Source organism: Heterocephalus glaber, unplaced genomic scaffold, assembly GCF_053883595.1.
Source record: "Heterocephalus glaber isolate CG9 unplaced genomic scaffold, H.glaber_assembly_v1.0 deba00001481, whole genome shotgun sequence".
Classification (NCBI taxonomy): Eukaryota; Metazoa; Chordata; class Mammalia; order Rodentia; family Bathyergidae; genus Heterocephalus; species Heterocephalus glaber.
The window spans coordinates 56,085,554-56,229,732 of record NW_028258317.1 but is presented as its reverse complement, the minus strand read 5'-3'; the positions used below and the strand labels follow the sequence as shown (position 1 = coordinate 56,229,732).

The 144,179-nt window shown below is 36.9% G+C and overlaps 4 pseudogenes across 1 annotated transcript; 2 read left to right on the top strand and 2 right to left on the bottom strand.

The window, feature by feature from the left end:
- Nucleotides 1-12,593: 12,593 nt before the first annotated feature.
- LOC101697578 (PHD finger protein 3 pseudogene) lies at nt 12,594-15,910 on the bottom strand (annotated as a pseudogene).
- A 46,000-nt stretch (nt 15,911-61,910) lies between these two features.
- LOC101705109 (aldehyde dehydrogenase 1A1-like) lies at nt 61,911-126,133 on the bottom strand (annotated as a pseudogene). The gene is made up of 13 exons (XR_015440123.1): nt 126,001-126,133; nt 109,962-110,066; nt 104,244-104,384; nt 98,185-98,314; nt 96,541-96,601; nt 93,190-93,318; nt 91,087-91,200; nt 88,836-88,938; nt 87,139-87,324; nt 76,446-76,610; nt 73,479-73,636; nt 70,494-70,568; nt 61,911-62,447 (listed from the first exon to the last, which is right to left on the bottom strand). The product of XR_015440123.1 is annotated as an aldehyde dehydrogenase 1A1-like (transcript).
- LOC101704769 (G patch domain-containing protein 11 pseudogene) lies at nt 94,853-95,697 on the top strand (annotated as a pseudogene).
- Nucleotides 126,134-142,903: 16,770 nt separating the features above from the next.
- The window catches only part of LOC101705481 (ribosome biogenesis protein BRX1 homolog pseudogene), a 1,642-nt pseudogene continuing 366 nt past the window's right edge, over nt 142,904-144,179 (top strand).

Genomic DNA, 144,179 nt, shown 5'->3' with positions numbered 1-144,179 from the left:
TACTCTTAAGTGAAATACATAGGACACATATGTGTAAATACCAAATAGTTTCTCTGGTGTAAGAAACTGAAAGTGAAAATAAGGACTACAAGGTATAATAGACAATGTGAAATAGGAAGAAAATGGGCAAAGGGGAAGGGGAAGTGGGAGGGCTAGGGGAAAGGAAAGAAGGGAATGGAATTAATATGAGAAAATGCAAAAATGGGAACAAAGTCTTTGTAAATAGGGAGTGATGGAGGAGTTGAGGGAGGCCAGGGAAATGGGGAAAAAATAGGAACCAAGATGAATTATGTAAAGGTGCAAATTTCCCATGATGAATGTCATTATATTGTATACCTAAAATGTACCAATAAAATTAATCAAAAATAAGAATAATTATGGAGTGTGATTTGAAAAGTTTCCATGGGTTTGGAAATTCATCAAAACAAAAATGCCTATGTACAGACTCTAGGAGGTGCTTGTGTTAAGGTTACCTTCAGTTCAAGCTCAGTTTTCAAGCTACTCAGATGAGAGTTTTGAAGCCCAAAGCTAACCTTTCCAAGACTGACTTGTGAGCTTTTCTTTACTGAATCAAGAACTTTCCACAGAACACTGTTTTATTACCATTTAGTTTATGGCAGTCGTTTATTACCATTGGGATGAAAAGTTACCGAACACCAAGGATCAAGAATTTTGGAGGCATGGGATGCCATTACCAGCTGCTTTGTACTTGGATAACACTGCAAAATGTGTATGCTTTACAGTTGCAATCTCTCTTTACAATGAGGGGCTTGTTGAAGTTTCATACTATGGAATGTGCCAAAGTAGAAAGGAGCAATGCTGGAAAATTAACACTTTCCTTTTAGTAATTTTATTACTGTAGTTTATTTACATATTTGTTCCTCTACTCCTTCTGCTGTTTACACTCTCAGTGGTGGAAGGGAAATGATTCAAAACTATTTGCAGTGACTTTTTTTAAAGTGAGGCAAGATAGCAATTAGTAAATGCTGGTCTTTCTTTTTTCAACATCCTCATCTCAGTGCTAATGAACAATATTTAATATAAATGTCATGCAGTCATTCTCACTTTTTGTTGGCAGAAAACTGTTGTTTTAAGTATGTATTTCTACTTTTACAAAGAGTCTTAAGCAGAGAGTTATAGATAATTTATAGGATTCTATCTTTTCAAGAGTCAAAATGTATTTGGGCCCCGGGGAGAGGAGAAAAAAGCTTACATAGCCAAGACTCACATTTGAAACATGACATCTGAGCCAGCCCTGTACTCTAAGACATAAGACAACCCTAGAACAGCAAGAAGAGAGGATGGGAAGCTAGGTCTGGGGGAAATCAGCTTTGTTGGTTCTCAATCATGTCCCTTCCATCAGTATGAGAAGTGATACTCCATTTTTGTGATCTTAATTTAAAACATTCTCTGTATAATTATAAAATTTACAATGAGCTTGACTGAAGAGCAATGTTATTTTTCTGTAGAGTTGCTTTCCAAGCTTTAGTTTGAAATATTACAGCTATAACAAATTATCACATTCTGTGGCTTCAACCCATACAATGCTTTATTTTAGGATTTTTCAGGTGTCAAGTCCAAAATAGTCTTACTTGGCAAAAGCCAAGATGTTAAAAGGGTGTCATTCTGTTCTGGAGGTTCTGAGGGAGATTTTCTTTTTTTACATTTTCCAGCCTTTCAAGCTGCCCTTATGGTCTGTGCCCTCTTCCTTCACCTTTGACATAGCACATCTCAGACACTGTTTCCATCATCAAGTCTCCTCTAATTCTCTTCTTTGGCTTCTGCCTTTCACTTTTAAAGACTCACACACCCACACACCAATGGGAACAAGCTTGTTGGCTCTAAAGGGTAGGTCATAGGAACCCCAACCTCAGTTGGGAGCTTAAGAGAACATTATTCTGTACATACACACACACACACACACACACACACACACACACACACCCTCTCACATACATTATGACATATAAGGTATTATGCTAATATATCACAAGTTGAGATCTTCCCTACCTTATGATACTGTTATATGCCAATAAACCCATTTGAAAATATGAGTTCAAAATGCATGTAATACACCCAACCTACCAAATGTCATAGCTTAGCAACACACACCACTGTACACGATGACTTTTATGCTTCACAGCTGTGTGGCTGACTGGGAGCTTCAGCTTCCTAAACATCAAGGGAGAGCTCTTACCACTGTGCTAGTCAGGAAAAGTCCAAATTCAAAATTCAAAGCAAAGTCTCTCCTAAATGTCTACAGGTTTCACTCAGTGTAAACCTTTTCTTTTTTAAATCATTAAATCATCACAAATTATGATATGTACATACATTATTCCCTCAGGCAAATGTGTACACTGCTCTATGACTCTGCTTATTATAATCCTAACTAGAAAATCTATTGTTTGTTTAACAATGAAGAGATTATTTAATGACACCTTCTTAAATTGTTTAAAATGAATAAATATTCATCCTTTTTGAAAAAGTGAACTAAGAACAGAAACATAAATATATTGAAGTTAGTTTGATTTTTTTCTGAAGTAAAACTCCGAAGAAAAAACTCAGAAGTATGAAGTATTATACAGGGTTCTTGAAACATCAAATGAGGCAAAATGTTTTATAAGATGTATCCAGATATGGTATACTCTCATATTCTTAGTTTACTGTTCCATGACTTGAAGAGTTGGATCATTTTATCCATCTGAATCTGTAATATCTATATTAGCAATATCTCAATATGATTCTAGCTTGTGGATGTCATTAACCCTTCATTTCATGAAGATTCCTCAATGTAGTATTCAAACCTAGGTAATTAAACGTGTTATACAAATGGTTCTACTTTTGAATAAAGTAAAGCATTTAAGATTTAAATATTTTATTTTACTCCAAATATTCTTTGGAAAGAAAATGCAATCTTCGGCAGAAGACATGTTTATATATTATTAAATTTTTATTAGTATATATTTGTTATGCATAATAAATATATTTATAATGGGGAATTGGTATTTATAAATATTGCAGTTCATCAACAAATGAATGAATAAAGAAAAGGTGGTATATATACTCAATGGAGTACTACTCAACTATAAAGAAGGATAAATTTGATTTATTTGTAGAGAAATGACTGTCCTTTGAAACTATAATGCTAAGAGAAATAAATCATACTCAGAAGGTTAAATATTCCATGGTTTCTCTTGTATGAGAAATCCAAAATACGTATTATAAAGAGCAAAATGAAATGTAAATGATAGGAAACAGGGAGATAGACTTTGTGGAGATTGGAAGGGGAAACAAAAAGACACATATTTAGAATGCAATAAACCTGTTTCTACAATTTGCTTCCAAACATGAGGGAAAGAAGGCTGGGGATGTAGCTCAGTGACCTTGTTCCAGCCTCACAAGCACGAGGTCCTGAGTTTGATCCCTGGCACACACACACACACACACACAAACATGAGAGAGAGAACCACTAATATTTTACTCAAAAGGTACTTTGCAGTAATAAGGTTTAAATTCTTTTCTTTAAATAAAAATTGGAACAACAGTGAGCAAAAAGTGTCGTTAGTCATTTATGTTGGTAGTCACTGTGAAATTATCTGAATGGTCCTAAACAAATTCACTTGCTTCTCAGAATATTTCACTTATGAAAACACGTCAGCATGAAAGAATAAAAACATAACACACACACACAAAATACATGAAAGTTATGGTCCAGTGCTAGTAGATTGTTAAAGGTTTCTTAAATATTCTGTAATATCTCCTAAATCTGAGATTTTGATATTCCTAGAATGACTCTCATTTCCACATGTGGTAAATTTTTAGTCACTTAAAAAATTTGAAACAAATGGCTTTTCCTACAGTACTTTCCCTAGAAAACCTCAGTGGAGCCTGTCACTTTCCCGTGTGCACTACCTTTATTCCTTATGCCTGTTTTGCTTTTGAATTTTTCCACTATTTTGTCATTTATTTTTTATTCTACTAGACACAAGTTGCCTCCCATGGCTAGATACAAAAAGTTTTTCCACTGGTCTATTTCCACCATCTAGTCTATTGTAATTTCCAATAAAAATATGATGTGTTCAATAATTCTTCGTTAAGTTGAATATCCATGGAAGGAGATATATGAGATTCCTGATTGTACTTTGTTTTCTTCTTGCTCTATCCTTTTTATTTATTTCTGTCAAGTGTTGTTTGCTGGCAATTACTACAATGCAGTGAGGTCTGCTAAGTGTTAGACACTAGACTGTGCACTTTGTGCTCTGGGAATAACAAAATATCATAGACAGAAAGGCTTCAACAACATATAGCTTCATAGTGTAGAAGTACCAGCAGATTTAGTTTCTCCTGAGTCTCCTTTCTTTGGGCTGCGAATGGCTGTCTTCTCACTGTGCCCATATATAGCCTTTTCTCTGTGTTAGTCTGCTCCTCTTATTATAAGGACATTGGTCCAATGAATTAGGGTCCCCCTCTTATCACCTCATTGACGTTAATTACCTCTTTAAAGCCCCATTTTGAAATAAAATCAAACCAAGTGTTAAAGGGTTAACATGGAAATTTGAGGGAAGGGTGCAATTCAGTGCCTAAGAGGCACATTTGTGATACATGAAGAAATAATACTTTATTCCTCCCTTGACATCACCTACCACACTGTCACCACAAAGAGGATATGGAGAGGAAAGTGGAAGGTGTCATTATTTCTTATCCTATTCATATAGGTGTAAAGTAGCTCTATAATTTGAATTGTAGAAGAAGCACAAAAGGTAAATAATGTAAGGAAGATGAGCTGATATGTATTTAGGGCACAGAGAATGTGAGTGATGGGGGAATATCGTGATTGAAAGATGGTTTGGTGACTTTGAAACTCAGTAAGTACATAATTGAAATTTACAGAACTATTTATACACATGTAATATCTTTGGGTTTTTCATGTTCAAAGATGTACAAAGAAACCTTGGAAGCAATGGAAATACAATATTTCTTTTTTATAGTAATGGTTTCATGGGTTTCCATATATCTGTTAAAATTCATTGAATTGTCTTCATTAAATGCTTTTCAACTTTTTAGATATAAACTATATATAATGAAATATCTTAACAAAATATTTTGAGAAGAATGGTAAATTATAAACTCAATGAAATATTTATAACTGATTTTAATAGGCTCTACTTCCTATGCTCTTCCTTTCTTTGTACAGATCCAGGAATGCTAAATATAGAGAAAGGTGTCTCAAGATTCAGTAATTAAAAAATATTTAGGGCAAAATAAATGAATGTCTTTTTGGTGTTAAGATAGAACTTAATTTATTCATCCATACATTAGTATGTGGGCAATATATACAAAGTTAGAATATTTAGATCCCATATTTGACTCATATGGAATATAATCAGTCTAATTGACTCTATCTTGAAACATACCCTAATTTTGCCCATCTCCACATCAAGTGTTCTAATGAGTCAACATCTGTAGCTTCATCCTCGGCAATGACCACAGCTTCCTACCATGTTGTATCTTGTCACCATACACACCCAATTTCAATTCACCTCTCACTCAGAAGATTTGAGTAAAACCTGTTTAATCCCCTTCAGTGGTTTTCAGTAGGCATTGAGCAAAATCTGAGTTCCTCACATCTCTTCTAATGTGCTTTATTACCTGACTTAATTCCCAAGCTGTTCAGAGATATTTTTATGTCTCTGACTTTCTATTATTGCTTCCCAATTTTCTTGCTTAAAATCAAGTCATCATTTGATTTTAAAAAATTGAGTGACATAGAGGTGCTTCAGTGTAGTGAATTGTTATCTAGAGAAAATCTTCAATGAAACAAGATTATTAAGAAGCAACTTTGAATTCAGAACAATCCTGACCTCATCCAAGTAGCAAGAATTTGGTATCTTCCTCAACAAGCCACACAATGAAGCTCTATTGGCCTTCTCTTACTATGTAAAAAGCATAATATTATAATATCTGTAGGGTTTTGACCATTATAGAAATTTCAGGTTTGTAATATTTGCAAATGAAATTTTGAGAAAGATAAGTAGCCTAGTACACTGTCTACCTAACTCACTGGACCTTGCCTGTTTCACTGGCTTATGCTAAGTTCCATGATCATATTAAGATGTTTCTTCAGGTCTTTTAACTCATTGTTCCCTTGCCCAAACTTTTATCTTTCACCTTTCCCTTCTTCTCAGTATTATCAACTTCTTTTCATTCTTCAAGATTTACTTCAAAAGTCATTCTGTCTGAGAAATTCCCCTAACCAGACTTACTTAATCAGTCCTCTCAGTAATTCATCACCACAGCACACTATGTACTTCTTTGCTGGTATTTATCAGAACCTTTAACATGTTTTCATTTATGCATTTAGTTGCTTGCTTCTCTTCTTCAATGGAATATAAACCAACACACATGAGTGCCTCGTTCATCATTGCCTTTTTAGCTCTAAACTATGTGCCCATTGTGGAGCAAGTATTCCATAAATATTGAGGAAATGAGAGGACTAATGGAAAAGGCATATGAATAAATTATATGTGATCAGTGCTATTTCTGCCCAAACCTCTAAATGTTTCCTTCATATAACATCTCTCATGATTTTTATAATATTTCATTATAAGCTCCTTTTTTACTATTTTTCTCATTTCGGTCACTGAAGAACTTCAAGAAGTCAGAGTGGATCTGAAAATATCCAGGAAAATTTCAAACTCCCACATGGCCACCCAAGTGCAGCAGTGTCTCCAGAGAAGAAGGTATCTCGGGATTAGGATGGAGAAGCAGAATAAGGGAACTTAGATTAACAAAATGTCAGCTGTAAATGCAAATGTGACTAAAGAAAATATAAACATGACCCTCATTGTTTCTAATATTACTTGATGAAAATCTTATTAATGTATAATATGTTATCATTCATTGTATAAAATTTATAATGATATACTGATAATCCTCTACTATGTGGACCATTAGTTAAAACAATTAAATTTGTTCTCTTTCCAGTAGAATAATTTCATTTTTAAAAGGCAAATACATAATTCCACAGGAGAAAAGCTATTTATTTTGCTTTCATGATACTTGTGAATAGCCAAGGTCTTGGGAACAAATACAGGAGAAAAATGTGTGAAAATTGCTACTGAAAACGCAAAATCTCCAAAGACATTTTCAAAAAGTATTAGATATTATAATGTCTCAATATTTGTCCCTTCCCAAACTCATGTTGGGCTTTAAGTGCCATCATAACACTTTAAGAGGTTGGGTGTCAAAGAGACCAGGAGGCCATGAAGGCTCCTCCCTCATGGGTGGGGCTCAGGCCTTTAATGAAAGGCGCTGGCTTCCACTCTGTCTTCCACCTTTCCTCCTTCTGCCCTGTGTGACACAGCAAGAAGGTCCTTGCCAGATTCTGATCCCTGAATTTCTGACTTCTCGGCCTCCAGAACTTTGAGAAAATGATTTTCTGTTTATTATGAAACCCAGTCCTAGGTATTCACCACAAAATGAACAGAGAAATGTGCTTAGCTACTCAGTCATTCCAAGTTTACTTATTAAGTTGCTGTTTATTCCTGAGGGACATTTTAATTCATAAATTGTTCTTTTATATCTACTTCATTTTGCACTTGTTCCATTTAGTATCTGAATAGACATATTCTGTGAAGTATAATCTTAAATATCTTTTAAAAGTTTAGTCTTTTTAAAACTGATTTATAAGGATGCTTATTTTCTTCAAATAATCAGTCAGCCATTTGAAAAGATTAAGGTACAACAGCAAGAAAACTTTCATCAATAATTACATACCATTTCCTACAACATTTCCAGACCATTTTAAAAAATCTTTGAAAATACACCAGATAAAATTTGATTATATAGTATTATATGCAAGATACTTCACAATAAATACAGTTTATTGCTGTTTTTTGCCATATGATGGCACAATATTACTTTCTCTACTTCATAGACTAAAAGTCAAAACCTTATTATCTGGACATTAAACATGTATTCTTTGTTTCCCCAGACTATGAACACAGTGGGAGAAGGGAAGAACATATGGCTGAGACAACATATAGAAGGAACCTTACTCACATGAGAAAAAATGAAGCAGACCTTATCTAAATGAGAAAGGGCTTTTAAAGAGATTCTGCAAAGTGAAAATGAAGCAAGGAGATTGAGCCACCTTCATGACACAATCACTAGATTGTTGGAAGTTTTAGGAAAGATGATAAATACCTGTGAAATTTCCTGAATGAATCTCTGCTGACTGAGAATGCAAGAGACATCACTGATTTGTCACCTCATCCAGTGCACTGCCACATCTGTCTCATCAAACCAGAATAAATAAGAGCAGAGGACATAACCAGCTGAAAGAATCCACATACAGAACCAGCAGTTTGCAAACCTCCTTACAAATGAGAGATATCTTTCTTCAAACAAAATCTTAACCTATCTTTAAAGTCCAAATGTAAAACACGCTGAAAGAAAAATAATAACAAGAAACAGATGCCTTATTGATTCCTGGTTAAAGAGATTGGAACTCTAGAAGAGATAAATGCTGAAGACCCTTCAGGAAACTATGCCTCCTAGGTCTGCTTGAAAATTCTTGTGTGGTCCAATTCTGTGATTTCATTTAAAGGAAACCAGAGTTTCTGAGAAATCACCCAGGCATAGACCTTGTGAATAGTGAACCAGAGTTCTGAGCTTCCTGTCCAAATTTCTTCATGCAAGTCTTATTTGATTCTATGTCTTCAGAATATACAGATAATGAAATATTTAAATGATAGGCAGATGGCCTGTATACTCTTAAACTAATCCAAATTCAATTTATAGCAAGAAAAGAATAAAAACACGTTAGTCATGTGTTGTTGTTTAATCCCCAGTACTGAAAATTGTTTTTCTTTATTTTTAATATTCCCAGTACAGATGCTTCTTGATTTACAACCCAGTAAATACGCTGTATAAATATTGTTATTCAAAAATGCAGTTAATACACATAAGCTACCTAGCGTCATGGCTTAGCCATAAGAATACACTGGAGTTTCAGTGGTTTCCCCTTCTGATCACACAGCACTGGTGCTCACTGCCACAGGCTCACCATCGACAGAGACTGTCATGCTAAAGGCAAAATTGTAAGTATTGTCTTATGGTGTTTATTGAATATATATTACTTCCCTAAATAGAACCAGCACAATTTGGAGACTGTCAGTACAATAATGTATTTTTTGGAAAGAACGATCAGCAAAATCAGAGAAGGCAAAATCATATTTCAACAGACCTTTCCTTGTGCTTTTTAGCACCATCAAGACTGATGTCCATCTACAGCACAGTTGATTAGGACAGTGAAATAATCATAAGTTTCATTTCTGTGTGGGTAGAGTGGTCCAAGTCCGTTCCTGCCCCTTAATTAAAGCAGCTAATATCTTTGAAATATTAAAAGCAAAGAAATGTTGATAGATTGATATTTTTAATCTTGAAAGCCTGTTAAAAACAAGTACTATAATTACTGTGGCCACTGTCGACTTTGTGTGTAAAGTATTAATCAAATCTCCCTCAGTTACCATGAATGACTTAAACACGCGAATGTTAGGGTTCATTTTTACTTTTATGCCTCTTTTCTTTTCTTTCTTTTAAATATGAGAATAGTTAATACCAGATTAATAGTCAAGTATTTTCTGAGTTAATATTTCTAACTTTAATTGCCTGGTACAGGATCTGTGGATCTGGAGCCTGAATAATTTAAATGGAATTTAGAGGACATCAGTGCTCAAAATGACATATTAAAAAAAGATTTAACAATAAACATTTATTAAAATAAATAATTGTTTAGATTTTATTTAAATAGTAATTCCATCGATGTTGTTAGAAAATATTGTATCAATATGTATTTTTTTTTAAATGTCCGTTTTATGATGTCAGATAGCATGGGCAATTTTAGCACCCAGTAAAAACTTTTTAATATCATACAAAATAGAAAATTAAAATTTTAAAAAATTTCAAATGTGAATATTTTGCTGAAAAAATAAGTCCTGGAAATTAATATTATGTTATGCCACACATATATCTTAATCAGAAGAAAACAGAGCTCCATGAAGTCACATGAGGTGAGCTGCACAAAGCCTGGTGTTTCTTTAGTACAGAGAGGGACATATGCAAACCAGTCCCAGCTCACTTGCTTAGTTTCTTTTAAAATTTTATAAAGGAAAGTTGAAGTGTTATGCAAATGTAAAATATAGTTATTCAGTATTGCAGGCACACTGAGTTAGGAGAGAATTGAAATTTGTTCTAAAAGGTCACAGAATCATAGAGTCTCACACCATAATGATCTTCCAAGGACATCTAATCCAATGACTCCCCATTCTTGAATCTTCATAATTTTCCAGCTTGTTGGCCATTCAGCCTTTGTTCAAATACTTATAAAAGTGGAATGGAATAGTAGGATGGTGCTAAGAAGAAAGCTCAAAAGTTCTTTTCAGTAAAATGATCTATTCTTAATTTATTTCAGGCCCAAATTATATACTGTCATATTCCAGCTTCACAGCAATGAATCCATCACCTGCTCACATAAAATGATACTGAGAGTTCTGAGAACAAAGAAGCAGATAATCACCATGGGCATATGCTACACCAGAGAATCTGTAAAGGTACTTTGATGAGCTACAAATTGGTAAAAACAGAATTCTTGGAAATACATTTTTTAATTTTTTGCTAGTTATTAAAAATATTGCTTTCTGTTTTGTTAAACCTTTCAACTGATCCTACTTTAGGGGAGTTTTTTTTTAAAATACACAATTTAGTAAAATATCTGAAAGCAAAACAAGAGAAGAATTGTATTTTGAAGATTGAATTATGTCATCTGCCTATTGATATGCATTGACAAATTTCTTATAAAGTTATTCATAAATTTGTTTTGGTTCTATGTAACTAATAACACTTTCAATGAAAACTCATTACTACTGAAATAATACCTTATCCTAAAGTCATCAAAATACCATTTTCTAAGGAGTTATGAGATCCAAAATTTTCCAAGCCACTTTACTTAATATGTTACTCATCCATTAATTCACACATCATGGTATAACCATTATGATTCTCAATAGCTTTATGACTTTCTAAATCATGTCATTGATCATTTTGTGGCAGTTTTTTTCAGCCTATGAGGATCAAAACTCAATTGAATTATCAAGACCTACAGCAAATAACACTGGATTCCATTAAAAATGGAAAACTAACCAAATTAATTTGTGTAGGTGGTCCACCATGGCAGATAGGTAAGATAAATAGTTCATGACATTCATTTTAATCCCCATTTTCTGACTTGTTGACTGTCATCTGGGACCTGAGATCAACTACTAGAGGCCATGGTCCCTTGCCATATGGCTCCATCATAACAGGGCAGTCAGCCTCCAGGCCACTGCTAGAATCTCTCTGACTTCAGGGAGAGCCCGATTCCTCTTTTAAAAGGCTCAGTTGATTAGTCCAAGTATACCTGCAGGAAAAATCTCTTTTCTAATTAACTCACAAACAACATATCAGTAACTTTAATTTTATCTGAAAAACTTTTGCCAAAAAATAGTCATAATTCTGAGAGTTACTCCTGTCAGGATCACAGTCCTGTCAATGTGCAAAAAGAAAGATCAGACAGGGCATCTCCCCAGAAGGTCGGTGTCTATAGGAACATAACAGTTTCCCCGCCACACTGGCAATACACTTCTGTCTATTCCAGTGTGTTTGTGTTTGTGCTTCTTTCCCCACTCCTTCTCTTAATTTGAATGGCTATTTTTATGAACTGAACAAGACAGAATGGTGATTTTTCCTCATGGGCAGGGTTTCAAATTCACTTGCCCTAGAAGAATCATGTTGCATGTGTCTGTGTTCAGCTTATAGGTTGTCTACTTTAGTCATTTCAAAATAACCACTTAAAGAAAAATTTTTTTAAAGTCAAGAAAATGAGCAATGTACTAGTTATACTAACACAGTGTTATGACATTTGATTTCTTTGATTTGGAGTTTTTCACCTTAAAATTGTTAAAATGAGTTTAATTCATTCTCAGATATCTCCTACCTAAGTGGTACTGTCTTCTTTTTGTACGGGAAAAACATCAAGGGAAACTATTTGCTCAGATGACCCATAGGCTGCAGAAATTGTCTGCAGAAGAAATAGCAGAGGAGCTGAAAAAATATTGGAAGAATGAACAAAGAAATCTCTCTCTCTCTCTCTCCATTCTCCTCTCTTCTCTCTCCCTCTGCTCCCTGTGTAAACTGGGCCACACTCATTTTAACCTGAAGAAGATTTAGTGTATCAAGAAAGTTTTTAATATCAGCCGATTAAATGCATAATATGTGGAATCTTAAGCATATCTAGTCAATTTTCTTCCGATCCAAAAAATACATTTATCCCAAGCAGAATTTGCACAACTGTTGAGATTTGGATAGCTTCTTCAGGGTACACAAACATAAACACTATGAGAGGCCTTAACTGTAAGGTTTTGGATAATACCACGTTGCTTGTTTACTTTCTTACCTTCTAGTTTGGGAATAAGCTTTAAATGTTGTGCTTGGAAAAGAGAAAGAAATAAGAGCTCCTCAAATTATCTGGAACTAAGAATAGTGTCAGGAAAAACTTAGTGGAAATGACCCATGCAGATTTTGCAGTTGAGATAAAAAAGATGCTGTCAGTGCTGACTGGTAGTGTCTGCAGACATGGAGCCATTCTCTTCTCTCTGGTTTTCAGGTCCTTCTGGCTTCTTCAGTGACTGACCAGCTGTAGGCTCCTGAATTTCCATGGCTGCTTCCTGTTCCTTCCTTGGGGCATCACTGTCAATTTCTATTTCACCTTTGTGAGTTATCTTTGTGATTGGTCGTCTTTCCACTTCTCTTTGCTCTTTCCCAATCACCTCTATGGTATGTCTGTTTTCTCTGCGTCTCCAAGCAGCTAACTCTTTAGAAGCCAGTTCTTCTGGACTCATTTTTATAAGATGATCAGGGGTTCGTTCTCCTTTCAATACTTTTAAAAATAACATATTGTGTTTAGGGTCTTTCAGATTGAACATCAAACTTCTATATTTGTTCTTATATTTAGCATCTGTGTTCTGGAAAAAGGAGAAAGCTCTTTTTCAATTTTTGTGGCAACTTTCGCTGCCTTTTCCTCTGGTACCTTCAAATCTGAGTCTGTAAGTCTTTTCATGAGAATGTCCTTGAGAGAGTGACGCTCTGCCTGATCTGATTCACAGAGGGCTTGGAAGCTGAAGCAGAGGCAGGATGAATACCGGGTGTTCCCTTTTCAGCTTTCTTTTTCTTTAGCTCTTGCTTCTCATGGGTGCTGCCTGGTTTTGGAGCTGTACAAATAATGTCTGTAGCTTCTTTGGTATTTTTTCTGAGGATCTCCGAGGTAAAGCTGGTTGTCTGGTCCTTCAAAGAGGAGCTAGCTGCCATTTTTTAATTTCATTATCTCTACAGTCTGATGAAGAGATTCCTGTTTTAAAATTTTGACCTTGTGCTTCACTGCATCATCTATATATTTGGTTTTGTCATTTGTTGTCATGTGCTTTGATAATCCAAGCTTTTTGCATTCCATTTTTTATCTTCACTATGAACTTCAACTGTACCTTGATTTTCAAAAGTGTTTGGGTCTACAGCTTCAGTCTTTCTTTCCTCTTCCATGCAGCATCTCACACACGTCCTCTTTATCCTCCTCGCCCATCTGCTGAGCCTGGGAAAGACTGAACCTGACACAGTCCCCATGGAACCAGTCATCACATTGCCTGCAACTAACCATGAACCTGTTGCCATGTGTTTTTTTTGCAAAATGCACACTGCTTGCTGGGAGCCCACATGGATTTGCTCTCAAACACAGAGCTGTGATCCAAACATTCTCTTTTTACAGTAGCTTTGTTGTCTGGAATGAACAATGGTGGCTCATCCAAAGAAAAACTTCTGCTGCTTCTTTGCTGCTGAGGCTGCAGGTTCTTCTTGGGTTTTTTTAGTCTCAGCTAATCTTCATCCCTACACTGCTCAAGGCTGGAGTACTCTGGCTCTTCCTTCACATGACCGGTGACTCTCGCTGCTGGTGCCTGCAGCTGAGGCCTATGGCCCTGCCTGTGGCTAGGGTGCAGCGAGTGTCCTGCGTGTGCAGGACTAGGGTGACTGTGAGCAAGCTTATCGCTCAGAGAATGAGTTACGGGCTTGGAAGTTTGCACTGAATCTTGATCCTGTGATGTTTTCTTGAATATAGAATGAGCTTGGTTTTTCACAGCCTTAACCCCAGAATTACAGCTTTGAGTTTTTAGTTCCTTATCAATTTTTTTCTCACTTTAACTGGCCTATGAAAATTTTGCTGATTCTGGTTTATTTGCATTTCATTTCACACTTGTGACATTAGTTTTGTTACGCATTACTTCATGCTTTGCTGCAACAATTTTCCTTGGGGTATCTGCGGTCATGTTTTGCTTAGAATAAGTTACAGGTTTTGTATGTTTGCGTTTGTTTTTTGACTCCACACCAGAAACATTACTTGAGTGGCTGCTTCTGTCATGCTGAAGTTTTGCTGTCTCATGAGACTCCATTTGCATACTTTCAGTAATGTTCAACTGGTCTGAATTTTGGTCAGACACATCACAAAAGGTATTTTCTAAAATATTATCTTCTGGTTCAAAAGCATTAGAACCAACCACCTCTAACACTGATTTATTAAACTCGTTGCTCTTTAACTGTGTATCACTAGACTCTGTGTCTTCACAGTAACCCAATGGCTCCACTTTATTTCTCAGAAGGAAGTTCTCTGCTTTATCAACATCCATGGTATTCAGTTCCAAATTACAATGGGTCACTTCATCCATGGAACCAGGCAAACCCCCAAGATTCTTTTCTGTGCTGTTTGCATTTACTGTTTGCAACATCACCAGAAATACCAGCAGAAGATTCTGGCTCCTCAATAATTTGGTCATCTTCATGGGATAATTTTATTATCTCCTTTGATTCTTGTTCAGGTTTTTCCTTCACCCTATTTTCTTCAAGGGTCTCATCCATTTTACCTGAAATGGAATCATTCTGTTCATCTTCCTCCTTATCTGAAAACTTAAAAAACAGGCTGCTATCAGTCTGGATTTTACATTCCATCAGAGCTTCAGTTTTCTTTTCTTCAACAGTAACACAAGTCTCTGAAAGAAGCGGACAATGTAATTCACCAGACGGCACAGGGGCTTCTCTCTGATTATTACACTCAGGCCTGGACGCCAACCCAGCGTCATCCTTCATTTCAAGGCAAGAGGGCGCTGAAGAGTGGCTTGAACTCACGGCTACCTCTGGTACCACTTCGATTTGGCCAGTAAGCCGGCTACTCCTTCTGTTCTCCCGCTGGTACTCGGGCTTCAGAGATGCGCAGACTTCCTCTTTACCCTGACATCTTTCTGGTTGTCTCACCCCTGCCTTTGGGGCAGATACAGTCTTCCCAGATGCTTCTTTGGTGCTACTTAAAGGTGCAGCATTTGAACGCTTGGCAATAGTGCTTTGTCACAAACTTCTTACTTGATCTTGTGCCATTAAACGAGGTGATTTTCTTGGTGATCTCACTGAATTTTCTTCTACTTTGTCGCTCAAATTCCTGTTGGGTAAAATCAACTCTTCTTCATCAATGGTATCATTGCCACTTTCTTTAGCAACTCCTTCATCCATAACACCGTCAAGACCAACAACTGTTGAACAAGCCCTCTGGAAATTGGGATCATTGCTATCAAAAACAGGCAAACAACTGGTTACTCGCAGATCCTAGCATAGGATCCTTATCACTGAGCATGCTCTTCAGCGAGTCCTCTAGGACATTTTGACTTGCACTAAAATAATCACAGACTTCATTCTCCAGGTTGGATCCTAGAAATAGGGCATCATCTAAGTGTTCCGTCGGATTTAAATGATTAAATGTATCAACTATATCCATGAAGACTTCTGTGTGTCTTTCAGTCCAGGTCCACCAGATGCTCCACCGCGGGCAGCCAGGAAGATAGAGGCCACGGCGGAGGAGGGGCTGAGCGCGACATCGGGGTCACTGCCCCGGCCTCCGCTCCTTGGCCTGGGGCTCCGCTGCCGCTGGCCCTGCCCGCCGCCTGCCTCCCGGCCTGCCAATCTCTCGCGCACAGCCGCTGCTCGGCCCTACACTCGCTCGCCTGGCGCAGACGGGCGGCGCCCCTTTTGCATTTGTTTTTAGATAATGTCTCACTAAGCTGCAAAGTGGCTCAAGCTAGACTCAAACTTCTGATCTTCCTGCCTCAATTTCCCAAAACGTATTTTTTGTGAAAACAAATACATTTCATAAAATTGAGAAAACGGAGGGAATATGATGATCCAGTACTCAAATTAAAGGAGTGGGAAAGAGAAAGGACATGTTGTTTTGTAGCACATGAAAGGCACTGGTTTTGCTGGCACGGGATTTCCTCTTCTTGGAGGTGTCAGTAGATAGTGAGGGTAATGTCCATCTTGTCCCATGCTGGAAAATGGAAGGAAGAATCAAACAAAGCTTCTAGAAATGATAAATATTGTCTCTAAAAAATATTGATTAGATATGTTAAACAGCAGGTTAGACACTGTTGAACAGTCAGTAGTTGAATATACAGCCAAAGGAACTATCCAGATGATGGAGAGATAAAGGTACACAAACAATAAAGGCAAAGATAAAGGTCATGGGGTAAAGGATTGGAATGGAATGAGAGTCCCAAGGAATGTCCAAGGAAAAAAACAGAGTAAGTGAACAGCTTTATTAGAAGTGATGATGGCTGAGGAATTCCCACAATTTATGTAAAACATGAATCTTTAGGTTCAGACATCAGAAAAAAACCCAAACCATGTATGTATTGAAAGATGCAATAAATAGCTATATAAACATCTGTATTATGCATGTCTATAAATTAATGTATGTATATTACTACATGCATGGGATACATTTTGTATTGTATATATTATTTTATATATACAAAAGAGTAGAATCAAACCACAAAACTTCAAAGTAAAATTTCTCTGAAAAGAAGAGATCAGCAACAAAAGAACAGTGATACAGTACCACAAATGAGGACTCCACAAAGATATCTCAAGAAAATGAAAACTGAAAGTGTTTACACTGAAAACTCCAGTAGCACAAGTTCCGAAGGATATATCTAAGGAAAGGGAAATTTGAATCCAGAAGGAAAACTGAGATTCAAGAGAGAATGTCAGTGAAATTGATAAACCTACATAAATTTTGAATACATAAAAACAATAAAAAATCATTGGATTTTTAAGGACTATAATGAAATTAAAACAGTGGATGACATTGCTCTATAAAGGAAAATGAAATTGATTAGAGTTTATATGCTTGGTTTTTTGTATTGTTTTGAAGGATAGTAGTGATAATAATTACTTTATGCATTTTAAGTTATGTATTCTCTTAAATTTAGAATATAGGTAACAAAGATATCAAGACTATTTTTCCAAAGCAATAATGAAAATCATAGAATTAAAAATTTAATTTAAAAAGAAAAATAAGAGGAAGCATGAACAAATATGGAGAAAGCAAGACAAGTACAAAATAATATGAACAAAATAAATCCCAGTATTTTAATAATGAAAATAAACACTTAAGCATGCTTATTCCCCTTACACTTGAGAGAATTGCAAATTCTTGTTATTTTATATTATTAATGACATTGTTAAGTGCTGTACATTTGGTGGAAAACAATTTGGCAATTTGACAGGCATTCCGATATAATTTCACAAAATGACTCTAAAATGTAGAGAAAGTGATAAACATTGCATAATTTTAAATTCTTTTATGAAAAGGAAGGCATTTTATTGTAATTACTAGTGCATATTGTTTGCAAAATAATGAGTTTAACTGTGGCATTTCCATACATGCATGTAACATGCTCTATTCTCTTTTCTTTTTCTTTTTCTTTTCTTTTTTTTTTTTTTTTGTACCAGGGATTGAACTTAGGACCTTACACTTCCCAGACAGGTGCTGTGCTGCCCTGCTACATCCCCAGCCCTACATGCTTTATTCACAACAATATATAGTAACATAAATTATGATATGACCATTTGTTAGAAAAAAAATTGCAAGCATTTGATGACTATAGAGATGATTTAACAATATAACAACATTGTAATCAAATAACATGACAGCATCATGTATATTATAATTACAGCAATAATTTAAATACTTATAGGAAAAGTATAAAATAGGTTGAAATATGAGAATTGCTTGCTCAGAATCATGCAATTATGGGAGACTTTATTGCATTCTTTCCAAATTTTTTACAATGTAATTTAAATTTAAAAAGGGAAAAAGGGATTCCTTGTTTGGAAAGTCAGCTCAGTTTGGTATGCCTCAGTATATTTCTGAAGATATATGTTATAAACTTGATATCTTTTTTGGATGGCCTTTTAAGTCCATAGGTCACAAATGTTATGGTTTATATCTGAATGTCCCTCCAAAGCCTTATGCATTTATACATGGAGCTTTCAGGTGGTGACTGGATCATGGGTGTCTGATAATGATTAGTCCACTGATGGGTTTGTAGCTGGATGTGATGTTGAGCGGTAAAGTCTGGGAGGTGGGTCACTGTGGGTGTGGCCTAGAAGGATATATATCCCTTTATGTATCTCTTTATATATCTCTTTGTATATCCCTTGATGTTCCCATGATGGCTCCCTGCTTCCTACCTACCCTGACAGGGACTGTTTCTCCTCTTGCTATGCCATCTGCCTTGGAGCCAATTGACTATGGACTATAATCTCAACAAACTGTGAGCCAAAATAAACCTCTTCTCCTTTAAATTGAGGTTTTGGGTACTTTGTCCCAGCAATGAGGAAGTAACTAAGAAAACAAGTAACAATATAATACATAACCACAAGTAAAATACACATACTTACCTTTCTCCTCACTGCATTCTCCATTGTTTCTACCCTCAAGAAGCTAAATTATACAGAGATCTGCCTTCTTTTCCAAATCTTCTGAACTAAACACTAAACTCATATTATCACTATAACTTGGGACAGAATACATCCCCTTTCTCTTTGCTTGATTATTCAACTGTGTGTGGATAGCCAGCCTCTGGTAACTCCTTTTTCTAACTATATGTACTTCTATCACTTTTTCCTTTTATTTTATAATGAAGAGATACAGAATGAAAGCCAATATAAATACTGAATTTCAAACCTAGGTTATAAGGCTGGTAGAGCTATGGTAAGGTGCACAGAGTTGAAAGAAACTTGAAAGATGCCCGTACCCATTCTCCTCTGAGGAAAACCAAGCTCCAGGAAGCAGTGATCAATTTTTACCTAGAAATTTATTAATAAAATTTAAAGTGGATAATCAAGATTCTGGACTCAAAGACCAGTAAATAAAATAATATTCTCAACATGATCAGCAGAGTGGCTGGCTCACAGTCATGGTAATACTGCTTTTCCTACTATACTATATCAACATAATTCATTTTCTTGAGTTCATACAATTTTTACTGTGCCTTAAGGCTATAAAGAAAAATTAAAGCCATATTTTCTTCAGAAGAGTTATAATAATAATAGAAAACATTGATTGTACATTTACTGCATGAAATGTGCTCTGTCAAAGACTTTAACACATTATATACATCATTCAGTTCTCACTGCATTCTTATGAGTTGTGTATGATTAGCTTTGCTTTTTCTTAGAGGAATAAAAAATGAAGTGATCATCACTTCAACCTTCTCTTGATCAAACTTCACGATCATCTTAACCGGACTAAACGTACTCATCACAGCACTATACACACTATACATGCTAACTTCCACACAACGAGGTACACCTCCCCACCATATCATCAACCTTCCCCCCTCATTCACACGAGAAAACACATTAATAACACTTCACCTACTCCCCCTAATACTAATAACCCTCAACCCTAAAATCATCATAGGAAACCTATTCTGTAAAAATAGTTTAACAAAAACACTAGATTGTGAATCTAAAGACAGAGATTTAAACTCTCCTTTTTACCAAGAAAGTAAAGTAGAACTGCTTAGAGGAATAAATACAGATTTAGGAATATTGTAAATAACACATCTAGTTAGTGAAAGAATCATGATTTAGTGGGTTCTGAGCTTGGGGACATTAAATACCATTAACTATTAAAGTTCAGTGTAAAAGAATGTAATTTGTAATTAAGTTATCCACCAGGCATCATTTTAAACTAGATGTCTCACTTAACATTGACCTCGTTTTTCTCATTTCCGGTCTATCCTCATGTCACAAAAGCAGTTTTAGACAGCTGTGTATGAGAATTATATTGAAAAAGGTAGAATATTGCTAACATAAAAACCCAAATAAAGTGAATAGAGAAGAAAGATGAAATAAAAGGATGGAGAAAGAAGAAAAAGAAGAAAAATTAAAAGTTTTAGAGAAAGAAGATACTGAGTTTGAGTCCACTCTAATTTCAGACACTATAGGCTACTTCCCAGTAGGTGGCGGTAGAGTGTTCATAGCTATATTACATTCCAGTGTCTATGAAGGCTGACTTAGACCACTTCCTCCCTCCATGCACCTCACAGACAAATCCTGGGAATTTACCAATGGTTGATTAATTTTCAATGATGCTTGCTTTAAAATAAATTATACTTTTAGGCATATAACAAGGAAAAGAGCCGCTGAAATGCTGTCTTTGTGAAGAAATGTGAGAAAGGCAGCATGAAATGAAATGCATTATTCGACAATTATCTTATCAATGTTTAATTTTTATTCATTTTTCTAGCATTCATACCTATAAGGTGTTTCCTGTGGCGACATAGTAAAGTGTAAAAATAGCTTTAGTAATTCTCGATTCCATTTAATAAGTGCAGTATTAAAAGATACTTGCACATACTTATTTCCCTAATTTCTCAGATTAAAAGAGAGAACAATAAAATTTTAATCTAATATGATTATAATTAGGGACACACGATAGGATAGTTCTAAATACTCAACCAAATAATTCATAGTTATACACATCCAAGAAACTAAACTAAAAATTAAGCATCTGTTATCCAGAAATTATTTTCTAATGAAATGATACTTTTAGAAAAATATGATAAATAGTTGCAACTTTTGTATTTAAAATAAATAAGAAACAGAATGACATTATTTGGGAAAGATAAGTGAAATATAGCAAAAGAAACACAAAGGCAATGGAAAATAGTTCATAAGATCTCAACATGTTCTCTCCCGGGTTTTCTCTTCTAGTAAAAAGACAAGAGTTTGAATCAACAGATTTGCACTTTTGACCAAGAAGGAATTCTAGAAATGTGAATCACTAGACAAAACATCTTGTTTTTCAGTACCCACCATTTCAATGAAAAAGAGAATTGTGAACATTAAGAAAGAGCCATGCCACAAATAACCACTTCTAGACTTCCAGTAAACTGTGAACAAAATATAAACATCACAGTAAGTAAATAAATTTTAAAATTAGATTTTGCTCTAATTCATGGAGAAAGTCCTATAACATCTCTACCAAAGGAAAGTAGGGGAAAAAAAATGTAAGGAAAACTGCTTTCTCAGGTGACCATGGCAACTGTGAATGAAGCTCACAGTTAAGGAGAGGCCAGAGAGAGTGGGAGATCATTCACTATTGAGGACCTTCAGTGGATGAATGCTTTCAATTTGTTCCAGATGCATTTCATTAAGAAAGAATAAACTAGCTAACGGTGCCAAAATCAAGTTCACCTAAGGTGACGGGTTAGAGACATTTATCTTTAACAGGTTAAGTTTGCCTTTAAAGTGCCTAAAATGAAAATGACAAAAACACTAAATATTGTAGATATTGGACAATCAGAGAAAGCTTTTTATCTTACCAGTAGGAGTGTAAATTGCTACAAGTGTGCTGAAAGTCTAGCTAGTCATTCTACAATTGTACAAATGAATGTTTATGACTGAATGCCAATTCTAGGTTTATATGGTCAACGTAAATGTGTATGTATTTACATCAAAGAATATGCCCAGTAATCTTCATAGCAGCAGTTTTCATAATAGACCCAAGCCAGAATTTTCAAGTGGCTTTTGTCAGCAGAGTAAATTCATACATTCTGGAATATTCACCTAAAAGAATAATTTACAGCAATAAGAGTGAATGAAATTCATCTAGGTCCATCATGGAAAAATCCTGCAAAAACATGAATCAGTCTTGCAAATACAGTGTGAAATAAAAGAAATCAGGCAAAAAGAATATATGCTATCTGATTCCCTTTACCAGAAATTTGAGAACAGGCAGACTAGTCTATGGCATTGGAGATCAGGATCATGTTAATCTAGAGGCAGAGGGAACAGGTTCCAGAAGGAGCAGGAAAGGATGGATGGGGGTCTGAGCTGCATCAAGTTTTTAACTTAAATTTCACCAAACAAATGTGTATTTGCGGTAAAAAGCAGGACGCAATGAGGAGAAGGAGCATAGTAACTTTGTTTGAAATGAGAAATTCATTCATAAAAATTTCTACCTGAAAACCTAACATGACTTTCCATTTATAGAATAATGGGTTACATATGCAACTTGCCTAATAACCTAGGGGAAAACATCTTTGATTTTTATCTCAAAACCAGAAGCTGTTATTGCTCCTTTTCCAATACTTACACTTAACTCCATTTCCTGATTTTCTCAAATTTATAAAGAAAATATTTAACTCAAGAGATATCATCTTATAAACCATTTCATTGCCCATGGCACTTTCAACTTTGGAAAGCCTGTGTTATTATATTTTCTACTTAGGACAACAGAAGGAGGAATAGATGTAGGGCACAGCTTAGAAGTACTTGGGTGGTTCTGTCCTCTACACTATAAATCAGAAAGATCTCCTGCTTGCTTGTTGAGCATAGGAAGTCTGTTTTGCTTTGTGGGTGTACTGCCTAATTTGTAAGGTACAGGACCTCTAGGTGAGTGTGTGTCTCAGTATGTGGGCATGTCTGCTCTTTCCATGTGTGTCTTAAGACAGGAGATCTCGATTGCTTTCTAGATGTGTGACTCAGATGAGATGTGCGACTCGGATGAGATGTGTGAGGTGTTTGTGGTGTATGTCTTTCCTTTTGAGTCTCTGAGCTTTGTAGAGATGTATGTTTTGTTCCAGGAGTCTCTAATTGTGTGTGTTTGGCCCTACTCTGCCAACTTACTGCCCTGTAAAGATGCCCTTGTCCTAACTTGGAAATGGCATATGCAACCTTGCATGTTAAAGGGATACTTTGAAGATGTGAATAAATTAAGCATCATGAAATGGGAAGGTTTTTTTTTTTTTTTTGTAGACCAGATCTTGCTATGTAGCCCACTCAGGCTGAACTTGAACTCACAGTGATCCTCCAGCCTCAGCCTCCCTAAGTGCCAGGATTACAGGTCTATACCACAACACCCATCTCTTGGATTTTCTAGCTATGCTCAATGAATCAGAGGGTCCTTAAATAAGGATGAAAGGGAAGTTATTTTCACTGAACACCATATAATGAAACCAGCAGAGTCAGAGACAGCATTATGATAATGGAAATATTTGTGAGTATATTTGTGAGGGTCTCATTTATGCTAGGCAAGTGCTTTATGGCTGGGCCACACCCTATCCTCAAAGAGGTTTTTTTTTTTTTTTTTTTTACTCAGATACTATGATACATATTCACAACAGATTAGAAATCTCATATCTTTCAAGGAAAACCCACAGAAGTCAAGAGACTTCACAAGCTCAGATGAACACTCAGAAAAATGAAAGACACTTAGGATCTTGGCATACACATTTAGAAGAAGATGAGAACATTCCAATTTGTGGGCATCTGACTGAAAACATATTGGAGATATCTGCCCTGAGATACACATCCACAAAGATCTCACAAACCTCATACCTTGCAATATATACAAAACTTTACAACTCATTATATGTGCAGGCACACAGATCAGAAATTTCATATGCTTGCAAATAACACCAAAACCATCAGAGATCTGACAATGTGGGATGCATATCCATAAACAACTCTGAGCCCTTACATCCTAGGATATGTAATCAGAAGTAGAGCATAAGCCAAATGTGGTGGCAACACCTGTAATCCTAGCACTCAGGAGGCTGAGGCAGGAGTATGGCCTCAAGTTGAGGCTAGCCTGGGCTACACAATGAGTAAGTTCAAGGTTAGCTGAACTACATAGTGAGACCCTGTCTCAAACAAACAAACAGAACCAGATCAGAGAGCTAGGATCCTGTGAAAACACATTCAAACTCATCAGAGTCCTTTCAATCTGGCTCATTTACCAGAAAAGAGCAGAATCTTCACACCACTTTCTACATACATACCCACCAAAAAAGATCCCAGAGCTCCCACTTTGGCTATGCCTGCACAAAGAGATCAGGGACCTCAAACCTGACAACATATACCCACAAAGAGATTAGAGACTTCACTGAGACATAAACCAAGAGACAGATTGGGGACCCCAAATCTGAAGAAGACATCAGCAGCCATATATAACCAGAGACACCACAGGTAGACCAGAAACTGCAAATGTTATAACCCTAACCCTAACCAACATATCAGAAACCAGATACCCATGAAAAAGAGCTAGACATATATCACAGACCTAATTTCTTGTGACACACACTCACAAAGAGGTTATAGAACTAATGTGAAGATGTGCACATCCATAAAGAAATGGGAAGAGTCAGCAAAAAGAATATATATTCTAACAATCTCTTTGAAATGCTGCACCCTGGATGAGTGATGGTGAACCTTTTAGAGCTTTCGGTGATACAAACGGCCCACTGCAGCGTGCATACCATAAGTTCACTTTTGGGGTCCCCTCGGTGGGAGGCTGGAATGTGAAGACTGCATCTGATGAAACCTATTAAAAGAAGGAGCACGGGGGACCAGAACTCTTGTAGTTAAGGTGAGGTTTATTGGTAATATTCTTTTTTTATACATTTTTCTGTAGGATACATCAATCATTAACAGTTTACAATGCTAGTCAGCTAGCCACCAGTTATATCTGTGAGTACATAAAGCATCTGAAGAACCATCTATGCTCCTTTAATCTTAGTGCATCTTATCTAAATCATCCTGGCTACTTAAAGCTTCTAAAAAGTTAGCTCTTCTTATCTAGTCTTATACCAAGCAACTATTTGAGAGTCTCAAGGGACCACAGTGGAACGAACATTGTGGGATCAACAAACAGCCTTCTGAAGTTATCTTTAACTTCTTTATCTGGGCCTGCCACAGACATCAGAACAATCTGTCTTCCCAAGGCTGTCCCAGGGCCCGAGAACTTCTCATATCCTCCACAGTTCGCCATCAGTACCCTAAACATTTGCAACTAAACAGATTAGATTATATGCGTGCACACCCAGGACATACATGTCATGTGAGAGCCACAAAGCCTAGCACATACCCAGAGAAAATTCAGATAGTGGCTGGTGCAGTGGTGCAGGCCTATAATCCCAGCATTTGGGAGGCTGAGGCAGGAGGACCACTGTGAGTTTGAGTCCAGCCTGGGCTACATAGTGAGTTCAAGATTAGCCTTAAACACAAAGCAAGACTCGCTGTCTCTCTCTCTCTCTCTCTCTCTCTGTCTCAGAAAAAAGGTTTCAGATAGGGCTGAGTGTAGCACTCAGTGGCAGAGTGCTTGCCTAGCATGCATGTAAGCCCTGGGTTCTGTCTTCCATGCTACAAAGATAAACAAAGTTTAGATGTCTCTTGCTAGAAGTCACCCCAAACAAATCAGAGACCTGAAGGCCTAGAAAATACACAGAGGAACTTATCACAACTGTCACTCCCTGGGGCAGACATTTACCAAGATCTCAGAAACCTCACATGCTGGGACTGTCAACCCTAAACAGCATGGCCTGGAATAATCCAAAAAGCTAAGACAACTTACATCCTCAACAGAATTCATGAACAGACCTGTCACACACTGACATGTATAGCAATGAGCAGAGGAAAGACTTTATACCATGAGACACACAATGACAAAGAGGTCACAAACCTTATACACTGACATATACATCAAAAGAGATCTAACACTTCACATTCTATTATCTTGCCAGTCATGGTGGTGCACATTTGTAATCCCAGCACTCAGGATGCTGAGGCAGGAGGATTGCTATAAATTTGAGGCCACCTTGGGCTAGCTGGTGAGTTCAAGATCACCCTGGATTACATAGAAACACTCTGTCTCACTGCCCCCGAGCACTGATAAAGAAAGCACCCCCCTAGGTCCAAGAAGATGAGCCACGTGGATGACAGCAGCACCTCCCCCCCGCACCGTGGCTGTCTCAAGCCATTACCTGGGTCCACACTGCAGAGTAGCAGAGGTCATAAAGGACTTGTTCTGAGCTCCAGAAGATAGAGCAGGAGTGAACAAGAGAAAGAGCGCCTCTCTGAGGCCCCTTCATGAAAATTGAAGCCCACTGGAAAAGTGAAGAAAATCTCTGCAATAAAGGCACACCAGACCACCTTAGTTGGGGGAGCAGTGGTGTGGACCAGAGTAGCCTGGCTGCAAGCAGATCCCAGCCAGGGCTCCACCCTAACCCCAGAGCCTTGGCCACACCACCCCAAGCCAAAGTCCCCCTTGGAAAAGGGCAGCACAGGCACAGAAGCAACAGCCAGATGTTCACCCCAATACCATCGGTAAGAGTGCAAGACCCTAGCCAGAAGCTTGCTCATCCAACAGGAAATGGATTGCACAGTCCCCAGCCAAAGGCACACCCAGACAACAGGTACATATGGGCCCTAGCCAGAGGCACACCAAGATACCATCCCAAGCCTGCAGAGTCCCCAGCCAGAAGCCCACCCAGACAACAGGTCAGCTCAGGGATCCAGAAGGTCACCATTCTGAAGCCAGGAATAAGTATAATGCTGAGCAGCAGAGAAAAGGTTGCTCAGTTGTTTGCTGAGAATTGAAGACCACTGGGTGAGCAAAAACTTGCCTTAATAAAGGGACAACAGGCTGGATTTGTTGAAATGAGAAGACACATAAACAAGTTCAAAAACCAGACTTCCAGATCACCTAAGGCAACCCCAAAGGGAAATGAGATGGAACAACCCGATATACAACCACCTGGACTCCCTGAACTGGCAAGAAAAGAGGATCTGGAAAAAATGAAATCAGAAATAATTTCTCAGATAACAGCTGAGAATGTATTGTGCTCATAGTGCAAGATATGATTAATAAATCTAGAGAGCACAAAGATTAAAAAATTGAGGAGCTGAGGAACATGATGGAATTCCAACATAGGAAACAAATGGAATTCATAAAACAGATACAAACAGATTTCCAGGAGATTAAAAACTCCATAGAAAGTTTATGCAGCAGAATGAGCCAATGTGGGACAGAATTTCAGATATAGAAGATGAGATTGCAATTAGTGACTAGGAAAAGAAAAATTTATTTAAAAAGGTAAGGGACCAAGAGGAATCAATCCAGCAGCTGTTGATATTGCAAAGAAGAATAACAACAGATTGATCAGAGTTAATGAAGAAACAGGAGAGAGTGAAGATGACATAAAAAAGAAAACTGTTCACAGAAGTGATGGCAGAAAACTTCCCAAGCACGGGAAAAGAACTTGACATACAGATTAGTGAGGCATATAAGACTCAAACTAGCCTTGATCAAAAAAAGATCTACACATAGGCATATAATAGTTAAGATTCCAGAAACCAAACAGAAGAACAAAATTCTACAAGCAGTTAGAGAAAAGAAACAAATCACATACAAAGGAAAGCCCATCAGAATCACAGCAGACTTCTCAATGCAAACCCTCAAGGCAAGAAGAGCTTGGAATGACCTATTTCAGGCCCTAAAGGAAAACAGACTCAAATTCAGATTGATGTACCCTGAATTATTATCTTTCAAAATTAATGGAGAAATAAGATATTTTCATGACAAAGAGCACCTTAGGAACTTCATGAATACCAAACCAGCACTCCAAAAAAATTTTAGACAATACCCTAGGAAAAGACAATGAGGATCACAACCACAGGGAGGCCAGCAGAATGAATCCATTGGGCACGATGAGAAATTAAATGCAAAGCGGGAGAATCCAACAAAAAGAAAAAGTCATGAAAATGATAAGTCAATATGTACCAGTTATAACTATCAATGTTAATGGTCTCAACTCACCAATCAAAAGAAATAGACTGGCAGAATGGGTCAAGAGGCAAGATCCAACAATACGTTGCATATAAGAACCACACCTAATTCACAAAGAAACTCATAGACTGAAAGAAAAGGGTGGAAAAAAATATTCCATGTGGCAGGAACATGAAAAAAAGGCAGGTGTACCTATCTTCTTTGCAGATCAACTGAATTTCAAATGAACACTGATTAAGAGAGGCAAAGAGGCACACTACATCCTTGTAAAGGGAACAATCCAAGAGGAAGAGATGACAATCGTGAACATATGTACCCCAAACACAAGTACGGCAAGCTACATAAAACAAATACTAATGGACATGAAAAGTCATATATGCACTAATACAATTGTAGTGGGGGACCTCAATACCCCACTGTCACAAATAGATAGATCAACTAGACAAAAAATAAGCAACGAAATACTAGAACTCAATCAAACTCTTGAACAAATGAACTTAATAGATGTTTACAGAGTGTTCTACTCCACAAAATCAGAATACACATACTTTTCAGCTGCACACGGGTTATTCTCCAAAATAGACCACATATTCTCTCATAGAGATTGTTTGAGTAAGGGCAAATGAATTGAAGTTATCCCCTTTATATCATCAGACTGTAGTGTGATTAAATGGGAAACCAATAGCAAAAGAAACCTCAAGAATTCCAGAAACACACTGAAGTTGAACGACAAACTTCTGAATAACCAATGGGTCACAGAAGAAATTAAAGAAGAAATCAGAGAGTTCCTACACTTAAATGACAGTGACCATACAACACACTGGAATACATGGGACACAATGAAAGCAGTCTTATAAGAGAAAATCCTACCAGTGAATATGTATAAGGAAAACAGAGCAAGCCCAATTAAACAACCTGATGCTGAAGCTCAAGCTTCTAGAAAAAGAAGAGCAGGACAACCCCAAAGCTCATACAAGGCTGGAAATTATAGAGATCAGGGCACAAATCCATGCAATGGAGACTAAGAGAATGATACCAAAAAATCAATGAAGCCAGGACTTGGTTCTTTGAAAGAATAAACATTATTGACAAATCCTTAGCCAACCTTGTCAGAAAAAGAAAAGAAAAGGCCCAAATCCATGCAATTAGTAATGAAAAGGGTGAAATTACAACAGACCCAGCAGAAATCCAGCAGCTCATCATTACCTACTTCCAGAACCTACACCAATAAGATGGAAAATACAGAAGAAATGGACAGATTCCTAGATATGTATGAATTACCAAAGTTGAAAAAAGAAGACCTAAATATTCTAAACAACCCAATATCAATAAACAAAATTGTTTACGTAATTAAAACTTACCAACTAAGCAAAGGCTGGACCCTTATTGTTTCACTGCTGAATTCTACAAAATATTTAGAGAGGAACTACTGCCACTATTGTTTAAACTCTTCAATGAAATTGAAAGGGAAGCAATACTCCCAAATTCATTCCTGGAAGCAAGCATCACCTTGATCCTCAAAGCAGAGAGAGACCTAACAGAAAAGGAGAACTATAGGCCAATATCACTAATGAACATAGATGCAAAAATCTGTGCTAAGATACTGGTAAATAAAATGCAGAAGATCATCAAGAAGATCATAAACCCTGATCAAGTGGGATTCATCCCAGGGATGCAGGGATGGTTCAACACACGCAAATCAATCAATGTAATACACTATATCAATAGCGCCAAGGACAAAAACCATATGATCATCTCAATAGATGCACAAAAAGCATTCCACAGTATCCAACACACATTTATGATAAAAACCCTACAAAAAATTAGAATAGATGGTCTCTACCTCAGTCTGATAAAAGCCACCTATGAAAAGCTAACAGTCAATATCATACTAAATGGTCAAAAACTGAAATCCTTCATACTAAAATTAGGAACAAGACAAGGAAGTCCACTATCACCACACCTGTTCAATATTATTATGGAAACATTAGACAGGAGAAAGTAATAAAAGGAATAAAGATAGGAAATAAAGAAGTCAAAATGTTATTATTTGCAGATGACACGTTACTCTACATAGAAGAGCCCAAGGACTCCACTAAAAGTCTTCTAAACTTAATAACCAATTTCAGTAAAGAGGCTAGATACAAGGTTCACACACAAAAATCAATAACTTTCCTCTACGTGAACAACAGACTCCCTGAGAGAGAAATAGGGCAAACAATTCCTTTCATAATAGCATCCAAAAAACTGAAATAACTAGAAATCAACCTAACAAAAGAAATCAAAGACCTCTTCTCTGAAAACTACAGCACTCTAAAAAGAGAGATTGAAGATAATATCAGAAAATGGAAAGACATCCCTTGCTCCTTGGTAGGAAGAATCAACATAGTGAAAATGGCCATACTTCCAAAACTGCTAAATAGATTCAATGCAATCTCAATTGAAATTCCAGCAGCATAATTCACAGAAATTGAGAAAACAATCCAAAAATTCATTTGGAACAAGAAGAGACCTAGAATAGCAAAAGCAACTCTAGGCAACAGAGACATTGCAGGGAGTATCACAATCCACAACTTGAAATTATACTACAAAGCTCCTGTGATAAAAGCAGCATGATACTGGCAATAAAACAGACCTGAGGACCCATGGAATGGATTAGAAGATGCAGAAACAACTCCAGACACACTCAGCCACCTCATCTTTAACAAAGGAGCCAAATACCCTCACTAGAGAAAAGATAGCCTATTTAACAAATGTTGCTGGAAAAATTGGCTTTCAACTTGCCCAAAATTAAAATCAGACCTGTATCTCTTACCATGCCCTAAACTAAAATAGAAATGGATTAAAGATCTAAATATTAAAACAGAAATGCTGAACCAGCTGGAAGAGAGGTTAGACAGAACTCTTGAAGACACTGGTGTAGGAAAAGATTTTATGAACAAAACCTCTGTTGCCCATGAACTAGACAAACAATGACCAAATGGGATCTCTTCTTATTAAAAAGCTTCTGCACAGCAAGAGAAACCAGCAACAGAGTGAAGAGACAATGCACAGTGTGGGAAAAATTTTCACCTGCTGTTCCTCAGACAAAGGTCTACTATCCAGTATCTATAAAGAATTTAAAAAAATCAGACCTCCCAAATTTAAAGACCCAGTCCAAAAATGGGCATCTCAAGTGTCAACAGACATTTCTCAGACAAAGAAGTAGAAATAGCAAATAAACACATGAAAAAGTGTTCAACAACACTGGTCATTCCAGAGGTACAAATGAAAACAATGCTGAGATTCCACCTCACCCCAGAAAGAATGGCTGCTATCGTGAAATCAACCAATAACAAATTCCGCTGGACTGTGGGGAAAGAGGAACCCTGCTGCACTACAGGTGGGAATGTAGGTGGTGCAAGCACTGTGGAAATCAGTATGGAGATACCTCAAAGAACTAGGACTGGAAGTCCCATTTGACCCAGCTATTCCCGTGCTAGGTATCTTCTCCAAAGAATTAAAAGAATCACACCACGGTGATATATGTGCACCTATATTCACACCAGCACAATTTGCAATAGCTAAAACTTGGAATCAGCCCAATTGTCCATCAACTAGATACTGGATGAAGAAATTGTGGGGTTTTTTAAAATAAAATGGAGTAGTACTTAGGGTTAAACATTAGAAATTAGAGACATTTATAACTAAATGGATACACATTGAGACGATACTCTTAACTGAAATAAATAGGACACATATACGTAAATACCAAATAGTTTCTCTAGTGTGAGAAACTGAAAGTGTAAATAAGGACTAAAAAGCATAATAGATAATGTGAAATAGGAAGAAAAGGAGCAAAGGGGAAGGGGAAGGGGAAGGGGGAGGGGAAAGGAAAGAAGGGAATGGAATTAATATAAGAAAATGAAAAAATGGAAACAAAGCCTTTGTAAATAGGGAGGCATGGAGGCATCGAAGGGAGGGCAGCGGAATGGGGAAACAATGAGAACCAAGTGAGGTTATGTGAATATACAAATTTCCAAAGATAAATGTCATTATATTGTATACATAAATGTACCAATAAAATTAATTTTAAAAAGAAACATTCTGTCTCAAGAAACCAAACAAACAAAGAAACAAAACCCCTCAAAATATAGCAGAAGTATTCTATGATCTGTACTCACAAACATATCCAAAACCTCAAATCTTGGAACCTCCCCCTCAGAAGATTGGAGGACTGATGTCTTGGGATACATACTCACCAAATGAAGAGATACACATTTTGGGACATAGAGCCATAAATAATCAGAGATCTTACTTCCTGTGATATGTACCCTAAATCAGATTAGAAATGTGACACCTTGTCAGCCAAGGTGGAACACACCTGTAATCCCAGAATTCCGGGAGACTGAAGCAGGAGCATCACAAGCTTAAGTCCAGCTGTGCAAATTAATGATTTAATGAGATGCTGTCTCAAATAAAAAATAAAAATGGGCTAGAGATATAGCTCAGAGTAAGGTCTCTGAGTTCAAACTTTAGTACTTAAGAAGTCACACCTGTATATCCACATCCAAACAGACCAGTGAGCTCATCTCTTGGTAAATATTCCTAAACAGAGCAGGGACCTGACCCCATGGAACACAAAACCCAAAAAAGACTCCATAGGCCTTGTGCACCGAGACACACACCCACTTACAGGTTGAATCCCTCACACTGAGGCTCAGAGAGCCACATCTGCATCAGAAAACTTCTACTCTTGCTGTCCACATGTGCAAGACACCCCTGTACTGATAGTTACAGTGATGGGCACATCGCAGACTTCAAATACTGGGACACACGGCACAAACAGATCAGTCACTCACACTTGGCCATCTACCAAAAACATGCCAGGAATCACCTGCTTGGGAAATACATTCACAAGCAGATGGGAGACCTCAGCCCCAAGTCCTGGAACATATAACCATCCGGATGTGTTATCAAGAAAAGAGGTTCATTTTGGCTAATGGTTCTGGTGTGAGGTTGAGGGGCCTCATCCAGGGATGACCTTCTTAATAGCAGAGTCCCAAGACAGCCCAGGGCATCACATGGAAAGAGCTAGGAATCTCTGTCCACTGATTTTTGTAGGAGGCTCATTCTCAGGATAAGCCATGATCCATTACTTGTATGAATAGATTAATCCACGCATGAGGACAGAGCCTTAAGCACTTAATAAAGGACTCATCTGGTCCTACCTCTTAATATCTCATAATTCAGATTAAATTTCAATGAGTGTCAGAGGGGAGAAAAAACTATATTCAAACCCTAACAATTTCTTATTATTGACATGGGTACATTTTCATGTTCATCAATTATTTATACTTCTAACTTTCATAAATTTTTCCCAATCATTAAAGAAATGGTGATTATCTTGAATTAATTTAAATCAATTATTTTTAGTTCTCAATACTACTAGCTGTTTGTTACGTGTATTACAAGTAGGTTTTGCCCCCTGACTTGTTTTTGCACTTTTTATACTTTTTGTTGTGAGGAAATTAAAAATTTCAATATAAAAAATAAATTTATTATTTTCCTATATATTTCTTTTTCTAGATCTTGTTTAAGAAATTTTTCTTTACCCCTCCAAACATACAGTATTTTAAGCATTGGGAAGTTTGACTTTTCTCATTCAGGTCTTTTTTTTTTTAAGTTCATTTATTGGTACATTTTAGGTATACAATACATTTACATTTCACATTGGGAACTTGTACCTTGACGTGATGAATCTTGGTTCTTATTTTTTCCCCATTCCCAGCCCTCCCTTCACCCTCTCCACCCTTCCCTATTTACAAAGTCTTTATGTCCATTTTTTCCATTTCTCATAATTTTTCCTTTCCCTGCCCCTCCCACCACCCCTACCCCTTTGGACCTTTTCTTCCTATTTCACATCATCAGTTATTCATTCTACTCATGGGTACATTTTAGGTATACAATATAATGACATTCATCATTGGAAATCTGCACCTTTACATAGTCTCTCTTGGTTCTTATTTTTCACCCTTGCCCAGCCCTCCCTTCAACCCCTCCATCCCTCCCTATTTACAAAGACTTTGTTTCCATTTTTCTATTTTCTCATATTAATTCCATTCCCTTCTTTTCTTTCCCCTCCTCCTCCCCCTTAACCTTCCACTTTGCCCATTTTCTTCCTATTTCACATTATCTATTATACCTTTTAGTCCTTATTTACACTTTCAGTTTCTCACACTGAATTTTGTTATTAAGTCTAGAAGACTTTTGGTGGAGTTCTTGGGGTCTTCTATATAGTGTATCATGTCATTTGCAAATAATGACAATTTGACTCTTCATTTCCTATCTTTATTCCTTTTATTTCTTCCTCTTGTCTAATTGTTGTGGCTAACGTTTCCAAAACTATACTGAACAGGAGTGGCGATAGTGGAGATTCTTGTTCTGATTTTAATGTGAAGGATTTCAGTATTTGACCATTTAGTATGATATTGGCTGTTGGTTTTTCATAGATGGCTTTTATCAGATTGAGGTAGAGACCATCTATTCCAATTTTTTGTAGGGTTTTTATCATAAATGCACATTGGATTTTGTCAAATGCTTTTTCTGCATCTATGGAGATAATCATATGGTTTTTGTCTTTGGCGCTATTGATATAGTGTATTACATTGATTGATTTGTGTATGTTGAACCATCCCTGCATCCCTGGGATGAATCCCACTTGATCAAGGTTTATGGTCTTCTTGATGATCTTCTGCATTCTCTTTGCCAGTATCTTATTAAGGATTTTTGCATCTATGTTCATTAGTGAGATTGGCCTATAGTTCTCTTTTTCAGTTGGGTCTTTCTCTGCTTTGGGGATAAAGATGATGCTTGCTTCCAGGAATGAATTTGGGAGTATTGCTTCCCTTTCAATTTTATTGAAGAGTTTAAACAGTAGTGGCAGCAGTTCCTCTCTAAATGTCTTATAGAATTCAGCAGTGAAGCCATCAGGACCTGGGCTTTTCTTAGTTGGTAAGTTTTTAATTATGTTTTCAATTTCGTTGGTTGATACTGGGTTGTTTAGAATTTTTAGGTCTTCTTTTTTCAACTTTGGTAATTCATATGTATCTAGGAATCTGCCCATTTCTTCTGTGTTGTCCATCTTATTGGCGTATATGTTCTGGAAGTAGGTATTGACGATCCTCTGGATTTCTGCTGGGTCAGTTGTAATTTCACCCTTTTCAATCCTAATTGCATGGATTTGGGCCTTTTCTTTCCTTTTTCTGATAAGGTTGGCTAAGAGTTTGTCAATTTTGTTTATTCTTTCAAAGAACCAACACTTGGCTTCATTGATTTTTTTGTATCATTCTCTTAGTCTCCATTGCATTGATTTCTCTTCTGATCTTTATAATTTCCCACCTTGTATGAGCTTTGGGTTTGTCCTGCTCTTCTTTTTCTAGAAGCCTGAGGTGCAGCATCAGGTTGTTTAATTGGGCTTGTTCTGTTTTCCTAATATGTGTATTCACTGCTATGAATTTGTCTCATAAGACTACTTTCATTGTGTCCCATAGATTCTGATATGTTGTATTGTCATTGTCATTTAATTGAAGGCACTGTCTGATTTCTTCTTTAATTTCCTCTGTGACCCATTGGTTATTCAGAAGTGTGTCATTCAATTTCCACATCTTTATGAAATTTTGCCAGTTTCTTTTGCTATGGATCTCCAATTTCATCGCACTATGGTCTGATAATATACAGGGAATAACTTCAATTCCTTTGCACTTACTTAACCATGTTCTATGTGTGGGTATGTGGTCTATTTTGGAGAATGACCCATGCATCTGAGAATAATGTGTATTCTGATTTTGTGGGGTGGAACACTCTGGAAACATCTATTAAGTTCATTTGTTCAAGAGTTTGATTGAGTTCTAGTATTGCAGTACTTATTTTTTGTTTAGTTGATCTATCTATTTGTGACAGTGGGGTATTGAAGTCCCCCACTACAATTGTATTAGTGCATGTATGACTTTTCATGTCCGTTAGTATTTCTTTTATATAGTTGGGTGCACTAGTGTTTGGGGCATAGATATTTATGTTTGTCATCTCTTCCTCTTGGATTGTTCCCTTTACAAGGATGTAGTGTCCTTCTTTGTCTCTCCTAAAAAGCATTGGTTCGAAATCTACTTTATCTTCAAAGAGGATCACTACTCCTGCTTTTTTTTGGGTTCCCATCACATGGAGCATTGTTGTCCACCCTTTAACTTTCACTCTATGAGTTTCTTTTTGAATTAGTTGTGTTTCTTGCATGCAGCATATTGTTGGATTTTGCTTCTTGACCCATTCTTCCAGTCTATTTCTTTTAATTAGTGAATTGAGACCATTAATATTGATGGTTATAAATTTAAAGACCCAATCCAAAAATGGGCATCTGAAATGAACAGACATTTCTCAGACAAAAAGTGGAAATAGCAAATAAATACATGAAAAAATGTTCAACATCACTGGTCATTTGAGAGATGCAAAAGAAAACAACACTGAGATTCCAATTCACTCCAGAAAGAATGGCTGCTATCATGAAATCAACCAATAACAAATGCTGGCGGGGCTGTGGGGAAAGAGGAACCCTGCTCCACTGCTGGTGGGAATGTAGACTGGTGCAACCACTGTGGAAATCAGTATGGAGATACCTCAAAGAACTAAGACTGAAAGCCCCATTTGACCCCGCCATTCCACTGCTGAGGATCTTCCCCAAAGAATTAAAAGAATCATACCACAGTGATATATGTGCACCCATGTTCATAGCAGCACAATTTGTAATAGCTACAACTTGGAAACAGCCCAAATGCCCATCAACTGGAGACTGGATCAAGAAAATGTGGTTTTTTTATAAAATGGAGTACTACTCAGCCATAAAAAATGAGAAATTAGAGACATTTATAGCTAAGTGGATGCACATTGAGGTGATACTCTTAAGTGAAATAAATAGGACACACATGTATAAATACTGAATAGTTTCTCTGGTGTGAGAAACTGAAAGTGTAAATAAGGACTAAATGTATAATAGGTAATGTGAAATAGGAAGAAAAGGGGCAAAGGGGAAGGAAGTGGGAGGGCTAGGGGAAAGGATAGAAGGGAATGGGATTAATATGAGAAAATGGAAATATAGGAACAAAATCTTTGTAAATAGGAAGGACTGGAGGGGTTGAAGGGAGAGCTGGGCAAGGGTGAAAAATAAGAACCAAGAGAAACTATGTAAAGGTGCAAATTTCCAATGATGAATGTCATTACATTGTATACCTAAAATGTACCAATGATTAGAATGAATAATTGATAATGTAAAATAGGAAGAAAAGGTCCAAAGGGGTAGGGGTAGTGGGAGGGGCAGGGGAAAGGAAAGAAGGGAAAGGAAAAAATGATGAGAAATGGAAAAAATGGAAATAAAGTCTTTGTAAATAGGGAAGGGTGGAGGGCATGAAGGGAGGGCTAGGAATGGGAAAAAATAAGAACCAAGATGCATTATGTAAAGGTACAATTCCCAATGAGAAATGTAATTGTGTTGTATAGCTACAATGTACCAATAAAAGAATTTAATACAAAAAAAAATATATTGATGGTTTTAACTGAAACGTATTGACTTATCATTGTCATGACTTTTTCTTTTTGCTGAGTTCTCCCCCTTTACATTTAATTTCTTGTAGCGGCAGATAAGTTCATTCTGCTTTGCTTCCTGAGGTTGTGATCCTCAATGTCTGTTCCTAGGATATTGTGTAAAATTCTTTGGAGTGCTGGTTTGGCATTCATGAAGTTCCTAAGGTGCTCTTTGTCATGAAAGTATCTTATTTCTCCATCCATTTTGAAAGAGAGTTTTGCAGGGTACATGAATCTGGGCTGGAGGCTGTTTTCTTTTAGGGCTTGGAATATGTCACTCCAAGCTCTTCTTGCCTTGATAGTTTGTGTTGAGAAGTCTGCTGTGATTCTAATGGGCTTTCCTTTGTATGTGATTTGTTTCTTTTCTCTAACTGCTTGTAGAACTTTGTTCTTCTGCTGTGTTTCTGAAATCTTAATTATATGCCTATGTGTAGATTTTTTTTGATCATGGCTATTTGGAGTCCTATATGCCTCACTTGTCTGTATGTCAAGCTCTTTTCCCCTGCTTGGGAAGTTTTCTGCCATTATTTCTGTGAAGAGATTTTTTATGTCATCTGCACTCTCTCCTGTTTCTTCATTGAGTCCAATCAGTCTTATGTTATTCTTCTTTGCATCATCTAGCAGCTGCTGGATTGATTTCTCATGTTCCCTTAGAATTTTTCTTTTCCTGGTCACTAATTGCAATCTTATCTTCTATATCTGAAATTCTGTCCCCACACTGCCTTATTTTGCTGTGTAGACTTTCAGTGGAGTTTTTGATCTCCTGGAAATCTATTTGCATCTGTTTTATGGATTCCATTTGTTTCCTATGTTAGGATTCCATCATGTTCCTCGGCTCCCCTGGATTTATTAATCATGTCTTGCACTATGAGCACCATCTCTGCTGTTATCTGAGAAATTATTTCAGATTTCATTTTTTCCAGATCCTCTTTTGTTGCCAGTTCAGGGATTCCAGGTGGTTGAGTATTAGATTGTTCTATCTTATTTCCCCTTGGGGTTGCTTTAGGTGATCTGGAAGTCTGGTTTTGAGACTTGTTTATGTGTCTTCACATTTCAATGGGGTGGAGGAAGAGTGTACTGCCATAGGTGACCTCTTCCATGCCGGGGTCAGCTCTGATCTTCGGCACTGGGAATGGTGGTACATTGGCCTGGAATGGTGACTTCTTACTTTTTAACCTCCAATACTTTGGTAATCAGTATTCTACTTTCAATTTTTTAAAATTTGACTTTTGAAATACTTTGTAGAATTAGACTCATACAATATTTACCACTTTCTGCCTACCTTATTTCACCTGCAAGTTTCAGAATGTCTTTCCATTTAATACTTGATAATATTAATTGTATATATTTATATACAGTATTTTCCCCCTTATCTGTGTTTCATTTTCTGAAATATCAGTACCCTTAGCCAATCATGTCTGAACACATGAAATGGAAATTGTAAAATTCAATGTTAGTGAGATTCCCTCCTATATTTTCTTCTAATAATTTTATAGTTTTTGCTATTAAATTTAGTTCCTTGGTTCATTTTAAATTAATATTTGTATATTGTTTTAATTACTTTTGTCATTGCTGGGACAAAATACCAATACCCACAACTTAAAGGAGAAAATGTTTGTTTCAGCGCACAATTTGTACAGGTTTTAGTTCATAGTCAGCTATCTCCAAAGCATAGCAGAGGGACAAAGCAGAAGAGAAACAGTCAACGGCAGGGTAGGCAAAAGGAATCAAGCAGCAAGCAGTGAAGTAAGTCTCCTTTTTCTTCTAATCCCACCAAAGCTACAAGTCTTTTCGGTGCTGCCACTTGCATCCAGGTTTGCCCTTCCCATTATTCATGCCCATAACTATGCTAAACCAATCAGTGGACTAATCCACAGTATCAGACTCTTAATTCAGTATCTCAAAACCATCCTCCAGCCACCTCCCAAAAAACCCCACGAAGAAGTTCATGAGGCTTTGAGGGGACATCTATATACAAGCCATAACATATGTGGTACAATTTAACATCATTTGTCGAAAAGACCTTGCATTATCCCTTGTGTGATCTTGAAAATCACCATGTTAAAAATCACCATGCTGAGAAACGCATGTGAGGACAAATTTCTGGGGTTCCCATTTTTGTTGCATTGGTCCATATGTCAGTCTTTATGTCATTTTTGATTACTGTAGTTTTGTAGTGAATTTTAAAATCAAGAAATATGAGACTTCCTATTGGGAAAGGGAAAGGGGACATTATCAGAGACCCCTGCAGTGATCCTAGTCTCCTGCAAACTAGTACAATGCCCATGAGATACAAAAGTGGGAAAGAGAAAAAACAAAAAGAAACTTCAGATAAACTGAGTCTTGGGCTGATCTAAGCTGCTCTGACTAACAAAGACAAAGGACTCCCAGGGCATCCAGTGTTTATTCGTTACAAGTGTGGGAAGAGGGTAAACTGGGCAGGCCTTGGGACACCTGCTGATAACAAGTATCAAGCAGGCAGGACTGTAGAAAGAAGGCACAAGCATATCTTTGCTGAAGAGAACAAATGTTTAATTCAGAAGGGGAGACTTTTTTGGAGTCAATTGACCTTGACAGGGAGTGAACTGAGGCAATCTCTGTTAATTCCAATGTAACACAGACAAACTATGGAGGGGCAAGAAGGTTGTGCCACTATAGCCTGCTAATACTGGGCAGAAATATCTGCAACAACTTCCAGCTTTTTTCTCTTTTTTATGCTTGTTTTGACTCTTCCAGGTCCCCAAGGTCTACACCAAATTATAGGTTCATATTTTTTTTATTTCTGCAAAAATGGTCATTGGGTTTTTCACAAGGATTGCATTAAATCTGTAGATTTACATGTTTATATATCTACATAGGCAGACATATCATCCTAACAGTGTTTATAATATTATTTTTGAAGGTAAAAACATATCTCATTTCCTGTTGTTTTGGTTTTCACTTATGCTTTTCTAAAACAAATATTCAAACTTTTATTGACTGGGGTATTTTCTTTCATTTTCTGAAATTAATCTAATATTCAAGCATCAAGTCAGGCATCAAGTGGTCAGAAAGCAGTCTAAGTTTTTTAAAAAAGAAATCTAATATAAGAACTTGGTTTTGCCCAGGTAACTTTATATTAAATAAGCTGCTGTGATCAGCAACAACCCCTCTAGTTATAGGAGTACAGGGAAGTGATGGGGTCATCCGAGATCAGAATTATGGAGAAGGGGATGACCTCGTCCAGTCTCAAATGAATCAGTACCTAACTCAGATGCTCAGGCTACTATTGGGCAGCCAGGTACCAGGGGATGGGATTCCTCTCCATGAGTGTGAGGAGTGGTCCAGGATGGATGGGATGCCGAGTGTCCCTTGTTACTGGAAAGTGCCAACAGAATCTGAAAAAGGAAACAAGTCCTTCCTCTTCACTCCTACCTTCCAAACTCCTGCCAGTACTTACCTTTGGTAGAAACCAACTAGAACCCAATCTGTAGGGAAATGGAAAAAGCAGGGTCTTTGAACTGTATTTTTTTTTTTTTTTTTTTTTTTTTTGTACCAGGGATTGAACTCAGGACCTTGTGCTTGGCAGAACCACTGAGCTAAATCCCCAGCCCTAATGGTCCTATATCAATTCTTTTTTTTTTTTTTCGGTATCGGGGTTTGAACTCGGGTCCTTGGGCTTGACCAGCAGGCGGCAAAACCACTGAGCTAAATCCCCGGCCCCCTGGCTTCTAAAAACATGATTGGACATACAAGGCAGAAATGGGGGTTAAGAGCATCTAAGTGATCACGCCAAATTTACATTCTGCAGTACTTCTGAGTGGCCATAACACACCCACAAGGTCATTTGTTTTAATTTTTGAGTGTCTTTCTTTTATGAAACTGGAAAGAGATCCGATGCCTTTTACTCTTCCTTTGGAATGATTTATTGCCAAAAGTTATGAATCTCCACCAGGTGGAGTCAGAGGACAGTTTATTGAAGGGTTAAAATTTAGATGTAAACTTGCTTTAAATTTCAGATTGGAGGATCAAAAAAAAAAAAAAATGAAGGAAAAAGATAATACTGACAGACTTCTTTCCTTAGATGCTGTGCTGGAATATAACTTTGTTATTACCATATGAGTTTTGACAGCTCTGTCAATGTGCTCCCCATTCTCTGGCCATGACTTAGCACTTTTGCTGCAAGGATCAGACCCATTATAGCTGGCTGAAGAAAAAAAGATTTACATTATAAATATAAAACAGAAATGTCACTGACACTGCTAGAATAGAAATAAAATACAGCCAGGGCTTACCACGGGAGGGACTGGTCTTTGTTTCTCTGAAGGAAACCAAGGTCACTATTATGTCTATTTCTCATGAATTCATTTCTCATTCACCGAATGTCCATGAAGCCTCCACCATGGGGCTGGGGTCACATACACAAGGGAGGACAGGGCATTCACTTGGGAAAGACTAGCATTAAACATATAAGCACACAAACAAGATTGTAAATTGCTATAAATTGCATAAATATTATGTAGAACTTTTAGGAAACAGTACAGCATGTAAACTTACTTATAATTGAGAAGACAGGTAATGGACTTTTAAAAATATAACATTTAAATTCAGAGATAAAGATGACAAAAAGTTCGCCAGATTGAAAATGGGACAGAAAGTTAGATCAATCATCAGGAGGTGGAGCCAGAAAAAAAAAAAAAAAGATCAAGAATAGTAGACTTGGGCTGGGGATTTAGCTCAGTGGTTCTGCTGCCTGCCTCGCAAGCACAAGGACCCAAGTTCAATCCCCGGTACCAAAAAAAAAAAAAAAAAAAAAGAATAATGGACTTATTACTTAAATGGCTTACTGTTTTAACATGTGATAAACATATTTGTGACGAAGAGGGAAATTTTATCAGTGAAGAACACCTTGTTGTGACAATTCATAAAATTACATAGTCCAATTACATTCAGATTGGTTCTTCACTTTATATTTGCTTTATGTAGTAACTGAAGTTAGAAATTATCGATTTGTTTATGGCCCAATATTTTCCATTGTAATTTACAAGTGCATGAAAATAACTTGCCTTGCTTTTTAAGTTGGCCAGTCTCCCTGCTTCTTGTGGGAACTTTATTACATCAAACAGCAGATCTGGCTCTCTTTCTCTACACTTTAATGGTATAAAAGCAAACTTGAGGCAGGCGTATAAACAATGTCTTACCCTCAAATGGTTTTATTTTAACCCAAGTCACTGAGACTTCTACATACCACTGACAGAAATCTAGAGTCTAACTGTACACTGAGAAACACTTCACTATCAGAGTTCAAATGCACAGATCTGAGTCTCTCTGACCCCTCATATGCCCCAGGCTAAGTGAGAACTAGTGTGTCAGTCACTGGGATTCAGGATACAGCTCATGACTCCCCTCACCTCAGTTCTCACTTCACAGATACAATCTATAGTCGATGCCATTGATTTAATAGGGGCTTCAATGACGATTCTTTCTCCTGTGCTGATACTCATGAACATGCTAGGTGTGGGGAAATGTACCAATGGAGAATAAATAGTAGAGACTGAGGCATAAGGAGATGAACACAATAGCCTAGTGGAAGAAAAAAATCAGTATAAAATAGGGACTATTTTGATCATAAATATCTATATCCATCCAATGGACTAATTAAAAATCTAGTTTGTAAATTCCTTTAGAATTTCCTGGTAGAATTGTAATTGAAATGAAAACTTTCTACTAAATCTTAGGATCCCTTGTAATTTTTCATTAAAGGGGGAGAAAGCTTACAGATTTGCTTTTTTGCCATGTATCACAACATTCCAATAGAAATAACTGATCTCATTCAGTTTGAAAAAACAGTCCTCTATTATGGTTAGGAATTGTGGTTTGGGTCTAGATGTTCCCCAAAAGCTTCATGGGATCCTAGGTGGCTTTTTCTGATGGCTGAAATCTACAGTGGGTAAGGCTGGGGTTAAGGGCTTGAGGTTACTAAATCAGTACACTGACTGCATGGGCCCCGCCCTAATCCCTGCAGTCTGGATAAGACAAAAGGGGTAGAAATGCTGTTAGGATTCCCTTGCTGCTTTGCTACCTTCAGTTTGCCATGAACTGTAGCCCCTCTGCCATCCACCCTCCCTTAGAGCCATCCGATTATGGACCGCAGCTTACACACTGTGAGCTAAGTAAACCATTTCCTCATTAACTTTGGGTGTTGGGTACTTTGCCTCAACAAAGAGAAAAGTTACTGAGACAGAGATATTCTTCTTGGGCCTGACACAATGAGTTGTCCGACTGTCAAAAGATAAATCAAGATACAGAACTGATTTGATTCTTCAGAGTTAATAAATATTTTCGCTGGACCTAATGGCAAGACTCACAAAGACAAATTATTCAAAATAAATTAGATTAACTAGTTCCAGGATTGATAAGATAGACCACTCACAAAAGGATAACACTGCATACGAAATTAGAAATTTGCATTCTTCTCTGCTGCTGCTTGTGGAGCAGTCTGTGTACATGTAAAGGAAATGAGTGAGGGCAGCAGCTCTTTACAAATGCTTTTCACACTTCAGTGCACAGATTAAGATGAGATTCAGAATTCAACTGCCAGCTCTGCCTGTCCCTATTGGGCACTCTCTGTCAATTCAGTTCTATGTGCCTCAGTGTCCCGGACCGTAAAATGGGCATCGTTCCAGTTTGCATATCATATAATATACGAATGAAAAACTATCAGGTTTCTATAATAATTGGCATCATGAAGCATTATGAACAACCTATGAGTTTGTTCCATTGCTTAGGTCTGCCCTGGCATGACTCTGGGGCAATGACTCAGCAGGGGTGACCTTGCCCCATACCCGAGGGGACATTTGGCCATGTCTGTGGTGCTACTAGCATTCAGTGAGTAGAATTCAGGGAGGCTGTAATCATCCCACAGTGCCCAAGGAGGCCCTTACAACAAAGACTTGCACAACACGAATGTCAACAGTGCCAGGGTTGAGCAACCCTGCTCTGGGGTCAGTGAGACTCTCGGTCACTGAGTGTGTCTTTCATCAGTGTGTGCCTCTGTGTTATGTTCTCTAATTGACTCTCTGTCTCTCCCCCACAATCTGCAATGTGAGCCCTTAGGGGTCTCGGCAAGTCATGGGTCCCATCTAGCACAGTCCTACATGTGGTGTACAGCCCACAGTCTGGCCTGGAGAAGACCCCATGAATTTTTGCTGAAGGACGTTTCAAGCTGTCATTGAAATCTATAAAGAACAGTCACTACCATGATGGGCTAGGCATCATGAATCCTTACTCTGAGCCAAAGCTTAGAACAATAATCTTGACAAAGAACAAGAATAAGGCACAAAAATCAGAGCACCAATTTTGGTGTTAGAAAGTCCTCACTTTGAATTTTATCCAAATTTACCACTTAGCCTTTGCCTTTCACAAATTATAAAAATATTGATAACAGGGTGTCTATTCCAGGAACACTGCGAGGCTTCACAAGATGGTGTGAAGTGTGCAGCTTAAACACAGGCTCCCAGCAGCTGGTATGAGCTTTCCTTGAGGGCAGCTTCCCATCCCTCACTGCCCAGCTGCAGGCTTGCCTGGCAAGTGCAGATGACAACTTCCTGGTAGGTTGCCAAAATGATTAAATGAAACCATGAGGTGTTTAGTAGAATTTAATAAATAATGATTTTTATTAAAATCTTTTCATTCAATGGCAAAAAATTTTAAAAAAGAAATAGTTCTGTGTCTTGTTCTTTTCACTTATTCCATCTGCCTCATTCATGCTCCCTGAGAGCAGCAGGAAGAGACAAAAGAAAACAAAACAAAGAAGCCACTGAGAAGCACTGTCAGTAGTTTTCTCAAATTCCAAAATGGTGAATATATAGCTTTCTTCGAAAGAGACCTTGGACACCCTTCTTTTTGGAGCCCCACTAGCTGCAAAATGCAGTAACAGACTTTACTTTTGTTTCCAGGCCAGGCATCAAAACACTAGTCCTTCTTTTCGATGTGATGAGGACTGTGATGGTTAAATAATTAATTGTCAAAGTGAGTGGGAACGCCCAGCCCAAGTGAGTTGAGTCAGCATGGTTCTGGGAGAGGAAGACTCAGGTGAGGAGGCTGGTTGTTCCAACACTATAAAAGGTAAAGGAGAGGGAAGGAATTCAGGTGAATCTTCCTTGGGAGAGCTTCATTGTGACTGCTTCTGTTCAGATGAATTTCAGTGGTTTTTCTTCAAAAGAGCTTTGCCTGCTTTCTCTCTTTGGGGGAGCTTCAACCCTGGTCTTTGTCTTGGACATTGTTGCCTGGTTTCCAGTGCAGACCCCTCAGCCTCTGGCTCAGGCCCTTCAGCTTCTGGCACTGGCCCTCAGGCCTTTCCTGCTCAGATCCTTCTGTCTCTCTTCCCAGATCCTTTGGCCTCCTGATAGAAACTTGCACAGAGCATCACTGTGAGCTCCAAGCCCTGGGCTGGGTCCTTCTGGTCTCGACCATGCTGACAGTTGTTCTGCACTCTTCTACACTGATTGTAGTAAACATTGACTAATGCGAGGACAAATATATTGTGGTGATTACTATCACCTCTTGCATTTGTCCTCTCTCCATTTACATGCACAGATGAAACTGCAAAGACTGAGAAGTAATATTTGTCCCGCAAAATAGTTCAGGAGAGAGGAAATAGAAGGAAATTCTATATATAGTTCCACCTATATAGCATAGGAATATTTCTTATTTGTGTGTATGTTTACATGTGTGTGTGTGTGACACAGAGAGAGAGAGAGAGAGAGAGAGATTTTTAAATTATAAAGATCAGAGACACAAAAAGGAAACTTTCTTAGGTGCCTTAGCCTTGCCTTAGGATGGACTCTGGCTGGATTGAATTCTGTGTCTAAATCTGGGGGAAAAGGTGAAGAAAAAGAGTGAGAGATATTTTTTTCTCTCAGGAAAAGCATGGATTTTGCTATTGTACCTAGAGGGTAGAAAATAATGGTTATAGGCCTTATTGGAAGAGGTCCCTGAGGTAATTTCCTTCTTAATTTTTTCTTCTCCTTGTTCCTTTCTTTTCCCCTTTTCACCCTCCATTCCTCCTTACCTACTTTTCCTTCGTCTATACCTTCCTTCTTCCTTCTTTCCTTCTTTCCTTCCTTCCTCCCTTCCTCCTCTTCTTCTTTCCTTCACTCCTTCCCCCCAACCCTCACTGCTGACTTTATGCTTTTCATACTTTTTATAACAAATATTTATTATTAAGCATCTCCAGGTACTTTTGAAGATACTGAAATACGATATTGAAGAGAACTGATAAAAGCCCTTTTCCTTCTGGAGTTCACGCAGAAAAATAAGCATTAAAAGTAAATAATATTTAAAAATTTAAAAAAATAAAGTATCATGCTAGTCAACTTTTTGATACCATGACAAAACAACTGAGAAAATCAACTTAAAAGGAACAAAAACTTCTTTTTTTTGGCTCAGAGTTTCAGAGGTCTCAGTTCATAGTCACTACTCAGGGCCAGGGAAGGCACAGTCATCATGGTGGGTACCTCATGGCAGAAGTGTGTGCTGCAGGAAGACGGTTCACCTCATGGCCTCTAGGAGGCAAAAAGAAGAGAGAGAGGAAGGGGCTGAGGTCCAAGTAACCCCTTCAAGACCACATCCCAATGACTAACTTCCTCCCACTAGGCCCATCTGTTAGGGAGTCCATCCCTTCCTAATAGCTCCACATGCTGGCAACCTTGTCTTCAACACCTGGTCTTTGGTGGATGTTTAAGGTCAAAACCAAATAAAGCATGGTAAAAGGAGATAAATCTCATGCAAAAAACATGAGCAAGGTAAGGAACAGCTAAAAGACCTGATGGCAATGTCACATATTTATCTGCGTTGTCAGTACAGGTTGTATTGTGATGATGACATTTGAGCAAAGACTTGAAGGAAATGAACAAGGGCAACCATGAACATTGAGGAAAGAATGATCCAGAAAAAGAGAAGAGCCAGGGGAAAGTCCCTATGGTAGAATCGCATCTGGCTTTCTTGAGGAAAAGCAAAGAGACCCTGGCAAATGGAGTTGGATTAGCATGGAAACATAGCAGCAAAATCAATTCAGAAAGAACACTGGTTTTTACCGCAGTTGAGAAATCTTTAGACAGTGTACAGGGAAGAGCAATATGATTAAATTTGCATTTTAATGAGATAACTTTGGTTGCTGATTTGAGGACAGCTTGGAGTGGGGAAGAAGGGTGGAGCAGGAATTACAGTCAGGAGCTATTGCGATCATCCCCTCCAGTGATGAAAGGAACACAGAGTGAAACACGAATGCTCTTCTCCTTACACTGGGGGTACATCTTAATAAGCCCATCATAAATGGAAAATGCATTCAATACCCTTAACCTACCAGGCATCGCAGCTTAGACACCCAGGACGCTGTAGAGTGAGGGCAGCTTCTCATTGTGATTGTGAGGCTCATGGGGAGCTGCTGATCACTGCTGATACCAACCACTGATGAGAGCTTCCTGCCACAGCAGCTCACCCTGGAAAGGATCAAAATCTAAAACTTCAAGTACAGTTTCTACTTCTGCATATTGTTTTGCACCATTGTTAAGTCAAACCATTTTAAAATGAACCATCATTAGTAGGGGACATTTAGTAGTGGTCAGGAGAGATTGTAAAAAGTAGCTGGATTCTGAAAATAATTTACAGGTAGAAAAAAATCAGACACTGTGTTGGAAATCTGAGACATAAGGAAAAAGAGAGAGATGGGGAATATTGTAGGTCAAGCATGTTTAGAGGTGTAGCTAGGAATTAGATATATTACATTTCAGTTGTTAGAGATGCTGATTAGGTTTATGGAGAAAATAAAATAAAAAGCAGGCTAGAATAGAGGGCAGTGGTGTGAACCAGGTGTCCTGATGGGCGGCATCTTCAGGCTCAGCTTGAGGGTCACCTTTGCTGTGGTGTCTCCCCTCATGCCTCTTTCCACTGTGTCGAGTCTGAGGTAAGAAGCCCTCCTCTGCTCTCAGGACTTACTGCTCTCTGTTATCATTACACAACTGTAGTGATCAGCTTACCCATCTGTTGTGAGATGAATTGTGTTTGCTCTCCAATTCATATGCTGAAATGCTAATCCCCAGTACTTCGGAATGTGACCTCACTGGTAAATCAGCTCATTGCAAATGGAATTCGGTTTGGCTCTGATTTGATATGAGTGAGTCCTTACTTGAAAGCAGGATACTGTGTCTATAAGTCAAAGAGTAGAAAACATGCCAGTAAACTTCCAGAAGCTAGGAGAGAAGGGGCTAGGACACATTCTCCTTCACAGCCCTAACAGAACCTACTTTTTGACCTTGTATTTCCAGCCTCTAGAATTATGGGAAAAAACATTTCTGTTTGAGCCACCCAGTTTGTGGTACTTTATTACTGTATCCCTACTGCATCCATAGCAAACAAATACAGGCTCAGATGATTGAAGATATTGTAAGCATCCTGAGGAACGGAGAGGACTGGGAGCTTAGGGCTTCTAGATATTGGAGGTGACATAAGTTATGGGAAGGCAAGCAGATGAAATGCATGGTGAATAAAGGATGTCTTGTTTTGCAGACGAAAGGTGTCTTATGTAGTAAAGGGCTTGTGGAAGTTCTATGGAGCAGGCCTCACCACAGGTGATAACCTTTGCGTGGTCTCACAGTCAGAAATCCTCTCTTTCGATCTGAGTTGATCTCCCTTAGTTGATAAACTTCCTGGGCAGGGGATTCATGAACACTGAATTCCTTTTGGAGGATCCACCTTTAGTCCACTGGAGCTCAGGAAGAGCCTTTGCCTATGCTGTGGTTAAACAAGTGCTCCCCACAGTTGCATGTGCTAAAGGCTCAGTTTCCAACATGGGTTCACCGGGAGGTGCTGTAGCCTTTAGAACCGGGGCCTAGTGGGAGATCTTCAGATCCCTGAGGCCACTGTGTCCCAGTGTCACCTCCTTCCTGTCACCACATCACCCACCATGATGTGTTGCCCTGGCCAGATCTCCACAGTGAGGGACACTGGGTCTTGAAGGGAAGACAAATTTAGATGTAAAGAACATTTTGCAAAGCAGTAAGAAGAAATTTCCAGCACAAATCTAATTAAAACTTTTATAAAGAAAGAACATGTCTTAAAAAACAAAAAAAAAGAAAGCACATGGCTATGAAAACCTCTTCCCCCAAACCTCTTTCCCAACCTCTTCCCTTTAAAGCTAGTTTTCTCAATCTTGACACTTACGAAAGCTTTGGGCAGATAATTCTTTGTTGTTGGAGGCTGTCCTGTACATTTGAGGGCAATTTCCAACTTCATTGACCTGGTCCATTAGCTTGCACCAGCATTCTACATGCAGTTATAGCTATGAAAAATGTCTTCAGACACTGGCCTTCCCAAGATAATTGAGGATCCTAACTTTAGCAATGGTGACTTCAGGCAGAGAGGACTCCAGGGTTACGACGAGGGCCTCATCAATATTTCACACACCTGTGCAGAGAGACTGTGCAGATACCCAGAGGAGGTCATGTGCTTCTTGGTGCCTTTAGCTCTGTTAAGCTGCTGCTCTGACCCCCACCCCGTCCCATCTCATTATGGTGGGATAGGAGACTGAGCTTAATACCCCATCCAGGGCACCCATCCTTCTCTGGAAAAAATGGGAAATTTAAACACATTGGAATCTGTCAGTGCATGTGAGAAATGTCTTCTTACCTGACATGAACTGGATGATGTTACCAACTTGAGGTTAGTGACCCTGCGGGCTTTTCAGTTTCATGTGCAGAGCAGAGCTCAGGGACCCGGTGATGCCCAGGCAGATATGAGACCTCTGAATTCTCCTGGGGGTTACTTCTTAGGGATCTTGGGAGCTACATCTGGTCCCTGGAAAAAGCAGGATTAAAACATTCAAAGAAAAGAAGGAAGGTCTGCATTTTTCTTTTCTGTGAGGAGAAGATTTGAAGGTGCCCTGTGGTGCTTAGATTCACTTGTACAGAGAATGTTTTTCAAGTATCTGCTGAATGAAGAAAAGTGGGGTGAAGTCAAACTCATGAGCCTTGATTTGAGATGTGAAGCTGGTATGAAAAAGATCCAGATCATGCTGAGATGTATCACTATGAAACTCTGAGATCTATTGAAAGGCCAGGTCATAAGTAGTGAAACATTTTTGTAATCTTTTTTCAACTACAACCCTGGTGTTTAAGCACAATATGTAAACAGGTAAAGGTAATGCTGCTTTCCTTGGGGCTGGAAGGAAAGGGGGCTTTCCTTGGGGGGTCCATTTATGCCTTGCTTTGCCTCATAATCAGCTCCTGCCCTGCTCTGTCCAGAGAGCCTTATGGGGCAGTTGCTGCAAACCAGAACCTGGGCATTAAGAAGGAAAACATTACTTTGTACATGTATGCTTCCATCCTGTTAAGTTTAGGAATAATGATCTTTTAGAAACAAGAATACGAAACTTGAGTTGAAAGAACAATCACACCAAATGGGAAAATAATCTTAATATAATCTGGATCTCCATGGGCTGAGTTGTCTTTTGAGTGGGACTCAGATTAAGTCCATTCTTGGTGTAATGGCAATGGGAGGCCAAGCACGGGCAGTGGGTAGTGGTATTGGTATGTGTTGCCCAATAAAGATCAGGGAGGAATGTGAGCTCAGGCAAACAGTGCAGAGAACCAGGTTCTGGGGCTTCAGGACTCACTGAGGGTCACTTGAAGGCTGAAAACTTTTGTCAGAATACCTTGAAAGCAGAAGAATTTAGGAAGAGGTTAAGGGGCATTTATTTTTAGTGTAGGAAGTTTCAACATTAGCTACCAATCAGGGTATGAAGAGCATAAGCAGCCCACGGGACCCAGTGCCAAGTATCTCTGTTTACTCTGGAGACTACTGTTGTCATGGGCTTATGGAATTTTTCCAGCAAGTGTGAAACCCTTAGGGCATGAGCTCAGGCTGACTATCATGACTCAGTGGTGGCAAACCTGGGAGCCATTTTCCCCAGTGGCTTGAAAGGATGGTGTCAAGAATGTCCCAGCTCAGATTTGTTACCACTCGTAGATTCTAGTGTCTAAAAATGATGGATATGAAGTTTTCAAGCTCTAAGGCCCCTTCTGTAATGAAAGTATCCTTTACAAACTTCCCAATTTAATTGAAGGAGAAAGTGTAGTGAGAAACTCATGAAACAAAAAAAATATCCAGTCAGATATATTCAAGGATGTTGGTAAGTCTTATTAGTACATGATAAGAGACTGGACTGATCCAAACATCAACTTTTTTAAGCAGAATTTTTAAATTTCTCATTTGTAGGCTGTTGCTTTTGGAGATAAATGGGGAGAGCTGGTTTTCCAATAAATCTGAAGGGGAACCCACAGGATGGAGATGTATTAGCAATCACTCTGTTTCACAACACATTCTTACCAAATTTGGCACCTTGGTTGGTCAGATGTTTTAAGCTGAAGGAATGTGAAAATCAACCTCTTCAGGAAGGTGTCTCTGAGTGTTGCTGCCCTTGATTTAGGTCATGACTCCCTCATCTGAGATAAACTTTTCTTGTCCTTGGAGGAAAGGAACAACCTTATCTCTAGCATGAGGGGCAGCAAGAGGAATGTGAAAGTACAGGTCTAGCCAACCCCACCCCTCACTTATTACCCTCAGCTCCTACCCTCTAATCATATTTTTCCACAACTCTTGATGCTTTATTAAACCTGGCATAAAATCGCTCAGGTTTCATTGTGTTTCTTGGTCATTTCCCAAGGAAGGCTCCTATGTCATGAAATACTTAAATACATTTAGAAGATTTTCTCTTGTTAATCTGTTTGTGGTTACAAAAGCCTCGTTTAATGAACCTAATCCGGAAAGAAAGAAAAGATCATTTTCTTCCTTGCATTTCAAGAGTACCCCAATCACTCTACAGCTACTCTTAGCTATTTATCTTTCTGTTTCCTTCTAGCCCTCTTCCCTAATGAAAATATTATGTGTTTCCTTATATCTGTATTTTCTCTCCTCCCCCCATTTGTGACTATGCTCAGGAAGACCATGGAATGGCTGTTTTCTCCTTTGCTATGTCCTCAGCACTCTCAGTGACAACTGACACGTGCTTTCTCACTTCATCTAATTTTTTTTTTTGGCATATGTCAGGCTTTTAATAAATGTTATGGGATTGGAAATACAGGTAAGAAAATCCAATAACCAGAGAATATATAAAAAGCAACAGACAATATATTGTACCCATGTCAAACAAAGATCTATATCAGAATGCAGAGATTCTTTCCTAATAATTTACCATTATGGAAAGCAACATTATGAGCTCTAATAGAAATATGTGAGAGTGTTTGAATTTTTTAAAAAATCATTAAAATAAAATACATTTATGTTCCTCCCTGTTGCTTGCTTTGGACCCACTTATTCCATTGTTCTTACCATTTGTTTTTGCTTAAATTTTTTTATTGGTATATTTTAGATATACAATATGTTTACATTTATAATTGTTTTTACAGGATTCCATAGGACCTTCTCAGCTTTGGATCTGGATACCATCTTTACCCTCACATTTCAGTGTCAACCTTGGACTAAACTTGAACAGGGTCACAGAATGAGAACTGGTGGAACTAGGATTTGAACTCAAGCCTAGTTTCCCATCTTTAAGGTTTCAACTCAAATAAATCCAGGCTGTTGATGAGGAAATGCTTCCAAGTGTTTTATTCTTGGTTGTTTTTGTCCCATTATCCTATTAAGGAAAGGGTGTGGTAGTGTGGGTCTGGAGTCTGCATTACTCCAGGGCCTGGAAAGAATATTGTTTTAACACATCTGGGTGTGGAGGCTTCAATAAGGAGGAGCCAACAAAAAGAACAATCAGGAGTAGAGCAAACAATGAGAGGAGAGAAAGTGGAGTTAAAGAATGAATAAGCAAAGACATGAATGGATAAAGGGATGAATTAGTTGGTGGAGTGAAAACATACAAGGCCAAGGGAACACACTGTGTCACCCTTATTAAGCTGGCCTGATCTTGTCCAGGGCTCTGATAAAAAGAGACAAAACTCCAAATTCCTGTTACCCAGTAGTTATTTTTATTCTCTTAATGCTGCTCTGATTGATCCTGATGGAGCACTGCCAGGTGTGCGTGTGTGTGTGTGTGTGTGTGTGTGTGTGTGTGTGTTGGAAGAGGTGCTAGAGAAGGTCTTAAGCACACTGAAATCTGAAGAGAGCTCCCTTTCAAGTCATTTCAACCAGGGTTGTTATGCCATTTCATGACTTACTGGGCTTGTGACCTTAAAGGACTAACCTACCCTCCTCCCACTTTAGTTACTCTCATAAATATCCTTCACTTTCTCGTGTTGTTAGCAGAATTAGAAATTGTACATTATGCATATCTACCCACACACACACACACACACACACACTACCTAGTGACACACCTATTGGTCTATAAACATAGCTGTTATTTACTTTAAGAAAACACTTTAAAAAGTAAGGGGTTAGATATCCTGCTAGAAATGTCTTTATTAATATGGGCAAACAATTTTCAGAGTATCTTCTCTTCTCCTCTTACTTATGCTCTGGCTAGGTAATTTTCTGGTATCCTGTGTTACTTTCTTACTGATGGGTAGGGTTATTTGAATATATATTTATATATCCTTGAACTTCTTAGAGGGTTTTTGTGATTATAGCCCAGTTAGGTTGATATAGGTTTCTAAATCCTTCCCAAATTGCTTTGGAGGATTTATGGAATCTTGTTACTTTGATGTGTAGATACTGGACATGGTTATTCTCAGATTTCTGTGCCATATTTGGCATTCATTGAAGTCACAGAAGCAAATAGCTTGAGTTGATTTTAGATATTATACATCACAAGAACTGAAGTACTCACAATGAGAAATGAACACCCAAAGAGCTACAATATAGCATCACCCAAAGATTTCTCTTCTAACTCTTTTGCTAATTTTATCTGTATTTTGTGGGCTTTTGTTGGTAGTGATGGAAAGATCAAAAAGTATTATTCAACAAATGACTGCTCTTATATAATATTTAGCAAAATGTACTTCTTCAATTTGCTATGAAATATAGTGCATCATCCTGTGATGGTGGCAAGAGTTATAAAGCTGATAAGATTTCTGTAAGCCAGATTGTATACATCACTCATTTCTTCTAGGATGATAAAAGTTATTGTATCTATCACTGTCGGCCGGCCACCCCACCTCTACCTTTGAAGTGTTTACCTTGAAGGCCACTCATTCCAGATGGCATGACTATAAGACACAGGAAGGCTGAGATTTTATGTCAAAGTAATAAACTTTCATTGTGCTTAACCGCTAGAATTTGGTGGTTCATCTGTGATTGTGCCGTGATATAGCCTATACTGACTAGAGAGATTGGGGAAATATTCATGTGACCTAAAGCACAGAAGAAGATAGTACAAAAAGAAAGGGAGTGTAATGTCTTCCTTAACAGATTGACTGGAGTTTGGTTAATCTGGTCAACCATAGACTGTGACGAAAAATAATGTCAATAAACCTCTAAAGCTTTTTCTCATCTGTAAAGTGGGAATAAAAATAATCTGTACTTCAAAGTGTGGTAGGAATCAATGAGATAATTAATGTAAGAATAATGATATAAGTAAACATAATAAAATGTTTGGCAGCATGTTCAATGAAAAGATGTGAAATAATACAAACACTCATCTTGCTTTGCTCAGGATATTGGTTAATGCCATGTAGGGCAGTCTATAAAAAAGAGCTTCTTAAGTTATAAGGCTCATAGATGGATTGAGAGGTGAGTAAGCTCATGAAATTGTATTGCAAACTTGCGTGTTTAGACAGTGGACTCACGGAAATATCATGAATTTCAGCTGAGAATTATTAAGAGGCTCCCTTAGGAAAATAGATCATAGAAATGGAAAATCAAATTTATATAAAAGATATTGCAATGTAAATGTTGGGAAATGAAATCTGACTAGATTTTTGGGAAGCAATAAGGATTCTAATAATTCACTATGTGCGCCACCTGCAACAATCAAAGCTTAAAGCCTTTTGGCTGCTATCATTTGTGCTACATCAGACTACTCAGTCTCCACTCAGCCCCCTAAACAAACCTCCACAGGTATGTGGACTCCTGGGTCCTGGGGAATATTTCTGTCTAACTGGCTATGCAATGACACCTCCTTTACTGCCCACTACCAGATCCTCAGCTCCTGTGTCCAGGACAATGACTCTCAATTAGCTTATAATAAAGCACTTGCAAAGGAGCCTGTACAGAAGAATTTGATTTATTCCAGCTGAAAGGTTAGCAATAAGGAAATAAATAAGCAATGAGAACGTCGGCTCTGATGTTAGTTACCTGGAATGTAAGCAGGCTCTCTTAAGTATGGGAGGTAAGTTAGAGTTTCAGCTGAAATCCTGAAGTTCAATATTTATTGCCTTAAAAGGAGATGTTAAACCATATATGGAATTTGAACAAGTTAACTAAAAGCAAAATATATGATGATAAAAATCTCTCACTTTTATCAGAAAGTGGATCTTGGGTGACTCCAAGGAGGAATTAAACGATTTCTTTGGTGAAAACTATTTTTTGAGAAAGGGTGTGTAGGTGAAAAGACTGAAGAGCATCACTCTGAATTTGGATCTTTCATGACAATGTGACCTGGTTATTAAGAATATTCTAAGAAAACCTCCAGAAGGTAACTGTCTTATTGATGGTACCCATGTACAATTGTACACACATATTTCCTAGGGGGAAGTTCTTTTGAGTTCATTATTTTCTCTTGGATTAAGTGAAGAAATGACTGAAATTCTCTACCTTGTGTTGGCTGTATTTTGAGTTGATGTCAAGAATTTGAGAAAGATATTTTACCCTCATAGAGCTTGAAGTACATGTTCTGAAAAAATACCCAAAAAGAAAAAGGAAGCAAAAGAAAAAAAAGCTCACTAGATTGGACATTTAAGAATCTGTGTCTGAGGCCTGACATGGCCCTGCCATCACAGTGAATTACAATTTCTGTTGCTTGTTTCACTGTTCCTGGAGATGAAAATGTTTTCCATCATGTGGAGCCGAGGACAGTGAGATCATATTTGTGACTGCAAATTATATGTGGACAGATAAGATACCCTTTAACTTTTCAAGGTTTTCAGAATTATTGCCAGTAGGACTTTCATAGAAATAATGCAATATCAATAATATCCAGAGTCTCAGAACAAGCTAATACACAACTGATATTTTCTGTTAAATGCTATAATGTATTATTTATACAATGAAAATTTAATTTTTAAGTATTTAAACTTGTTTTTGGCTTTTGTTTTATTTGATGTTAAGCCCTCTTTGTTACACATTAAGATGGTGTGGTAGGATGCCACTGAAATATTAACTTGTTTAAATAATTTATTTCTACATGGTTTTAAGCATATTTTTCAAAAATGTAGGCATTGTCTGGTTTTAAGAAAATAAATCTTCCTCTGTATTTGGATATTTTTCCTTGTCAACATCCAAAGGCCTTTTATCTCTCCCTAAGACTTAGGTTTCTCCAGTTTCCAAAATGGTAATTATGCCACAATTCTCACAAAATGGTTCACTTGCAAATTTATTGGCCTATCCAAGTTTGAGGAACTTTTGAATTGCAGTTGCTATTTTTTCAGGTCCAAGAAGCTAACGACTTTCTTTCATTTAATATTGTTATAGGTGACAACAGTAGCTATCATTATGTCACAGTGTCAGTGTCACTAGGTAATCTATCAGTCTAAAATGATAAACTAAACTACTTATATAAAATCTCAATCTGGAAAATAAAGTTATCCTAGAGATCACTAAGCTTAAATTTTCAGTTGTTGAACTGACAACACTTTAAAATATGTACAGTAATATACAAATATTCTCTGAATTTCACTTGAGCCTAAGTCACTTCCTCCAAGGGAGCTCAACAGAAGAGTAAGAAGGCCTTTGTTAGGAGGGTATAATGGAAGCATGGTGCAGTCAACGTTTACACAGAAGGCATTTTTTGAGCTGTTCCTTTTGAATCTTTGGATCTCTCACTAGAACAGGAAATGCTGCCCATTGCAAAGAATAGCACCTCCCAATATGGGTTTCTTAATGTTAATTGTTTTAAATGAGGCATGGGGAAGGAGGGAGGCAAGCTCTCTGGTAAAAAAAAATTGGGAAAAATTTATACTAAAACAAAACCAAAAAGGTTATAGGATACATTAGAACCTACAGTATGCTACTAACGTACAATGCGAAACTCCAGAGGAGAATATATTGTATGGAATGCCTGCATTTTTTTCATTGAAACATTTCCTGAGAGATAATGTTGTAAAACCTCTTTCCCTTTTATTCACTGCAAATTTGATCGTTACTAAACTTCATGTCTACTCCAATTTCTTTCATGAAGCCGTCCCTAAGTCACTCAGCTAGAAGTCATCACTACTCCTGTGGCATATTACTGTGCTCTTAGGGCCTTTAGAATCCTCATTTTTGGGGTGGGATGGATTGTGCCTTTCTTCTGCACTAAGCTAATGCATGTTAGGACAATAGAGCAATCACTCCTCACCTGTGTTGTATAACACTCCTGCTTAGAACTTTGTAGGAACTCAGTAAATGCTTATGAGCTATCTCAAGGATTGATATGATATCAAAAATTCTTCTGGAAAATAAGATATGTGTCTCTACCCATTTGAGAAAGAGTAAATGGATTTTTAAAATTTTTATAGGCACATGTTTACTGTACATGATGATTTCCTTCATCATGGGAAATTGATTACTTGTACATAAAACATCTTAATGCTTTTTTTTTGGCCCCTTCTCTTCATTCCATCTTCTCCTCCTTCTATCTCTTGATTTTTATGTTTAAGTTAATATTTATGACTAAGTAAATACTGTTCTTTTTTTTCCCCATTAAGTTTATTGGTACATTTTAGGTATGAAATACAGTTACATACATCATTGGGATCTTGTACCATTACATGAGTCTCTTGGTTCTTATTTTTTTCCCCTTCCCCTGCCCTCCCTTCACCCCCTCCACCCATCCCTATTTGCAAAGACTTTGTTTCCCTTTATTTCCTCTTCTCATATTTTTTCTTTTCCCTTCTTTCCTTTCCCCTAGCCCTCCCACTTCCCCTGTTCCTTTAGACCTTTACTTCCTATTACACAATATCAATTATACATTTTTAAAATTACAATATCAAGATCTAGGAGACATTACCACAGATTTTACAGAATTTAAAAAGATATAGAAAGCACATTACAAATATCTTTTTTAAAATAAATTTGATAACTTCTAAGAAGTACCTTGGAAGACAAATTAATAAAACTGACTCTGGAGGAAATATAAAATTTGAATAGCACCTATTAAAGAAAGTATATTCCTAGCTTGAAAAGCTACCTATATGATAACAACAGGCTCATGTACATTTTAACTGATAAATTATATCAAACATTTAAAGCAGAAAAAAAAAGGAACACTTCTCCGCTCATCTTAGGAAATCAATATTATGCTAATCCTAAAACTGGATAAAGATAATAGAAGAAAAAAGGATGAACATAGAGAGAAATTTGTTTAACAAAACAAATTATTAGAAGTCAGATCTGGCAGTATGTAGAGTGCTTTTATTATAGGGATGGGAGTGTTGGTTCAGCATTGGAAGATCCACCCCCAAAAGTCATCATTTTAACAGAGGAAAGGAAAAAGCCATATGATCCTGTCACTAGTTGGCGAAAGAGTATTGGACTAAATTCTACAGCTGTTCATGGTAAAAGCTATTAGGAGACTAGAAGTGGAACAGAACCTTCTCAACAGATTAAATACATGTATTCCATACTTCCAGCAAAAATGCCTTATATAAATGGAGAAGATACAATGCTTTTTCCTTAAAGTGGGGAGCAAGAGCAGATATGCCTAATATTCATCTGTCTATTAAACTTTGAAACATAGGCCTAAATGAAAATACTCTGGCAATAAAATGACACAATTAGGATAGGATTGGCAAGGTAGAAACAAAATCTTTATATGTAGATGAAATGATCATCTACAGAGAAAATACTAAGAAATCTCTAGGAGGCCCTAGAACTTGTATTTGAATTTAGCAGGGTTAGAAAACACAAGGTATATATAAAAATTCAGGTGTATGTATACTTGCTATAAATGAAGAATTGGATATTGAAATTTAAAAGTTATGTAGGCCCACAAACGACCTAGAAAAGTAAAAAGAAAAAGAAAAGAAAAACAGTATTGGAAAATGTTTAGTACCTAATTTTAAGACTTCTTCTAAAGCTACAGTAATCAAGGTAGTGTTGATGTAAGAAAAGACATATAGATCACTGGAATAAAATAGAGAAGCTAGAACTAGAACCACACATATATGGTCCACTGATTTTTGAAAGATTATTTAACATTAACATTTTATAGAATATAAACTCAATTCAAGAGCTTAGGAAAAGATAGTGTTTTCAGCAAATGGCTCTAGAACACCTGGTATCTGTATATAAAAAATTAACCTCAACCCTTTATTTTGATACATAAAAATCACTTGAAAGGATCTATGAACCTGAAAAGAAAGACTAAAACTATGAAATTTTAAGAAGAAATTGTAAGGGAATATGTTTATGAATTTAGGGTAAGCAAGAGCTTCCCAGGATACAGAAAACATGATGTAGAAAAGAAAAAAATTGATAAATGAGATTCCATCAAAATTTAGAACTTTAAATGACATTGTTAAAATGAAAAGTAGTCCTTAATCAGACCGTATTTCCAATGCATATAAACTATGACCAGAATATATAAAGAATTCTTACAGCTCATTAATAGACAACCCAATTAAAAAGTAGACACAAGAAGATGATAAATAACCAGTACAGCACAAGGAAAGGTGTGCAACACTAGAATCAGAAAAATACTAATCAGTACAATAACAAGACTGAGTTGTACACTCATTAGGGGAATGAAGTTAAAAGATTTAAAAGCCTTGTCGTGACTTTTTCTTTTTGTTGGATTCTCCCCCTTTGTGTTTAATTTGTCAAGCCCAGTGGATTCATTTTGCTGGGCTTCCTGGGGCTGTGATCCTCATTGTCTTTTTCTAGAATACTGTCTAAAATATTTTGGAGTGTTGGTTTGGTATTCATGAAGTTCCTAAGGGGCTCCTTATCATGAAAGTATCTTATTTCTCCATCAATTTTGAAAGATAATTTTGCAGGGTACATCAATCTGGGTTGGAGGTTGTTTTCCTTTAAGGCTTGAAATACATCACTCTAAGCTCTTCTTGCCTTGAGAGTTTGCATTGAGAAGTCTGCTGTGATTCTGATGGGCTTTCTTTTGTATGTGATTTGTTTCTTTTCTCTCACTGCTTTTCTCTCACTGAAATTTTGTTTTTCTGTTGGGTTTCTGGAATCTTAACTATTATATGCCTATGTGTAGTTTTTTTTTGAACAAGGCTGGTTGGAGTCCTATATGCCTCACTTATCTGTATGTCAAGTTCTTTTCTCTTGCTTGGGAAGATTTCAGCCATCACTTCTGTGAACAATATTTTTTATGTCATCCACACTCTCTCCTGTTTCTTCATTGATTCCAATCAGTCTTACATTATTTTTCTTTGCATCGTCTAAAGCTGCTGGATTGCTTTTTCATGGTCCCTTACAATTTTAAAGCAATTTTTCTTTTCCTGGTCACTAATTGCAATCTTATCTTCTATATCTGAAATCCTGTCCTCACATTGGTTCATTCCATTACATAGACTCTCAATGGAGTTTTTAATCTCCTAGATACCTGTTTGTATCTGTTTTATGGATTCCAATTGTTTCCTATGTTGGAATTCCATCATGTTTCTCAGATCCTCTGTTTTTTTTATCTATGTCCTCTGTAGATTAATCATGTCTTGCACTATGGGCACAATCTTTGCTGTCATCTGAGAAATTATTTCTGATTTCATTTTTTCCAGATCCTCTTTTGTTGCCAGTTCAGGGAGTCCAGGTGGTTGAGTATCAGATTGTTCCATCTCGTTTCCCTTTGGGGTTCCTGTACATGATCTGGAAATCTGTTTTTGAGGCTTGTTTACATGTCTTCTCATTTCCATGGGGGGTGGGGGTTGTGCTACTGGCGCCTGTGTGGCTTACCTCCTCTGCCCTAGGAGCAGTGGAATGGTGGCAGGGAGCCAACTGGGATTGACTCACCACCTCTGCCCTGGGAGCGGTGGAATGGTGGCAGGGAGCCTCCTCCTGGGCGCTGGGGTTGGCTTACCTCCTCTGCCCCTTAACTACTGTTCTTGAAGGAAAGAATAAGTAATTCACTAGAGCCAAACTTGTAACTAAAAATAACTCAAAATGAACAAGAATCCTGTAAGGTTTTTTAAAATTAAGCTTTATATTCAAATTATAGTTAAATATCTCATTTCACAAGCAGATATGACATTCTCAGAAACCCTTCAAGACCTTCCATAGACACCATGATTACTGGGAACAGAGAAACTCAGGGTCATTAATATGAATGTTAAGGACTTCAAGCAGTCACTGAGGGAAAAGGCCTGAATGACTATTGGTCCTGTCCGATGAAATGATTATTTCTGACAATACCTACATAGAAAAATACATCATTACCACAAAGCTAGAGATCTTGTATCCATATCCATCACTTGCATCCAAACATAAATGATTCTCCATTTGTACTTTTAAATGTATATTATTAATAGTCATTTTTTAACTAAAAAGTTAAAAACTTCAGAAATATAAATTTTATATTTAAATTCTAGTACACTGGGGACTGGAAGAGATTCCAGCTCTTTGAAGAGTCCTTATTCCTGTGGATTATGAGTTCTTCTGAGAGATTTTCATTGTGACAGTCTTGATCTCTGTGTATTCATGGAAACCTTCTTCACCCCTACAGGGAAAGAAAAAGTTACCATTAACATAGCAATGCAATTATGTGATAGTCCCTGATTTAATACAAGTATGTTCTCGCTTATCTATCTAGGGACCATGGAAAATAGTTTCTATTCATAGTGAAGGTAGCAAAACAAGAACTGGTTATACATAAGTCTCCTGTGAAAAAAAATTCTTTAAAATATCTTTCATTTAAAATAATTACATACCCTCAGTTTATTTTCATAGAAATTGTTTATTTTTTCCATTATTCTACTTAACTATATAAACTCTAGCTACTCAAAAGATAATTCAACCCACCAAGAATTTTATCATTCTTAGTACAGCTTCACATAAGTGAGACAGATTTAGTACAAGAGAAGTGGCAATAATCATTACTCAAGGGTCATTCCATAAAATTGTAAACTGAGGCTGAGCCTGCATGTATCACATGCTCTTGGCAGAGAACTGGTGATGGTGGAAAAGGACCACACTGCCATCTTCATTCTAAGGTGTCCTAATCTTTGCAGCTATGGCTTATCAGTAATTTTGATTCCTGGCAAAACAAAAGCTTGAATATTATTTTCAAATTTTGTTGCTTTTTCAATAGCTTATATGTTTTCTTTTTAGAAAGGAAAGAAGGGAGAGATGGGCCTAACTTTAGCCTTTTGGTCTTTTTACAAATGTTGATGTATTGCCTTTATACAGCCTCCTCTATCTTGTGCCATTTGCTTCTATAACTCTTAAGTCCACCTCAAATGATCTTCAATTAACATGAGTCAATGTCCTTGCATTGTGGTTCCTGTTATCAGATTTATACCTCCTACCAGTTTTGGAAACTATGATTTCCATTTACTGAAGAGGCAACTAGGTCTGAGCTCAGTTATTTTCTACATTGTTTTGATGAGAAGATCTAATTATGCACAAAACTGTGCTTAAAATCATAGCACCTACACACATGTAGGTTTATAGAGGAAAATGATCTTGATATTTCTCTTCCTCTCCTTTCTTGTGATGTAGATAAGTATGTAGCAGACATCTTTTTCTCCTGAGAATGCTAATTCTCTCACTGATATTTCCTTGGGCAATTAAGCTTTTGAAAACACATAATAAAAGCTTTAGTGAGCATGTTCTTCAATGAAATTAAAGGATTTAGATGGAGAGAGTATTCAATAAGTATTTTTATCTTCTAGGGTTAGGTAAAGTAACTCATGATTTTCACCAATAAGCTTTCCATTAGATTTTGGCTTACAAGGGCACTTGAAACTCTCTGGAGAGTAATGAGTATGATTAGTGTCACACTCAGACTGAAACAGGTCCTCCTCCTCAGGATCCCTATTCATATATGTATTGTTTCCATGATAGAACGAAAAAAACATGTTTGCTTTTATCTTTATCTTATTAAGTCTATGAGTTACTAGGTCTGTGCTTCTGAAATACTCAGTTTACAAATCATCTGAAACCTTATTCTAAAGCTGATTATGATCCACTGTGCTGGAATGAAGTCTGATACTGCACTTCTACTACAGGCCCACATAATGATCATGCTGTCCATCCAAGGCACACATTATAAGTAAAGAGGTCCTAGTAACAAGTTCTGTCTAGTTTTCCCTCTGTGGTTAGAAAGGAGTTTTGTACTAATTAAGCAGATACAGAGGACATTTGAGCTCTTGTGTAGGCACAGTTGTTTATATTTCCTTTATCTTCTTTTGAAAAGGAAAACAAAAGAAAATAACCTTGTGAGTTACTGAGATCCAATTAAATGTGAATGTCTTACCAGCCAAGTCTCAGGTGATGGATGTTCACATTTGTGAAAATCAGTCCAGTTACCCAAAGGAGGGATTTCTACCATTTAACTCATTCCAGTACCCACACTATGATCAGTTTCAAAAGTCAAGCTTTGGTTACTCAGTGTTACTACTGAACATGTTTGGGTGTGCAAGCCACTGTTTGTGGCTTTTTGTGGACTGTTCCCCACTGATGAATTCTGATGTTCCACTTTTGAGGACAAGTTATGATTCAGTTCATGTGAGTCATTTGAGGGTATTGGTTCAATTACTGTCTTTAAAATCTCCTTTAGTGAATAACTCATCTATTAAGTTCATCATATTTATTCAATAAATATTCACAATAATATTCTTAGCTGTAATTTTTGAAGTAGAGGCCAATCCCAGCACCCAGGATGAGGCTCGCCAGCTGCCATTCCACTGCTCCCAGGGCAGAGGAGGTGAGCCAATCTGTGTGCCCAGGAGGAGGCTCCCCAGCTGCCTTTCCACCGCTCCCAGGGCAGAGGAGGTAAGCCAATCCCAGCACCAAGGAGGAGGCTCCCCAGGCCACTGTTCCACCGCTCCCAGGGCAGTGGTGGTGAGTGAATCCCAGTGATCAGGAGGAGGCTCTCTGACCACCATTCCACCCCTCCTAGGGCAGAAGAGATGCCAGCAGCACACACCTCCCTCAGTGGAAATGAGGAGACACACAAACAAGCCTCAAAAACAGACTTCCAGATCACCTACAGCAACCCTAAAGGGAAATGAGATTGCACAATCTGATAGGCAACCACATGGACTCCCTGAACTGCCAATAAAAGAGGATCTGGAAAAAATGAAATCAGAAATAATTTCTCAGATAATAGCAGAGATTGTGCCTATAGTGCAAGACATGATTAATAAATCTAGAGAGGACACAGATAAAAAAATAGAGGAGCTGAGGAATATGATGGAAACAAATAGGAATCCATAGGATTCAACATAGGAAACAAATGGAATCCATAAAACAGATGCAAACAGATTTTCAGGAGATTAAAACCTCCATTGAAAGTCTATGCAACAGAATGAACCAATGTGAGGACAGAATTTTAGATATAGAAGATAAGATTGTAATTAGTGATCAAGAAAAGAAAAATTCCTTTAAAATTGTAAGCAACCACGAATAATCAATTGAGCAGCTGTTAGACGATGCAAATAAGAATAACAGCAGACTGATTGCAGTCAATGAAGAAGCAGAAGAGATTGCAGATGACATAAAAAACTGTTCACAGAAGTGATGGCAGAAAACTTCCCAAGCAGGAGAAAAGAACTTGACATACAGATAAGTGAGGCATATAGGACTCCAACTAGCCTTGAGGCATATAATTGTTAAGATTCCAGAAACCCAACAGAAGAACAAAATTTCACAAGCAGTGAGAGAAAAGAAATAAATCACATACAAAGGAAAGCCCATCAGAATCACAGCAGACTTCTCAACCCAAACCTTGGAGTGATGTATTTCAAGCCTTAAAGGAAACAACCTCCAACCCAGATTGATGTACCCTGAAAACGTATCTTTCAAAATTGAAGGTGAAATAAGATACTTTCATGATAAAGAGCATCTTAGGAACTTCATGAATACCAAACCAGCACTCGAAAAAATTTTAGACAGTATTCTAGAAAAAGTCAATGAGGATCACAAACCCAGGAAGCCCACCAGAATGAATCCATTGGGTGTGACAAATTAAACACAAAGGGGGAGAATCCAACAAAAAGAAAAAGTCATGACAAGGCTTTCAATCTTGTTATTGTACTGATTAGTATTTTTCTGATTCTAGTGTTGCACACCTTTCCTTGTGCTGTACTGGTTATTTATCATCTTCTTGTGTCTACTTTTTAACTGGGTTGTCTATTAATAAGCTGTAAGAGTTCTTTATATATTCTGGTCATAGTTTATATGCATTGTAAATATGGTCTGTTTAAGGACTACTTTTCATTTTAATGATGTCATTTAAAGTTCTAAATTTTGATGGAATCTCATTTATCAATTTTTTTCTTTTATACATCATGTGTTTTGTATCCTAGGATGTTCTTGCCTATATTATATTCATAAACATATTCCCTTATAATTTCTTCTTAAAGTTTTATAGTTTTAGTTTTTCATATTTAGCTTCATAGATGCTTTCAAGTTATTTTTATGTATGGAAATAAAGGGTTGAGGTTAATTTTTTATATATGGATACCAGGTGTTCTTGTGCCATTTGCTGAAAACACTATCTTTTCTTCTGCTCTAGAATTGAGTTTATATTCTATAAAATGTTAATGTTAAATAATCTTTCAAAATTCAGTGGACCATATATGTGTGGTTCTATTTCTAGATTCTCTGTTTCTTTCCAATATCTATATGTCTTTCCTTAAACCAACACTGCCTTGATTACTGTAGCTTTAGAAGAAGTCTTAAAATTAGGTACTAAACATCTTCCAATACTGTTTTTCTTTCCTTTTTCTTTTTACTGTTCTAGGTCTTTTGTACTCCTACATAACTTTTAAATTTCAGTATCCAATTCTTCATTTATAGCAAGTATACATAAGCCTGAATTTTTATATATACCTTGTGTTTTCTAATCCTGCTAAATTCAAATACAAGTTCTAGGGGCTCCTAGAAATTTCTTAGTATTTTCTCTGTAGATGATCATTTTGATCTGATATAAAGATTTTGTTTCTACCTTGCCAATCCTGTCCTAATTGTGTCATTTTATTTTCAGACTATTTTTGTTTAGACCTATGTTTCAAGGTTTAATGGGCAGATGAAGAGTAGGTATACCTGCCCTTTTTCCCCTCCTTAGGGAGAAAGCATTGTATCTTCTCCATTCATATAAGGCATTTTTGCTGCAAGTTTGGAGTACATGTCTTTGATCTACTGAGAAGGTTCTTTTCTACTTCTAGTCTCCTGATAGCTTTTACCATGAACAGCTGTAGAGTTTAGTCCAATACTCTTTCTCCAACTAGTGACAGGATCATATGGCTTTTTCCTTTCCTCTGTTAAAACGATGACTTTTGGGGGTGGATCTTCCAATGCTGAACCAACACTCCCATCCCTATAATAAAAGCACTCTACATACTGCCAGATCTGACTTCTAGTTGTTTTGTTAAACAAATTTCTATCTATGTTCATACTTTTTTCTTCTATTATTTTTATCCAGTTTTAGGATTAGCACAATGTTGATTTCCTAAAATGAGTGGAGAAGTGTTCCTTCTTGTTTCTGCTTTAAATATTTGATATAATTTTATCAGTTAAAATGTACACGAGCCTATTTTTGTCATATAGGTAGGTTTTTCAAGCTAGGAATATACGTTCTTTAATAGGTGCTATTCAAATTTTATATTTCCTCCAAAGTCAGTTTCATTAATTTGTCTTCCAAGGCACTTCTTAGAAGTTGTCAAATTTATTTTTAAAAAGATTTTTATAATGTGCTTTCTATATCCTTTTAAATTTTGTGGTAATGTCTTCTAGATCTTGATACTGTAATTTTAAAATGTATAATTGATATTGTGTAATAGGAAGAAAAGATCTAAAGGAGTAGGGGAAGTGGGAGGGGTAGGGAAAAGAAAAAATATGAGAAAAGGAAAAAATGGAAACAAAGTCTTTGCAAATAGGTAAAGGAGGAGGGGGTGAAGGAAGGGCAGGGGAAGGGGAGAAAATAAGAACCAAGAAACTCATGTAATGGTACAAGACCTCAATGATGAATATAACTGTATTTTATACCTAAAATGTACCAATAAACTTAATGGGAAAAAAATTTTTGAAGTAACGAAATGTTGTACTCAACAAAGCTGACATTTTTGTCTACTTCAGTTATTTTATCACTCTTGATTATTTTGTCAACATTCCTGGGAAAATGTGTTAGAGAGCTGGGCCAGCAATGAATTACCAACCCTGGAACGTAACCTAAACATTTTTGTTGCTATTTATACAAAGTAATTAGTTTTGCCAAGGAATTCTTCAGTAATTAATATTATAAAGAAAAGAAGGAAATAAGGGAAAGGAAAAACTATGAGAAAAGCAAAAAATAGAAACAAAATCTATGTAAATAGGAAAGGGTGGAGGGTTGAAGGGCACACAGGTAATGGGGAAAAAAATAAGAACCAAGATACATCATGTACAGGTACAAGCACCCAATGATAAATGTAAACATATTGTATACCTAAAATGTACCAATAAAAGAATTAAAAAGAAAAGAAACTAGAGAAAGAAAATAATCATTTTTTAAATCTTTATTTTGTGTCGGTTGTAAGCCTAGTGATTGAATATTGAGTATGTAATTTAATTCTCATATCATCTTAAGAAGAATACTAACATCTTTATTTTAAACATGAGGAGACAGAGGTTCAGAATTTGGACAACTTGAAAAAGGCCACATGGCGGGCCAGTGATGGAGTCAGGACTCAGATGCAGGCCAATCAGGCTTTGTGGGGAGTGGTGTCAGCCAAAAAGCTTCATTTTAATTTTACCCTTTGTTATAAATAGCCAGGAGACTATGTAATGGGGAACGTGTCTCCACTAACTCCGATGTTTCCCTTTAGAGTTTGCCCTAGCAACAAGGTGAACCTTCTGTAACCCCAGGAAACAAAGTAGCCCATGAGGGCGAGGAGTGTCTAGAAAACTAGCAAACAACGAAGCAGGTGTTTTGGATAAAGGTCATGGTTAATGACCTAACTCACTGAGTGTATAAAAGAGAGGTGAAAATAAACTTGCTTGCTCGGTCTTGGGAGCCCTCCCGACTCTGTCTCTTTGTCTTATTTTCTCAGTCCTCCTTTCCCCCATTCAGGAACCTTTCGACTGGTGACGGCTGGTCCTTCACAAGGCTTCCAGTATGTTTGCTCCTCTGTTTGTTCACTTCTTATCATTCACCACTGTCTATGGACTGAACAACATTCTAAGGATGGCCGAGGGTTTACACCACTTCATTAGTAAGATCCAAGCCAATTTTTCTTGGATCCAAGACATCTTAATCTGGATCACATTTCACTTTAAACCCCTGTGTCTCTAACTTCATGAAGTATGACCTTGCAGTCTGTTAGTTAATTCATATCGCGTTTGGACATTTCGAACTATATCTTTTCACAAAGTTCTCCTACCACCATAGTTATATAGAAGATGGAAAACAGTTTCATGTGTCTAGGACTCCTAGAACCTTATCATAGCAAGTAGGTAATGAATGTATACTGAGAAAGTGGACAGGTCATTCTATCATTCCTTCATTTTTCTGCTTCCCAAAAAGTATGTAATACATTGAAATTTTCCTCATTAACTAAATTACAATGCTTATAGCTATATTAATACAGTCATGGCCTTTAGAAACTGATACTCATTTTACTTCCTGTTAACAAAATGGGAAGCTTATTTTGTTTGATTTCATAGTTTGTATATGATGCATCTTGTTTCTTAATTAATTTTTATTTATTATGAAATCTAAAATATTCTAACAAGTAAAATTGTTAAATGTGGTTGAATAAAATTAATCAAGTAGGGGCTGTGGATTTAGCTCAGTGATTTCATCACCTGCTGTGCAAGAGCAAGGACCCGAGTTTGATTCCCTTTACTAAAAAATAAAAAAAAAAAAAATTAACCAAATAAAGCGCCATACTTCTTATGCATACAGATGCATGTGAAGATTAAAAATTCTACATACCTTGCTTTTAAAAGGAACTACAACCTCCTAAATGCAGCTATGTGTAAATATTATTAATCTAGTCACAACTATAAAACATGATTTCCTCAGTCAAATTTACTTATAGGTTTATATGTTAGTTCCAAAACTAACTCATTGAGATAATTTTAGATTTTACAGTCTATATCAATAGTATTTTTCTAAATGAGAACCATTCATGTTAATAGTGAAATTATTTTTGGATGAGGCATCTAACTTATTTCAGACAAGTATTCAAAGAAAGAGTACTTATATTTGCACACTTCTTACAATCACCAATGTAGTTCCTGTCTTTTCTCTGTAAATGTCTCTTGAACAGATTATGTTTATATATGCAAAACCAACAATTCTAAAATATACAAAAATTCAATCACCAATGTCAAGTGCTTAACATGGTCCCTTATGAATAGTAGAAACCTAAAAAATTATATTTCCTTTTTTCTATTGGCTTTCTGCACTTATAGATTGAATCAATATTTAATGAGCTTTTCATGTATCTGCAAGAAAGAACAAAAGCAAGCTTTCTCTATTATAGTGAACATAGACTAATTCTCAGGGAATGAAAACAATTTTTATGAAAGTAAATATTTATCAGAAAGTTTTTCTTACAGTTCTCATCCATTTCCAGACATTTTGTATCCACCAAAGTGGCATTGCATACCTCCTCCACCATAGCAATTCACCCTGGGCGGGGGGATAAAAAAGAAATGAAGTACATATCCCATGAAGAAACTTCTAATTGAATAATTTAGAAATCAAGAAAACTCTTTTTTAAGAACTTCATTCATTTTAATATAATATACTCATTGAAATTTTTAAAAAGCATTATAAATTAGAATGCAGAAAGTATAAAAATATATATGTATAAACACACAGTACCTAGAAACAAATAGAATATATATGTGCATAGTCATTTGGTAGTTCATCCTGACCCTGAGAAGTGTTGGTTTGCTGTAAGGATGGAATAGCCAATATGGAAGAAAAAGAGGAACATGGTTTGCTAGAACTTGGAATTTGTTGTATGGGTGTTCTTTATTGCTTTTATTTAATAAGCTTTTAAATTCTTTTGAAGTTTATATTCTTATACTAAAATCAATTTTCTTTTACAATTGCATTGTGTATCAAAATAACCAGTTCATTTCTTTTCATTCCTTGGTTAAATGACTTGCTTAAAGACAGGATTTTCCAAAATTTGGATTTAATTAAGAGTTTAAGAACTCAGTTCATTAAAGATTCCGGTTTCAAGAAATATTATTACAGAAATGTGTGCAAATTTAAGAAAAAAGTATGTTAGAAGACCAAGACAAAGGGAAGTAGTTAGAACATAGTTTTATAGGCAGTGAACAATTTGTTTATCTTTGAATTTCCTGCTGGCCAAAGTTAACAGCTAAAGCTAATTACCTACATGATTATCATTACACACAAATGGCAAAAAAAAAAATTAAAGGAGAAAAATTCTGACTTAAAACTTTTCCTTCTATGCTGTTATAATAGGTAGACAAAAAAGTGACCTCCAAATAAACTAATTGTATTGTATTTGAATGATTTGCTTTGATTTTGAAATAACATTCAGATGTTTTCTCAGTTAAAACACTATACGAATTCCCAGGGTTTCCGTATGTGCACTGGGCCACAGGGTTCTTTTCTACGTCTCATACTGAAGGGATAGTTTCTTATGAAATTTCTACTCTTAAGAGAATGTTTGTTTCTCTGCTTTGTTTAATTACTCTTTAAACTAAAAAATCAGGTCTCTACTTTGAAATTATTGGGAAAATTCCAGCAACTTTGGAATTCAATAATTGCCTTCTAAATTCTAAGCAGCTATTAGGTCTGAGACGACGTCAGAATATTATTATGCTGTAGGCTATAAAGTATTAAGAATATATCCCCTTTGTTTTAATAGTACAGAAATTCCTGACAGGATACCAAGCCACTCAGTTGGATGCTGTCAGAACAAGCTTTTTTTGTTTGTTTTTATGAAACATTCATGCAATATTCTGTAACTCCAAAATAAAAAAACCCAAAGCTTACATCAATAAAGTGTCCAGAAAATAAGTTTGCTATTTTGACGCTACACTGAAAATGAAACTATTTTAGTATAAATTAACAGAAAATGGAGAAAGAGTCACTTAGAGAAAATTTTGAATTCAACATTCTATTTAGCCTCTCTAGCATGGGTTTCCTCAACTGTAAAGTAGAGACGATAATATTCAATAGGGTTGTTCCTAGGCCTATGTAAGATGTGCTTGCTGAAGTATTTGACACACAAGTAAATCTTCATAAATGGAGTTAATGTTCATGTAAGCAATGGTAAGATGAAATTTTATTAACTTTATAATAGGAAAATTTTTACAGGTAGAGTATGCCTACTTCAGAAATTCAAACTTCGAAATTCTACAAAATGAAAAAAAGCTTTTGAGTATTATGTTGCTGCATTACAGAGCATTTTGGATTTTGGGCTTTGGATTTTGAGATAAGGCATACTCAACTTGTACTAATATAGAGCCAAGGTTTAGACTTCTTTACACTTTGAAATACGTTTGACTCCTAGTTCTGCTATTTATTGTGTGCTCTTGATAAAATTACTCAACCTCACTAAACTGATCTTTTTATTGATAATTCTAAGATAATAAATCATTGTAAAGTAAAATAAAATGATGAATGTAAAAAATATAGTGTATACCAAGTAGAGTGGTGCATGCTTGTAATACCAGCACTCAGGAGGCTGAGGAAGGAGGACCCCAATTTGCAGTTTGAGACCACCTTGGACTATATATTGAGACCCTACCTTAAACAAATAAACAATACAGTGGGCTTAGAGTAAATATTAACTCAATGCTGATGCCTCTTGGGCTAGGAAAAAACATTTAGAGCTGTTAATGGGGATACTTTTTGGTGTCTATATTTCTTTTTGAACTGAAATATATGTGAGAAAGAAAATAATTTTGTGCTGTCATCAGGACTGAGGGAACAAAGGGAGGTTTCACAGAGCAAAAAGTACTGAGAAAGCAGACCAGGGACTGGGCACTGGGCCGAGGAGGCAACAGTTTGAGAGGAATGGCTTGGAATTTACATCTTCTATGTTAAACTATAAAAATGGAAGAAATGAAAAAGTTCAAAGATAATGGAGATGTTCCTAAAAACCCGATACATTCTTCTAAATTATGATCTTTAGACATCTCTAATGATCCTAGAGTGAGAATCTGAAACAAGAATTAAACGTTTGCGTGGGTTCCAAATAAGCATTGCCTGAATTAATTTAAAACTACTTACAACAGAAATTTTTATTTTATTTTCTTTGTACACTTCATAGTGCTAGAAACTATGTAGTAGAACTTATATTGTGTAAATCAAACACCCAAACAATACTTTGGCTAATAATCTCAAAAGGCTAGAAAGAGTTAAAGAATTTATTCCTCTAAGGTTTTACCATGCAATATTTAGTGGTTTTGTTTTTGTGGGAGGGGTTTGTTTTTTGTTTTTGTTTTTTGCTAGTTCTGTAGCAGGCCATGAAATTTTAAATGAAAAGTTTGAGTTAACCTATTGATATAGCTAACACTGAAAAAGCACGGATTACTACCAGTCACGACTTACCACACTGTCCCCACCTGCAGAGCAGAGGAGACCATCACTGCTTTGTCAAAGTCTTTGGTAAAGATTCCTGCTGCTAAGCCATAGGTCATATTGTTTGCTCTCTTGATCACTTCATCCAAAGATTTAAACTTCATGATTTGTTGCACTGGTCCAAATATCTGTACCCCCAAGAACGAGTGAAACAAAATAAGAGGCTAAAATTAAATATTTTAAAGATGACAGTGTAGTTTATTTTTTATCTACTCACTATTCTGAATTGGGAAAGATTTTGTTTCTCATCTTGATTCTGTGTGTACAAACCAAACTAAAGACTGTAGAAATGCTAGATGAAAATAGATAACGTTCATAAGTTAAATTCTCTTTGGATCAAAGTAGGGTACATATAAATAAAACAGTATTTATTTTCTAGATGTTGGAATTAAGCTTCTAAGAACTTACAATTGAGCATCAAATCACTAATTTGAGAATTTCTTTAGAAACATTTTAAAATTTCTCCCAAATTTTCTTCATCTTCCAAGTTACTACATATAAGAGTAAGTTCAAAAAACAATGCTTGCTCTGTTTGACAAATGAATAATGATTCATAATAATATTCATGTTTTAAATATCACTGTGCCATTGACTGAAATATCGTGTATTCTACTGTACTTGGAACTTTTCATAATTAGCCCAGTAAGGTAAAACAATGTAGATTTTTATTCAGATTGTATTCTATCATCAGATTCTACTCTGTAACTTACATATGCTAAACACAGAGGCTGGTTTCTCCAAGAACACAAGTTCTGAATGCCCTGTACTAACCAAAACATGAGTTCATGGCAATGGTTATAATCACAGGACAGAACATCAAAATCACAATTTGTTTAGTCCAGTCTAACTCACTCATCACTTTTACTAGACTCTACTTAACACAGCTTAAACTCAACTCATTTTATGTTTCAGCCTCAGTAAGGATACAACTGATTTTCTCCTAAAAATAAACATCAAAATTTCAATTATACATTAACTGAAATGAAGTGAAGGAGGGCTCCTCTGAGTGCTACCAGAATTTTCTGGGACATGTGAATCAGGATAGGCAAAACTCTGAAATGTCAAATGGTTTTTTGTGTTTACCACTGATTTACAAAGTACAGGGATGGCGGCTACTGTTCAGGAGAGTCTGAATGTGAGACCAAAGGTTTTAAATCTAATCGCCATATTGTGACCTTGGAATGGGGCAGCTATTGCAATAAATGTGCTCATATTTTACATAATTTTAATTCAACACAGTGCATGGCTCCAGGCTGTCACTTTGAAGAACAAGCTAGCTATTCTACTTTGTATAGTGTAGGAACACAGTACATGTTTTCCTTGATAGAGGATTTTTCCAGTAGACATTTTTTATCTGCTATTATTCAAGATATGCAAGAATAACAGCTCTAATCAGACAAAGCTTTATCAATAAATGAAAAAATTATAATTCAGTTGATGACTGAATTTCAGTGGAAAAACTAAGTATGTTTGATCATCCATATACATTTGCTTTTATTTTTGTTTTTCCTATTTATTTCATCTGTTGGCAAGTCTGACTAAAGGCTTTTCTTCTTCATTTGAAGATATTTGAGGGTTAAGGAAAATAACCTCAGATTCTCTGTCATAGCATGGACATGGATGAAAATATCAGAAAGGATTATGATCCAGTACCTTTGGGCTGTCAGTGTTTTTTTATTGCACTGTATGACACAACACTTTCATGGTCAAAGGCAGTGCATCTATCTCTGCATTGTGAAAAACCCTCACTGTGTACGAAACACAGTATTTACCATTCCTAAATGCAAACTAGCCCTTCTTAGTTGTAGGACATATCTCTGGATAACATTTTTATTCATGTTATTTAGTTGATGCTCAATAAATATTTAACTATAGTATGTAACATATTGTACAATATATTAACTATACAATAAGTATATATGCTATATGTAATACTATGAGTATTCATCTATTACATTTTACCCAATCTTCATGTGCTCTTGACTCCAGATTTTTTAAGGTGTTAGACTTAATTTTGTGTATAGTAGTTCAATATATATATATATCTACAGTTTTGTAAGTAAAGCATGTTGTCACTGTGAGCGCACATGAATCTTTCACACAAATTGTATATATAATTATATATATATTTGTGTATATGTGTTACATATGTAATGAATACCCTATTTTTATACCTGTGTATGTATAGTTATGAATCCTCACACCAGAAAAACATGGGGCCATATTCATATGGGAGGAATGAAGTTGTATATTTATAGATGAATGTTATTTTCAAATGTGTGGATGGATTTTATGCAGAAAAAATCCACAGGGCAAATGTGGCATCAATAGACAGGATTTAAGCATTTATTTATTTTGGTGCTGAAAACATATTCAATACATTGCTATTCTAGTTGTCACATTAGATCTACAATAGATGTACAATGTATCTCTTAAACTTATTCCTCCTGTGTAAGATTCTGTGTCCTTTGACCAGCATCTCTCTGATCCTCATCCCCACTTTCCCACAAAGCCACTGCTAACCTCCATTTCACTCTCTGCCTTCTATGAGTTTGACTCTTTCAGATTCAACCAACAGTTGAGACTTATTCACTATTTGTCTTTCTGTGCCTGACGCCCATCACTGAACATGTCCTCTAGGTTTATTTGTGTTGTCACAAATGACAGGATTCTTTTCCATGACTTCACAGCTGTGAAGCAAATCCCTGAAGATTGTTGAGCACCCAAGCCTGTGTTTGGCTGGAAATTTTTGGCAGGACCAGTGGATCTCTTACTATTTTTATTCTTAGTCCTGTATAATTTAAACCTTCATCAGTAGCAGAAACAAAGGGTAACATTTTCAGAGAAAGATGTTCAAGAGCTGATAATATTAAGTGGGCAGATAGTACACATAGGTACAGGGAAACAAAGACTACAGAGGGCAATTAAGCTGTTTACCTCCTCTTTGGCAATGCGCATCTCATCTGTCACATTGGAGAAAACTGTGGGCTGGATGAAGTAGCCTGTGTTCCCCCAAGGGCCTCTGCCCAATTCCAGTTTGGCCTCTTGTTTCTTCCCACTCTCAATGAGGTCGAGTATTTTATCATACTGTTCCTTGTCAATCTGTTTAAAAATATCATATGAAAAGGAATAAATACCAATTAGCAACTTACAAAGTTAATGCATTACTGGGTCTATTATTGAGGTCTAAATAGTCTAGAACATTGCTATTGAATTTAATACTGAACAAAAACAGCTAGCAGAAATTCAGAATCATTTTTGGGATACATTTATTTCTAATACATTTTCAGGAAAGAAATTTTGATATTTATACTTACTACCTACGGTTTTGTAAGGAAAGCGTATTGGTACTGTGAGCATATATGAACCTTTCACATAAATGTCATTTATTTACTGCAGAAGAAAAGTTAGTTTAAGATATTACACATTTACTGGGATACTGTAGTCCTAACTGAAATAAAGGGAGTGGAAGCAGAAAAGAGAGTTTGACCTTGATTTCATTAGACATGGCAGTTGGGAAGCTGATGCTTTTTCTCTTTAAGAAGACTCCTATACTGCATCTGTTTGGATCTTCCAATCCCCCCGATTGGTCCTGTCTGGCCTGGTGCCTGCCCTTGCAGACCACATTCTGACCACAGTCTGGGCTCCTCCTCAGCTCTGGTCTGTAGATTGGATTCAATTTCTGGTCAGCCTCAGTTGTCATTTCCCTGCTCTGTTAAATGGGTCACAAGTAAGTATACAACAAGTATTACAGAAGTGAATATTAAAAAATAATAACACATCTAAAAGGGGGAAAGAGCTCAGAGTTCTGACTGGGAACATCAAGAGCACATACCTCTCCCCCATGCATGGGAGGAGGTGGCTGTTATCTCAGTTCGCATATTTACAGGTTGAATGATTGAGTGACCCTTGGCTTCACATCACTGGTGAAGACTGCCTATCCCAAGTGCGGTGGGGCTAAGCATTAAAGGAAAAGCAAGCAATTCAGGAATAGCAATTTGGCCTGATTAGTTTTATTTCACCATAAATACAAACTTTCTTCAAAAAGTTTCAGATTAACCAAGGATAAACTTGGCTTTCATTTTGGACCGCAGTCACTGTTCAGTAATGCTTGCATGTACCAGGGGCTCTTTGCTATGAGATGAATCATTGGATCATGGACTAGTCTACAAAATGTAATAGGGTATGACATAGTTGCAATCATCTCAGAGTTTATCGTTTAGTCAGTTTGAATGTGGAAATTCTTTGATTCCTTAAGTTTGATGGATTGAAAAAAATAAATTGAAAAAAGTCATAGACATATCCCTCAAATTATTTAGAAACCACACATGAACAAGAGCGATGGGAGTAGATATATAGAGTCAATAACATACATATACACCACACACACACACACACACACATAATTGTCACCAAGGTATAAATAGAGGCCTAATTTTCATTTCCTTAATAGACATTTGAGCATACACAGTACTCTGAAGCAAGCATTCTGATGAATGCATTCCATAGATGAACTCATTTTAGTGCACTATAATCCCTTCCGTTTGTAGATAGGGAAGTAGAATCTGAATATATATATATATATATATATATATATATATATATATATACACACATGGACTCCAACAGTCAGATAATTTAAGATTGTAATCTTCAAAATGAGAAAAAAACCTCAACATTCTTTTAAAGATTATTTGTCTTAAAGAAATATTTTGCCAATTATCTTATGTATAATTCTTTTGCTGTGATAATAAATGAAGAAGATTCTGTAACTATATTTTAAAAACCTCAGTTCCCTCAACCACCGGAGGATGAGGCATTAGGCTAAAGATTAGTGAGTGAGAGCTTCTCTTCCACAAGCACTTTCTTAAAACTGAAGAAAAAATTTAAGGGTAGTAGTCCCAGGGGCTTCTCAGTTCTTTGTTTTTAAATTCCAATATACCTACTGATTGTACTTATTCAGTGCAACTTGTGATAAAACTCTATTCATGGATTGAGAGTAAAGTCTTATGTTAGTCACTGGATTAGCTATTTTAGAATCTTGTCTTTAATATCTTCTTCTTAAAAATAATGAGATATTTTTCTACATTTTTTGGTTGATATTGGGATTGTGCAGACTTATTAGGGGAGGACAGTATTGTCCAACCACTGTTCAATATTAATTATGTTAGCTATTTTTCTTGTCTCTGCTTTTTCTATCAATAGAAAAGTTCTTTATCTTTTTATAGGTAGATAGATAGACAGATAGATATTTAGAGAAAAAACCACAACAGAACACAAATTGAATATGTTTTTGGTATCCATTTGAGGATTCCAGGAATGTAGTTCACTGGTACTGTGCCTGCCTGGCAAGCCTAAGGTCCTGAGTTCGATTCCCAGAACCAGAAAAAAAATAGGTACAAATTCCATATGATGAGTATTATCTTTATATATCTTTAAAATGTACCAATAAATGTGCTATGAAAAACAAAAAACAAAAAATTTGAAACTGTTCATATGTAGTCATTAAACTCACAAAGAAATATAAAATGTATTTTAATCAAATCAAATTATAACCCTGCTTGCCAGTTATTTTAGGGTGTCGAGCTGTCAATAGTTGACATCATGTAAGTGCTAAAGTTTTGCTACTTGGACACTTAGGAAGAATAGGAAAATCCAAGAAAGTTTTCTAAGTTACCTAGAAGGTAAACTGTGAGGTCAGAGAACCTGTCTTCCTTGTTCTTCCTAGCATTGCTTTGTGCCTATCTCATTGCTTCTCAGGGTTTAAATGATAGTAGTGTCCACAAAATGTTGGATAATTGTTTATTTTTGTTTAAATTTTTACATAACTTTATTATCAAACACACACACATAGAAAAATTAAAACCATTCAAAGAAGAACAATTCAAGGGGAAAAAAACCTACAATAATATTCAAATATGAAACTGAAAAGCACTTAAACATTTTTCCGTATAACTTAAAGAAGCATCTCAAGCACCAACATGACAACAGAGAATGTGATTTGTTTCAGAAAGATCCCCAAAATCAACACTGAACAAATAGTGGTCTGGAAAAAAATTCCAGTTAGCTAGCAGACTCCACATAAGCCAAGCTTCTCCCTAATTTAAATTTCGACACAGTCATATGACATGCGATGGAAACACAATCCGAGAAATATGTTATTAGGCCATTTCATCTGTGTGTATCCTTAATTACACTTTCAGTTTCTCACACTAGAGAAACTATTCGGTATTTACATATATGTGTCCTATTTATTTCACTTAAGAGTATAGCTTCAATATGCACCCATTTAGCTATAAATGTCTCTAGTTTCTCATTCTTTATGGCTGAGTAGTACTCCACTGTATAAAAAAACCACATCTTATTTATCCAGCATCCAGTTGGGGATCTTCCCAAAAGAATTAAAAGAATCATACCACAGTGATATATGTGCACCCATGTTTATAGCGGCACAGTTCCTAATAGCGAAAGCTTGGAAAAAGCCCAAGTGGTCATCAACAATAATTGATTATTTTTGCTTAGCCAACTGGTTAAGAATAGTTTGGGTTCAAATCAATAGCATGGAACAGTCTATAATATCTGGTATGAAAGAATGAAGTCTCCAATCTTACTGTGCAGTCTTTAGAGCACAACTGATTAATAGTAGCTCTCTTGGCACCATGGACCAGTTAATTCTTTGTCTTGGGGCTCTTCCATGCCTTGTAAGGTGTTTAGCAGCATTACTGGTCTCTATTCACTAGATGCAAGTAGAAGCGGACCTTCCTAACAACTATGACAAGTTAAAATATCACTAGACATGGCCAAAGAGTCCCTATGTAGGGAGTCACAATTGCCCCTATTTGATGATTACTACTCTAGGATAGGGCACCAAAGGGATAGAGGAAACTCAGAACCAAAAGTCCAAGATCTTGAATAACAGATGACAAAGAACCTTGCAAGGAAGAGGGAAAGGTGATCTTTTATAAGACAGTCAGATACTCTTATTGATTATGCTTCTAGGTAAACAAGAAAACCAGGGAATTCAGAGGAATGACTGGGATTTCTGAAAATCAGGATCTCCGAGGACACCTGCACTACCATTAGAAGATGAATGTAACTGACAGATGTGAAAAGAATTCAAGGGTGTTCTCGCTGTCTGTATCTGTAGAATGTCAGCTGAGAGGAAGGGCTAATTTTGAGGGAGAAATGATAAGAATGCATAGGAACTTGCAAGTGGACAAAAAATTGTCGACAATGAAAAGATGTGGGTGAAGAAAGCAAGAAATTAATATTGTTTGTCAATATTCTCCATTTTTAATACCTAGCGTGGCTCTTAAATCATTTCTAGACAGGAAAATCAGCAACACAAAAAAACAGAATGAGGTCACGCGGAAGACGCCAAATCACCCCACTGCAGACAGGCAGGTCTGCCAACGCCCTACCGAGGTCCCCAGTCCTGCGGCACACACTGAATCAGCCCGCGGCAGACAGGCAGGTCTGTGCATGCCCTACCGAGGTCCCGAGTCGCGCGGAAGACACCAAATCACCCCGATGCAGACAGGCAGCCACCTGGTTCCACACTACAAAGACGCAGAGGACACCAGACCACCAGACCAGGGTACTGAGTCCCACTGGTCCTGGCCCAGAGGTAGGGACTTCTGACCCACTGTCCCACTGCTCCTGGTCCAGAGGAAGGGGCTTCCCAGTCAGCATCCCTCCCACTGCTCCCAGCCCAGAGGAAAGGGCTTTTGGTCCACCTTCTGTCCCGCTGCTCCTGGCCCAGAGGAAGCAGTTTCCGGGCCACCATCCCTCCCACCACGCCTGGCCCAGAGGTAGGGGCTTCTGAGCCAACATCCCACTGCTCCTGGACCAGAGGAAGGGGCTGCCCGGCCACCATCCCTCCCACTGCTCCTAGCCCACAGCAAAGGGCTTTTGGGCCACCATCCCTACCACTGCTCCCAGCCCCTGTCCCACCTCTCCCAGCTCAGAGGAGGTAATCCATGCAGGCGCTAACAGCCCCCCGCCACAGTTGAAATGAGAAAACACATAAATAAGTCTCAAAACCAGACTTCCAGATCACCTACAGCAACCCCAAAGGGAAATGAGATGGAACACTCTGATACTCAACGACATGGATCCACTGAACTGGCAACAAAAGGGGATCTGGAAAAAATGAAATCAGAAATAATTTCTCAGATAACAGGAGAAATTGTACTCCTAGTACAAGGCATGATTAATAAATCTAGAGAGGAGCTGAGGAACATGACGGAATCCCAACATCGGAAACAAATGGAATCCATAAAACAGATGCAAATAGATTTCCAGGACATGAAAAACTCCACTGAAAGTCTACACAGCAGAATGAGCCAATGTGAGGACAGAATTTCAGATATAGAAGATAAGATTGCAATTAGGGACCAGGAAAAGAAAAATTCTAAGGGAACATGAGAAATCAATCCAGCAGCTGCTAGATGATGCAAAGAAGAATAACATAAGACTGCTTGGACTCAATGAAGAAACAGGAGAGAGTGGAGATGACATAAAAAATCTCTTCACAGAAATAATGGCAGAAAACTTCCCAAGCAGGGGAAAAGAGCTTGACATACAGATAAGTGAGGCATATAGGACTCCAAATAGCCTTGATCAAAAAGTCTACACATAGGCATATAATTGTTAAGATTCCAGAAACTCAACAGAAGAACAAACTTCTACAAGCAGTCAGAGAAGAGAAACAAATCACATACAAAGGAAAGCCCATCAGAATCACAGCAGACTTCTCAACACAAACCATCAAGGCAAGAAGAGCTTGGAGTGACATATTCCAAGCCCTAAAAGAAAACAGCCTCCAACCCAGATTGATGTACCCTGCAAAACTCTCTTTCAAAATGGATGGAGAAATAAGATACTTTCATGACAAAGAGCACCTTAGGAACTTCGTGCATACCAAACCAGCACTCCAAAGAATTTTACACAATATCCTAGGAACAGACATTGAGGATCACAACCCCAGGAAGCAAAGCAGAATGAACCCATCTGGCATGACAAGAAATTAAATGTAAAGGGGGAGAACCCAACAGAAAGAAAAAGTCATGGCAATGACAAGTCAATATGTTTCAGTTATAACCATCAATGTCAATGGTCTCAATTCACCAATCAAAAAAAAATAGACTGGCAGAATGGATCAAGAAGCAAAATCCAACAATATGCTGCATACAAAAACCACACTTATTTCAAAGGAAACTCATAGACTGAAAATTAAAGGGTGGAAAACAATACTCCATGCAACAGGAACCTGAAAAAAAGCAGGAGTAGCAAACCTCTTTGCACATCAAGTAGATTTCAAACCAACATTGATTAAGAGGGATGAAGAAGGTCACTACATCCTTGTAAAGGGAAGAAGCCAAGAGGAAGAGATGACAATCATAAATATCTATGCACCAAACACTAGTGCATCCAACTATATAAAACAAATACTAACAGACATGAAAAGTTATATATGCACTAATACAATTGTAGTGGGGGACCTCAACACCCCACTGTCACAAGTGGATAGATCAACTAGACTAAAAAGAAGTAATGAAATACTAGAACTCAATCGAACTCTTGAACAAATGAACTTAACAGATGTTTACAGAGTCTTCCACCCCACAAAATCAGAATACACATTCTTCTCAGCTGCACATGGATCATTCTCCAAAATAGACCACATACTCACACATAGAACATGTTTAAGTAAGTGCAAAGGAATTGAAGTTATCCCCTGTATATTAACAGACCATAGTGCGATGAAATTGGAGATTCATAGCAAAAGAAACTCAAAAAATTTCATAAACACATGGAAATTGAACAACACACTTCTGAATAACCAATGGGTCACAGGAAAATTAAAGAAGAAATCAGACAGTTCCTTCAATTAAATGACAATGACAATACAACATATCAGAATCTATGGGACACAATGAAAGCAGTCTTAGGAGGGAAATTCATAGCAGTGAATACACATATTAGGAAAACAGAACAAGCCCAATTAAACAACCTGATGCTGAACCTCAAGCTTCTAGAAAAAGAAGAGCAGGACAACCCCAAAGCTCATACAAGGGAGGAAATTATAAAGATCAGAGGAGAAATCAATGCAATGGAGACTAAGAGAATCATACAAAAAATCAATGAAGCCAAGAGTTGGTTCTTCAAAAGAATCAACAAAATTGACAAACCCTCAGCCAACCTTGTCAGAAAAAGGAAAGAAAAGGCCCACATCCATGCAATTAGGATTGAAAAGAGTGAAATTACAACTGACCCAGCAGAAATCCAGAAGATCATCAATACCTACTTCCAGAACCTATAGGCCAATAAGATGGACAACACAGAAGAAATGGACAGATTCCTAGATACATATGAATTACCAAAGTTGAATGAAGAAGACCTAAAAATTCTGAACAACCCAATATCAACCAATGAAATTGAAAATGTAATTAAAAACTTATCAACTAAGAAAAGCCTGGGCCCTGATGGCTTCATGGCTGAATTCTACAAGACATTTAGAGAGGAACTACTGCCACTACTGTTTAAACTCTTCAATAAAATTGAAAGGGAAGCAATACTCCCAAATTCATTCCTGGAAGCAAGCATCACCTTGATCCCCAAAGCAGAGAAAGACCCAACCGAAAAAGAGAACTATAGGCCAATCTCACTAATGAACATAGATGCAAAAATCCTTAATAAGATAATGGCAAACAGAATGCAGAAGATCATCAAGAAGATCATACACCCTGATCAAGTGGGATTCATCCCAGGGATGCAGGGATGGTTCAACATATGCAAATAAATCAATGTAATACACTATATCAATAGAGCCAAGGACAAAAACCATATGATTATCTCCATAGATGCAGAAAAAGCATTTGACAAAATCCAACATGCATTTATGATTAAAAAAACCCTACAAAAAATTGGAATAGATGTTATGTATCTCAAACTGATAGAAGCCATCTATGAAAAACCAACAAACAATATCATACTATATGGTCAAAAACTGAAGCCCCTCACACTAAAATCAGGAACAAGACAAGGATGTCCACTATCACCACTCTTGTTCAATATAGTTCTGGAAACATTAGCCACGGTAATTAGACAAGAGAAAGAAATAAAAGGAATAAAGATAGGAAATGAAGAAGTCCAATTGTCATTATTTGCAGATGACATGATACTCTATATAGAAGACCCTAAGAACTCCACCAAAAGTCTTCTAGACTTAATAACCAAATACAGTCAAGTAGCTGGTTACAAGGTCAACACAAAAAAATTAATAGCTTTCCTCTACACAAATGACAAACTCACTGAGAGAGAAATAGGGCAAATAATTCCTTTCACAATAGCATCCAAAAAACTGAAATACCTAGGAATCAACATAATGAAATATATCAAAGGCCTCTTCTCTGAAAACTATGGCACTCTGAAAAGAGAGATTGAAGATGATATCAGAAAATGGACAGACATCCCCTGCTCCTGGGAAGGAAGTATTAATATAGTGAAAATGGCCGTACTTCCAAAACTGCTATATAGATTTAATGTAATTCCAATTGAAATCCCAGGAGCATACTTCATGGACCTTGAGAAAACAATCCAAAAATTCATTTGGAACAAGAAGAGACACAGAATAGCAAAAGCAATTCTAGGTAACAGAGAGATGGCAGGGGGTATCACAATCCCCAACCTGCAACTCTACTACAAAGCTACTGTGATAAAAACAGCATGGTACTGGCAAAGAAACAGACCTGAAGACCAGTGGAACAGATTAGAAGATGCAGAAACAACACCAGACACACTCAGCCATGTCATCTTCAATAAAGAAGCCAAACACCTTCACTGGAGGAAAGATAGCCTCTTTAATAAATGGTGCTGGAAAACTTGCCAAAGATTAAAACTAGACCTGTATCTCTCACCATGCACTAAACTAAAATCAAAATGGATTAAAGATCTAAATATTAAAACAGAAGCTCTGAAACAGTTGGAACAGAGGTTAGGTAGAACCCTTGAAGACATCGGTGTAGGAAAAGATTTTATTAACAAAACCTCAGTTGCCCATGAACTAGCACAAACAATCAACAAGTGAGATCCCTTCTTATTAAAAGGCTTCTGCACAGCAAGAGAAACCACCAGCAGTGTGAAGAGACAACCCACAATCTGGGCAAAAATCTTCACCTGCTCTTCCTCAGACAAAGGGCTACTATCTTGAATCTATAAAGAGCTTAAAAAGATCAGACCTCCCAAATTTAAAGACCCAATCCAAAAGTGGGCATCTGAAATGAACAGACATTTCTCACACAAAGAAGTAGAAATAGCAAATAAGTACATGAAAAAATGTTCAACATCACTGGTCATTCAAGAAATGCAAATGAAAACAATGCTTAGATTCCACTTCACTCCAGAAAGAATGGCTGCTATCATGAAATCAACCAATAACAAATGCTGGTGGGGCTGTGGGGAAAGAGGAACCCTGCTCCACTGCTGGTGGGAGTGTAGACTGATGCAACCACTGTGGAAATCAGTATGGAGATAACTCAAAGAACTAGGACTGGAAGTCCCATTTGATCCCGCTATTCCACTGTTGGGGATCTTCCCCAAAGAATTAAAAGAATCATACCACAGTGATATATGCGCTCCCGTGTTCATAGCAGCACAGTTTGTAATAGCTACAACTTACAAAGAGCCCAAATGCCCATCAACTGGAGACTGGATCAAGAAAATGTGGGTTTTTTAATGAAATGGAGTACTACTCAGCCATAAAAAATGAGAAATTAGAGACATTTATTGCTAAGTGGATGCACATTGAGGCGATACTCTTAAGTGAAATAAATAGGAAACACATGTATAGATACCGAATAGTTTCTCTGGTGTGAGAAACTGAAAGTGTAAATAAGGACTAAATGTATAATAGGTAATGTGAAATAGGAAGAAAAGGGGCAAAGGGGAAGGAAGTGGGAGGGCTGGGGAAAGGGTAGAAGGGAATGGGATTAATATGAAAAAATGGAAAAATAGGATCAAAATCTTTGTAAATAGGGAGGAATGGAGGGGTTAAAGGGAGGGCTGGGCAAGAGTGAAAAATAAGAACCAAGAGAGACTATGTAAAGGTGCAAATTTCCAATGATGAATGTCATTATATTGTATCCCTAAAATGTACCAATGGTTAGAATGAATAATCAATAATGTAAAATAGGAAGAAAAGGTCCAATGGGGTAGGAGTAGTGGGAGGGGCAGGGGAAAGGAAAGAAGGGAAAGGAAAAATGATGAGAAATGGAAAAAATGGAAATAAAGTCTTTGTAAATAGGGAAGGGTGGAGGGCATGAAGGGAGGGCTAGGAATGGGGAAAAAATAAGAACCAAGATGCATTATGTAAAGGTACAATTCCCAATGAGAAATGTAATTGTGTTGTATACCTACAATGTACCAATAAAAGAATTAAAAAAAAAAAAGACCAGAATGAATGATTTCTTTCACCATTGATAATTAGATTTTCAAATCACCAACTTGGTATAGTATTGTGACATAGGAAGTTGCAAAAAATGGAAAAAGGAGAGGAAAGTTTACTGAGTCAAAAAAGGATACTTAGTTCCTGTCCCCTGAAATGCTGTTCTTTCTCTTGTATACTCACCTGAGGGCAATGATTTACACCTGGGGTGATAGGATTTCCAAGAACATATTTCTTAGCCCGCTCAACACTCCTTCGAACAAACTCATCATAAATCCATTCTTCCACAAAAAGCCTGGATGCAGCTACACGGCATTGGCCCTGATGGAAGAATAGGCCCTACATGGGCAGATTCTACAGTGTTGTCCACTGAAAAAAATCACATTAAAGAATAAATATTATCTAAATAGTGTACAATTTATATATAGTTCTCAGAAGCAACATGATGATATAGAAAAATGATGAGGCAGGTATCAAACATGGACTCTATACATTCCATCTCTTAAAATCCACATAATAAATTAATCTTTGTGAGCCTTCATTTACTATGAAAACAATGACAATAAATAGTTGAAACTGGAAAAATGGTGGTTATTATCATAACTGTAATATGGATGTAACTAAGAGTGAGGATTTTATCCCAAGATTAAATACCATTACAATAATTTGTATAAATATCCCCATTTATAAATTGATTCCCATGAATATTTCTTTAAGATATCAGGCTGTAACTAGATAAGAAAGAAAACCTGAAATGTCCATTGTCTTAAAGTAATTTTGAACCATTTTTAAATGTCCTGAACAATAAAAAAAAAATTGATCTTTCTGAAAAAAATCACTACAACAAAAATACCCCAACAAAATCCACTTATAGAATCATTTACCCTACCTTATATTCTTATTCTAGGAAAAATATTTCCAAAATCTATCTAAAAGTACACCACATTATTTCATATATGCCTATAATCTCTTATCTATTTAAGTGGCAGATTCTGCTTAGGTTTTCTCATTAGTTGATTTTTAACAAGAAGAATCTAAATTATTTTGCACTTTAATTTTCTAAATGCTGAGGATTCAATTCAACATTAAAGCAATTGGGTGTGAATTTGTGAACTAAGCATACAAGCTCAAGTTTTATCAGAAGCAGTTGACTGACAGGCTGGGAATACTGGGGATATTGTCAAGTTTTAGAATGTGTAATAAAAGAGTGCATTGTAAAAACTTCAATTAAGATCACAAAAGCCAGTTTATGAACCATTTTTTCATACCACTAATGCAAGAGTTTAGAAAGAATTGGAAGGGTGTCTGAATATCTACTTCTGCTAATTAAGTCTTATTTATCAGTAAATTGGGGATTCTGTTTGGTAATATAGTCCGAATGAACTTAGAACATTATACAGTGGGGTCACATCGTAATTTCAGAGTTAAGTATGTAAACTGAGCTATCTTTGATAGAGGGAGAAAAAGAAACTGTGTAAGCAGGTTTAATTTTCTTCTGACATCTCAATTAATGAGTGTGGTGCTCTCTTCAGCAGCACATATACTAAATCAATTAACGAGTGTGACCCAGAGAAAAGGGAGATGACAAAAGCAAAATTGCTATCTCCTCAGTTGTTCTGGATCCAGCATATCTGAGGTATCTCATTATGCTTGGCACACTACTAGTAATTGAACATATAAAATTTTAAAAATCACCCTGCCTGACTCCTATGTGTTCTAACTTTAGGATAATTTAAAAATTTTCAAGAGTAATTCTGGTCTCTGATGAATTCCTTACATTTTGAAGCAAACCTGTTTGTGAAATTCAAGTTCACTGTATGGTGTTATCAGACACCAGGAAGGATGAAGGTGCAGGGCTAGCAAAGGTGGCTTGTACTCACAGTCAGCATCAGCAAACACAATGCAAGGGCTCTTCCCCGCCAGCTCCAGGGTGACCCTCTTCAGATTGCTCTTCCCAGCAGCTTCTGTGATTATTTTGCCAACCTGAAATGGAGCATTGCAAAGGAGGAGACTTACTAGGTACTCACGAAGATAGGTTTAACATTTCAAATTTATATGATGTTTGTGGCATCATTACATTTTATTTGGAAGAAACACTGAGGCATTTTTCCACAACTGGCACTGGAGATTTTAAAAGGGCCCCCAAGCAAGTATATAGACACAAACATAAATCAGAAAAACATTCATGGCCAACACAGAGATATAGAACATGATAATGGTCTTGATGTGTATGATTAAACAAGATGTTACTTTTCATGTTCATCAGATCTTCATCTTGAGATTGGTCAGATGCATCATGACCCAGCCTGAAGTTAGTTATTTGGCGTTTCATCCATCCCTCTACTGACATTCATCAAACTCTATCCAGTCAACTGCCATATTCTCCGCATCTTGAACCTCGTCTTTCTTCTATTATATATCCAACCCAGCCTGAATCGCATCCAAGTCCTGCCCTTAATGCGGTTCAGCTGAGATTTAAACTCCTCCTAGGATCCTTTCTTGATGATTCTGGGAAGACTTTTCTGCTTTTTGGTCTCCCAGTGAACCAGTAAAGGCGCTTTCAGAGTTGGCTTCAAATCGTCTTAGTTGTATATGTATATATTTGCATAAATTTGCTGAAGATATTGTCCGCTCGAGCTTGTCCACTCTTTAGTAGCCACGACAAAGTCCTATCACTGATATCTGTTCTCACCAGTGTTTATCATGGTGGTTTCATTTAACTATTCTCTCTCTCTTCCTCTCTCTCTCTCTCTCTCTCTCTGTCTATCTCCTTCTGCCTCCTCCTTCCCTTCTCTACCACACATACTTTTTGAGAGTACGATTAGAAGAAAGAAATTATATTTATGCACTGGTGCTCTGTGGTATTACTTCAGTTAGCTGGACTCCTACTATTCTGGGTTTTTCTTGAATGTTGCTTCTCTCCTCTCAGACAAAGATAATTGTTTCCATTTTTTTTCTTCTTTGTAGATCATGTCCCATCAAGATTATTTGCTATAGTTGTTTTGTTTTTTAACATATAAAACCTGGCCTATTTATTTTTATTGACACCTTGATCCATTAAATGGATCTTTGCCTTTCTCTTTTATATAATAATTTTATTTTACTTATTTCATTATTTGAATTTCTTTTCCTAATCTGTGTTAGATTTCAATAAAAAGTTCCTATTTCTACTAAACAAAAAGATATATTGTGCATTTATATTTCATGCATTAGCTGAAGTAACTGGTGCTGTGCCTTACAGAACAGAGTATTAGTGAATCTGCTGAAAAAGTTTCATGGAACTCAGTCAATCTCCTAAAAGTAGATTAATAAAGCTAAGGTAAGTGTAGACCTGTATTAGTGAAAATCTGTCTGAAATGTCTTTTATAGTCCATTTTCCTTTAACAACATATTTCATGTGAACTTTTTCAAAAGTGAATTTTAATTTAAGGTGATTAAGAATGGTTTTCCTTGTCCCTTTAAGTTCCCCAATTTCAAATTTAACAAGCATTCTTAACATTTCCTATCATAAACTGTATGAATCACATGACATAGTCCATGTGGCCCTATTTCTCATAAGAGAAGTTAATGAGTACATTTAGAATAGTCCAGTCCTTTGAGGATTATAATCAATATTTCATTTCATCTCAACTACAACTGCTTATGTTATATAAACAAATTGGAAGCTAGAATAAAGAACAAATTATTAAAATGAACTTCCGTTTTAAGGAAGTGTTGGCTTCAAAATAGTTACATATTTCAAATTATCTGAAATAAGAAGAAAATGTCCAAAGGGGTAGGGTAAGTGGGAGGGGAAGGGGAAAGAAAAGAAGGCAAAGGAAAATTATGAGAAAAGAAAAAAATGGAAACAAAGTCTTTGTAAATAGGGAAGGGTGGAGGGGTGAAGGATGCACAGGTAATGAGGAAAAAATAAGAAGCAAGATACATGATAAATTTAAGCAAAAAAACAGAGGAGAAATTGCTCCACATTTAACATCTTATGCTTTCTCCATTTGGAAGTATATTGCTCACAATATTGGGCTGTTTTAGAATAAAAATGTTCAAATTTGGAAAAAAATATTTACATAATCATCTTTCAGATAGTTAGAGATGTGGTCATTTTTAACATCCAACCTGAATAAGTAGCATTACCTCTGTTGATCCTGTGAAAGCCACTTTGTCAATGTCCATGTGTGAAGAGATGGCTGCCCCTGCAGTGGGCCCATAGCCAGGGACAATATTCACCACTCCAGGGGGAAAACCTGCCTGAAAGGATAAAAAGCAAAACAGTTACAACAGAACTCAGAATGATGCAAGAAATGGCAGTATGGGATAGAGGTTGCCCCTTCAAGGAAATCTTGTGAGTTATTCTACCAAGAAAAATTTACTTAAGTGACTTAATTCTTTATTCCTTATTATTATTATTTCATTTCTTATTCCACATAAAAATAACCCAATGGGGGTAATATTATGCTGTGCTTTCTTCTCAGGGTAAGTCTGTAGTTTATGGATCATTGCTCCAAAGAGGGCCATCTCAAATTTCCTTACAGTAACTCAAGAAGATAGTATATTTAAAAGTGTTTGGTAAAATGTTTACTCAGAAGAAAAGTAGTGTGTTTATTATCTCTATCACTAAAAATGAAAAGGTAGAGGACCTCACATTTTTAGTTCTCTGGCTGTTGATACCTTAAGGCTCAGGAACTGAGTTACAAACCCCAGTGACATTCTTTAATCAGTAAAATGTTAGGGAAGCAAGGTCATCCTGTTCAGGGTGAAGCTTCACAAACTGATGTCAACCCCTGGTGAAGAATTCATGTAGGAGGCAAGGTTGCAACTGGGTTGAGCATGTTAAAATTTCATGTTATTTGGATAAAATTGCTTCACTTTCACATTTGTTTGTCTCTTTTTAATTTGAAATGAAGAATATTTTTTAAGGTATGAGTGTAGATTTCCTAAATTTTTAGTTTCTAGTGACTAACAATTAAGTTTTGGTAATATATAAAGGACAGAGTAATGAGAAATTTAAAAAACATACATTCATACAATTAGGATAGTCAGTGAAAATGTTACACATACCCTGCTGCTTTTGAAGAAGAATATAGAGAAGAAGATATAATAGAAAAGTGAATATAAAAGTATCCATTCATGGGAATAGGCTTTAGAAATATGGCCTAGTGTTACAAACAAATATATTGGCACAGTGAACTGCAACCTTCAGAGATTAAAAATAAAAATTTGTTTAAATTTAAACAAACTTGCAGAAACCACTGGGCCATAGTGGCAGTTGAAACTAGCATAATATCCCAGCATTGAAAGGGTGCTGTATTAGTTTCACCAGGAATTTGTGTTCATGAGAGTCAGATAAAAGCAAGGAAACAATGGTCACCAGGTGACTGACTCCAAGCCTCCCAGCTGGCTTCTGGTCTGCATCTGGGGGAGATTCATGTGCTCTAACTGACAAAATTCCAGCTAGCAGCCCTGCTCGGGGCACCCTCCCCACTGGATGGAGGCTTTGAGGAGAATGCAGCCGACCGTTATAGGGAATGGGGAAGAGGACATTGCCAGAACCTCTACCTGGATCCTAGCCTCTTGTGAGCCACTACAGCACAAGGTGAATTAAAGCATATGCAGAAAACCAGACTTAGAGTGAAGCTGAGTCTTGGGGCATGATCAGTGCTGCCGATGGCAGGAAAGACAAAGGCTCCCAAGCGCTCTATTATTTATTGAATACAATTATGGGAAGGAATAGGGACTTGGGTTTGTTTGAAGGCATCTAGTAAAATACGACCAAACACCTGGCATGATGGTGCCCAGCAGGGCTATTAGGGAGTAAGCACAGTGTATCTTGCTTGGATAGAACACAAAGATACTGGAACTGGATACAAATAGCAAGCAATCAATCAGGTCAGTGAGAAGCCATAATTCAGGGGAAAGGATTTTAATTGGAGTCTTGCTGACCTCAATTGCACTTAACTCAGCAGCGTCCTGCCACTTCACAGACCAGGGCCTAGGCCTCAGTGACAGCCATAGCAAAGGAGAAATACTAGCCTAACTCTGCTACTGAACATAAGGCTTTGGTCATGTAAGGCTTTGGTCTGACTCCTGATATAAAACAATATAGCCAAATTAAGGAAGGCAAGAAGCTGGCCAGTTTGGGGCAAGAATGTCTGCTACAGAGAGTAGCACTAAATGAGGGCTTATAATTATAGGTGGGGCTCTTGCATTCTTGTGCATGCTTTGACCCAGAAAGCTTACCTCTTTAATTAATGATGCCACGTGAAGAGCAGCGAGGGGAGTCTGCTCTGCTGGCTTGATAATCACCGTGTTTCCACAGCTGAGGGCTGACCCTATCTTCCACACCAAGAGAATTAATGGGAAGTTCCACTGGAAAGCAACATTCCACAATGGAGTCTTTGTTTTGCTCAAAGGCACAGTTACTAATGTAACTTAGACATTATAAACCTTCCCTGTCCCCTGTAGTTGTTAAACATTTTAATATCTTTTTAGTTGGCCTTTTCAAATATTTTAGCTATGTTTAGACAGTATTCTTTGTTGGTCTTAAAAGGAAACCTTCATAATTTTACTTAAAAATCCCATCTTCTCATAGAGATATTTGAAGCGTAAGAGGCTCTTATTTAAAGGTACAATTTATTCTATACAATGTTCCAAATTCTTCTATTTCACTTAAATTTACTATTTCACTTAAATTTATTAGAAAAACTCTCAATGAAAATATTAACAGCATTCCTCACAGAACTAAAGAAAATAATTGTAAAATTCATATGGAAACAATCCTGGACAACAAGAGCAAAGCAGAAGTCGTCTTGTGTTGCTTCAAGTTACATTACAAAGCTACAGTGATAAAAACAGCATGGTATTGGCATAAAAACAGAAATGTGGATCAGAAAACAGAATAGATGATGCAGAAACAGCCAAAGGCACATTCAGGTATTGATTTTTGACAAAGGATCTGAAAATTTATGCAGGAGAAAAGACAGCTGCTTTAACAAATGATCTTGGGAAAATTGAATATGCACATGAAGAAGATTGAAGCTAGACCCATATCTCTCATCACATACTAAACTAAAATCAAAATAGATCACAGAACTAAATACTAAAACAGAAACACTTAATCTGTTGAAAGATAAAATGAGTAAAACTCTTGAAGGCATAGGCACTGACAAAGACTTCCTGAACAGAAATGCCAATTGCAGAAGAAATAGTATCAGGAATCAAAAAATGGGATTATATTAAATTAAAAACTTCTTTACAGCAAAGGAAACAACCAGCAGACCGAAGAGACAACCTACAGAATGGGAAAAATGTTTTGCCATCTACTTCTCAGAAGACTAATATCTAGAATATATAAAGAACTAAAAAAGTTAGAGCCCCCCAAATAAAAGATCCACTCAAAAAATGGGCAACTGAAATGAGTAGACACTTCTCAGAAATTCAAATAACCAATAAATACATGAAAAAATCTTCAACATCTCTGGCTTTTAGAGAAAGGCAAATGGGTTAAAACAACACTAAGATTCCATGTTACTCCAGAAGAATGGGTGTCATCAAGAAATTAAGTAATAATAAATATTAATGAGGGTGTAGGGAAAATTGAGTCCCTCTACATTGTTGGTGGAAAAGTAAATTAGAATAACCACTATGGAAATCAGTATGGAGTTTCTTCAAAAAACTGAAAACAGAAATTCCATTTTGCTCAACTCTTCCTCTTCAAAGTATCTTCCTGAAAGGTTTAAAGACATCATATTAAAATGATACATGCATTTACATGTTTATAACAGCACAGATCATAATATCTAAATCTTAGAAGTGCTCTATTTTTACATCAACAAATGAATGAATAAAGAAAATGTGGTATTGCACTCTTGGGACTTGGACCAGGCTGAGTTTCTCTGTCAGATAGTATTGCCATATGAAATTGAACATGGCAGAAGAAGAGGACTATATGTCTGATTCCTTCACTAATGTCCAAGAAGATATCAGACCAGGATTGCCAATGCTGAGGAAAATCTGAGAAGCCCATTGAAAAGAAGAAAAGCAACAGGAAGCTAATTTGAAAAATAGAAGAGTTTAAAAGAAGGGGAAAGAGAAAGAAGTGACACTGGGTTGAAAAATGCACTAGGTTGTGAAAACAAAGGGTTTGCTTGCTCCAAAAGATGGGCTATAAAGGTGGCAAGCTGTTGGCAAGAGTGGAGATGGTATTATGAGAAAATTCCTCTTAATGACAAAAGAGGGAAAAGTGGCATTGATCATGAGGCATTATTAAAATGGAAAGCAGAAGAAAAATTAGAAAGCTACAGAAGAAAGATTCACATGAAAAACCAAGCTGAAGAAAAAGCTGCAGTACAGTTTTGGATGCAACTTAAAAACAAGCAAGATGAAATGAAGCTTGAAGGAGATCTTAAAAGAAGCCAGTGAGCCTGTCAACAATTGGATACTCAGAAGAATATTCAGGTTCCCAGAGAGGCATAGTACTCGTTGAAGCCTGAAGAAAAAACTGAAGAAGAAGAAGAAGAAGAAAAAAAGAGGATTAAGATGAATATAAGAGTGAAGATTTAAGTGTACTGGAAAATCTACAAATACTGACTAGTTATCTAAGGGAAGAACATCTGTATTGTATTTGGTGTGGAACAGCCTATGAAGATAAAGAAGGTCTATCTTCAAATTGCCCAAGACCAACTTCTGCAGATCACGACTAAGATTATTCATAATAAAATAAGAATTGTTTATTCCAGTAAAAGAAAAAAAAAAGAAAATGTGGTATTTATATACAATAGAATACTACTCTGTCATAAAGAAGGATAAATTTGAGTAATTTTTAGGAAAATGGATGTACTTTGAGACCATAAGGTTAAGTGTAGTAAATCAGACACAAAGGTTTAAACAACTCCTGGCTTCTCTTATATGAGAAAACCAAGCTATAAATAAAGACAGAAATAAGTGGTAGATTTTAGGAAATGAATGGATCTTGCAAAAAGGATGGAGACCAAGTGATGGAGGCAGTGGGGGTGGGAGAGGAGGAGTAGGGGATCAAAGAATTAAGTGTGTTATGCATATGTAGCCACCGACCACGGGGAATGTAAACATTGGGTTCTGCCAACGCGTACCAATAGGAAAGAAAATGTCTCTCAGGAACTGAACACTTTTATTGCTTCTGAGTCTGTGAAGAGACATCAGAGGGGACAGAGCAGTGGAGTGGTCGGTGGAGCACAGTCCCTGGAAGGGCTGTCCCACAGCAGAGGAGCCCAGTCCTCCCTCTGACACATCTCACAAAGCATGGCTTCTAACAAGAGTGCATAATGCAAGTTTTTGAAAATAACTCTTAGAGGAAAAGGTTAAGGCTTTGATGCAGGAATACTGAAGCACACTCAAGAGGTATGTCAGGGTATAGCAAGATTTCAATATTTCCTAAATTATATCCCAGAAATTCAGTCACAGAAAGACTCTTTTCAATAAGTCCTGCTTGTTGAAATTCATATCACATTTGGCCAGTAAGCAAGCATCCATTTGTGATGGAGAAATCTTTGTCCCCCGATTAAACAGAATTAATTAGGTTTTCTTTTTTAATCGTGCAGGAGAGTAACTTACAGCAATGATTTGGCCACATACTCCAATAGGTTCACGTCTTGTAAAGTGAAGAAGTCTCCATCTGGAAAATAAAGCACACACCCAGCCCCAAAGAGAACTGATGTAGTTGAACTTTGCAGAATAGAGGTGTGAAACTGATGGCCGAGGAAGAGTAAAATAGTAATTAAAAAATGAAAAAGAACACATATCTTAAACAATTTACAAACCAGAAATTTGAGTGCTCAAATGGGAATTTAGAATGATAGTAACCATAAAACTGAGTTAAATAAAAGCAAAAATGCAAAAGTAGGAAGTGTCTGAAAAATAATTAATTCTGCTCTTCTTCATCAAGGAGAGATGTTCTCCATGTTATTGTTATTCTCAAAGTTTTATAGGAAAAGTAAGAGAAAGGAGGTAGGATCATATCTAGCTGAATGAAGAACAATATTCAAATGCATTTTCAGCAGCTCAAAGTTTTACCAATCATTTAATTCTTTTGAAAAAGTAATATGTTTTAAATAGTAAAATTAAAACTGTCTTTCTAGAAGGAATAAGGCTTTCTACTGACTTGCTCTAAAATGTTGTTTTCCTTTTCATACTAAACCAAAAGCAAGTGTTGTTAATTTATGTAAAAAATGGCCAATGTAAACAATTCTTTTCTGTCCAGAGTTGAGTGATTAACATGTTTTAGAGTTTAATGTGATCATCCTGAGAGTATCAGAATGCTCATTGTATTTCAGTTTCCACAGGAGCCCCCTGGATGTTACAGCAAGGCCTGGCTTTCTGAAGTTCCACATGTACTTTAAATGGGTTTTTCCATGTGGGCTGAAGGCAAAGACGGTCACTAAAATAGCCACATTTCTTGAAACCACTGTAGTCACATTCTCCTCTTTTAACTTCCTCCCAACCTCTCAGATGTTCCAATTAGATTAGAAATGCACATCAGGGGCAGTCCTGGGAGTGCGGTTTATTGCTAAAGTTAACACATTTTCATGAGTTAAATTTCATCCCTTACCGTTTCCCCTATTGATGCTTCTTCATATAAAATATTTTTATATATCTATTTTTAAGTGCATATATCACAGAAATAACATACACATGCACATTTATATATACAAATTCTTATGTCAGGCTATAAGCATAGCCACAGGTTGTTTTGAAGCTATTTGAAACAAATCATATGAATTAGTTAGTTTAATTATTCTGGTCTAACTGTACTGAGTTTGAACAGGCACAGATAACCAGAGCTGGCTTATAATGGAACATGCAATAAGGCTTAAATAATTACATTTTGGAAAAGGTATAAATGTCACTATGGAACTGAAACTCAAAATAATTAATGTCAGAGGAAAGCTTTGCAAAGTGTGGGCCCTTAGATAGCTGCCTCCAATCAGTAATTGTAGCCTTAAGAATGTTTCTATTTTAACAGTTTCTAAAATATTCATGGTCTTATCTTCTGCCTGTTTATGCTGAAACAACGTTAAAAACCATTTGTTGAATCTCCATAGAATTTCCAAGTTTGGAACTGTGTTTACTTAAAGTCAGGGGAAAATAATTTTGCTGTGTTTGGCTGGCCTCTTCAAGAGGGAGAGTTTGAAATTATTCAGCTCTATAGTAATTGCTGCATACCTGACCCCACCCTGAAGTTTTCCCAATGCTCCTTACCGACAGGAATGGTGCGGCCCTGGATCTTGTCAGCCCAGCCTGCAAAATAGCGTAATCCATTTATAGAGAGTTCCATTTCCATCAGATATGTATTAGAAAATACTTTCCCAGCATTTATCACTTCCATTGTCTGAGAAACAAATTGATTTCCAAATTTAATATTCCCACCACAAAAATTTTAGATTAAAATATATATTGCCAATCTGCTGAATTTTCTAACATACAGGGGTTATAATGTTTCTAGATCTAAGGCACAACTTTGTAGCCTTGAGATAAAATATTTAGGCCTTATTATATCTAAGGGAACCCAAAGACTGGGGCAAGACAGAATTAAACCAATTCTTTCCTTTCCACAGCCCAAGCTAAGGAGATTCCTGGAAATGACAGGCTTTTGTGGCCTTCAGAGAGCAGGATATAGTGAGATTGCATGAGCCCTCTATTAGCTTATAGAAAAACCTAAGATGACAGCTGGGGACCTCATTCCCAGACTGCACTGGAGAAGTTCAAACAAGCACTTCTAAGTGCCTACCTACAGGACACCATTTCAGTTTGTATGTCACTAAAAGGTGAGACATGGCTTTGGGAGTGTTTCTACAACATCAGAGAGCTACTCAACAGCCTGTAGGGTATTTCAATCATAAATTAGATATTATAGATTCAGAGTAATTCATTAAAAGGATAAGCCCTAAACAATATAGTTAGAACACTCATTCTCTTTCAAGAGGCAAAAAGAAGCCATTCAGGTTCTTTGATTATTGGTTTGATTTTCTGCTGGAAATTCAGTTGGAGTAAATCATTGCTTTTGTCTCTGGAGACGTGTTTTACTAAAGATCACAGATCCACTCTGGAAAAGCTGATCTTAAATGTCCTTCTACACCTGAGATGGTTAAGATTTAGTTCTTGTGCCATACTTAAAGACACTCTTCTGTCCTTTCTCCACTGCCGTGCCCCTGAGAAGTAACACAGTTTGATTCAAAGCATTTCCCTCCTCTGTGGCTGCTGGATTTCAAAACAAAGCTTCCAGAATGGTGAGTTTCCCCTCCCTGGAATCCTTCCAGAGTAAAGCTGACCTTTATTTATCTCTGGGCCATATAGAAAACTGGCCTAGGTTTAATCCTAAAACTCTCAAAGAATGAATGTAAAGGTCCAGATTTATCTTTCAGCCTTCAGTTAAATTAGAGAATGGTAAGAACAGCTAACCTGGCTCTGGCCACTTCCTTGCACCTCTAGCCAGCCATCACTGGCACTGGATGAGATAAAGTCTAAGGGACACCTTAGATTGGGTACAGAACAAGAAGAATAGTCAGGGATGCTTTCTTTCCTTTGCTTTCTTTTCAAAATGGGAAAAACTGACATTGGTAGACATCTGCAGCACAGCAGGTTGGATCCTTGGCAGGCCTTCTTCCCTCACTGCATAGAATTCATATTTAGCTCCAAAGAGGGTCACCTCGTCTCTTCTACATGCAAACCTGACCTGAGCAGAGTCCCACTGGAGATAGTTAAAGTTACCTGTAATGGTCTGTTCCTTTAGAGGAAACAATTACATGTGGCTGTCAAACAACTGTGGCTATCAAAGTAACAATGAGAAGCCTGTGTAGCTGGATATTGCAGGCAGATAAACTGTCAGCTTAGGGCCCATCTTTAAATGGTCTTTGCTTTCACAGGTGTAGAAGATTTTTATTCCTTTTGATTCTTACTACAAGAGATCTGTGTTAATTGATTTACAAAGTTCTGACTTTATATTTTTATATTTATAAAAATAAATATTTATATTTATAAAACTAAAAATTACAAAAGTTATTATAATTCAACTTGGCCAAATACATCTGAGCACACTCTGGTTTATAAACAAGTTGTCTTATGTGTGTGTCTGTCTGTTCAATTTGTTACAACATCTACAGCTGTTATGTTTGAGCTTTTTTCTTTTGGCATTTTGGATTTTTTAGGATGTTTGCCAGTAACTCAAGTTGGTTTACAGATAAATGTAATTAAAGACATAGTTCCCCCAGGTTTCCAGATTATCCAAATAATGTTAACTGGTTTTACAAATGCAGTACATATTGTTATCTATGTATAACTTGGGAATCTTTCATTGGTGAAAATAATGTGTTAATTGTTATGATCTGGCTCTCACAGATCATCTAAAAATTTGTTAAAATAATTAAATAAAGATTCTTGGGCTTAGGAAAACTACTGGACAGGCCTCCCCTTGGTAAATAAAGGAGCAGCTGCCTGGAAAAAATTTATTCCAGCCTTTGTTCACAAAGGAGACCCCAATAATTTCCACAGCCTCATGGGAAATTCATTGCTACATATATTATTGTGATATGTATACATCAGTCATGGTCTAAGTTTTTTGTGGGAAAATAAGGTTTTATTTAAAATTTTCTTGGTGCAAAACAAAATTAAATGACAAGGGGTTTCATGTAATTTATAAGCATTGTTATTTCATGGTGTACTAAATATCATTCATGCCTTCTGGGTGTACAAGACTTCTAGGATATTGTTTATGGTAATGATCTTTTTTGACTCAGGTATCTGCCTTTCTCTTTTACTCTAGCTACTTGTGATAAGAGGTACATGTTAAGCCAGCATGAGAAAGCCAGTCAAATAATAGTTATCTTTAAAACTTATGTGATCTATGTTATATGTGTCACCACACTTAGGGATACTCAGTCTCTTAATAGTTGAAACAATGCCACACTAGAATTAGAAGCTAGACATTATGAACTCCTAAGATACATTTATAGGCCAATATGTATGTTCTCTTTAGATGGCGTCCTACTAAAGGATATCAAATAAGAGTGTTCTTTATGTCATTTAATGTCTTGTGATCAGGTGAAGGTGTTTGACTGAAAGACTAATCCGAACTGAGATAGACATGTAAGTGTTATAAAGACAACATCATCATGATTGTCCTGCTAAAATACTATGTGTGGCTCTTGATCTTAAGTTTCATTATAATATGTAACTGTTGTCTGTTAACATTATACAGGGATTCAACTACTAAAACAACCATGGTTGGTTAAAAAAAAACCCAGCCCTCTAACTGTGCTTTATACTTCAAATATGCTTGATGTCTTAACTATTATAATAGTTAAGCTCACTGCTCCTACTGAAATATTTATCTCATTGATCTTCTCTTCTGGGTGTTCAACAACTAAAGTTTGGAGAACAAAACTAGAAAGGTAACTGGGTTATGAGGACAGCCAATATTTTGGCCCTGGCCCCTCAAGGTCAACAAAGAATCCAGGATGAGGGAACCTTTTCTACAGTATCCTACATCTTCAGTAAGTAACTCAACCTCCTGAGCAGGGACATTGCTGGGCACTAGAGGACAAATTTACTGTGTGTCAAAGGAGGGTCACAAAGAGGAAAAAGTCTCCCATGATTTCACTGAAAGCAACATAGTCAAGCAAGGCCATGACCCATCCTGACAGCTAACACTGACAGAGGAGCTGAGAGGCTCTATGCATGGTTCCACAGTAATGCCTGAGGAGACTTAACTGAACTTGATAGATATCAAGAGGTTCATACTGATTGACAGGGCTCACTTGAACTCGGTCTTAAACACCAAACAGAAAACAATAACCAAAAGAGATATAAAATAATGCCATAGTAATAAAGCTAGATGTAAAAAGGGTCTCCAGTCACTGACCCCTTCTGGCAGTTTCCAGCTCAACCAGTAGCTGACCATGATTATGGATCATTAGAAAAAAAACTATGGTAAAATCTATAAGAGCTCAACTAGAGTTTTATATTTCTTACTGAAATTTGTTCTCCAAATTGTATCTTATCCTCTTACAACTGAAACTAGAGAGACATAACAAAGTATTGGACTTATAGATAACCTCTTATCAATAAAAGAATTTAAGAGTCAGCAGGTTACAATCACTATTTCAATTTCTAAGTGTGACTTTCTCCCTAACCTGCCCTTCCATTCTAGTGTGCTCATGCTTAGATTATACATGCTCTAATTTCTTAAAGGTTTTGTTTATTCTTGCCTAGCGGCTGCCAAACTCCAAGCAGTCACACAAAAGGAGCCAATGACAATTGTGCTAGAATTCTTTTACTGGGATTCACCAGATCGACCTTGTAAACAGCTCATTACTGCTAAACTATACAATATGACTTCTATGTTGGATTCTGAAGTCCCTGGGACCTTCTCCTTATCCTCTTTGTGGGAGGCTATTACTAGTTCCTTCCAGTGGAAACCCTTGCTGGCTATATTCATAGCAATCCTGCTGACCTTATAATTTGGTCCATGTATTCTTAACTATTTCTTTGGCTTTGTCTCATCCAGACTCAAAGCTATACAGCTACCAAGATGACAGTGCCTGGTGCTCATTGAAGGCCTTTAGATAGACCCTCTGTAGAGTAACTCTAACTGCTGATCACAACTATGACCCTATTCAGCCAAAAGTAGCCAGACCTGTCTTCACCCTTTGCCCCCTCACAGCAGTTAGGGGTTTTTCTTCAGAAGGGGGAATATTGCAGATTGGTAAATTAATTTGATATCTTGTAGGCAGTTAGACAGGGCCAACCCAGGAGGAGCCAACATGGAGGAGAGTGAAGACACATTCACTGCAGGCCAGCATTGTAAAAGGAGAGAAACTACCACACCCATGTAGGATAAATAACAGTGATTGATATTCTACAAAGTTATCAATCACCTGGTTGGGGACCAAGATCTTAAATCTAGCCACTCCAGGAAATATCCCTGACCAACCCTTACTGAAAACCCTTGTATACTTGCTACGTGACTTGCTCCCCCATTTGATCCCCATTTAATCAATACTACCTGGGTGACTGTATTTGTAATCTTATTGGTTGGTCATGGTTTTGTCCCACCTCATCCCCACCTTGTAAAATTTCACTGGGTTTTATAGTTTTGTACCTGCCTCACACATGGCTCCGCTGTATAAAACATCTTTGAAAAGTGGGGTGGGTGGGAAACCCACTTTCCAGACCCCCTTCTGTCTCTCTTAGGCAGAAGCTTTCTTTCTCCCAATAAATTTTTCCTACTCTTAAAGTACTCTTGAATATCCACTAGAAAATTTTGACTGCGGAAGAAATTTTAAATTATCTTGATTAATTTTCTCTTTAAAAAAGAGAGTCTCAAAAAGAGTTAAAATAACATGTACATATGGTCATATTGCATGACCTAGGTAAAATAGGTAGGAGAGTCCAGTCATTAAACCTGAGTGCTCTTTCTGATTCATCCTGAGTGTTCTCTGCTCACCAACATTCAAAGAGTTGGTCACAATAAGATATATCTGACTGACAAGAGCAGAATGGAGTCTGCTTGATCAGATCAGGATTGTAATAAGATTTCACCATGTAGACAATTTAGTGTTAGTGATTTTTAATGATGTTTCAATAATCATTTTTGGCACTCTATGTGCTGAGGCAGGAGGATCACTACATGTTTGAGCCCTACTTGTGCTACATAGTGAATTCAAGGGCAACAAGACCCTGTCACAAAATAATTACTTTTAATTTTTAGATTCCAGATGAATATAACCAATCTACTTACTTAAGCAAAACATCTGGGTCTTTCATTTATGAATTTTCTTCAGCAGCATTTTCAATTATGGAACTGAGAAGAAGATTTATTTTAGTGATATTTTGGATACCTTCAACAAAGTCAGGTAAGAATTCCAGTAAGAGTTCATGGTCAAGTAACTTTGAAAACCCTGGTACAATATTCTAGAAGACTCACAGAGCATGTTGCCTTGTTGAAGGCTCTACGTGCTACTGTGTTAAAGGCTTATTATAATTCTAAAGAAGGAAATTGCTTTAGTTTAACTAAGGACTTGCCAAAACCTATCCTGTACAATCAGTTATGGGAGCAGAAGTTAACATCATCCAGAACTAGGGAGCAGATGCCTACTTGAGAACAACCCCCAGGACTAACAGTCCTATAGGTTAGTTGGAGAATAAGTCTTTTCCTTTTTTGTAGAGTGCAAGTAGTGCTCACTACAACCACTCAAGTTGTCAATTTAAACAGTGAATGCTTTGGAGAGCTCTCCCTATGCATCCGGTTTGGTTATACTCACTGCCAGCAGCAGTCGATCTCTTTCAATTAAGTCAGCCAGCTTGTAGAGGAGGCGTCCCCTCTCTGAAGCATCCATAGTATGCCATGGCGAGCCAATCTGAAAGGCCTGCCTTGCAGCCTTCACTGCTTTGTCAACATCTGCCTGTAAGTCAGACAGAATTCAATTCAATACGCTCAACATAGTGGCAGAGCAAATCCAATGGGAATAACCCTTTAAAACAGTGTACCTACTTATAAACAGATGCTTCGTTCCCATTAGCTCCAAGTCTAGAACATTCGACATATTCAACTGCAGTAGTTAGGACTGACACTTGCTGTTCAGATGGATGAGATCCTCACACTTGACACATGCTTGATTTCCTAGATTATTAATGTTAACAACATTTTAGTAGTTTACTAATATCTGAGTATTTACCATATTTTGGGTAATGTTCTGATAACTTTATATATGTTAACTCATTTGATTCTCAACAACCTCATAGAACCAAAATGTTCTCCATTTAACAGATGAAGAAACAGAGGAGAAGAGAGAAAAATTTGCTCAAGGTCAAGAACTAAAAGAAGATGAAGTGAATTTGAATGGAGGTGGTCTAGCAATGGATCCCTTGCTCTTTACCATACTTTCTACTCCTTTTGTAATTTGCCTCATTGCCTGCACTCAAGTTGCCTTCCCTCATGATTTTCTCTGTTGTGTTTTTCTAAACCAGCTGTACCCATCTAGTTCTTTCCTAATCATCCCTGGTTATTCCATTCCCTTATGGATCCTTGTGCAGACCCTTTCTCGTGTCCCACAAAATATACCTACAATACATATCACCATCTTTACATTACTACTTCATATGTTTGTTTCCTCGCAAATTAATTCCCAATGCATTAAATTCCAACATTCTTCTCACCTTCCTTTTTTTATGCATAGGACTGACTACTGTCCACAAATTAGGACCACACCACAGGCCAGTAGATTCCAACTTTTTTCAGAACCTGTAATTCTCTTTGAAAATTAGGATGAGCAGGAGGAAATGATGCTCTCTTTTACGGTTGCTCACAAGTAAGATGAATCTTATTTAACAATAAAACTTCCTTCTGGGAGAGAGTCTTGCACCTCAAATTAATATTTCCTCAGTTTAGCCTGCATTTAATTAAGAAGCTTCAAACTTACAAGTCTGAAAATTAAAGTGCAAATAAATGAAAACAGTTTTAAATACACATGCTCCTTGATTTTTGATAGGGTTGTGTCCCCATAAACACATGGTAAGTTGCAAATACTGTAAGTAAAAAATATATATATTTCATCATCCTGATCTAATAAATGTCATGGCTTAGCCTGGCCTGCCTTAAATGTGCTCAGAATCCTTAAAGATTATTTTATAGTAAAATGTTGGATGCCTGATTTAACTTGTTTAATGCTGTGTAGTATTGGCAGTGTAGAAAAAGATTGTGTAGCTGAGAGCTGTGGTTTGCTGTTGCTGCTCTGTGTTGAAAGAGGACATTGTTCTGCTTAGTATTGCTAGCCACAGGGGTGGTGGGTGGGGATCAAAATTTAAAATCCCAAGTATGGTTTCTACTGAATTTGTATTGCTCTTGCATTTTACTAAAGTTAAAAATTAGATCTTGAATCTTTGTAAATTGTGAATCATCTGCATGTATAACCAAACAAAGATTATTTGGAATAAGAGAGATTTTTTTTGAAGTATAATCTGGTCCAATTAAGTAATAGCTACTACAAGCAAATGTTCTTCACAATAATTCATCACACTAGTGTATCTCACTATAAAATGTAGGAGAATGATGAATATATACAATAAAATATATGGCTGTATTGCTTTCCATCCTGAGAAATATATATATAGTGTATATTTTCATCATTCAATTACTCATCTTGTTTATGTTTGGACATTGCTTTTGCCATAAGTTCTACCATTTTCCAATTAAATGCAGAAAGCACTGTTTTGGAAAAGAGACAGAGAAGGAAACCATAAGAATCTGAGTTGCCAGCATGATCTGTGAACACCACAGCTTATAAAATATACGCAGCTCTGTGTTTAAACAGATCTGTGTGACACAGCTTTCATTTCAGTCCTTCTGCTCAGTGTTCTGCCACTGGTGTTAGCCAAGTATGGGCTATCAGAGGTTTCCTGGCCCCTCAAAGGGATAAGAAGGAACTGGCTGCAAGACAAATTACTCTGCCATCTGAAAAACACATTCTTAGAGAATGCTGCTAAAAATAAAGATATTCTTGTGTTTATGTCTTGTGAATTATATCACCCTTTCTCTTACATCTTGTGTTTAATTTTATAAGAGCAGAAATAGAGTCATGGTAGTTAATTTATATGTTTGGAACAAGATAACCCAGATTTATATTCAAATCCCTCCTTATTAGGTAATTTTTGAGGCATCCAGCCATCCATATTGATCCCTCCATCCATCCATCCATCCGTCCGTCCATCCATGTAAAGATTTCATACACAATCCACCCATAGCATTCTTCTAATCAGTCTGCTAATGATAGAATGCTGTATTGGAGAAAATAACCTTTTGAAATAGTCAATCAAATGGGAGACACATACAGCCAAATGATCACCCATCTATCATATATTCCACAAATAACATTGATCCCTCAGTTTCTAAGAGGAATTGATTCCATGTACCACCTTATGGATAATCTAAATCCACAGATGATAAAGTCTCTTATTTAAATTGACATTTCTATTTTCATATAACCTGCATACATTTTCAAATATACTTTAAATTACCTCTATATTGCTTATAATACCTACTATCAGTGGTATGCAAATAGCTGTTATGCTATACTGTCTCAAGAATAATGATAAGAAAAAGTATTTGTATACATTAAGTATAGACACCTCTTGGGTAGGCTTAGTTTCATAGTTCATAGCAGCAGCAACATCACCATGGTGAGAGGAATCAGCACAGGCGGAATTTGTGGACACAGAGGGTCTACTCTATTCTGAGGTGAAATGTTGTGCCACAATTTTTTAAGTTCAGTTCGTATCTGTAAATTCAAAGTAAGTGACTTTGCAAGGTTGTGTTGAAGATTAAATAAGGTAACCCTTCATATACACTTTCTATGTGAGAGACGTTATGTTAAATATTTTTAGATACTTACAATTGATATTATAATCCTAGAAGCTAAATAACATCCAAGTACTAACTCTCATCAATTCCGGTATATTATAATATACTTTCAGTAATATCACTACTCTTGCAGGCTTCTATTATTTTATATTGTTGACAGCCTGCCCCTCCTGTGTTGCTTATTGCTACCTGGATAATCTTGTTCATATAATTTTATCTTATCATTTTCTTTTTCAAGGTTCATAGCTGTTCCTTTTTCTTTACAGTTCCAAGGACAAACTCTAGAGGCTTGGTTTCAAGGTCCAATATTCTTGGGCCTGTCTCTCCCGTCCAATCTTTGTGTTCACATTTTTACTACCCTTTTCATCTACCTCCTTATCATCCCTGTGATTCTCCTTGCCAGGAATGTTCTACTAGCACAGTCCTTAGTTTTCAAAATCTTACATGTTTAAGCCTCAGATATTACTCTAATGTTATCAAATCCTCACTGGACTAATCCACTTGATGATAGCTATTTGTTAAGAATCTACTAAGCTCCAGGCACTGGGATACGTTCTTTTTTTTGTTTTGGTACCAGGGATCAAACTCTGGTCCTTGCGCTTGCGCAGCAGGCAGCGAAAACATTGAGCTAAATCTCAGGCCCTGGGATACGTTCTTTACAGCCCCAAGTTATCACTCTAAATTTCATGGCCTTTGTTTCACAGGTGAGTAGACCCCATGAACATGAAATAAAGCAGAGTAGAACCCAAACCTGATCCCACATCTGAATCAAATCTAGTGCTAAAAGCTCTGCTGAGTTATTCAAATAATTTCTCCTTTGCAATGAATACTTACTGCTATCCGTATTATAAGCTACATTTATTTTTATTCTGGGCCTGAAATAGACAGTTAATAAATGTTTCCTAATTTGGTTCGTTATCTTTTAAACCTATTATGTTACCCTTATATAACTGATATAGACATTTATATCACAAATGATATTTTAACTGATTTTCTTTTATAACAAAGCTTTTATATTATTTGAAGCTATTAGGCATAATACTTTTTGGTTTTTGTTGCTGATTGTTTGCTTCCTTTTGTATTTTTTTTAATTTAAGAGCTAGTATTTTTATTCCAGGACTGGCATTTTCAGAGATATAATTTTTTTAATTAACCAGAAAACAATTTAGTACATTAACTCTCATTTGCTAACAGCAGTAACACGATTGCCTGTGGAAAAAAATTTTAAGAAAAGACTTACAAGCTGAATATGTAGACAATTTGAAAGATGATAAGCTCTCAAATTCCTCCTAAGCCTGGTAAGGAAAGACTGAACACTTCAGCTACTCCCAGATCATACATTTGCATTTTAAATTTATTCAGAGATGAAGAAAACAGTTATCAGATGAAGTTTATCTTTTACACTTGTCATAAACAATTATTTTAATAGACATTTACTTTTATCCCCACCAATTATTTGTAAGTCATGCTGTAGAAGCAGTTTTCAGGATTAGTCACCACAACCTAAAAGAACCACTGAAGTGAAAATGGTTCCCACCCACATCTGTGCTTTGTTCTATAAACTCCATTTGTTCTTGTCCTTCCTCCTTTCTTTTTGATACCACTGAGAGCCCATTGTTAGTTACACTCTACTCACATTAAATCCCTATAGATTTTGGCTCATTATTTAAAGAGTCAGTTCCAGAATATTAGGTTTACTCTGACTAGGTAAATTACAAGATCCAGTACCCATATACTTGTAATACAAGGGTTATAGACAAATACAATGTTCTATAGAAACAGAGAAAAAAGCAATTCTACCTGGGAAGATTTGAGGTTTGGAAGAAATATAAAGCCCCATGATTGAGGCTTTATGTGCCTGACACTTTTAAAGAACTTATTAGTAATAAGATCTTTTTTTCCCTCTGGTACCAGGGATTGAACTCAGGACCTTGTACTTGCCAGGCAGATGCAGTGCCGTTGAGTTACATCCCCAGGCCAGCAATACAATCTTGAGTAAAGTATTCAACCTTTCTGTTCTGCTATTTTGTCATCATTTATAAATAGAGCTAAAATGGTATCTTCCTCCTAAGGTTTCTGTAAGTATTAAATTAATCCAGCACTTAGAAATCAGAAGAATTGCTTCTAAATAATTTGGCTACAACATAACTATGCTTTTCACTAGTTACTCAACTTGTCATTTTAAAGCCATTCATTAATATTAATTTAATGATTTTTAATAAAATAACTTGGCAATGTATTACATAAGATAGATTGTCTAAAAATCATATATTAACTTCTAAAATTTCATCTAACAAGTTAAAACAATGGCTTTATACAAATAAGGTTTTCTTTCCTCTTGCAAACTTGTGATGAATCCTGTATTATAGAATCTGTGTAATAAATCTATTACACATTATTTCATTGAAAAACAAGGGAAACTATATGAAAAGATATAACTGCAATACCTTGACCATAACAGTCAACATCATTACCTGATGACCGAATGCCCTTCATGAGCTAAGCCTGGCCCTGGAGCCATATGTTCAAGGCTTTTATTGAATTTTCAGTGGAGTTTGGGAGCTCAGAACGATGAGAATCAGAGGAACCTGACATAAAACAGAGCTAGAATTCAGTAACTTACCTTATCCCCTTCTTCTACCTCACAAATTTTCTCTTCAGTTGCAGGATTAATGACAGGAAATTTCCTACCACTCACTGAATTATTCCATTCATTGTTTATGAAGATCTGTAGGGACACAGATAAAGTACATTAAAAAGAATTTAAACAGTACCTTCTGGAAATTTTTATGAATTTAAGCTGAATCAACGCACAAGGCCTAAAAATTTTTCCCAACTAAAAATGTTTTGGTTGTAACTGGTATTTTACATAGGAACACACATACGTATACACACGCATGTTTGCACACTAAAATAAAGTGATATTTTTTAAGTTTCATGAGGATATACAGTTTTTTCAATGCTTGAAAATACAGACTGCTGAAATTTTTTTTAAATGCTGTTTTAATAAGAGCATCTCCTAATTTATTTGTCTTCAGAGGAAATCAGCTACTACGTCTCTTAGTAATACCAAAGATATGCATGCAGAAAATTTAGAATATTATTCTATGTGCACTGTATCAGGAAAGAAGTTTTAAAGTCCATCAGTGTGTTATATATAAGGTCTCAGTTTCAACTTTTGCACCTCTGAATTTGTATTTTATTAATAAATCAATTTGATGTTCACTTACCTTTTATGGAATAAAAATAACTGACAAAACTAAATTAAATAATACCCTTTTATGATGAATAAGGCTATCTTCTGTTTCTTACAAATGCTAGGATTTTTTTCTTTCCTTTCATCCCTTCATTACTAATTTATTCATTTTCTCATTATCGATATGTGAAGCAATCATAAGTAACTATTGGGTAATATGTAGTATAGCTTTTTGACAACATGAACCAATTCATGTAATTTTGAATCACAGATATTGAATAAGTATATTTCTAAAAGAATGTTGCCTTATACACAAGGTTTGTAAAATATATCTTAATTCAAATATGCATCCTTACTTGATATTTGAAGATAGGTGTTCATAGTTCAATACTGAATGTATCAAAACACCATGCTCCAAGGTTTATGTTAGTTGCTATACTAACAGCAAGTCACTAAAAATTAAAAATTTCCCAGTGATGTCTATCCAAATTATACATTCTGCACATGAGTACACTATATTAGTGATTTGTTACACAATGAGCTGGAGGACTAACTTTCCTATTTGCCTGTTCACACCAATTCAAGTATTCATACAACAAAATAACATCATCCTATATCTGTTGAAGAATTCAAAAGGGATGGTAGCACTAGGCTAGAATTGATAGGAAAGGATGTATGTGTGAATAAATAAGGGATGGAGTCCAAAACTGTTCTGATGAAGAGATCAGATGGAGAAAAACAGACTTATGAGGGTCTAAGAAAGAGTACCATGAAAATCCTCCATTCACTGACAGTGTAACTGAATACAGATGAAGTGAACAAAACTTGACCTATTATCCTTCAAGAAGAATAAATGTTGGCATCTTATTTCAACTTGAAGACAGATAAATTTCCAGTCTTGACTGGCACAGCACCTGTCAGAGTGAAGCAGTGCACAAACTATAAGAAAGACTTTGTACAATACCATAAATACTCTTAAACTGTATTTTCTTTTTAAATTTTACTGGTACATTTTATGTGTACAATATGATGACACTTATCATTGAGAATTTGTACCTGTACATGATTGATATATCTTGATTTCATTTTTTCCTCTTTCCCCTGCCTTCCCTTCAACCTCCCTGCCCTTCCCTATTTACAAAGACTTTGTCTCTATTTTTTCCTTTTCTCATATTTTTTTTCTCTTCTTTCTTTTTCCATACCCCCCCCATCACCTCCACTTCCCCTTCCTCTTTGGATCTTTTCTTCCTACTTCACATTATCTATTATACATTTGTTCCTCATTTACGTTTTTAATTTCTCACACCAGAGAAACTATTTGGTATTTAAACATATGTGTTCTATTTATTAAAATTTAATATTATGGCCTCAATGTGCATCCACTTAGCTATAAAAGTCTCTAGTTTCTTATTCTTTACAGCTGAGTAGTACTCCATTTTATAAAAAAAAACAAAACACATATTTTCTATCCAGTCATCAGTTGATGGGCATTAGGTTTCCAAGCTTTAGCTATTACAAACTGTGCTGCTATAAACATAGGTGCACATATATTGCTGTGGTATGATTCTTTTAATACTTTTGGGAAGATACCCAGCAGGTGTGTTATGGTTTGTGTTTAGATGTCTCCCAAAAGCCTCATGCAGATGAGGTTTGACTTTCTCAGAGATAGGTGAATCTGGAATCTGTGATGCTGGGATTAAGGGTATGTGATTACTAAACCACTACATGTGAGTTAATGGTTTAGCATCACCCTAATCCTGGTAGTCTGGATGGGATAAAAGAGGCACAAGCAGTTGGTGAAGGCCTCTTATTACTTTTGGTGCCTTCTGTGCACCATGTTGTTTCTCCTCTGCCATACTTGTTTGCCATCCCTGTCTTGGAGCCAGCTGATTATGGACTGAAATTTCTATGAGCTGTAAGTCAAATAAACCCCTTCACTTTTAAGTTTCTGTGTCAGGTATTTTGTCTCAGAAAGGAGAGAAAAGTAACTAACACAAGGGGAATAGTTGGGTCAAATCAGACCCTTAATCCTAGTTTTTGGAGGTATCTCCACACTGATTTCCACAGTTGTTACACCAGTCTACACTCCCATGAACAGTGGATAAGGGTTTCTTTTTCCCCACAACCCTGCCAGCATTTGTTATTGGTTGATTTCTTGATAGCAGACATTCTTTCTGGAGTGAGGTGGAATCTCAGCCTTGTTTTCATTTGCATCACTCACATGACCAGTGATGTTGAGCATTTTTTCATATGTTTATTTGCTGTTTTTACTTCTTTGTCTAAGAAATGTATATTCATTTCAGATCACCATTTTTGGATTGGGTCTTTAAATTTGGGAGGTATGATTTTTTAAGTTCTTTATATGTTCTAGATAGTAGACCTTTGTCTGAGGAACAGCGGGTAAAAATTTTTCCCAGATTGTATGTTGTCTCTTTACACTGTTGGTGGTTTCTCTTGCCATGCAGAAGCTTTTTACTAAGATGAGATACCAGTTTTTTTTATTCTTTGTGCTACTTCCTGGGCAACTTAGGTTTTGTTCATAAAGCCTTCTCCTACGCCAATGCCTTCAAGACTTTTGTCTAACCTGTCTTCCAAAAGTTTTAGTGTTTCTGTTTTAATACTTAGATATTTGATCTACTTTGATTTTAGTTTAGTGCGCAGTGAGAGATATAGGTGTAGTTTCAATATTTGGCAAGTTGAAACCCAATTTTTCCATCACTTATTAAAGAGTCTACCTTTCCTCTGGTGAGGGTTTTTGGGTCCTTTGTCAAAGATGAGGTGGCTGAGTATGTCAGGAGTTATTTCTGCATCTTCTAATCTGTTCCACGGGTTCTCAGGTCTGTTTCTTTTCCAGTACCATGCTGTTTTTATCACAGTAGCTTTGTAGTATAGTTTCAAGTTTGGGGTTGTGATACCCCCTACTTTGTCTTTGTTGCCTAGAATTCCTTTTGCTATTCTAGGTCTCTTCTTGTTCCAAATGAATTTTTGAATTGTTTTCTCAAGCTCTGTGAAGTATGCTGTTGGAATTTCAACTGGGATTGAATTGAATCTATGTAGCAGGTTTGGAAGTATGGCCATTTTCACTATATTGGTTCTTCCTACCCAGGAGCAAGGGATGTCTTTCCATTTTCTGATATCTTCTTGCATCTCTTTTTTCAGAGTGCTGCAGTTTACAGAGCAGGGGTCTTTGATTTCTTTTGTTAGATTGATTCCTACATATTTCATTTTTTTGGATGCTATTGTGAAAGGAGTTGTTTCTCCAGGTCCTCTCTCAGTGAGTCTGTCATTCATGTACAAGAAGGCTATTGATTTTTGTGTGTCAACCTTGTATTCAGCTACTCTAGTAATTTGATTAAGTCTGTGAGATTTTTGATGGATTTCTTGGGGTCTTCTATATAGAGTATCATGTCATCTGCAAAAAATGACAATTTAACTTCTTCATTTCCTATCTTTGTTCCTTTTATTTCTCTTCTCCAATTGCTGTGGCTAATGTTTCCAAAACTATATTGAACAGGAGTGGTGACAGTGGATATCCTTGTCTTGTTCCTGATTTTAGCATGAAGGATTACAGTTTTGACCATTCAGTACGATGTTGGTTGTTGGTTTTTCATAGATGGCTTTTATCAGGTTGAGATAAAGACCATCTATTCCAATTTTCTGTAGGTTTTTTTTTCATGCATGAGTGTTAGATTTTGTTGAATGCTTTGTCTGAATCTACTAAGATGATCATATGTTTTTCTATCCTTGGCTCTATTGATATAGTGTATTACATTTACTGATTTGCATATGTTGAACCATCCCTACATCCCTGGAGTGAATCCCACTTGGTCAGGGTGTATGATCTTCAAGATGATATTCTCCATTCTGTTTGCCAGTATCTTATTGAGGATTTTTGCATCTATGTTCATTAGTGAGATTGGCCTATACCTCTCTTTTTCAGTTTGGTCTTTCTTTGCTTTGGGGATCAAGGTAATGCTTGCTTCCGTTAATTAATTAGGGAGTATTGCTTCCTTTTCTATTTCACTGAAGAATTTAAACAGTACTGACAATAGCTCCTCTCTAAATGTCTTGTAGAATTCAGCAGTGAAGCCTTTAGGACCCGGGCTTTCTTGTTGTTGTTGGCAAGTTTTTAATTACATTTTCAATTTTGTTGATTGATATTGGATTGTTTAGAATTTTTAGATCTTTTTCATTAAAGTTTGGTAATTCATATGAATGTAGAAATCTGTCCATTTCTTCCGTGTTTTTCATCTTACTGGCATACAGGTTCTCAAAGTAGGTAATGATGAACCTCTGGATTTCTGCTGGGTCTATTGTAATTTCACCCTTTTCACTCCTAATTGCACGAATTTGGGACTTTTCTTTCCTTTTTTTTTTTTTTTGATAAGGTGGGCTAAGGGTTTGTCAGTTTTGTTTATTCTTTGGAAGAACCAACTCTTTGATTCATTGATTTTTTTGTATCATTCTTAGTCTCCATTGCATTGATTTCTGCTCTGATCTTTATAATTTCCTCCCTTGTATGAGCTTTGGTTTTGTCCTACTCTTCTTTTTCTAGAAGCTTGAGGTTCACCATTAGGTTGTTTATTTTAGCTTGCTCTGTTTTCCTAACATGGCTATTCACTCCTGTGAATTTCCCTCATAAGACTGTTTTCATTGTGCCCTATAGATTCAAATGTTGTATTTGCATTGTCATTTAATTATAGAAACTGTTTAATTTCCTCTTTAATTTCCTCTGTGACCTATTGGTTGATCAGGAGGGGGTTGTTCAACTTCTGCGTGTTTATGAAATTCTTACAGTTTCTTTTGCTATTGATCTCCAATTTCATTGCATTATGATCCTATAATATACAGAGGATAATTTCAATTTCTTTGCATTTACTTAAACATGTTCTGTGAGCAGGTATGTGGTGTATTTTGGAGAATAACCCAAGTGTTGCTGAAAAGAATGTGTATGCTGATTTTGTGGGGTGACACTCTGTAAACATTTAAGTCCATTTGTTCAGGAGTTTGGCTGAGTGCTAGTATTTTGCTGGGTTTTTTTTTTCTAGTTCATCTGTCTAATTATGATAATGGTGTATTGAGGTCCCCCATTACTATTATATTAGTGCTTACTTGATTTTTGCTGTCCATTAATATTTATTTTATATAGTTGGGTGCACTAGTATTTGGTGCATATATATTTATGATTATCATCTTTTCTTCTTTGATCATTCCCTTTACAAGGATGTAGTGACCTTCTTTGTCTCTCTTAATTAGTCTCGGTTTGAAATTGATTTTGTCTGCTAATAGGATAGCTACTCCTCCTTTTTTGGAGGTTCCTTTCACATGGAGTATTGTTTTCCAACCTTTAACTTTCAGGGTATGAGTTTCTTTTTGAATTAAGTGTGTTTCTTGCATGCAGTAAATTTTGGGTTTTGCTTCTTGATCCATTTTGCCAGTGTATTTGTTTTTATTGGTGAATTGAGGCCATTAACATTGATGGTTATAATTGATACGTATTGAATTATTCTTGTCATGATCTTTTCCTTTTGTTGGATTCCCTCAACTTTTGCATTTAATTTCTTGTCTTGCCTAATGGATTCAGTCTGTTGGGCTTCCTGGGGTTGTGACCCTCCTTGTCTTTTCCTAGGATATTGTTTAAAAGTTTTTGGAGAGCTGGTTTGGTATTCATGAAGATCTTCAGGTATGAAAGTATCTTATTTCTCTATTGATTTTGAAACATAGTTTTGCAGAATACATCAACCTGGGTTAAAAGTGGTTTTCTTTAGGGCTTGAAATATTTCAGTCCAGGCTATTCTTGACTTCAGGTTTTGTGTTGAGAAGTCTGCTGTAATTCTGATGGACTTTGCTCTGTATATGATTTGTTTCTTTTCTCTAGCTGCTTTTAATATTTTCTTCTGTTGGGTTTCTGGAATCTTTACCACTATATGCCAAGATGTAGATTTTTTTTTTTTTTTTTGATCATGGCTAGTTGGAGTCCTATATACCTCACTTATCTGCATGTCAAATCTATTTCCCCTGCTTTGGAAGTTTTCTGCCAGTGTTTCTGTGAACAGGTTTTTTTTAATGTTGTTTTCACTCTCTTCTGTTTTTTCGTTGACTCCAATCGGCCTTATATTATTCTTCTTTGCATCATCTAGTAGGTGCTGGATTGATTCCTCATGGTCCCTTGCTATCTTTAAGACTTCTTTTCTTTTCTGGTCACTAACTGCAATCCTATCTTTTATATCTGATATTTTGTCTTCTCCTTGGCTCATTCTGCTGTGTACACTTTCAATAGAGTTGTTAATCTCCTGCATATCTGTTTGTATCTGTTTTGTGAATTCCATTTCTTTCCTATGCTGGGATTGCATCATGTTCCTGAGCTCCTCTATTTTTTTTATCTGTGTCCTTTGTAGAATTATTAATCATGTTTTTTTACTATGGTCACTATCTCTGTTGTTATCTGAGAAATTATTTCTGAATTCATTTTTTGGAGATCCCTTTTCATTGCCAAATCAGGGAGTCTAGGTGGTTGAGTTTTGAATTGTTCCATCTCACTCCCTGCATTTCCCTTTTGGGATCTGGAAGTCTGTGTTTGCATCTTGTTTATGTATAATCTCATTTCTATTTTCTGTTACTGTTGAAGTTTTTGGTTGAATTTGTTATTTGCAAATTGCTTATTGCAAGTATCTTCATTGCTAGTATTTAGCACCTTTAGGGAATGGTTACTTCTTGGATTGTCTTCCTGGTACAGTTGACCTTTTGGTTTTGAGTCTGCCATTGTCTTTAAGCAGTCACAGTCTTGCTATACCAGTAAAGGCAATTGACTAAAGTAATCACATCACTTTGGCCAAAGTAATACAATCAGCAATAACAATAGCATCAAACGCAGCTTAGAAAATGACACAATGTGGTAGCTGTTATTCTGACACTTTTAATTGCATGAACTAGACTTGTGATTATATATCAAAATGAAAGACCATCCAGAAATACATTTACAGATAGTAGGCCCTTCAGTAAAGCATTTTTACCCTCCAGGAAGAAGACTTAGAAGGAGTTGGGAGGGAGGGTAGAGAGATAGAAGGAGAGGTTAGAAGTAGGGCTAGAGAACACAGAAGGATGACACAAACTTTAGGAAACTGGTGAAGACAGAAGTAAAAAAGAGAAGGAAGGAAAAGAAACAAGAACAAACTAACACCAACAAGAAAACTTGAAACTCTAGTCACACTTTTTTAACAAGAACAATCAAGAAAATAAGAGACTAGGATAAAAACAGTAGTAAGAAAGGAAAGAAATGAAGAGGAAGAAAAGAGAAGTAAGAGAAAAGAAAAAAGAAAGAGAGAAAGATAAAAAGTTTCTCTTGGAGTCCTGACTCTGCTATTGCTAGTATACAACATGGTCAACAGTGTGCAGATCTGAGTCCATCAATCTCAGCAAGCCAGCTGTAGTCCAGTGAGATTCAGGCTGGTTTCCTGCTGCGAGGCCAGAATTGGGCTTCCTAACCTCCTGAGGGCTAGATCTCTACAAGGTTCTACTGCAGGTTTGAGCCACCCTTCCCCCATAGCAGCTCCAGGTTCGGTATGAGATGTTGGTCCCAGCAACTCCCTGATTGCTGATTGCTGTACTCTGCTTTATCTTCCCTCTCCTAGTGGGCTTCAAATTTCAACAACACCAAGCCTCAGAGAGGTTCTCTCTCTGCTACTCACCACTGCACCATCTTCCAGAGCTCATAGCAATGGTGCTATGGCCCCACCTGCCTCTGGGACATAGATAAGGATCCCAGGGAAACCCTTGAGACGGGCATGGGGGAGCCATCCTCACGGTGGGAACCAGACCAGAGGCCACATGCCTAGTGGCTGGTGGACAAATGTTATTTTTTTATGCACCCTTAGCCCTTGTGACTTGGTATTTCTTTTGCCAAGGGATGGGTGGGAAACACTTCAATCAGTGTACTTCAAACCCTGCTCATCTTTAGATTTTGGCTGCCTTACCCCTCTATTCAAGCCCCTGATATCTCTCTCTCTCTCTCCCTCCCTCCCTCCCTCCATCCCTCTCTCTGTCTCTGTGTCTGATTCTGTCTATCTCTGTCGCTGTCTCTTTCTCTGTCTCTCTCTCTCCCTGGCTCTCATTAATAACACACATAATCCCTACTCATTTTTCATATCACATTTTTACTTACTACTTTTTTTTTTTTGGTACTGGGGATCGAACTCGGGTTCTTAGGCTTGCGAGGCAGGCAGTGGAACCACTGAGCTAAATCTCTGGCCCTTTACTTACTATTTTTAAAACTCTCCCTGTCCCATGTATGCCTCATTAAAATTTAAGTTTTACCCTGTTACTAAACTCTTCCTCACCTAATGAAGTTCACTTTTGTCTACATGCCTCCTAAGAACACTTCAATGATTCTCCTCCTCAAGCTCCTTAGGTGGTTTATTGACCATTTGGCCCCAATATCCTTTTCCAACCTGTGGTCCTCTTGTTCCTTTAGGTTACCCATTGTGTTGGCCTCATTCTACTGCTTCAAATGGATGCCCTTCTTTATTCCACACCTTTACTCATTAGCTTCCTCACATGGGAGTTTGCTATATTCTTCTTGTACTTGAAACTCTGGTTTACTACATCACCTCCTCATGAAGATTTCACTAGTTTCTCCAATTGTATGTACTCTTTTTTCCTAAAACAATGTGGTACTATTTAATAATAATTAATTATTTATCAATTCTGCTTAGTGTTAAAGTTAAATATCCACATATCAGCCCATGAAATTTCCAAAGAAAAACAAAAGACTTCATCATACCTGCCCTAGATTTTTACGTCAGCTTTTCAAAACTTGCTGATACTGCCTTCTCCTTACCCTAAAAGCAACAATTCTATATCACTTTCTGCTTTATCTCTCTAAAATAGGAGAATATAAGTCTCATTCTGTAAGAAATATACTCAGAATTCTACCCTTTTAAAGTTTAATTTTATTAAACAGAATAAAAGCAAAATATACAGAGTTGATTTTGTTTTGTTAGCCTTGTGGTTAGACTTTCCAAATCCTCCTTGATTCCTTTTATCTTTAGGTCTATGATACATTTTGGTTTCAAATTCCAAATAATATGAGCTTGATACATTATAGTTTTGTTTTACTCCCTTCATCTAATCTCTTTTGGTGAAAAAATCATTACAACATGTATATACTATCTTATTTTGGTATCAGAATCATGTATCTGAACTGCACATAAAATTGTTTTTCAGATTAAAGTCAGTTAATGTTTTTCTAAATGAAATTAACTTGACGTAAAATGCAGTTCATCTAGTATCCTTCATGCAACTGAGTCAGTGAGCTGCAGATATTCCCAAATCACCAGCCCTGGCTCTGCATTGTACACTTCTAGCCTCTAATTCAGGAAAACAGTGTGAACCCAAGTGTGTTTGAACTTGCGCTTATATTTCCATAATCCAGAATGGTCATGCTCCATTTTATCAGGAAAGTTTTTGTCAAATAATGAGCAAATATTGGAGATGTACTTTGGAAGATACAGGGGGAAAATGTGAGATGAGTTAGTCCTGATCCTGCCTCCTGGAGTGTACAATCTAAGACAGTGATGGTGAACCTTGTAGAGATGAGAGCCCAAACTGCAACACCAAACCCACTAATTTATCTCAAAAGGCCAACACTGCAATTGTCTGAAGACTGACATTTAGTTTTGAAAAAAACAATTCATACACTAACATCTTTTTTCTTAAAAGAAAACCAAATACCATTCATGTTGTATGTTCACCACCACTGATCCAAGAGGAGCATGTAATTATATAGAGATCAGCCAGTAAGGTTAGACTGTACAAAGAGCCAAAGAAGTGCTTCAGTCATTACATTGTGTAGTGAGACTCATGGGAGACAAGAAGGTGGGCTGAATGAACCCATTTTGAAGAATAGAATGAGATAGAACTGGTGGAAAAAAAGAAAAAACAATGTGCAAAGAAAAGGACCAATCTTGTGATTTTTACAACAGAATAAAGAAACTGCCCCACACTGAGAGCTCCTGTTGAATTCAGTCATAGATAAGGTCTGACAATGAAAATGAAGTTGGTTTGTGGTGAATTTTGATCCCTTAAGAAAGAAGCTTGAACTATATTCTAGATCAAATGGATGCTTCAGAAATATGGATTTCAAAGTACCAAAAATTCAAGTAGAGAAACCAGACTCTATGAGTTAGCCCATTGTCTACTTTAGTAAACCAAGAATGGGATCAGAAGACTTTAGAGCACTAGGCAGTAGTATCCTTTTATTTAGGAATTACTTACATCTCCCACAAATAAACCTTTCAGGAATAAGACAGAACTCAGTATAGATAATGATTACTGAAGTAGCTGTAAAGGCTGCGTATTTCACCATTATTTTCTACCCCTGAGCTATGGAGAATTTAGGAACTAACTTAATTACTCTTCTATACTTTAATTTTCTTAGCTTCACATTTGGGATTTGCCTTCTAGCTACGGGTGTGACCACATGTACTTGAAAAATCATTATCCTTTAAATATATATATATATATATATACACACATATATATATACACACACATATATATATATACACATATATAATTTTTCTTTTTTTTTTTTTTGGTACTGGGGATTGAACTCAGGTCCTTGGCTTGCAAGGCAGGTGGCGGAACCACCGAGCTAAATCCCTGGTCCAATTATATTGAGTGGTTATGTAAAGTAGTCTAGGCCAATGAATGTTTATCGTAATAGTTATGAAATCTGTTTTAGGTCTGTTGAAAAGATGTATCATGGTAACAACCTGATTTTCTGTTTCCTGTTGGCCTTCAGCAAGTTTAGAGAAAACTGAATGACATTATAAAAGAAAATATTCCTCCATCCTATTTAACCATATGTTAAGTATATTCTAATTATGAATTTTAGGTCCAGGATAGTTGGAATAATATATATGTACAGTAGATATCAACTATAACTTTGCATTATTGATTAGAAACTACGAATGTTATGCATACTCTTAGAATTCAAGTGTTTTATTTTATTTGGAGAAAAAATCAATGGGAATGTCAAGAGAATTTCTAAATTGATTTCTAGTCTTTTAATTTTGGATATATTAGACTTAAAGAGATGCATCGTATTATCTTTGATAAACAACAACCAGTTTCCTGGATGCAGTTTAATGCCCAGGTCTTATTTTTGAAAAACTCTGCCTTTTCAGAGTAACAGTTATTATGCCTTAATATGTTTGGTATAAAGCTATGGATTTTTTTCTTAAAAAACAATCTTCTCTAATAATTTCTGCCTTAGATCAAGTCATATTTTACTAATGGACGAAAGAAAGACCTATTACCTGTAAATGCTAATAGATTTTGGAGTCTGTTTGGAGCCTGATTCCCTCTAATAATGTCCTCTAAATTCACCTTATCACTTCAGTACTACCATAGAGCCCAGTAGGCAAGCACCTCTATGGTCTTATAAGGGAAACCGATACTTTCCTTGTGTCAGAGATCTTTGAACAGGTCCCATTTTCAGGGCACAAAGGTTTTCTTTTAAGATATTGCAAAGGAGAGGGAAGATAATCAGAGTCCCCATATAACTTTTCCTGTGTGGATTTCCAACTTTGAAAGGCATGCTGACACAAGGGGAGTGATGAATATTCATGTAAACATGCAGGGAGTAATGTATGTTATAAATCTCTTCTTAACTTTAGGAGCCTAAAAGAGTACCAAAGACTGTGGAGGGGGAAAAGGACAAGAAGGGAAAGAAACAGATGAAAGAAAAGATGAATAAACAATAAAGGGAATGTGGAACATAATTAGGTGGGTTTAAAAGCATCAAAGGTAGATCTCTGGCAGCAACCTCAAGCTCAAACCCTGATGCTCCAATGCAAAATGTTGATCAGAAAATATTTCCACTTTTTTCATAAATTTCAGTTTATCTCATTTCATTCCCCCCTCAAATACCTTCCTTTCCCTATGTACAAAAGCTTTGTTTCCATTTTTTCTTTCTATTTTCACTTTTTTTCTTGTTGTTTTCATTCTTTCCCCCCTTCCATTTCTACTTTTTAAGGAAGAAAAATGTAAAAGGCAATTAAAGAGGAAATAATAGATGTAAGAAAACTAACTGTAGTCAGAGGAATAAAAATAAATATGAGAGAATGACTAAAACAAAATAGCAGAAATAGAATTTTCCTTTCATTTCTGTTTTGTATTATAATCTGAGTTCAGTAATGTGAATGTATACTCTCTTCTCTGTATTTAATACGTCCTTTAGCCTTTTCAGGTTAGCCAGGGTAAAAGAAAAGTTACCACATTTTCTTTGAGCCATACTGTCACTGTATCCTGCAGACATCAACAGTGCTTGTCAGTCACTTCTGTGCATCAAGGATATGCCATGTACTGAGGAATTAAGCTGTAAAGACTCAAAAATTCAGTACCTATTTCCCATTTAACAGTATTATGACCCAAAGCCACAATTGTGTCTATGTAATTCATTTTCCTTCTAGAGAAAATACCAGAGGTAGAGCATCATCCAGTTGTTTATTTATATTTCTTCAACTTCTAAAAAATTTCAGAAGTTCAGTGGAAATAGTCTGATAATTTAACTTAAGGTGGCAGAGTTATCAGTTCAAGCATAAGTTGAGAGATGTGATATTTACGCATATTTCTAAGGAACAAATTCTTTTTAATAACTCTAATATTATAATAATTCAAGTAAAGATATAAGAAAATCAAATATCGGCAGGGGATGTGGCTCAGCAACACCATATCTTCCTGGCAAGTGCGAGGTCCTGAGTTCAAACCCCAGTACCCATAAAAAAAAATCAAATATTAGCACCACTTTACATACCTTCCAAGCAGTGCAGCTGAGTTTGTGTGAACTTTTGATACATTCATTAACACACATAAAAACACTCAAAATATAGTGGTGCCATGAAACTCAGGTTTATGTGACTACAGTAGAAGCCCTTATCTACAGGGGAAATGTTGCAGCACCCCCGTTGATGCCTGAACTCACTGGTAATACTGAACCCTATTTAGGCTGTTTCTCTCTATACTCTGATAACATCTAATTTATAAATTAAGTGATGTAAGAGATTAGCAAAATAATAAAATAGCACTATCTTAACTGAGCCTCTTGAGCTTTAAAAGGTCTGGGGTCAAACCCTTCCTTTCAGTTGAGTCAGCAATAAGACTGAGTGGTCCCAGAGTACCCATCACAGGCTCCTATACATCATGCCATTGTCTCTGCCCATGAGTCCCAGGTAATTCGAATTCTAAGAGGGAAGGAGATTAAGCTTGATACTGGAGCCTTGTTCTTTGTTTTCTGTTAATCCCAGCCTGCTTTTCTCAGTCAATAGGACCATCAAAGTGAGAGAAGAGACCACCCCTGCATATGGAATTGGGTGACTACGGGTTAACCAGGTAACTGTGCTCTTTGTAGAATGTCCCTGAGTAGCCATGACAACTTCTGTAATTTGAAGTTGTAATCACCAAAGGGGCATAACAGACTCAGAAAGTCCAGCCGAACGCTGCTCTCCCCTTCTCCACTGCTGTGCTTTATGTATATCCTGCTTGCTGTATTCCCAGGGAAACTCCAATGGAATTAAGCTTCCTAGATGTAAAAAGAGGACTATAAGGAAGCACAAATTTCTTCTTGGGGCTCTTGAGATATTGATAGGAGTCACTCACTGAGCTCCCTGCATCATTAAAAGCTACTGTTTGCTCCTATCTTTATATTAAAGAATTGTCCAGGTCTTTACTGTTTCCTGCTGCAAGAGGTATAACAAGGAAACCTATAGCCATATATTTTTCATAGCCCTTTAGCTACATTTGGCACAATTTCTATTCTCTCATACATTTCTAATTAGGCCAAAAAGCCCACCCTCTCTGGTAGGATGAGATATCTCTTCTAAAAACCACTGTTTACATGCACTCAAGATTAGGGCTCTGCCTTCCCCTAGTAGACAAAGAGTTAACCCAAAAGTCTGGCCTATTCAGAAAAAAATAAAATGTGTGAAATGCATTACCTGTGCTCACTCATTACTTTTTTTACTCACCAAAGAAAATATCTGTTGAGATTTAAAGGTTAAAAAAGGATTATAGCCCATAATAAACAAAAGTAGAAGGCCTCCTTAACCCTTGTCATAGCCCTGGCACATTCAAGAGCCCAGTGGAGAGTGGAGACTATTTCAAGATCTTTGACTAGTAAATTAGGCAGTAGTAACTTTACATCTTATGGTTCCTAACCTGTGCACCTTTTTATCTGAGATTCCTGAAGATACTGCTTGGTTTATCATTTTAGACTTAAAAGACACATTTTTTTTTTTGGTATACTCCTCCACCCTGACTCACAATTTCTTTGTACATTTAAAGACCCCTCTGATCAGGATGCTCAGTGTATCTCAGTATCCTGTTGCCCCAAGGGTTTAGAGACAGCCCTCACTTATTTGGACAGATCTCCTTCTATCCAAAGACCTACAATATGTGGATGACATCCTCTTATGTGCCCCTTCTGGGAAACCTCAAACTAGGGCACCCAACCCTATTAAACTTTATACCCAAGAGAGAATGCAAGGTTTCTTGATCTAAGACCCAACTTTGTAGCTCCTCTGTAGAACACCTTGGTCTAATTCTCTCCAAGGAAACTTACAGGTCATGGAAAGAGGGTATTAAACCCATTACTTCTTTCCCCCTTTGAAAACCTTAAAATAATTCAGGGGATTTGTGGGCATCATAGGCCTTTGTCATTTCTAGAGTCCAGGTTTTGGTGAGATGGCAAAACCGCTTTATCAGTTAATCAAAAAACCTCAAAAATCTAATACTTGTATTTTAATTTGGGAACCAAGCTCTCAGCAGGCTTTTCAAAAACTCAAGCAAGCGGTTCTACTCCTTTCTACATTAAATCTTCCTGCAGGGCAGTACTTTAAGTTACATGTTTCTAAGTAAAATGAAATCACCCTGGAAATCTTAATCCAGGGCTCTGGGCCTACACAGTAGGTGATAGGAAATTTGAGCTGGAAACTGGACATGATGACGAAGAGCTGGCCAGCCTGTTTTGGAACTGTGACAACAGTGGCCCTCCTGGATCTGACAGCCTCTGAACCAACCTTAAAAAAGGATCTTACTGATTTTACTCCTCACAATGTAGCCATAATCCTCTCCTCTAAAGGGAGTTTATGGCTCCCTGGTAATGGACTTCTTAATACATGGATGGCACTGCTTACTAAAGCCCACTGAGTTCTGGTTCAAGAATCTTTCACAAAGAAGGTAATGTCTTAGGCTTGGTAATATTTTAAGAAATAAATTAATGAGACAGAGTCTTATAAAATTTAGAATTTATCATGCAATTAGCCCACTAAACCAGACTATCGTTTTAAACAAAGCTTAATTTCTGTATTTGCAAACCGCTCTTCACAAAAGTTTAGGTAAATTGACCTTTTATGCTTCAAACCTTATGGAAACCCAAGACAAAGCAGCACATACAAGCTGTACTGACCTTAGTATACTGAATCTTCAAATCAGTCAGTGAGGCAGGTATGGCTGCTTTTGCTGAGGACATTTCTGGTTCAGCTCCTGGAACACAGGTGACAGGCTCAGCAATTTGAATTCTGATACAGCACTGGGCTTTATTCTTTCCTTTTTATGTGCACTGGCTAAAGTTTATTTGCATATTGGGATATGATTGGATGAACACACTGGGAGCAAAAAATGAAAGGACACTACTTATTTGTAACATCAAGAGCAGAAAACTTTTGACTTTGAACCTAAATTCTTAAGGAACCACACCCCAACGTTGAAATTGTATCAGGAGACAGGGCACAATTTGCAGATGAATTAATTTGGAAGAAGAAACCTGTGATAAAGATATGCAGCACAGCTGCTCTTGCCACAAAGCCAACTTAATATTATTACTATAATTATCATTATTATGATGATTATTACTGGCTATTCATGCATTTTATGCTACTGTGTTACTTTCTACTCTCTGAAAGACTTGGAATCAGAGAATCTGAGAATCGAGAGTCCAAAAGGGCAGTTGCTCTCAGTGGAAGATGGGAGGAAAACCCCTCACCAGGAGTCTCAGGACAAGGCCTGCAGCAAAGCAGCCATCTCCCAGAGAACCAGGGGTTGGAGGGGAACAAAGGCCCTCTAGGCGCTACCCTAAGCCAGCTTTTTAAGCCTAATTGTTCAGGGATATTTTCAGTGCTGGGTGAGTATACCTACTGTGATTTCAGAAGCCCTAAATTATATTTATTTTCTGTGCAGAAACAGAAGAGTCAGCAGGCATACAGTACAGAGTCCCCACAATCAGCAAAGTGACAAAGTCATTTGTGAAAATCCATTTAAAACTAAAGGAAATTCTGGTTTTGAAAGGTGTTTGCCTTTGTCAATCACTGCTATAGACAAGCATACAAAAATTTGAAACAAGACTCCTAAGTAATTCAAATTCTTGGTGTTCAAGCTGGAAACTTGCAATAAGCACCATTTAAAAGTGACCTAGTCTCATGTTAAGTACCCTGTTTTATTGCATTGAAGCTCCCAGCAAAAATTCTAATAAGAACAAGATAAATGTTTTGGATGCTCTGATTATTATGAATTAACAGAAAGAATTTCCTTCCAGTGAAATTGCTAACTTCCCTGAATATGGATTGAGATGGGAAAGCTATTATTGATTAGTTTTCTCAAAATAGAAATAGGAATCTTAGTTTTCTTTCCGTCTTCATTTGGTATCCCCATTCTGTAGACCTAGAAAGAGTGAGTGGCTTACTGATAATTACAGATCTAATAAGCACAAGGCCAACATTTCAGTGTCATTTCAGGCCTGTCTGTCCCCAAAGCCCAGGTCTGGCCCTGACCCCCACCCCACTTCACCTCACCCATAAGAAGATTCCCAGATAGGTTCAAGAATCAGCAGCTGTGCTGCTCCCTGTGCATAGTCACCCACCCAGGTGCTTAAGCCTAACTTTTTATTCATCTAAGGCGGGAACTGGCACACCTTTTTTTGTTATGGGACAGATCATAAATACCTGTAGGTTCCTGGGCCAGAGGATTTCTGCTATAACTTCCTCTACTTTGTTTAAAAGAAAATGTAGACAGTAGCTAAATTAATGAGTGCAGACATTTTTCACTAAAATTTTGTTTACAAAAAGGTGGAAGGCAGGAGACATTTTTGTGGCATAGGCCAGTCCTCTAGATTCTAAGGCAATTCCATTCCATTCCAAAGTCCTAGACTACCCTGAACCTCCTACTTGATGAACAGATAGACCTTTCTGTGTCCTTTCAACATTTCTCCTTTTCTCTCTCAAGGCTTTTCTTCTGATAAGTATAACTGTTTTCTCTTTCATAAATGTGTTTTGAGTTAAATGCACAATTACGCAATGTCTGTTATGTAACATGCAGGGGGTGCTGCAGCCAGGCGCAAGCAGCTGTGTTTTGCTGCTTTTTTCTGCCCTCGGCTTCACAGTTGTTTGTAGATTCAAACACTGGTGTATCTGAGGTCCAGGCAGTGAAAATACCAGGCTTCATAACTCATTTGGCATGTCATCTCATTCTTTGGATGAGCACATTTTTGTTTGTTATGCTGCTGGACAATTTCATAAGAATAGTCTCTCTATAATAGGCATTACCGAGTGGGGCATGGGGATGCACACCTGTAATTTCAGCAAAAGGGAGGAGGAGCAGGAGGCTCACCCTGAGGTCCAGGCCAGCTTGGGCTACATAGTGATTTCAAGGCCAGCTTGAACTGCATAGAAAGACCCTGTCTCAAAGAACAAAATAATCAAAACAAAACAAAGGAAACAAAACAAAGAAAGGAACAAACAGAAACAACAACAGGCATTACTGAGTGTAGGTAAAAGCAGTAACTTTGGAGACAGGTTACCACACCTACTCATTTAACTTCAACAAATATTGAGTAAACATCATTTATGCATCAGTAATTCTTCAAACTTAATTTCACTTGGGCACCTAATTTCATTTTCTGCCTAGAAACCACAAGGCTTGAGATCTATGTTTCTGGGCTAAGTATTGCATGGCTCAGCCATTATTTTCTAGAACACTGTTGTTTTTCTGGGAATGGTTACATGGGTGAAAGCCTTTTTCTTCTCTTCCTCTCCTTATGGAGGAAAAAAATGCTTAAGTGAGGACCAGGAGGCCATGGAGGCAAACCTCAAGACTGGGCCCAGGTTTGTGGATTTTTATTGTATGAGAGGCTTAATCAGCAAGGGGAAGGGCTGGCCCTTTAACTTGGGATCCTTAGCAAGGGTTATTTAATCTCCATTCTCTTCTTAGGGAAAAATTAAATCAGAAATAAGAAATACAACATTATCTCTAATATGTATCTTTTTCCAAGTCCCTGTGAAAGCTGTCCTTATAAAACAGAAACATACTTCTGCTATCACTGAAACTGCTCTCTCTTTTCACAGAAGGGCTCTACAGAACACACTTCAAACCTCGGTCTCTGACAAGATCAAAGGACACAAACTTCCTAGCAGGAGTAACTGAAATTTTTAGAAAATTCACAATTGCTACTGAAGTTTAATTTCATGCTGAAATAAAAATAGCGTCATCAGTGAACTCAATGTCTCCATGTCCTCACAATGAGTATGTAGATATTCTAACCTCCAGAGCCATGGTTTTGAGAAGTGGGCTCTTCCTTCAGGAGATAATTAGATGAATGGAGAACCTTCAGGAATGGGGTTAGTTTCCTTAAAAAGTGAACCCTGGAGAGGTCTCTTGCCCATTTTTGCCACGTGGAGAAACAAAAAGTCAGCCAACTTTGACCCTGATGAGGGCCCTCATAGACCCTGACCTTAGAGTCTCCAGAACTGTGAGAAAAGAATTTCTGTGGTTTAAAGATCTTTCAGTCTCTGGTATGTTTCTGACAGTAGTCTGAATGTTTCTTGTAGCTAATTGCTCACATTTTCTCATTTCCAAAACCTCCATGCAGACAGTGAAGCTGACTTTCTCTCACTGTGCAGCACACCCCACCCCTCAACTCCTCTGTGTTGCCCTAGGCAGGGTTGGATCAATCTGCTCTTCCATAACCCAGCAGTGGACACATCTCTAAATTTTTGGTGCCTATAATTTTATCAGATATCACATCATTCATATGCCATTCCAGGGTTTTAATATTTTGAAAAAACTTGACTTTGTCTGTGGTGGGAGAATCTGTGCTTGACTAGAAAGTAAATGTTAAAACTGAAGTGGAATTTAACACTCACCATGGGTATTTGCCTTTGCATATGAAATCTCAGAAAAGGAAGACTTTTTTACACCAATAGTCTAGGGTGAAGACCAATGACCATGCTGTCATCTACTCATTCAAAAAATACATTCCTATTACATAGCTTAATGAAGATATCATTCCATCACATAAGGTCTCAGTTCCTACCTGCTCATCACATAATCTAAACTGTGCTTCCTTCTCAGCTATTAAACCCTTTGTCTATCAAGAGTAAACACTGGGGAGGGCAAGAGCAATTGTTTATGTCCCAACTTTTATTTTCCTTCCTGTTCATTTGCCTTTTGATTTTTCTTCCTCTCTTTTTGAACCAAGTATGCATTTCACACTATTTATGATGTTTTTAGCTTGCATGTTCAGTTGAGCTTTAGTAGAATTCTCACATAATGTGGCCTGCTATCCTGAGTGAAATGGAAGTTATTCATTCAATCAGAAAAGAAAGAGCAGTCATTTTTTTAAAAAGTTGGTTGATTAAAAAACTAGCTAATTATTATTTATTTATTTTTATTTTCTGCATATTTTGAGGTTTTTCTTGTGCCAATCAATATCTGAAAATGTTCTTAGTCTCTTACATTATAGTTTCTTTGCCTAATTACCACTTTCACACATATATGTATGTGTGTTGAAGCATCTTTCCTGATTTATGCCTATCCTTTTACATTTTTTCCTATGTATAAACATCTTAACCAATTCAATGTTAAAAATTACAAAATCATCTCAGTTTGTTATTATTCCAATATGTAGTTTTATGCTTCGATTTAGAGTCCTATTTGACTCTAAATTCAAACTAAAAATCCTTTAGTATCCAGATATGTTTTGCTGACCTAGAAATGATTATATATTGCCTTATCAACAGCACTTTTAAGTGAGAGGTTAAGATCTTCCTAGGAGAACACTAATTGAAGATCCCAGCAGCAGAGTATGTGTGGGTTGCTAATAATAGTTTGGTCTCCAGAAATGAGGACTGACTCTGATTACAACTAGCCAATTGCTATTGGAATTGGCTTTAGACCTAGTGCCCCTCTCCCAAACATGGTCTCTGATCATAATGGTAGGGACAAAATTAGCTGAAGTTAATTAATGAAAAGTCCTTAATTAATGAAAAACCATCTTTCCACATAGACAAAGAATTCCATGGAGTCTTCAAGTTTAATCTTGTCTCCATGTGATACAGAGAAATGAAAAAGTAAATAGACATAGTCTCCTCACAGTGGCTGAGGAGTATTAATGAACAAAGTACCATATGAACAGCCTGCTTGCAGAGTGCTATGCATCACTCATGGGAGCAGAGATGTAGGGAGACAGCAGTGCCCAGGAGATAGGGTGGCCAGGAAGATCATATAGCAGAGGGATGGGTATTGGCAGCTTAGTGACAACCAAGAGAGATTGTGCTCTTCTCTCTGATATCAAATCAATTAAGTTATAAATGGCAGCAGCAGAGACATGCTGTCAGATGAGTTTATGGACAGCAAAAGCACAGGTAAGAACTCGTACTAAAGGAATGGATTAAGAAAGGGAAGGAGGTGAGAAATAGTGTAGATTGATGGTTGCTATGGGGTAGAAAAAGCAGAAATGGAGAGAAAACAATAAAGGGTAAGTTTTTCTTTGGAGTGATGGAACTATTTTGGAGCTAGGTAACAGTGGTAGTTGTACCACATTTGCGAATATACTAAAGGCCGCAGATCCATGTTAAAATTCAAATTATTGTTTTATAGTCTGTGAATCTCACCTAAGCAGGTTATTTTTTAAATATACAGGAGAAGCAGAGGGACGCTCCATTGTGACCATGTGTGACAGTCCAAGGCTTACCCTGGCTGTGGATGATTCTCTGCCAGGACTGCAGACCTTGCAACAACAAGGGTGGCAAAGCCCGAGAAACACAGCTTCTGTTATTCTCAAACAGACCCAGGAATGGATGCCCTGTGAATAAGAACTTCACAACCTTGAGAATGCTTTGCTTCCATGTCCTGTTGTTTTCCTAGCAATCCTTAGAAGGGACAACATAAATAATGGTTACTGTAGATCGGGCAGCATTTTAAGAATATTCCAAAAGGGCAACTTTTGTGTGCTTTTCTTGTTGTTTCTGGTCTACTTCTGAGGGATAAGCAATGATTTCACTCAGATTTCCCTTCCTTCAAAACCTGATAAGAAAAGTAAGTAGGAAACCAACATCACTAGCAAGGAGTCCCATTCGTTTTGAAAATGGTTTGGATAATATCCTGAGAATCAGGGATTCATGTCTCTTTGAAGTCACACTACTATAGCTTTAGCACATGGAACAGTGATTTGGGATGCAGAGTTCAAACATTTTAAAAACAAATGGTGTGTGAACATAGGAAATAGTTACTCTCGGGTGATAGATAGCATCATGGTTCATTCTGGACCCAGATTTCAAATGCTCCCTGTAACAAACTATCAGGATATGTTTCTTGTAGGATCAGCTTTCCTAGTCAAAAAGAAATGGCACATTTCTTTGCTTCGTATTCCTATATAAAGACCAATTTCTCAAATTCCTGGATAATGAACTCCATAAACACATACAATCTAAAATCACCTGTATATAATTCAACTATTCCTAGCAGGAAATGGGCTTTAATGTTGACAGTTTTAGAAGGATTCTGGACAGTTCATTTAAAGTTAACTAGTTGATTTTTCATGAGTTTTTTTGTTTTTTCAAATATGAAATCAGGTCAAAAAGTTTGTTCCTCCAAACTGAAAAATTCTAAGAAACACATAGCTAATGCCAAAAATAGTTTGGATTTTAAAGAGCACTGTGCACGTATAGATTCCTCTCTGCGCCACATAATTGTGGATTATTCCTTCCTTGTCACGTGACAGAAGTGCACTTCTTCAGGGGAATTGAAGGAGACTTTATGTAACTATTTCTCTTTTAACCACCATTTGAGTCAGTCCCTAAACTGAGCCTATTAGAAGTGTTTGTTACTTGGCTGCATCACTGGGTGGTCACGGACATTGTATATAAAAATATAATTTTTTCCCAGGCAGCATATGGAAAGAGGTTTCTGGAGTTCTCCCTCCAAAGTAGAGAAGTTTTCTATAAAATTGAATTGAGAAAAATCATTGCATTAAAAAAATAAACAAACCTCGCATTAAAAAAATAAAAGTGTGGTGCCTGAGAGATTGTTTTACGTTTCTGGCTTGGGGAAGGTATTTTGCTGAGTAAATCCATGCTAAATGCTGCAGAATTCCAGATACACAACAATGGAGGATCCAGCACCTGCTGACTAGAGTCCATCTGTCTCACATTCTACACTCCAACGCTTTCAGTCAATGGAATATTGGTCATTATTCAAAACCACACTTTCAAAGAATTATGTCAGCTACCAAAAGAACAGTAATAATGCGATGCAAAGTTGTTTCTAGTTGGTATGAGCATAATTCTGCTTTAAGTGTCTTCCAAATCCAAGTAAAAATTAGTACTATTTCTGCCATTGTACAGAATTGAATACCAAGGTTGCTGAGATCAGTGATATCCTCAGATTTCTTTTTGTCTTCCCTATATATCCCTAGATTCCAAGTCAATTCAGACCCTGCTTTCTGTAACTTGCTACCACATACAGACATTTGTAACTTTTATCTTGATACACCTGGTAGTCCAATCCCTTGCTAATCCTTCCACAAGTGTTGTATGAAATGTGGTGCAGAGAAAAATACATTTCACTCGAGTCTGAGTTCTCTATAATTCCTCTTACATTTTGTAAGGTGTCAATATACATGTTAAAGAGAAGAACCGAGGTTTAAGATTGGACCGTACAGTATCTATATGATAAGTGGTTAATAGTTTATTACTTCCTGGACCATATTCAGCCTGTGTTGGAGGAGGTAGAATGCTCATGTTAGAGTTAAGAACCAGGATCCCTTTTAGCACACCTGGCTCAAAGACATTTCTAAAAAGTCACTAGTTAGCATCACAGTTTTACATTCCCAAATTGTGGGTAACCTGCTAATAAAACAAGAGACTTGCTGTTTCTTTCTGGTTAATATGCAAGCGTATTTCCCACAGAAATTTAGGTTTATTTGCCTGGTGAAGCAAAGACACTACGGCCTTGCCATCCTGTCAGTATTTTTAACTTGTGACAGCTTCCTATCTTTTTTTCTTAGGTTGAAATGAATTTAGTCTGTGACCACATGTCATTCTGCTCACTTTGTCCTCCTATTCCTAATAACTAAATGTAGAGAGACTTCAGTGACTGGGAAAATATTACATTTTCTCCTACCATTGTCTAGGACAAAGGAGAGAAAATCTCTGCCTGTCTGGAAGGAATCTGGTCTAGGAAATTCTCTTAATAGAGCTTCCCTGCAAACGTATCATGAGTGTAGAAACCTGAATCACAAACACACATGAACTGCTTTTTATCATTAGGCCACTGGATTTTTAAACATCATTTTATAGTAGCTCAGTATTATTTTAAAATGTTCACCTTGCCTGTGAATAGATACCCCAGCAGTAGACTATCAAAAAGGCAACAGAATGACCCAGAGAATATAATACAAAGTCAACCTCTCATCACTTAAAAAATATTTTCAATGGAATCAAGTATATTAAAGTCCATATGATACAAGACTTTGCCACTTCACAGGAAAATTTGCTTCTTGTCTTTATTCCAACTATTCCACTGTGTTTACCAGATATCAAAAAAGCTGCTATAGGGGCCGGGGATTTAGCTTAGTGGTTTCACCACCTGCTGCGCAGGGGCAAGGACCCCAGGTCGATCCCTGGCACACACACAAAAAAAAACCCTCTATATTTAGTCCCATCTTGATATCAGTTTCACGGTCCAGTTTAGCTCCAATTTAACATATATAAGGTCTATAGTTCCTCTCTATGAGAAGGATCAACAGTCTCTCATTATTTCTCATATATTTTTTAATATCCAAAGACTTCTCATTTTTCACCTTCCCTTATCTCTTAGTCTAGATATTGGTGAACATTTTCCATAGGAATGAAATAGAAAATATTCTAGGCTCTGTGGGTCATATGGCCTCTGTTTTTATTGTAATCAAAAAGCAACCATGGATTATATGCAAATGGATGGAAGTGGCTATGTTCCACTAACACTTCATTTAGCAGAACAGATAGTGGGCTGAATTTGATTCACAGGTGGTAGTTTGCTGACTCATATCCTAGCCTTTGTATTAGTATGGATACCATAGATTTTATTTCACATCAGTTTCTCCCTACACTTTCAATTTTCTAGCTCTCCTGAGCTTTAATCTTATCCATGGTGATAGTTTTTTATCATTATCATTATTATTTTACTTTATTGATCTGCTTTCTTTGTTTTTGTGGGGAGCTTCCAGAGTTGTCTGGAAAAACTTGCTGATTGATGCCTTTGTACATTTTTATTTTGAATATTGCTTGGTGACTGCTAATGTCTGTGCTCATTACTAGTCAACCCTCTTTCAAATTCCTTTTCAAGTCTTCCAATAGTCATGGTAGAAAATGACCAACTGTTCTCCTTAGGATTTGAGTCAATCTATATTTAGGTAAGCAGTCACTGACATTCCCATTATTTGATCTCCTGGTAGAGACTTGCTATTGCTAACTTTTGAATATCTGCAGATATCCTGGTGGTGAAAGAGGATCAAGCATTGCTCAGCTTCAGGAGGTGTTGCTCATGCCATAAGCAAAAGAATGCTTCTCTCTGGAGTTAAATATATAGCAGCCATGGCAAGAAACATATCTGAGTGGTTTAAGTTAAAAATAACTTGGTTATTCATGAGTTTCAGAATCTTATCACATGTTTCATGGTCATTTATATTTCTTAGTTTATAAAGAATAAGTTTATGACTTTTGTTCACTTTTCAATCCTTAGTGTAGTTTATATATGAACCCTTGGTCAGTGTTATGCACTCATCACATTTGTGGGCTGAATTTTTATTCTTGTTTGAATACATTTTGAGCAAGAGAAGTTTCTTATTGTTATGATATCTGTTCTATGACTTTTGTTTCATGGTAAATGTGGGTTTTTTTGTATATTTTTAACAGAAATATTCTTTGCCCAGAGGCCAGAAAAAGCTTACTCTAGGTATCTTCTTTTTTTAAGTCTAACAGTTTTGCCTTTCACATTTAAGCTTTTTATTTACCTAGCATTGATTTTGTATTTTTGTTATCCAAATAGTATTTACCAAAGATCTCTTCTATTCCTCTTTCCTGCTCATAAATTAATTTTCAATACCTACATTTACTTTGTTTCTGTTTTCTTATTTCATTTAACTTTGTCCAAATTATGGATTGATACCACGTAGTACATGTGGATTTTTGTGTATTGCTTCTTTATTTCAAAACTTATCCTAACTACTTTCCTTCTTTAAACCCTCTTTTTAGTATTTATGTCTACTCGCATTTTTGTAGTATCTTTTTATCCATTTGTGTATTATTGTAGATCTAAACTTTCCTGAATATATTTGCTATGGTGTAAAATGCTATAATGAACTATTCATGCATGTGCCTTACACTTCTGTTACATAATATTCTTACCATATAATCTCAGAATTAGAAATATTGGATTAGAGTAGGTATATTTTTTGGCTTTGCATAGCACAACTTGAATACTATGATACTCAATTCAAAATTGTGATTTCACATTAACAATTTAATTTACTATTTAGAAATGAAATGATGTTCAAGTGTTTAGAAATGAAATGATACCTTAGCTTAGTTTTCATTTCGACTCACTCCACTGCTGTGAGGATATTTGTGTCCACAAGTCTGTCTGTTTTGCCCATGTGTTTGTGCTCACCCCGTTCATGCTGAGAGCCTGCTGTTTGCATCCAGATTTGAATGAGCTCTCTATAAGTTGCACACTTATATCAGGCAATAAATAGTTTGATTTTTTTTCACAACTACTGTATTGTGCACTTCAAACTCTGCTTAGCCACTTGTTTTCATTCCATCATAACGGACAAATCACCCTAGGTTAATCCTGTGAGTTTGACTAGAGGCAATGTAGATTTCCTCTGGCTGCACCCCACGCAGATGAGACACCATGTCTCTTCAATCACCTTCACTTTTAACTGGGAACTGCAGACTAAATTTCTGGTCTACTTGGAGTCACCCCAAAGAGAGGCTTCAAAGATAAGAGCTCAGCTTCCTATCCATTCCCAGCAGTGGTGGGCAGGGATGCTGAGCACAATGAGGCAGCCTCACCCTGGGGTGGGTCCTGAGCTTGGTTAACCTCATATCTGACCATGCTCAGCTTTGCAATGAAGGAGCAGCAAGTGCCATCTACCTATTTATACCAGGCTTGGAACCAACTCTGAGAGTCCCTGAGAGGAGAAGGGTGCATGCATGGTCACTGCTTCTTCCTCTTGGTTATCCAGCAGGGTGAAATAAATCCTGAAGATTTCCTTGGGCTGACCCACAAAGAAAACTAAATAATAGTTTTTCATTTACCCATTTTCTTTAATAATGTGCTCCTTTCACTTGCCTAACTTCTATGCTTGGGTATCTTACAGATGGTGCTCATGACACTTCATCTTCCCTCCCCCCCTCGAGTCTTGCTGATCTTGGATATGTCCTTTCTTCTTCAATTCCAAAGTAATCACCCTTCTAATTTACTGTAACTCCTTTTAGTATAGCTCTCTGTCCTCCCCTTCCCCTCTTGTTCTTGCTCCTTCTCTTCCTTCCTCCCCTCCTCTTTTTGCTCCTTCTTATGAAATACTAGGCTGAGCTCAAACTTACAGTGTTCCTGCCTCAGCCTGCAAGAGTTCTGGGATTGACTACAAGTGCGCTTGCATTGCGGTATGAATTTTACTCTGTATATCAGCGAGAACATTTTCAACCACAACCAGAGAAACTCATCTCAAACTAAGTTAATAAAACAAAATAGAACAGAAAGAATTGATTTATTTGAAGAATTACAGTAGGAAGAGAGTTGGTTTTAGACATAACTGGACTCAAGAGATCAGATTATGCCCTCACAATTCTGTGTCTCTCTCCTTCCTTACTTGTGCTTTCTTTAGCTTTGGCCTGGAAATCTTGCCCCTCATCTTAGTCATGCTGTTTTATAACTGAGATTATGTGTCTGTTTCCTCTCCTGGACTTTGTGAGCAATGTGAGGGCAGGAATCCATTTTAATCATCTTTACTTTTGGCCCTACATCCTGTTTTACTCCTAATCAATGCCCTAAAAAACACATGTTGGTTAACTAAATTCGTGTGTGAAACAAGACACCAGGCTTTTGTGTTATAAAGTAATTGAAAATATTTCTTCAAGTATTGAAAGTACTTCTTTGTTTCTAACCAAAGGAATCTCGTTCCTCAAAAAATCACTTATACTAAAGAATTTCAGCTAATAATGTGATTCAACAAAGTATTACAAAACTGTTGGCACAGTAATTTATTTGCACTGCTGAAGACATTTGTGAATTGGAAGCATTGTCACATAGGAGGATGAAAGTTATGTAACAATCCAAGAGCTTAGAGACTTCAATAATGCAATATATTACAAGCATTTCCTTCTAGGACTTGGATCCCCTACCCCCTATCCAGAACTGTATGTTTCTACCTACTTTTCAAGAATAATTGCTTTAAGACACACATTTTAGCTAATCTAATGTATTATATTTTCTTTTAAATGACATTATAATCACTTTCAAAATGTTTCTCTCCCATGAGTATCCAAAAAGTGGTTATTAGAAAAGAGAGAAGACAATTATTTTCACAGTGTGTGAACTATATCAAGCACATTCAGAAACATTTTACCATGTGATTTCTTTCTCAGAACAAGGCTACCTGTGTTAACCCTCAGGTCCTCACCACAACTGTGGTTCTCTTCACTAGGAACAAGACTTGAGAGTCTTAGAATGGTAGGAGCCACAATGCACCTACAAGACAATGCAGTCAGGGGTCACTCCCTTGTGTTTACTAAGTTTTAGGGTTTACAAGATAGCCTTGAATTAATGTTTTGGTGCAAAAAGCAGCACTTACCTCAAAAGTGATCTTGTGGATACCACCACAGGAATTAACTAGAAACAAGACTTCAGGTGTATACATAGGGTGTGTGCCTGCATATGAGGGACTTCACAAGAGGTACAACATTATGATCTTTTCAGGGGAAATGGCAAAACTGTGGCCAGCCTTGTATTCCTAGAAACTAGCACCATACGTGTATTCAACAAATAATTACTAAACACCTGAATAACATGTATCATAATCCTAGGACTGATGCAAAAAGCCTTTCCCTTTGTGTGCTACATTTATAACAGATTTAAAAAATTTTTATGAAGGTTAGGACACACCAAGTCATAATCAACATGATTCAGAAAACTACTGTGTGTTCCAAGAGAACAAAATGTGTGCTACTTTAGAAGCTCCCTGGCAGTAGCTCTGTGAGAGTGAAGAAATTGTCGTTAGGTCCAGTGGTCTGCAGTGTAGGGGTCCCCAGACTCACCCTCCCCAGGCTTGGCTGTCCCCGACATAGGGAGGGAAGAGGAGTCAGAGAAGACAGTGCAGAGCAGGAACTTTATCCCAGGTATGGCAAGAAGTGGTAGAAGGCCCCTCCGGGAGAGGAGTAGGGCACCTAGAGCTGGGTCACTGCTGCACCTGCATTATGGGGTAGGGGTCCCATCTCCACCCCCCTGAGGGTCGACCCTGGATGGATTGGATGTTGGGCTTGTGGCTAGGGCTTCAGTCTTATGGAACAATAGAGGAATTCGGGTAAGAATGGCGACCTGCTCTAGGAGGGACAGCATGACCTGCACAGGAGCCAGTGTCAGAAGCACAGACTGTCAGTGCAGAGATGCAGAGGCTATTTCCTTCCTCTTTGGTAAAGGGGCCTGGTTCCCTAATCTAATCCTACCTAAGGGTCCCAACTCTCCCTACCTCATGTAACATAAGCGTGTACCTTAGACCCTTGGGAGGAACAGGACCATAAAGAGTAACTGTGCTTCCTGTGTTAGGGTCCTCCCTTCACTCCTGGGTGGTGCCAGGTTCTCTCTGTCTCTTGCTTTGGAGAGGAGGGCAGGGTTACACCCCCTGCCTAGCATTCACTCCCTTGAGTAGTCACATGATCCTTCTGAGTGCCCATCAATTTACAGACCAAGAGGAATCCCATCCTGAGTGCGCTAAGTCCTATACCTGGCTGCACTGTACAAATGTGTTTTCCCTGGATTATGTCAGGAACACAAGCCCCAGGTGATGATAATTCCAGTATACTTAACACCACATCTCCCTACAGAAAGTGGGGAGGAGATGCCTGATGTGAAGGAAAATGAAAGCTGTAAAACAAAATCACCCTTTACAAGTTGTCTTCTTTCAAAAACTATGACTTTAGAAGTATGCTCTCATTCGATTACAGTGGTGCCTCAGTTCATGAACTAAATTTTTTTTGTTTTTTACAATTTTAAGGAAGATGTTTGTGTTTATTTATGTGTGCCAGATGATCATGGTCACGTTTATCACCCGATAGGGAGTTTGCAAGCAGATACAAAGTTTTATGAACGCTTTTGTTTGTAAACCAAATTGTTTGCAAATAGAAGTTTTTGTGAACCGATTTATTACTGTATTTAAAATTCCTTTATGGCAATAAAATTGTTACAGTGCCACCCCCCCCCTTTAAAGACACTAAACAATCTGGTGATCATTTGTGGAATATTAATTTTTAAAGGAATTATGCTTCAATACTTTTCCCCAAATGATGGAGATTTTTTAGATCTTTATATACTTTTTAGTTAAATCAGGCTATCATGTTCACTGTTCAAAATATATGTCAAATCAAAACGCACAGAAATGACCAGGAGTGAACTGACAAAGCCATTTAGTGAAGAGATGAACACTGTAAATCTTGGCTGGAAACTATTAAATAATTATGATGGTACTCATTATTCATTTATGGATGCATGAATTTATAGGATAATAAAATAGGTAACCCAAATGCATTAGAACACTAAAGAGTACCAAGAGAAGTGCATAGTATTTCACGAGTATTCTTCAGACAAATTTTGTGATACTAAGGTGAAGAAAAGTAAGAATAGTATTTTAGTACATCAGTGTGGCTCAGGTTGTTAATTTTTTTCAAGAGAACTTTTCACTTCTCAAACAGAAACACTGGAGCTGCTCATAAAGGTTTTGCTGGGTACCTTTTAAATTGTTTAAATATTAATTTATTTATCCTTGTTATCAGTACATTATTAAGTTTATTGTGGAGAGTTGGCACATATATATAATACATCTCAATTCTTTTTTTCAAGTCCTTCCTTCCCTTCCCTTCATCTTTTGTACTCTTCTCTTTTCAAAACATCTACCTTCGGTTTCCTATTATCCATCTTTATTTTACTCTTTATTTATACTTTGGGTTTCTCATACAAGAGAAATCATGTGATAATTAAGCTTATGTTGCTAGTTTATTTCACTTAATATCATAGTCTCATTTTCTTACAAATGACTAAAATTCATCCTTCTTAATTGCACAATAGTATACCATTGTGTATAAATACTACTTTTTTATTGATTCATCTGTTGATGGACCTATAGGTTGCTTCTAAGATTTACCTATAATGAGTTGTGCTGCTATAAATATGGGCATGCATGTATCACAGTAATACAATGTCTTTAACTCTGAAGAAGATACCTAGAAGGGGAGGAGCAGGGTCAAATGGAATTTGTAGCTTTAGATTTTGAGGAATCTTTATAATTTTCTATCCTCTTTTTTGGTACTGAAGATAGAAGTCAGGACCTTGGGCATTCGAAGCAGTGGCACCACTGAGCTGAATCCCCGACCCTTTAAAAATTTCTTAATGATAGCCTTTCTATCATTAAGATGAAATTTCAGTATTGTTCTACTTTGCATTTCTCTAATGGCCAATGATGTTGAACACAATTTTATGTATTCATTGGACATTTGTATTTCTTCTTCTAAAAAGTGTCTATTCATTTCAGTTGCCTATTTTTTATTGGGCTTTTATTTCGGAGATCTCTGTTTTTTGATTTCTTACGTACTCTGGATACTAGTCCTGTTTAAAAGATCTAGCTGGCAAAATTTTTCCCTTCTGTAGGTTGTCTCTTTATTCTTTTATTCTTTTCTTCATTGTGCAGAAGGTTTTGATTTAATTCTATTTGTTGATTCTCAGTGTTATTTCTTGTGCATTGGGTTTCTGTTCGGAACATTCTTCCCTATGCCTAGGACTTCAAGAGTTTTACCTTTTATATCACTCAGCAAGTTTAATGTTTGTGTTGTAAGATTTAGATCTTTAAAACACTTTCACTTTAGTTAAATATTTAGGAACTAACCTAATATAGTGAGAGATATGAGTCTAGCTTCAATCTTCTGCCTGTGGACAGCCACTGTTCCCAGAACCTTTTGTTAAAGAGATTATCTTTCCTCCAATATATGTTTTTGGCCCCTTGATCAAAGATTGGGTGTCTGAAGCTGTCAGGGGTTGTTTCTGATTGATCTATATGTATGTTTTGGTGCCAGAGCCATGCTGTTTTCATCACTGTAACTTTATAATATAACTTGAAGTCCAGCATGTTGATGTCTCTTGCTTTGCTCTTGGTACCCATGTTTCCTTTTGCTATTCTGGCTGTCTTCTTGTTGCATATGAATTTTGGGGGTTTTTTTCTAGTTCTATGAGGGAATGTGGCTGGTATTTTAGGAAGGCCTACATTGAATCTTTATATATCTATTCTGGAGGTATGACCATTGTGACAGTGTTGTTTCTGCCTGTCCAATTACAGGGAATGTCTTTACATTTTCTTATGCTCTCTTCAGTGTCCTTTTTCAGATTACTATAGTTTTTGTTTTAGAGCTCTCTCACTTTCTTGGTTAGGTTAATTCTTAAATATTTAATTTTTCTTGATGCTATTGTGAATGGTATTGTTTTTCTAATTACTTTCTTGGTGAATTCATTATTGTATAAGAATGCTATTGATTTTTGTGGGTTGATTTTATATACTACTACATTGTTGAATTTGGTAATTAATTTTAGGAGTCCCTAGCTGAAATTTTTTGGGTCCTCTTATGTAAAGGATCATGTCATCTGTGGATAATGAGAGTTTAATTATCCATTTCCTGTAGGTATCCACTTACTTCATTCCATTACCTGACTGCCCTGGCTAATGTTTGAGTACTCTATTGAACAGAAGTGGTGACAATGGACATCCTTGTCTTGATTTTAGAGGGAAAGCTTTTTGCTTCTCCCCATTTAATATGATGTTAGCCATTGGTCTGTCATAAATGGCTTCTATCAGATTGAGATAAGATATCCTTCTACACCTATAGTCTTTAAGATTTTTTTTAATCATGAGTGGTTGTTTGATATTGTCAAAAGCTTTTTCTGAATCCATTGATAAGATCATGGTTTTTTGTCCTTGCTTCTGGTTATATGATGTATTACATTTATCAATTTGCATATATTGATCCATCCTTGCTTCCATGGGATGAAATCTACTTGGTAATAAGGTATGATCTTTTTGATATTCTGTTTTATTGTATTTGCTGGTATCTTGTTGAGGATTTTTGGATCTATGTTTGTTAAAGATATTGGTTTGTTAAAGATATTAAAGAAGAGGGAAGGTGGTGAGGCAAGATGGTGGCAACCAAGAGGAAGCGGCATGGGGACTTGGCGGTTTTGACGAAGAAGCCAAAAAGAAAGAAAAAAGATGCCGAGCCTCCAGCTAAGTCATCAGCTGTACCAAAGGAGGTAGAAGAAGCAGAGAAGGGCAGTATCCCAGGTCCCATTTTCAAGGGCGAGTGGAAAAATAAGGAACGGATTCTCATCTTTTCTTCCAGAGGGATAAATTTCAGAACAAGACATTTAATGCAAGACTTGAGAACTTTGATGCCTCATTCTAAAGCAGATACTAAAATAGATCATAAAGATAAATTATTTGTGATTAATGAGGTCTGTGAAATGAAAAACTGCAACAAATGCATCTATTTTGAAGCTAAGAAAAACCAAGATCTTTATATGTGGCTTTCAAATTCACCTCATGGGCCTTCTGCCAAATTTCTTGTTCAAAATATTCATACCCTAGCAGAACTGAAGATGACTGGAAACTGTTTGAAAGGTTCTTGGCCAATTTTGTCTTTTGACCCTGGTTTTGATGAATTGCCACATTATGCTTTGTTAAAAGAACTCTTAATTCAGATTTTTAGTACTCCATGATATCATCCCAAAAGCCAGCCATTTGTGGACCATGTATTTAAACTTTCACCATTTTGGATAATAGGATATGGTTTCAGAACTTTCAGGTCATACATGAAGATGCTCAACTTGTAGAAATAGGACCTCGTTTTGTCTCAAATCTGATAAAGATTTTTCAGGGGAGTTTTGGAGGACCAATTTTATATGAAAATCCTCACTACCAGTCACCAAACATGCACTGGCATATCATAAGATCCATCACAGCTGCGAAATACAAAGAGAAACAGCAAGTAAGAGATGTGCAGAAACTGAGAAAGAAAGAAC